This window comes from Pan paniscus, chromosome 11 (genome assembly GCF_029289425.2).
Source record: "Pan paniscus chromosome 11, NHGRI_mPanPan1-v2.0_pri, whole genome shotgun sequence".
NCBI lineage: Eukaryota > Metazoa > Chordata > Mammalia > Primates > Hominidae > Pan > Pan paniscus.
This window is the reverse complement of record NC_073260.2, coordinates 74,727,460-74,871,638: the sequence shown is the minus strand read 5'-3', so window position 1 is coordinate 74,871,638 and position 144,179 is coordinate 74,727,460. Positions and strand designations below refer to the sequence as shown.

At 38.6% G+C, this 144,179-nt stretch overlaps 1 pseudogene; it reads right to left on the bottom strand.

The window, feature by feature from the left end:
* Window positions 1-29,743: 29,743 nt before the first annotated feature.
* On the bottom strand, window positions 29,744-29,853 carry LOC112440925 (small nucleolar RNA U13; annotated as a pseudogene).
* Between the last annotated feature and the right edge of the window lie 114,326 nt (window positions 29,854-144,179).

Genomic DNA, 144,179 nt, shown 5'->3' with positions numbered 1-144,179 from the left:
ACCACAGCTCAAGGAGGCCTGCCTGCCTCTGTAGGCTCCACCTCTGGGGGCAGGGCACAGACAAACTAAAAGACAGCAGTAAACTCTGCAGACTTAAATGTCCCTGTCTGACAGCTTTGAAGAGAGTAGTGGCTCTCCCAGCACGCAGCTGGAGATCTGAGAACGGGCAGACTGCCTCCTCAAGTGGGTCCCTGAGCCCTGACCCCTGAGCAGCCTAACTGGGAGGCACCCCCCCAGTAGGGGCAGACTGACACCTCACACGGCCGGGTACTCCTCTAAGACAAAACTTCCAGAGGAACAATCAGACAGCAGCATTCGCGGTTCATGAAAATCCACTCTTCCACAGCCACCGCTGCTGGTACTCAGGCAAACAGGGTCTGGAGTGGACCTCTAGCAAATTCCAACAGACCTGCAGCTGAGGGTCCTGTCTGTTAGAAGGAAAACTAACAAACAGAAAGGATATCCACACCAATAACCCATCTGTACATCACCATCATCAAAGACCAAAAGTCGATAAAACCACAAAGATGGGGAAAAAACAGAGCAGGGAAACTGTAAAAAGCAGAGCGCCTCTCCTCCTCCAAAGGAAAGCGGCTCCTCACCAGCAACGGAACAAAGCTGGATGGAGAATGACTTTGACGAGTTGAGAGAAGAAGGCTTCAGACGATCAAACTACTCTAAGCTACAGGAGGAAATTCAAACCAAAGGAAAAGAAGTTGAAAACCTTGAAAAAAATTTAGACTAATGTGTAACTAGAATAACCAATACAGAGAAGTGCTTAAAGGAGCCAATGGAGCTGAAAGCCAAGGCTCGAGAACTACGTGAAGAATGCAGAAGCCTCAGGAGCCGATGTGATCAACTGGAAGAAAGGGTATCAGTGATGGAAGATGAAATGAATGAAATGAAGCGAGAAGGGAAGTTTAGAGAAAAAAGAATAAAAAGAAATGAACAAAGCCTCCAAGAAATATGGGACTATGTGAAAAGACCAAATCTACGTCTGATTGGTGTACCTGAAAGTGATGGGGAGAATGGAACCAAGGTGGAAAACACTCCGCAGGATATTATCCAGGAGAACTTCCCCAATCTAGCAAGGCAGGCCAACATGCAGATTCAGGAAATACAGAGAACGCCACAAAGATACTCCTCGAGAAGAGCAACTCCAAGACACATAATTGTCAGATTCACCAAAGTTGAAATGAAGGAAAAAATGTTAAGGGTAGCCAGAGAGAAAGGTCGGGTTACCCACAAAGGGAAGCCCATCAGACTAACAGCGGATCTCTCGGCAGAAACTCTACAAGCCAGAAGAGAGTCGGGGCCAATATTCAACATTCTTAAAGAAAAGAATTTTCAACCCAGAATTTCATATCCAGCCAAACTAAGCTTCATAAGTGAAGGAGAAATAAAATCCTTTACAGACAAGCAAATGCTGAGAGATTTTGTCACCACCAGGCCTGCCCTAAAAGAGCTCCTGAAGGAAGCACTAAACATGGAAAGGAACAACCGGTACCAGCCACTGTAAAATCATGCCAAATTGTAAAGACCATTGAGGCTAGGAAGAAACTGCATCAACTAATGAGCAAAATAACCAGCTAACATCATAATGACGGAATTAAATTCACACATAACAATATTAACCTTAAATGTAACTGGACTAAATGCTCCAATTAAAAGACACAGACTGGCAAATTGGATAAAGGGTCAAGACCCATCAGTGTGCTGTATTCAGGAAACCCATCTCACGTGCAGAGACACACATAGGCTTAACATAAAAGGATGGAGGAAGATCTACCAAGGAAATGGAAAACAAAAAAAGGCAGGGGTTGCAATCCTAGTCTCTGATAAAACAGACTTTAAACCAACAAAGATCAAAAGAGACAAAGAAGGCCATTACATAATGGTAAAGGGATCAATTCAACAAGAAGAGCTAACTATCCTAAATATATATGCACCCAATACAGGAGCACCCAGATTCATAAAGCAAGTCCTGAGTGACCTACAAAGAGACTTAGACTCCCACACAGTAATAATGGGAGGCTTTAACACCCCAGTGTCAACATTAGACAGATCAACGAGACAGAAAATTAAAAAGGATACCCAGGAAGTGAACTCAGCTCTGCACCAAGTGGACCTAATAGACATCTACAGAACTCTCCACCCCAAATCAACAGAATATACATTTTTTTCAGCACCACACCACACCTATTCCAAAATTGACCACAGAGTTGGAAGTAAAGCACTCCTCAGCAAATGTAAAACATCAGAAATTATAACAAACTCTCTCTCAGACCACAGTGCAATCAAACCAGAACTCAGGATTAAGAACGTCACTCAAAACCACTCAACTACATGGCAACTGAACAACCTGCTCCTGAATGACTACTGGGTACATACTAAATGAAGGCAGAAATAAAGATGTTCTTTGAAACCAACGAGAACAAAGTCACAACATACCAGAATCTCTGGGACACATTCAAAGCAGTGTGTAGAGGGAAATTTATAGCACTAAATGCCCACAAGAGAAAGCAGGAAAGATCCAAAATTGACACCCTAACTTCACAATTAAAAGAACTAGAAAAGCAAGAGCAAACACATTCAAAAGCTAGCAGAAGGCAAGAAATAACTAAGATCAGAGCAGAACTGAAGGAAATAGAGACAAAAAAAAAAACCCTTCCAAAAATTAATGAATCCAGGAGCTGGTTTTTTGAAAGGATCAACAGAATTGATAGACTGCTAGCAAGACTAATAAAGAAGAAAAGACAGAAGAATCAAATAGATGCAATAAAAAATGATAAAGGGGATATCACCACCAATCCCACAGAAATACGAACTACCATCAGAGAATACTACAAACACCTCTAGGCAAATAAAGTAGAAAATCTAGAAGAAATGGATAAATTCCTCGACACACACACCCTCCCAAGACTAAACCAGGAAGAAGTTGACTCTCTGAATAGACCAATAACAGGCTCTGAAATTGTGGCAATAATCAATAGCTTACCAACCAAAAAGAGTCCAGGACCAGATGGATTCACAGCCAAATTCTACCAGAGGTACAAGGAGGAACTGGTACCATTCCTGCTGAAACTATTCCAATCAATAGAAAAAGAGGGAATCCTCCCTAACTCATTTTATGAGGCCAGCATCATCCTGATACCAAAGCCTGCCAGAGACACAACAAAAAAAGAGAATTTTACACCAATATCCTTCATGAACATTGATGCAAAAATCCTCATTAAAATACTGGCAAACCGAATCCAGCAACACATCAAAAAGCTTATCCACCATGATCAAGTGGGCTTCATCCCTGGGATGCAAGGCTGGTTCAATATACGCAAATCAATAAATGTAATCCAGCATATAAACAGAACCAAAGACGAAAGCCACATGATTATCTCAATAGATGCAGAAAAGGCCTTTGACAAAATTCAACAACACTTCATGCTAAAAACTCTCAATAAATTAGGTATTGATGGGACGTATCTCAAAATAATAAGAGCTATCTATGACAAACCCACAGCCAATATCATACTGAATGGGCAAAAACTGGAAGCGTTCCCTTTGAAAACTGGCACAAGACAGGGATGCCCTCTCTCACCACTCCTATTCAACATAGTGTTGGAAGTTCTGGCCAGGGCAATTAGGCAGGAGAAGGAAATAAAGGGTATTCAATTAGGAAAAGAGGAAGTCAAATTGTCCCTGTTTGCAGATGACATGATTGTATATCTAGAAAACCCCATCGTATCAGCCCAAAATCTCCTTAAGCTGATAAGCAACTTCAGCAAATCTCAGGATACAAAATCAATGTGCAAAAATCTCAAGCATTCTTATACACAAATAACAGACAAACAGAGAGCCAAATCATGAGTGAACTCCCATTCACAATTGCTTCAAAGAGAAGAAAATACCTAGGAATCCAACTTACAAGGGATGAGAAGGACCTCTTCAAGGAGAACTACAAACCACTGCTCAAGGAAATAAAAGAGGATACAAACAAGTGGAAGAACATTCCATGCTCATGGGTAGGAAGAATCAATATCATGAAAATGGCCATACTGCCCAAGGTAATTTCTAGATTCACTGCCATCCCCATCAAGCTACCAATGACTTTCTTCACAGAATGGAAAAAAAACTACTTTAAGGTTCATATGGAACCAAAAAAGAGCCCGTATCACCAAGTCAATCCTAAGCCAAAGAAGAAAGCTGGAGGCATCACGCTACCTGACTTCGAACTATACTACAAGGCTACAGTAACCAAAACAGCATGGTACTGGTACCAAAACAGAGATATAGACCAATGGAACAGAACAGAGCCCTCAGAAATAACACCGCATATCTACAACTACCTGATCTTTGACAAACCTGAGAAAAACAAGCAATGGGGAAAGGATTCCCTATTTAATAAATGGTGCTGGGAAAACTGGCTAGCCATATGTAGAAAGCTGAAACTGGATCCCTTCCTTACACCTTATACAGAAACTAATTCAAGATGGATTAAAGACTTAAACATTAGACCTAAAACCATAAAAACCCTAGAAGAAAACCTAGGCATTACCATTTAGGACATAGGCATGGGCAAGGACTTCATGTCTAAAATACCAAAAGCAATGGCAACAAAAGCCAAAATTGACAAATGGGATCTAATTAAACTAAAGAGCTTCTGCACAGCAAAAGTAACTACCATCAGAGTGAACAGGCAACCTACAAATGGGAGAAAATTTTCGCAGCCTACTCATCTGACAAAGGGCTAATATCCAGAATCCACAATGAATTCAAATTTACAAGAAAAAAAACAAACAACCCCATCAAAAAGTGGGCAAAGGACATGAACAGACACTCTCAAAAGAAGACATTTATGCAGCCAAAAAACACATGAAAAAATGCTCACCATCACTGGCCATCAGAGAAATGTAAATCAAAACCACAATGAGATGCCCTCTCACACCAGTTAGAATGGCAATCATTAAAAAGTCAGGAAACAACAGGTGCTGGAGAGGATGTGGAGAAATAGGAACACTTTTACACTGTTGGTGGGATTGTAAACTAGTTCAACCCTTGTGGAAGTCAGTGTGGCGATTCCTCAGGGATCTAGAACTGGAAATACCATTTGACCCAGCCATCCCATTACTGGGTATATACCCAAAGGACTATAAATCATGCTGCTATAAAGACACATGCAGACGTATGTTTATTACAGCACTATTCACAATAGCAAAGTCTTGGAACCAACCCAAATGTCCAACAATGATAGACTGGATTAAGAAAATGTGGCACATATACACCATGGAATACTATGCAGCCATAAAAAATGATGAGTTCATGTCCTTTGTAGGGACATGGATGAAATTGGAAATCATCATTCTCAGTAAACTATCACAAGAACAAAAAACCAAACACCGCATATTCTCACTCATAGGTGGGAATTGAACAATGAGAACACATGGACACAGGAAGGGGAACATCACACTCTGGGGACTGTTGTGGGGTGGGGGGAGGAGGGAGGGATAGCTTTAGGAGATATACCTAATGCTAGATGACGAGTTAGTGGGTGCATCGCACCAGCATGGCACATGTATACATATGTAACTAACCTGCACTTTGTGCACATGTACCCTAAAACTTAAAGTATAATAAAAAAAAGAACTTTTAAAAAATAAAGAAATACAGAGAGGAAAATATCTGAAAAATAATAACCATCAGCTGTAGGACAATTAAGTGTAGCTAATATGTTTATAATTTGATGGGAATGCTTTGTATCTTGATTTTGGTTGTGGCTGCATGATCATGTTTTCAAAACCGCAGAAATCTACACTAAAAATAGGGTGGATTTTTCCTCCATGTAAATTATAACTTGGTAACTTTAAAAATTGGAAAAAAAGTGATCAGTAGCAAGCAATTAAACCAAGCTGAACTTCTAGCAAAATAATGCAGAAGGACCATGTTCAATGTTCTAGGCTTTTCCTTTTACTATTTTATGAGCAGAAAGACCAAGGTTCCCTGTCCTGGCTCTTTCTTTATTAATGATAGGGACCCAGACATGTCACTTAACCTTTATGGGACTCAGTCAGTTGACTCATCTTGAAAGTGGAGGTAATTTAATTCACTTCCTAACTTAGTTCTACATTGAACAATACTCACTGAGTGCTGATGGAGTGCCAGGTACTATGGGAAAAGAGACTTACTGGCTGTCTTCGAGGGGCTTAGTCACAGAATCACAGGATAAATAGAGCATATCTCTGAAACACTCAGAGATCCTCTGGTCTAACATAAAGCAACTGATGTCCCAACAATGAAAATAACTTCTTGCTCAAGGGTTTTGAATTCATTAGTGTCAGAGCTGTGAGTACAACCTGTCTCCTGTCTAAAATGCAGACCTATTGTTAATGATAAGGTTAAAAATAAAAAGCTGTTCTTGTTCCTCCAGCAAAGGTTATTTTCCCTTTAATTTTGAGACAGTAAATCAGTAGATGCTTGCAGAAGCCAGGAGTACGGATTAGTGCTATTATTATTTTACCTGGACTGTGTTTTTAAAGAATTTCAATGTCATCTACATCTGAAAATACAGGAATTTTACATAAAAGTTGGGATTTAAAAAAAAGAATTTTAATATCTGGCTCTACTGGCACTGAAACTCACATTCTGATGGGGTGACACTGATAGGGTGATAGTCACTGATAGGGTGACAGTCACTGAAAATAAATAGCTTTTCTAATTAGCTAAGACCCAGGATCTCCAGTGGCCATAGTCCTTACCCACCCTAACTCTTTTATTTGTTACCTGTTTGGCCCCTAAAAGACATTATATTTTACAATCCCTGCCTTAAATTTATGAGACTGCTGCCTAATGCCTGATTGTAGTTACCATCCAGCCAAGATTATTTTGGGCACCACAGCCTTCCCAATGAATTGCCAAAGCAGCTATCAACACAAAATATCAACAATATAGGCCCCACGCCATGCTATGATGATACTCTGTGGTAAAGGAACCTCAAGGCAGCAGCTAGACATTTGCAGCCACATTCATATATATAGGAGGTGGATCAATATATATAAATAAATGCTAAGGGCATTGATCTTCTATTTTTGATTTGTAAATTAATTTAGAAAACTTTGATTTATTTCCACTTTTCCATTCAGGGGCCAATACAGCAAGACATAATTTCCTTTGCTTTTTTTTCTAGTTTTTTCTTTCTGGCTTTGCCTCAGAGTTCAATCTAGTTTCATAAATCTGCATACAAGGCAGCACAAGCACAGAAAGATAACAATAAGTCATACTGACTCTCCCAAATTTGGTTCTTTCTTTACTAGTACCACAGAAACATTTAAAGCATTGTTAAGCAAATCTGGCCACATTCTCTGAAGTGCTTCATAAAAGGATAAACTAGATTATGCCTCAGAGTTGATGTGCCCTGTCTGGATATCTAGCTACTCAGAGAGGTTTTAACCTCATTACTGCCAAGGTAAGTGGTTTCAACACTGTGCCAAAACATGGTCCCACAGCCTGTAGGGTGAATGCCTCTCTGGAAAGATAAAGCTGAAGTACCAGAGGAAGCTGGATTTTAATAGCAGGGTCCAGACAGGCAGTGTGCAAACCTAACTCCCATGTCTGTTCTTGACCACAGATTCAATGGAGCTGGGAGCCTGGGGCTGGTGTGGAATCTACAGGTAAAGGAGAAAGGAAGTGCTTATTGCATGACATTAAATTGGGTACTGAGTAGTGTGCCCCCAAATTTATATCTGCCTGGAACCTTGATATTTGACCTTTTTTGGTAATAGGATACTTGCAGATGCAACTTGCAGATGAGGTAATACTGGATGACTATAAATCCAGTCACTGGTGTGCTTATAAGATGAGACACAGAGATATAGTGGAAACACACACAGAGGGGAAAAAAAGGCCATGTCAAGACACAGGCATAAGAAATTGGAGTGCTGCAGCTACAAGCTAAGGAACACCAAGAATTGCTGGCCATCACCTGAAGCTAGGAAGAGCCAAGGAAGGATGCTTCTCCAAAGCCTTCAGAGGGAGCAGGGCTTTACTGAAGCCTTGATTTTGGATTTCTAGCTTCCAGAACTGTGGAAGAGAAAATTTGTAATGTTTTAAGCCATCCAGTTTGTGATCATTTGTGAAGGCAGTCCTAGGAATCTAATATAAATTGTAATGCAAACATGCAATCAAAGGAGAAGGGCTGCTGATGATGCTGGCCAATATTGGGCTTGGTCTGGAAGCAAGTTCAGGACAAGGGTGGCCCTTAGAGTGTGTAGGTTCTTGGCAGAGAGAATGAAGTGGAATAAAGACTTGGCAACACTAATTAGGATTGTAATATGTACCATACAATATATGACATACAATACTCCAAAGCCAAATTTTAAGGCCAAATACAGATATCTGAGATAATGCCTTTCTTTCATCTTCATGATCTAAACCTGTGGATATGTTAATACCTCAGCTCTTACAGTCTGTAAGTCCATAAAAACTCACCTTAAAAAGCAGTGCCCTAGTGAGAAGCATAGGAAGAAAAAGATATCAGAAGGAAGAGAGAGAAGTGAGAAAGGAGAAACAGAGAATGCTAACATAATGTGATTCCTGTGGTTCAGTCCTAGAGTGAAGTTGCGGTCAAAAGAACATAATCCAGGTAATCAAAAGCAATTTAGAAGTAACTCAAGTTCTTTAGCTGTATCTCTTGAGCACTATAAAAGATTCACTATTTCTAGCAATATTTGTTGAAATTCCCTTTTTCTCTGCTCTGAACACTACCATCACATGGTGTAGTTGCTTTCCTCAACTCAATTCTTCAACCTCTCCAACTCTTCCTTTTAAGTGCCTCTCAGGCTCCTCTTTTCTTCTTTTCATCCAGATTCTCCATTATGAAAGCCTGAGAGTCAGTCTGTCATTGCAGGACCTTCATTGGGGTGGGGTGGAGGTAAAAAGGCTGTGAAGAAGTAGATGGAGTAGGTCAGCCCGTCATCCTTTTCACTAAACAAGGGCTTGGGGCAAGATTGACGACATCCAGAAATGAATGATTTTGCCTGCCAGTACGTATATGGGTATCAGATTATATTTTGAAACATTAACCCATGCTTCTTTGGCTGACATGTCCCACTGCTCTGAACCTTCTTCTCCCACATTCCCCAGTTCGGGGTAGAGCTGTTACAGCAGAGAGAAATGAAGAGACAATACTTAGCTTTTGAGTTTCAAAGTCAATATCATAAATTGTGATAGAGACATTAGCTTGAAACAAAAGGTTTTTTTTTTATTTTTGCTATTGGAAAAAAGTAGCTATCCAAATGCATGATGCAGTAGTGTGTTTAATCTGTCTCTGAAGTGATAGAGATCTTCTGGACTTGCTGGTATGGGGATGGGAGAGTCAGAAAGCAAAATAGTAAGATGATGATGAGTGTGCCTGGCACTTCTCCATTTGGGGCTTGGCCTAGAGAGGGTGTGGCCATGGGGCCAGGGGCTATGTCCCTTCAGCCTACTTCTGCTCTCAGAAGTTCTAATGAGTGAGCAAAGGCTGACCTTACAATGGCGGCATTTTAGGACAAGTGACAAGCTTCCTCTGTTAGTCTTCCTACTTTCTCCTTCAAGGTTTTGTCTTAGGATGTAAAAGAACTGGAAACAAGTATGAACACCTCCAGGGGGCGGTGGTCATTCAGCAAGGTGGGCTAAGGGAGCAGGAGCCAGAGAAGGGACCCTGGGACTGTCTCCTTAAATTTTGCACCCCACTCACCTCACCATGCATAGCTCTCTCTTCAGGTCCCCATCTTTTTACACCTATCAGTAGTTAAGGTGCCCCATTATTGCTAGTTTCAGAGCACTGCATTTTTTCTCTTGGTTTTCTAACAGCCTACACACTCCTATTTATTATTAAATTCTGTTCTAATTACCCAACTGGAGTGTGCCATCTGTTTTCTTCTGCTAGTCTGACCGATATACTTATTTTAAGTACTCAATATGTAACCTTCAGTATTATTATGGTAGGACAGCTGGCCCTCAGGACCATCTCTAAATGCCTCATTTGAACAGGGCTGCTTGAACAGCTGAGTGTTCCAGTCATTTTCAATAGCACTATTCAAATTCATGCACTTTTTCAGCACCTGCCTTCATCAAATGATATCCATATCTACCACTGACCTTTGTGATAAAAACATATTTGCATTGCCTCTAAGTTATACTTTGAAGAATCTGTATTCTGTAATAGGACAAACAGAGTCAACTGAGCACAGCGTCATTTCAGCAAATTAAGCAACATAACTCCTCCAAATCAATGTTTTTTTTCCCCAACCAAGTTTACACCCAGAGTGTAAACTTCCATCCTAACCTTAGATAAATGCTTTTAAAAGCAAGCTGCATTTGACTGGGGGAAGAAAATTAAAAAAAAAAAAAAAAAAAACTAAGTCACTGTGAGATCCATTTTCCATTCTTGTTCTTGTTAGTAAATAGTTCAAGTAATTTCTCCCAAGGATGATTGATTATAATTTTATTCATAAAGTTTGGGCTTTTATTATGTGATTCCTTGTGAAGATATCTTTATGGAGAAACAGCATTGTTAAGTAAGTTTATATTCCCTGAATGAGACATCATTCCAAATATGAAATAAGATTAAACTTGGCCAGCTTTTCCCCCAAAGTGGTTTGTTCTTGTTTTCATACATATGTAAAAATTATATTGTGGGAGCTACACGCAAACCTCAATACAGCAAGTTCCATGATGTGGTGATTAGAATAAAGTTATGGAAAACTATTTGCTTTCAATCTTAAATATATTGTAAACAATTTAGAGGGGTCAGATGAGCTAAATGCATTTCGGCTCTTGCTGGATTTAAAAAAATCTAACTACTTCCACGAATATCTTCTAGTATCCTCTTGTTCTACTTTCACTTCTATGAGATCAGCTCTGTGGTTGTTGCTGTTACAGGATACAAAATCATGGCTAGCCAGGAGGAATAAGTTCTAGAACTCTATAGCACTGTAGGGTGACCAGAGTTGACAATAACATATAGTTTCAAATGGCTAGGAGGAGGATATTGAATGTTCCTAATAAAAAGAAATAAAAATGTTTGCAATGATGGATATGCCAATTACCCTAATCTGATCACCATACATTATATGTATTGAAACATCACTATATACATGAATATGTACAAATAGTATGTGTCAATAAAATTTTTTTTAAAAAATCTCAATAATGAATGGATTATAAGCTGAAGTAGTACAAACACTTAATTGAGAAAGAGAAGCCTATCTTAGTGACCACTAATCATAAGCCTATGCTATGATCATGAGAAGACTCCTGTGTGAGTCTTCTCATCCTTGGATGTAAATACAGAATGAGGATGAAGCCCAGATTCATCCACCATGCCTACCCCTTTCTTCTGCTTGCTCTGCTTAGCATTTCACTTAGTAATTATCTTCCTCAGCTTCCCACGGTTGGCTCTACTGGTAATGGAATTAGTTAGTTAATTTTGATCAGAAATATATCAAAACTCTAGTCTTCCAAGTAGTAGGAAAAAATGTCTTGCAAATTGCAAGACACTGGAAAATCAGAGTGCAAGCTACCAATGTGAATTGCTGAAAGCTACCAGTTGAATTGCGAAGTGCTGGCAACCATTGTCAAAGGAACAACTCTCTGCAGGAGAAGAGAGTAAAGCTGGCATGACAGGTGCTGAGCGATAGCATGGCAACATGATGCCCTGGGTTCTCATGTCATCAATGACATAAACTCCAGCCCTTGCTGGTTATGAGAGTCAATAATTCTCCTTTTGTTAAAGCTGTTTTAGCTGCTTTTCTGTAATATCCAACTGGTGGACTTCTGACTAATCCAAAGACAGGAGACCTCAGCTGGAATTTAGGTTTATTTATTCATTTATAGTGCTATGTCTCAGGTATGCCTCAGGTATGTCTTCCTGTCTCAGGTATACCTCTGAGGCTTTGGGGCTCAATTTCAGGCCCAGTCCTCAGAGAGCTTGTTTTCCCAGATGCAAGAGTGAAGTTGCCTCTAAAAATCTGAAATGAATATTATCCTTTGAGACCTAAAACATAAAACATAGTGGGCCAGCGTAGAGAAGAGATTGTACTAGAGATTACACTCCTTACTGAATTGGAGTTAACCCAGTTGTAAAGGCAAAAGTAGAAGAGAAAAGGAATGAGAGGTAGGGATGGAGAGCATGAGGTAGAAAAGTACATTCTAAACTTTAATGTGCACTCAAATCCCTGAAAACCTTATTAAAATGAGCAAGCTGATCCAGTAGACCTGGAGTGGGGCTGACATTCTGCCTTTCCAACAAGCTTCTAGGTGACACTCATGCTGCTGGTCCCCAGACCACGCTTTGAGTTGTAAGGTGCTTCAGAGTACTTTAAGGAAATGAAAATGGCCTAAAAGACTAATAATAGTAATAGCAATAACAATAATAATACCTGATGGATGCTATTATCATCTAAAGAAAGAATACATACATCAGAAAGGTAAGGAAGAAAGTGGGCAGCAATGAGGTACAGACAAAAGAGAGTCAAAAAAAAAAAAAAGAAAAAAAAACAACAACCAAAAAAGAAACACCAAACCACAATCACAAAAGCAACGTCCAAAAAAAAAACACTATCTCCTGACAAGAAAAAACCCACTTTGCAACTAATCCCTGTTGTGAATATGAATACACTGGTTTCTCCATCTCCAGTGAAATTAAGCTTTTGTAATCCATAGTTAACTTCCATACTCATGAAGCAACCATTTGAATTTTATTTGCCTTTTTGTATGACTTTTCAATAGGAAGAAAATGGGCTTTCCATGCAGAAAAGAATAATCTGCTCCTCATGAGAACTCTTTTATTCACTGTAAATTATGAAATTGTTATGATGTTTATAAATAACAGCTCCTTGTGACTTTGATTGGTGTGACTCAGCATCCCTATGTCTAATCATATTCAAATCATTGAATTGGAGTTTATGAGACCAAAAAGTTGAGGATGTTTAAACCACCAAGTTTAAATGCTAACACTTGGGTCTATTGGCAAACATTAAATACTCACCTACTCACCCCATACATATCTGACATTGCCAGATGCTTTTTTGAAATTTAACATGTCCCGTAAAATAGTGGCTCAGCATACTTTCCTTTTTATTTTTTTTTAATTTTTTTTTTTTTTTGAGACAAAGTCTGGCTCTGTTGCCCATGCTGGAGTGCAGTGGCACAATCTCAACTCACTGCAACCTTTGCCTCCTGAGCTCAAGCCATCCTCCCGCCTCAGCCTTCCGAGTAACTGGGACTGCAGTCACATGCCACCATGCCTGGCTAATTTTTGTATTTTGGGGGAGATGGGGTTTTACTATGTTGCTCAGGCTGGTCTCCAACTCCTGGCCTCAAGCGATCTGCCAACTTCCGCCTCGCAAAGTGATAGGATTACAGGCATGAGCTACCGCACCTGGCTTAGAATGCTGCTCTTTAATTTGTTAACAGGTGGTGTCATTTTACGATTTTCTTTGTTTTTAAAACAACTTTTTTCTAATCCCGTAGATCCCGATATTGGAAATAGCCTTTCTGCATCTTCCCTACTCTCTTTTGATGGTTGGGGGACCCATTGCTTTATTCACAATTTGCTTTTTCCCATAATTTTAAGACATTCTATTGTTTGCTGGTCCATTGTACCTTATCCCCCAATTATTCTTTTTATTCCTCTTTCTCTATTCTTGATAAAAACAGGAATGCTGTTTGATTCCATTTCTATATAATCAGTTGTGTGTGTGGCATTAGAAGGAGGTTAGTAAAATTCACCTTTCCCATTTATAAACCTCATATCAGCATGTCACAATAATTAGGAACCATTAGAAATGGATGCGTTCACTATGCGAAAAGCAGACATACTATAGCTAATTATCATCACCGAGCTTCTTGCTTTTGTGTCCACACTAATACTGTTCTTGTAAACCAAGCTGCTTTGGGGACATCTTGTCAAATGATTCATCAGGGAATACAGAAAGAAGATGGCTTTTAAGTCACTCTTTTGTTAATTGACGATTTAATCTTCTATGCAGTTACAACCACAAGACCAAATTAGTTTAGATGCTTATGATATTTTCCCTATCAATTTATGAAAATAAAGGGAGGAAAATTGGGCAGATGGGGGGATGAAAAATAATGGTTTATTATAGAATCTCCCAGGAGAAAATAAGAACGAACCAACAATTTATTTTCACTTTTGTAGGTTTACTTTGATGTGGTACAGCAGTTTAATTTCAGTCATGCGGATCTGCCATTGTGTGAAAATGTAACTCAATTCTCATCAGCATACACCAGCAAGGTATTTGATGTTTGCTTTGTTCTTCCCCAAACAACACTGTAAAGCTAAATATGAGTTCTCACCTTAAAGTTTTCTATGTCTCTTGCAAACCAAGCTGATTTGAATAAAAATTTTTAGATATCTGACTTTTAATCAACGATCCAAACTTTTGGCCTGCATATTAAATATGCCACTCTACCCTATTCCACATCTATTTCTCATTTCCTTTTTTTCTATGTGCATGCCTAAACCCCTTTGAGATAAGATTTATAATCTGGTTTCTGGCAGTCTTAATTTGAAAGGATATTAATTGTTAAACCGGACTATCTACTAATCATATCTTTTAAAAGAACATAGAAAAATAGTTTATTAAATGGCTAAATATATTCCTCATGCTTCTAAGATCTTGTTATATCAAATCCTCAAGGAAGGTCATTGGAGAGCTATTTTAGTAGCTGATTTCCATTGCAACAGAATATACAATTGTCAAGCACTAAGACCAATGACCCCAAGTGGAGAGCTTTGAATATCCTAGTTCCTATTTCTCATAGATGGCAAAGTTCAGAAATAAAAATCTCCACCTACAAAGCATGAAGTTTCCTCCTATAAGTTTCCTGCTGAATCTTCCTGCTTTTAGAAGGAAGTTAACTTGACTTTCAGGTCACAAACCTTAACATGCATGGAGAATATCAGTAGAAAAATGAAAAAGATGTGAGCCAGACTCCCTTTAAATGGTCTAAGAAGAAGAATTGGAGCACTAAATGGAACACTTGTGAGTCAGGATGGAGGGCAGAAAATTGGTGATATATGGGAGGAATTCTATGTTCTATACCCATTGAACCACATGCAAACCCTGACTGAATAAAGATGATAAATGGCAGTGGGAACATTAAACTCACTGGCTCATTGGAAAAGCAGCTCTGCTGACCAGGAGATAGATGGAGGGAGGTCTCGTTTAGGTACATGAAAAAGCATCCTTCACTCAGTTGGGAATGGTTTTTTATGCATTTCCCCCTTCCCTTAAAAATAAAGGATTGATTCAAGGGCAGGACAGTTTAGTAACCAATGTCTAATAGTACACATGATTTTAACTATGGGACAATAGTAAACAGTCACTATTAAAATATGCTGATTTATTTAAAGACAACAGATAGATAAATGTACCATGATAGTTCTATATCAGGAAATGGCCTACATTGCAGAGATTGATAATTGCCATTTGGAACCATTCTGACCTTCTTTCTTGATAATGGGAACTCTGATGTCTAGCAGTCATAGAGCCAATTAGACAGATTACATTTTCCAAATAGCCATGTGACTTAACATGTAAGCCTAAGTGGTATGTGGAAATGAGAAGGAAGATCCTGGGTCTGCTCTCTCCAAATCAACTCTACATCCTTCTCCATTTTTCTTTCCACCCTGTGACATGGAATTTTAGAGAACACATTAATGGGCTCCCTTGACCTCCAACTTCCATTTGGCCTTGGCCAGGAGGGCACCAAGAGGAGACTCTGAAGGATGGGAGGTGATACGGTTTGGCTGTGTCTTCACCCAAATCTCATCTTGAATTGTAGCTCCCACAATTCCCATGTGTCATGGGAGGGATGCAGTGGGAGATAATTGAATCATGGGAGTGGGTCTTTCCTGTGCTGTTCTTGTGATAGTGAATAAGTCTCACAAGATCTGATGGTTTTATAATGGGGAGTTTTCCTGCACAAGTTCTCTCTTGTCTATCACCATGTAAGACATGCCTTTTGCCTTCCATCATGACTGTGAGGCCTCCCCAGCCATGTGGAACTGTAAGTCCATTAAACTTTTTCTTTATATATTACCCAGTCTCAGGTATGTCTTTATCAGCAGTGTGAAAACAGACTAATACAGGAGGGGAGAGAATTTGGACTATTACTGACTATAAGATTATTGAATGCATTTATGACTTATTTGCAGTTCTTTTTATTCCCAGGATATTTCTAACTAGGGATTTACTTTCAAAAAGTTTAATTTAAAGTCACTTGGAAAAATGTCTTCTCTCCATGTGCCAGGCTATGAGTTGGTATGGTACATTCCTTTACTAAAAGCTGAGCCTCCTGAATAATCACCCTCTCCTACAGATACAGCTCTCTCTGTAGATTACAATAACTACTTCCTTTCTTGGTCTCTTTGGGCCTAGTGGTGGTAATGCATCTCTCAATTGATAGTCATGTTAGAGATGTTCGAACCAGAGCAATTCCATCTTGAATAGGTGCTGGGTAAAATAATTCTGAGACCTACTGGGATACATTCCCAGTAAGTTAGGCATTCTAAGTCACAGGATGAGACAGGAGGTTGGCACAAGATACAGGTCATAAAGACCTTGCTAATGAAACAGATTGCAGTGAAAAAGCCAGCCAAAACCTACCAAAACCAAGATGGTGACTACAGTGACCTGTGGTTGTCCTCACAGTTCATTATACGCTATTTATAATACATCAGCATGCTAAGAGACACTCCCACCAATGCGGTGAATTACCCTATATGGTCTAAAAAGGGGAAGAGCCCCTCAGTTCCAGGAATTGCCCACCCCTTTCCCAGAAAGCTCATGAATAATCCACTCTTTGTTTAGTATAGAATCAAGAAATAACCATAAAAATGGGTAACCAGCAGCCCTGGGGGCTGCTCAGCCTATGGAGTAGCCATTCATTTATTCCTTTACTTTCTTAATAAACTTGCTTTCATTTTACTGTATGAATTCACTTCGAATTCTTTCTTGCGCGAGATCCAACAACCCTCTCTTGGGGTCTGGATCAGGACCCCTTTCTGGTAACGGTCCCAGGTATCTGGCTATCCTTTGTTATTTTTCTCTTAACTGCTCATTCTGTTGTCAATAGTCCTTTTATTAAATTCTGTTCACTTACCTCATTTGAGTATACTGTTTATTACCCAAAAGATTATTTCCTTAAGAAGGTATGGGTGCACATTTCCCCTCCTTATTCTTCCTCCCACTAGTTGGGATGCATGACATAATGGCTGGAGCTGGAGCAACCATCTTGGGTTATCTAGAAGAAAGCAGTGGGTGGTGAAGCAGCAGGATGAAAGAAACGTTGGTCTTTGATGATCATAGACTGACATATCAGCTCTTTTTTTTTTTTTTTGAGACAGAGTCTTGCTCTGTTGCCCAGGCTGGAGTGCAACGGTGCAATCTCGGCTCACTGCAACCTCCACCTCCTGGATTCAAGCGATTCTCCTGCCTCAGCCTCCTGAGTAGCTGGGATTACAGGTGTGCACCACCATGTCCAGCTAATTTTTGTATTTTTTAGTAGAGACAGGGTTTCACCATGTTGTTCATGCTGGTCTTGAACTCCGGACCTCATGATCCACCTGCCTCAGCCTCCCAAAGTGCTGGGATTACAGGTGTGAGCCACCAGGCCTGGCCGACATATCAACTCTTGACTATTAATCTCCAATTGTTTTTTACACCTTGCTCCTGCCCCAGACTGTCCTTTTAGTATCTACTGCTCATTTACCTCAAAATTTATTTCCTTCATATCAGACATCTCTACTTGCTCAGTGGAATTTTCCCTAGCTCTTAAATGGCAAGTCCTTTGAGGTAAGGCTGGAACTTCCATCTAGTCCCTGACCCTGCAGGGCAAAGTGGTATTGTCTTCTCTGCTTCCACATTCACAAGTTGAAGTGAAACAAAAGCCTCTTTGCTGTTGAATTTTCCCTTGATTCATCTAAAATAATTATCTGCTCCAGGACTGTGGCCAGGGGTGGGGAATTAAGGGCAAACATGTCTCATAATCTGTTTCCCTACTTCCAATTTTCCAATTTCTTCTCATAATCTATTGAGGTTTATGCAATGTCCCTTTTCCTTACATTGCATCTGGAATTTTCTCTACCCTATACCTTATCAAGTATCATCTGGCTCCATGGTTACTCCAGCCAGGCCCCATCTGCTAATGGGAAAACAAAGAAATTTAGAAATTCCAGTGAATCCCCTTGTGGTAGACTTAGAAAATATTATAATATTGTTTTTGAGAAAAAATAACACAGTAACTGTGAATATTCATTGCTAGGATTAGTTTTTTAGGGAGCTAGCTTTACAGGTAATAATTCTGAGGGAATGGGACATAGTTTTGTCAGTGAATACAAGTTGGACCACCAAAAACCAGCATGAGAGCCCTAAGTGCCTGTGAAAAGGTGAAAATACAAAAGCTTAGAAGAAAACCTTGCAGAAGACAAACTACTTCCATGAAGGACAGAAATTATGCCTATTTCATAAATGACTAATAGAGTTACAAGGTCCTGGTACCCCTTTTAGAGCCTCCCTACTAACAGTTTCCTAGCCCAATAAACTTTAAAGTTAAAAGAGGCAAATTTTATTTACTGCCCACCTCCTATGTCCCTTACTTCCTGCTGCTTCTGCTAGTCATTTCTGGGTTTGTCTGTCTACCAGGGGACTAGAGCAGGAACATAAAAGCTCTAGACATGAAGGGGAGAAGAAAAGATACATAATCAAAAGTCTCCATGGACAAAGACAGCCAGATGAAAAGAGCAGAGGTGTTTGGGGTGGAAAATATTGAAGGCAGTGGTGAAATAAACATTCATAGTGTAATAGTGTAATGTTCATGTTTGAATCAAATAAACCTGAAATTAACAGTCATCTAATTTTAGAATTTAAATGAGCCACCAGAGTCACTGGGGTTTAAATTCCCACCACCTCTCTCACACCTCTGACAGCTGGAACATTGTAACAGTGTTCACCTTTGGATATCTCTCATGGTGAGCAAGTTCCTCTTTATGTTTCCACTGTATGAAAATATATAGGGTAATGCAATCACAGTTTTAATTTTACATCTAATGTCACATTGTACATTTAAAAATAAACTATAGTACATCAGAAGGTCACTGGCAGAGTGCTGCTCAAACCCAAATGATGGGGCTTCAGTTACTAAATAAAGACTCACTTTATCTTACTTATGCTGATGTCCAGGAGTGTTATTAAGGTTTATATTTAGAACCCTTTAAATCCAGAGTGTAAAATCAGGAAAGCCTGCATTCTCCAAAGCACTCTATCAGCTCAAAATATTAGGTATGTATTCAACTCTACTTCCCTCAAGCCAAACTAAAAATGTGTGGTAACAAAGAAGTAATACCTTGAGTCCCATGTTTGAATAAATTCTGCTCTAGAGGATACTTCACAATAAATTTATGCTTAATAAATATGTATGTTACAGAGCCTGGACAAATATCTAAAATAAAACAGAATTAAATGCATCTTCTTATTGAAGGACCTCTCAAAATTATTAAACCATAAATAATTCAGGTTTCCTAGGCATTTTATTATATTGTTCTCCATTTTCAGAAACTAATAACTGGTAATTCCTCATGGCACACCAGATGGATGTAGGGATGGGTTCTGGAATTCGTATGTTACACAAGGGAGAGAGAACAATAGCAAGGGACAAAGAAACTGGCTGAGTTGGCTCTCGGCTTCTCATGTGACGTCAGGAGGACCATGTGATATTATTCAGGCTATAGTCTACTGCCTCATTTCTCCTTCTGGATTGTGAAAGCACTTAAACCAGGCCTGGTAACTTTCCAGAACTTCATGAGGCATAGTGGCTACGTGTGACTTTCTACAACTCTGCTCTTCCCACCCTTGCCTACAGAGTGGTCTTTATGGCAGAGCGATGAAAAGACGGAACCAGGGTGAAAATGCAAATCCACACCAGGATGCTGATATGACTGCATATCTTTCCAGAACAAATCCAGAGAAAGGGCTCTAACAGAGCTTCATATCTGAAGTGTCCTGGAGAAATTTCCTTAAAATTTCTATGGAATTTTCCATGGAAACCTTAGAGCACAGGTTCAGAAGTTGCCCCTATTTGCTAATCTGCTTAATCTCTTAAAGCCTAGGATTTCCCACACTCCAGCAAACTAAATAGCCATCACTTTCTTGACCTTCAGCTGTGAATCCTGAGGCTAGCACCTACACGTTGCTCAGGCATGTCTCCTTCACATCTCATTCTGGAAGTCTTTTGAGCTGAATTCCCCAAGCCATGAAGGGGAGCAGTGAGTACCAATATCACCAGCACTACAGGGAATAGTCCCAGGTACCAGCACTCAATTTTGAGTTTTCATGTCACCAATCACTATTAAAGGAGAGAGCACTGCATTGGAAAGAATCATAGACTGTATAAAATTAACATCACCACCACATGATATAAGCATTGAACCTCATTCATGAAAATTACAGAAAGAACTTAATTGGATTTTTACAACATATATTGCAGTGTAGGAGATCTTCATGTGAACAGTTTTTGATGTCAACATAAATATTTAGAAAATATTTAGAAAATCAGACTGAAATAATATATAACTCTCATGCAGACTTTTAATTCCTTCTTACTAGGGCATTTGTAAACACTGCTCAGAGTGACTACTTGAAACATTTCTGTCCTTCTCCAGTCTGGAAGCAACTTGTTCTTCTCTTTCCCCAACTCCTTCTCCTCCTCCTCCCCTTCCTCTCTCCTTTCTTCCCTTCCTCCTTTCCTTCCTTCCTCTCACCCTCTATCTCTTGTTTCCTCCTTCCCTTCCTTCCTTTCTTCTCTTTCATTTCTTCCTTCTTCTTTATTGCTTCTCCTCTTCTTTCTCTCCCTCTTCCTCCTCCAACTCCCATCCTCGTCTTTTTTTAAATCTCTTCCCTAAATAAAGAATATGTAAATTAAACAGAATGTTTTTCTTTCTTCAGGGAGCTTATCAATTAAAGCAGACAACACTAATACTAATGCATGTTGGTGTATTCATAGAATTAAATATGGAAAAAGGCTCTTTGAATCATTCGGGAAATGGTCTGTGAAGAAAAGAAACTTTTAATTGAATTTCGAATGTTTGGAATATAATTGGGAAACTAAATTTGAGAGAAGTTGTACAAGCTTGTTTAAAAACAGTTTTGTTTTTATCAAGTGTGTTTACTGTATTCTGAAGGAAGAGAATCTCAACTTTGGAGAGTAAAATGTCTTTCTACTACAGATGACCCATTTTGGTATAAGGAGTGAAACCAAAGAATTTATGTTAAGGATTTTAGTGCTAGGGATATAGAATGTCTCCAGTAAAAACTATCTGTCTTGGAGGAAACTGTCACTGAAATATGTGCCTAAATTTCGGGGTAACCAGGAGGCAAGAGAACAGAGAAAGCCTTCTTTATTAAGAACCTAAAAAGAGGCTTGGCAGCATGCCAACTGTGTCAGGCAGCTACCTTCCAGGGTGGGAAAAAAACTGATTACAGTCTTCTAAACACAACAAGGAGTAATAGAAAGTGACGAGGATTGGTTCCAAGTCTTTGCTATTGTGAATAATGCTGCAATAAACATACTTGTGCATGTGTCTTTATAGCAGCATGATTTATAATCCTTTGGGTATATACCCAGTAATGGGATGGCTGGGTCAAATGGTATTTCTAGTTCTAGATCCCTGAGGAATCGCCACACTGACTTCCACAATGGTTGAACTAGTTTACAGTCCCACCAACAGTGTAAAAGTGTTCCTATTTCTCCACATCCTCTCCAGCACCTGTTGTTTCAAATGTCCAACAATGATAGACTGGATTAAGAAAATGTGGCACATATACACCATGGAATACTATGCAGCCATAAAAAATGATGAGTTCATGTCCTTTGCAGGGACATGGATGAAATTGGAAATCATCATTCTCAGTAAACTATCGCAAGAACAAAAAACCAAACACCGCATATTCTCACTCATAGGTGGGAATTGAACAATGAGAACACATGGACACAGGAAGGGGAACATCACACTCTGGGGACTGTTGTGGGGTGGGGGGAGGGGGGAGGGATAGCACTGGGAGATATATCTAATGCTAGATGACGAGTTAGTGGGTGCAGCGCACCAGCATGGCACATGTATACATATGTAACTAACCTGCACATTGTGCACATGTACCCTAAAACTTAAAGTATAATAATAAATAAAAAATTAAAAAAAAAAAAGAAAAAAAGTGATGAGGAGATGAGGGCCAGAAGATCTGAACTTTGCGGACAGATGAGAGAGTGTATAGGTCTCATGAAATTATTCATTTTATCTTGAAAAACCTGAAAGGAAGGCCACTACCTATTTTTAATTGCCACTCTAGCCTGCACATGACATTTAAGTATTTGGGAAAATTCTAGCGGATTGTTGATAAAGTCGGCTTGTATGAAAGCCACCTCTTTCTCCCATCCTCTGCTAAAAGTGAAATGGTTCATGTGTTTATCTCTCTGCAAAAGTGCTTGTCCTTTAAAATCAGTTCACTGGTTGTCTTGCAACCTTAGCTCTCCAATGGGCTCCAGAAGTGTTATGATTTTTATTTAACCTTTTCTCATTGTTAGGTTAAAAGAGATGTTCTTCGTAGCATTCTACATTTTAAGCAGATGCAGAGGTTGGTTTTGACAATTAGAAATAAAGCTTTTATGAACATTTGTGATCAAGTCTTTTTGTGGGCATATGTTTTCTGTAAGGTAAAGGAATGGAATGGTTGGGTTGTTTGGTAAGTGCATGTTTTACTTTTTAAGGAACTGCTGGCTTTTTTTCCAAAGGGGCTGTATTATTTCACATTCCCAACAGTAGCATATGAGAATTCCAGTTGTCTACATCATTACCCATACTTCCTATTATCAACCTTTTTTTAATTTTAGTTATTCCATGGGTAGGTGAGTAGTGATATCTCATTGTGGTTTGGATTTTCATTTCCCTGATGACTCATGATGTTGGGCATCTTTTCATGTGGTTATCAGCCATTCTTATATCTTCTTTTATTAAGTGTCTGTTTAAATATTTTTCTTATATTTTATTGGGCTGTTCCTATTCTTAATGTAAAAATTCTTTATATAGTCTAGATAAAAGCCCTTGGTCAAATATAAGTATTGCAATATTTTCTCCACATTTTTGACTTGCCATTTCACTTTTTGATGTCTTCCAAAGAGCAAAAGTTCTTAATTTTGTTAAAGTCTAACTTCTCAATTTTTTTTCTCTTATGATTCCTGTTGTTTTTATTCTAGCTAAGAAATATTTGCCTATGTAAAAGTCTTAAGTATTTTCTTTTGTGTTTTCTTCCAAATGTTTTATAGCTTTATTTCTTACTTCTGGGTCTGTGTTCCATTTCAGCTTAATTACTGTTTGTAGTGTGAGGTAAGGCAAGAGTCAGTGTTCATTTTCCCCATATAGATAGTCTTATTATTCCAGTATCTTTTGTTGAAAAGACTATCATTTCCCCTCTTAAATTGTCTTGGTGTCTCTGTTAAAAGTTAATTCATCATGAAACACAGGTTTCACTTTCTGGACTCTGTATTCTCTTCCACTGATGTGTATGTTTATCTTTTTGCCAAAACCATACTGTCTTAGTTACTGTAGCTTAATAATAAATCTTACAGTCAGCTTATATAAGTCTTAGGATATGGTTTGGCTCTGTGTCCCTACCCAAATCTCAACTTGAATTGTAATTCCCATAATCCCCCTGTGTTAAGGGCGGGAAGTGGCGGGAGGTGATTGGATCATGGGGGCAGTATCCCCCCTGCTGTTCTCTTGAGAGTGAGTGAGTTCTCAGGAGATCTGAGGGTTTTATAAGGGGCTCTTCTCCCTTCACTCATACATTCTCTCTTGCCTGCCCCCATGTAAGATGTGCCTTTTCTTCTCTTTCACTTTCCGCCATGATTGTAAGTTTCTTGAGGCCTCCTCAGCTGTGCAGAACTGTGAGTCTATTAAATCTGTTTCTTTTATAAATGACTTAGTCTTGGGTATGTCTTTAAAGAAGTGTGAAAATGGACTAATACATCTTCCAGCTTCTTTCAGTTTTAAATTTGGCTTTGGCAATTCTAATCATTTGCATTTTCATATACATTTTAGAAATCTTTGTCAATATCTTCAAAAAATTATTGAGATATTTTGTGAGGGTTCTCTAGAGAAACAGAACCAATAAGATGTACATAGATATAAAGAAGAGATTTATTACAGGAATTGGCTTACATAATTCTGAAAGCTCGGAAGTCTTATGCTGCCTGAAAGCTGGAGGACCAGGAAAGAGGGTGTTGTAATTCAGTACAAGGCCACAGGTCTGATAACCCAGAGGATGGTGAGTGTAGAAGATGAGGGGCTGGTGTAAGTTCCAGAATCTGAAGGCCCCAGGATCTCTAATGTCCCAGGCAAGAATAACTCAAAAAGAGAGAAAAAATTTTGCCGTTTCTCTGCCTTTTTGTTCTATCTGAGCCCTCAGTGATTGGCCAATGCCCACCCACGTTGGTTAGGGTAGAACTTTACTCAGTCAACTGATTCAAATGCAAATCTCTCTCAGAAATATTTTCATAGACACACCCAGAATACTGTTTTACCAGCTATCAGGGTATCTCTTAACCAAGTCAAGCTTACACATAAAATCAATCATCACAAGTATTAATTGAGATTGAGTTGAATTTATAGATCAAGTAGGGTAATTTGACATTTAACAATATTAAGTCTTCCAATCCATGAACATAGTATATCTTTTTATTTATTTTGGTTTATTTAATTTTGTTCAGCAGTGCTTTTTAATTTTCAGTGTAGAGGTCTTTCACGTCTTGTTCAATTTACTATGAAATATTTTGTGTTTTTCTACGCTATTGTAAATAATTTTTTAAATTTAATTTTCTATTTTTTGCTACTAGTATATAAAAACATTGATTTCTGCATATTAACCTTATATCTTCTAACCTTGCTAAATTCACATATTAGTACTAAATATTAACTTTGTATCCTGTAAGCTTGCTAAGGTTATTAGTCCTCATTTGTTAGTCTTGGTAATTATTTCATACATTAATTTGGATTTTCTATGTAAACAATCACACTGTATACAAATAAAGATAGTTTTACTTCTCTTCTCAGCTCTTTATGCCTTATTGCTTTATTACAATGGTTAGAAACCCCAGTACAATGTTATGTAGGTATTACTGCAATAAGTATTCTTGCTGTGTTCCCAGTTTTAGAAGAGAAGAATTTAGATTTTCTACATAAAGTATGAATTGGCTATAGTTTTGTAAATGCCATTTATCAGACTGAGAAAATTCCCTAGTATTCCTAGCTTGGTGAGAATATTTATAATGAATGAATATTGCATTTTGATGAATGCTTTTTCTGAAGCTATTAAAATGAGCATATGTTTTTTCCCGTTTATTTTGTCACTATGGTAGATTAAATTGATTTTTGCTTATCTTAGATAAATCTTACCAAGTTATGATGTGTTATCCCTTCATGTATTGTATAAATTATAAATATTGACTTGCTTATGTTTAAAGGGTTTGTGTGTTTATTGGTCTATTATTATTTATTATTATTATTATTATTTTGTAATGTCTTTGTCAGGTTTTAGTGCTAGGGTTCTACTGGCCTTATAAAATAAGCTGTGAAAAGTTTCATGTCCATCTATTTTCTAAAAGATTTTTGTGTAAGATTGGTATTATTTTTCCGTGAATATTTTATACACTTCTTAAGTGAAACCCTATGGGCCTGGAGATTTCTTGGTCAAAAAGGTTTCTGATAATGAATTCAATTGAGTTAATTGATGGAAGGTTATTCAGATTTTCTGTTTCATCTTGTGTTAATTTTGTAAATTGGATTCTTCAAGAAATTTGTTCTTGTTTCTTCTAAGTTGTCAAATTTGTTGGCACCAAGTTGTTTATAATAGTCTCTTCATTAAAACATTTTTTAAGTTTCTGCAGTGATAATTCTATCTCTACTCTAATCCCTGGCAACCACTGATCTTTTTATTGTTTCCATAATTTTGTCTTTTCCAGAATGCCATATATTTGGAATCATACAATATGTAGCTTATTAAGATTGGTGCTTAGTAATATGCAATTAAGTTTCTTTCATGATTTTTCTTGACTTGATAGCTCATTTCTTTTTAGTTCTGAATAATATTCTATTGTCTAAATGTACCACAGTTTATTTATTCATTTACATACTGAAGGACAACTTAGTTGTTCAGGTTTTAATAATTATAAATAAAACTGCTATAAATGTCTCAGTACAGGCTTTTATGGACATAAGTTTTCAGCTGCTTTAGGAAAATAACAAGAAACATTATTGCTACACCATATAGCAACAGTTTGTTTAGTTTTGTAAGAAACTGCCAAACTGTCTTCCAAAGTGGCTGTGCCATTTCACAGTCCCACCAGCAATAAATGAGTGTTCCTCTTTATTCACAACCTCACCACAATTTGGTGGTGTTAGTGTTCTGGATTTTGGCCGTTCTAATCAGTGTGTAGTAGTATCTCACTGTTGTTTTAATTTTCATTTCCCTGATGACATAATGCAAAACATCTTTTCATATGCTTATTTTACATCTGTATGTCTTCTTTGGGGAGGTATCTGTTGAGGTCCTTGGTCCATTTTTTAATTGAGTTGTTTGTTTTCTTATTGTTAGGTCTTAAAAGTTCTTTGCATATTTTGGATAACAGTTCTTTATCAGATATTTTCTCCCAGTTCATAATTTGTCTTTTCATTCTCTTGAAAGTGTCTTTTGTAGAGCAGGGATTTTTCATTTTAATCACGTTCAGCTTATCAATTATTTCTTTCATAGATAGTGTCTTTGGTGTCATATGTAAAAAGCCTTTGCCCACCCCAAAGTTATCTGGATTTTCTTCCATGTTATCTCCTAGGGGTTTTATAGTTTTGTGTTTTACATTTAGGTCTGGGATCCAATTGAGTTAATTTTTAGGAAGTGTGTAAAGTCTGTGCCTAGACTGTTCCCTCCTCTCCCCTGCCCTCCCCTCCCCTTTCCTCGCCTCTTTCCTTTCCTTCTCTCATGTGCCCATCTATTACAGCACCATTTGCTGAAAGAATTTTTTTTCTCCGTTACATTTTCTTTGCTTTTTTGTCAAAGATAAGTTGAATGCATTTACATGGGTCTATTTCTGGGCTCTCTATTCAGTTCCATTGACCTTTTCTTTTGCCAATACCACACTCTCTTGATTATTGTAACTTTATATAATAATAAGTCTTGAAGGCAGGTAGTACTAGTTATCCAACTCTGCTCTTCTCCTTCAATGCTGTGTTGGCTATTCTGGATTTTTTTCCTTTCCATGTAAACTTTACAGTTTGTTTACATGTACAAATTAATGTGCTGGGATATTCATTAAGATTGCATTGAACCTATACATCGAGTTGACAAGTATTGACATCTGGACGATATCAGCCTTCCTATTCATGAATATGAAATATCTCTCCATTTAATTAGTTCTTCTTGGATTTTTCATCAAATTTTTTAGTTTCTCGTGTAGATTTTGTACATACTGTCATAGATTTATATCTAAGTATTTAACTTCGGGGGTGCTAATGTAAATATTATTGTGCTTTTAATTTCAAATTTCACTTATTCATTACTGGTATGTAGAAAAGTGATTGACTTTTGTATATTAACTTTATATCCTGCAAACTTGCTATAATCACTTATCAGTTCCAAGAGAGTTTTGAATTAATTTTTAATTTTCCAAATAAATAATCATGTCATCTGTAAACAGAGACAGTTTTATTTCTTCCTTCCCCATCTGCATACATTTTATTTCCTTTTCTTGTCTTATTGTATCAGCTAGAACTTCTAGTACGATATTGAAAAGGAGTGTGAGAGGAGACATCCTTGCCTTGTTGCTGGTCTTACTGAAAAAGCTTGAAGTTTCTTATAATTAAGTATAATGTTAGCTGTATGTTTTCTAAGTGTTTTTAATCAAGTTATGGAAGTTCCCCGTTATTCCTAGTTTGCTGAAATTTTTTTATCATCAGTAATAGATGTTAGATTTTGATAAATGCTTTTTCTGCATCTATTGATATAATCACATATTTTTTTCTTCTTTAGCCTATTGATACAATGGCTTACATTAACTGATTTTCAAATGTTTTACCAGGCTTGCATACCTGGAATAAATCCCACTTGGTAGTGGTTTATAATTTTTAAGATACATCTTTGGATTCTACTTGATAATATTTTGTTGAGAATCTTTGCATTTATTTTCATGAGAGATATTGGTGTGTAGTTTTATTTTGATGTCTTTTTCTTTTTTGTTGTTATTAGGGCAATGTTGGCCTCATAGAATGGGTTAGAAAGTATTCCTTCTTCTTCTATCTTCTGAAGGAGATTGTAGATTGGTATAATTTCTCCTTTAAAGGTTTGGTAGAATTTACCAGTGAACCCATCTAGACCCAGTGGTCTCTGTTTTGAAAGATTATTAATTATTGATTTAATTTCTTTAATAGATATATGTCTATTCAGATAATCTATTTCTTCTCGTGTGAGTTTTGGCAGATTTTGTCTATCAAGGAATTGTTGCATTTCATCTAATAGGTTATCAAATTTGTGGGCATACAGTTGTTCATAATATTCTTTTATTTTCCTTTCAATGTCATGGAATCCATAGTGATAGTCTCTCTTTTCTTTCTCTTAATCTGTATCCTCTCTCTTTTTTTCTTAGTTAGCCTGGATAGAGGCTTATTAATTTTATTGACATTTTCAATAAACCAGGTTTTGGTCCTGTTGGCTTTCTCTATTAATTTTCTACTTATAATTTTATTAATTTCTGTTCTAAGTTTTAGCATTTCTTTTTTATGCTTACTTTGAATTTAATTTGCTCTTTTCTTTATAGTTTCCTAAGGTAAAAGCATAGAGTACCGATGTTAGATCGTTCTTCTTTTCTAGTATATATGTTTGATGCTATAACTTTCCCTCTAAGCACTATTTTCACTGCATCTCAGAAATTTTTAATAAGTTTTGTTTTCATTTTCATTCAGCTTAAAAATTTTAAAAATGTATCTTAAAATTTCTTCTTTGACTCATGTATTATTTATGCATGTATTATTTAATCTCCAAGTATTTGGGGGGATTTTCCAGCTGTCTTTCTGGAAAAAAAAGAAATTTATTTCTAGTTTATTTCTCTTGTGGTCTGAGAGCAGACACTGTATAATTTCTATTATTTTAAATTTGTTAAAGTGTGTTTTATGGCTAAAAATTTGGTCTATCTTGGTAAATGTTTCATGTAAACTTGAGGAAAATGTGTAACTGGCTGTTGTGGGATGAAGAAGTCTATAGATGTAAGTTATATCCAGTTGATTAACATCTAGTTGTTGAATTCAGCTACGACCTTAGTAGTACTTTACCTGCTTGATCTATTCATTTTTAACAGAGTCATGTTGAAGTCTCTATACGTAATAGTGAATTAATCTATTTCTCTTTGAAATCTATCAGTTTTTGACCCATGTATTTTCATGTTCTGTTGTTGGATGTATATTCATTAAGGATTGTTACATTATCTTACAGAATTAACCCCCTATATTACTATGCAATACCCCATTTATTCCTGATAATTTTACTTGCTATAAAATTGGCTGTGCCTCAAATTAATATGGCTACTGTCCCTTTCTTTTTATTAGTGTTAGCATGGTATATCTTTCTCAAATCCTTTACTTTTTTTTCCACATCAAGCAGGTATGATAGTATGCCAACATTGCAAAAAGGTTTGAGAGAAGTGCATCTCACACATGAGTGTAAAAAACCCAGTCATCACGCTTATGAACCCCAAAAGGATTAAACCTTTTACTTTTATTCTATGTGTCTCGTGGGCAACATACATTTGGCTCTTGTTTTTTGATCCACTCTGGCATTCTCTTTTGATTGGTGCATCTAGACCAGTGATTATTGATATAGTTGGATTAATATCTACTATATTTGTTACTGTTTGCTATTTGCTATCCTTGTTTTTTGTTCCTATTTTTGTCTTCTACTCTTTCTGCCTTTTGTGGTTTTCAGTAAGCATTTTATATGATTATTTTTTCTCTATTTTTTTTTTTTTTAATTTTTGAGACGGGATCTAGCTCTGTCACCCAGGATGGAGTGCAGTGGTATGATCTGGCTCACTGTAGCCTTGAACTTCTGGTTCAAACAATATTCTCACCTCAGCCTCCTGAGTAACTGGAACTACAAGTGTGCACCATCATGCTCAGCTAATTTAAAAATTTTTTTTGTTGAGACAGGGTTTTGCCAGGGTTGCCCAAGCTGGTCTCGAACTTCTGGGCTCAAGCAATCCACCCACCTAGGCCTCTGAAAGTGCTGGGACTACAGGCATGAGCCACCATGCTTGACCTTCTCTCCTTTTTTTAACATATCAGTTACACTTCTGTTTTCTCACCTTTTTAATGTCTGCCCTTGAGTTTGCAATATAAATTTACTACTAATTCAAATATATTTTCAAATAACACTACACTACTTTAAGGGCAATGTACTTACCTACAGTAATGAAATCATCCTCATTACCCCCCTCACCCCTGGTATCATTGCTGTCATTCATTTCACTTACACATAAACAAATATAATCATAAGCGTATATAAGTAAGAATATGTAATCAAATACATTGTTGCTCTTATTATTTTAAATAAACTGTTATCTGTTAACTCAATTAAGAATAAAAAAGTTATTTTATCTTCACATGTTCCTTCTTTGATGCTCTTCCTGTCTTCATGACTATTCAAGCTTCTGACATATATACTTTTATTTCTCTCTACAGAACTTCTTTTTAACATTTCTTGTAAGGCAGATTTACTAGCAAAAAATTTCCTCAATTCTTGTTTGTCTAAGAAAGTCTTATTTCTTCACTTTGAAAGATAATCTTATGAAATACAGAATTCTAAGATGTTGCTTTTTTTCTCTCAACACTTTAAATATATTTCACCCCACTGTCTTCTTGCTTGCATGATTTCTGAAGAGAAGTGGGATGTAATTTTCATCTTTGCTCCTTTATAGATAAAGCAGGGTTTCCCCCCTCTGGTTTCTATCAGGATTTTTTCTTTATCTTTGATTTTCTGTAGTTTGAATATGATATAACTAGGTGTGGGATTTTTTGTGTTTGTTGTTTTGTTTTGCATTTATCTTCTTTGCAGTTCTATGATCTTCCTGGATCTGTGGTTTGATGTCTGGCATTAATTTGGAAGAAGTGTCAGTCATTATTGTTTCAAATACTTCTATTCTTGTCTCTCTTCTTTCTCCTTCTGGTATTTTCATTACACATATGTCACACCTTTTATAGTTGTCCCACACTCCATGGATATGCCGTTCTGTGTTTTAAGTAAAAGAGAGAGGATCTCTGCTTTTCAGTTTTGGAAGTTTCTATCAAGGTAACTGCAAGCTCAGAGATTCTGTCCTCAACCATGTCCAGTCTACTAAGTAAGCCCATCAAAGGCATTCTTCACTTCTGTTACAATGCTTTTGAACCATAGCATTTCTTTCCAATTTTTTCTTAAAATATCTATCTCTCTGCTCACATTGCCTATCCCTTCTTGCATGCTATCTACTTTATCCATTGGAGCCCTTAGCATATTAATTACAGTTGTTTTAAATTCCAAGTCTGGCCAACAGCAAACAGAGATTGAACAAGTAAAAACACAACAAAGAAAAGTCCAGCACCCGATGTCTTCACAGCTGAATCCTACCAACTTTTCTAAAAAATAGAGCTAGAGAGGATACTTTGAAACACATTTTATAAGGCTAACATCACCTTGATACCTAAGCCAGACAAAGGTGTCATAAGAAAACTACAGGCCAATTTCTCTGATGAATATTGGTGCAAATATCCTCAATGAAATATTAGTAAACCAAACCCAACAACACATCAAAAAGATTTTACATCATGACCAAGTAGTATTTATCTCTGGCATGCAAGGCCAGTTTAACATTGGCAAATTAATCAATATACTACATCACATTAAAAGAATGAATGATAAAAGACACATGATCATCTCAATTGATGTGGAAAAAGCATTCAGCAAAGTCTAATGTTCTTTTTTGATTAAAACTCTTAACAGTTTAGATATAGAAGAAAAGTTTCTCAACACAATAAAGGCCATTTATGAAAAACCTACAGCTCACATTATAATCAATGGGGAAAAAATGAAAGCCTTTTTCCTGGTCCAAGACAAGGATGTTCATTCTCACTTTTATTCAACATAGTATTGGAAGTACTAGCAAGAACAATCAGACAAGAAAAATAAATAAAAGGTATTCGAATAAGAAAGAAAAAAGTAAAATTACCTCTACTGCAGATGACATAATCTTATATATATTAAAAGCCCCAAAGATCCCATGAAAAACTGTTAGAACTAAAAAATAAATTCAGTAAAGTTGTAAGATACAAAATCAACATAAAAACGAGTAACATTTTTATATGCACATAATGACCTAACCAAAAGAGAAGTCAAGAAATAGTACCATTTATAATTGCATCAAAAAATACCTAGGAATAAGTTTAATAAAAAAGGTGAAAGAAATATACAATGAAAACTATAGAACACTGGTAAAATGAATTGAAAAAGACACACATAAATAAATGGAAAAATAACTTGTGCTCATAGATTGGAAGAGTCAATATTGTTAAAATGTCCATACTGCCCAAAGCAATATTCAGATTCAACACAATCCCTATCGAATCCCAATGGCAGTCTTCACAGGAATAGAAAAAATTTGTTTTAATGCTATGGAGCCATAAAAGACCCAGAATAGCCAAAATAATTTTGAGAAATAAAACGTGTGAGGCATCACATTTCTTGATTTTAAATTATATTACAAAGTTATGGTAATCAAAACAGTATGTTACTGGCATAGAAACAGACACATAGACCAATGGGACAGAAGAGAAAGCCCAGAAGTAAATTTAAACATATATAGTCAACTCATTTTTGACAAGGGCACTAAGAAGACACAATTGAGAAAGAATATTCTCTTCAATAAATGGTGTTAGGGGACGGATGCAGTGGCTCAGGCCTGTAATCTCAGCACTTAGGGAGGTTTAAGCAGGAAGATTGCTTGAGGCCAGTAGTTTGAGACCAGGCTGGGCAATTAAGTGAGAGCCCATCTCTACAAAAATTTTAAAAAGTTTAGCTGGGCATGGTGGTGTGTTCCTGTAGTCTCAGCAACTTGGGAGGCTAAGACAGGAGGATCTCTTGAGCCCAGGAGTTTGTGGTTGCAGTGAGCTATGATCACACCACTGCACTCCAGCATGGGTGAGAGAGTGAGCCCTTGTCTCTAAATGAATAAATAAATAAATAAATAAATAAAGCTGGGAATACTGGATTTTCACTTGCAAACGAATGGAACGGAACCATTCGTTATCTGACACAATACACAAAAATTGCTGAAAATGGATAAAATATCTAAACATATGACCAAAAACTATAAAAGTCTTAGAAGAGAACATAGGGGAAAAGCTCCTGGACACTGGCCTTGGAAATGTCTTTTTTCTTTTTTGGATATCTCACTAAAACTCAGGCCAGAAAAGCAAAAATTCACCAGTTTTGAGGTACCAGTTTTTTTTTGTTTGTTTCCAACCAAAGTTTTTGCAAAATACAATACAAATCTATTTTTATATCATGTCACTATCAACTTGCTACAAACGTTTATAAATGCCTAATCTTAATTTCTAATCTCATTGGAAAGTGTAAGAACTAATATCCACTACAGTTGCTTACTGTAGAAACTGGCTTCCTAAACACATGTAGTATAGGCTTTATTTCCTCCCTGCCTCACTTTTCCACTTCCCTACTGGTATTTTCTAGGATCACCTCCCAAATAAACTACTTACTCTCAAATGCTTGCTTCCACTCTGTTTCTAGGAAAATCTAAACTGAAACATTAGAAAATCCAGCTAAAGTATCAAATATAACACTAACAGGAGTGGTTAGTACTGAGTCAATAAATAAATTAGAATGTTCTCTTTTACTCAATGAAAATGAAACTCATAAGCTCTAGATGTTAAACCACTGACTACAATCTTTGAAGTTTAAAAAGAAAGAAACTAAAAACAAACGTCAGACCCATAATTTATTCCAAAGTGAGGGGAAACCTGATCTCAGGATCCTGATTATATGCTACTACCATCCATCTGGTGAAGGGTTGCCATTTTCTTTGTGAGTCATGTGATTTAATGATTTCTTTTCTAATATCACAGTAGGCCATCAAAACAATAACTATTTTTTTCCTTTGGCTTAAATAGGGGCTTCTAATTGAACATGAAATGTTTCTACATCAGTTAACATAAACAGTCTCTTCCTTTTTGTCCTAAAATGCCCTTTCTTATCCTGGTGCTTAACTATAATCCTTCAATTTTTAAAAAAAGAATGAGCCTAAGCTCCAGAGTGCAAAAATATCATCTAGTTTAGCTTGGAGTTTTTAAAGGAAGTGTACCCCGGATGAGTTATTGGTATACTGAAATTCTTCTTTTTAGTAATAATGTATATTACATAGAGAAATTCAGAAAGATTTTAGCATCATGTAATGGGAAGTATATGACTTTTGAGTTTTAATCCTGACTGCTCTGGCTTGAATTCTGATTTTGTCAGTTACCAAATATGTGATGTGTAAGTTTCTGTAATGGATTTAATGATTCTAAGTATTTCCTAGGGCTGCTGAGATGTTAATGAAATTACGATCTATTTGAAAATATCTGGCACAATTGAAGAGATAAATCAAAAATTATTTTAATGTCGAGTTTTACGCTGATTTCAACAGTTGGGAAGAAGAACATAGAAAAGGAGAAATTATATTGAGGAGTAAAAGATAGTATTTCAGTAAAGATGAGAATGATTTAGTGCTGGTGTTGTTTATTATTGTTCTACCATACGAACCTTAACAGTCCCCCTTCCTTCTTCTTCTTCAACCAAAGGAACCTGCTCAGATGGAATGTGGTATATTAATCAGTAACCTCTCTGGCTTTCTTTGATTGCGCTCTGTGGAATAAAATGAAGCTCAAAAAATGAAAGAAAAAAATCAAAATAATGTCTCCTGCATATGAGGCCACAGGACACTCAATGTAGCCATATCATAAATCATCAACAAGAAATACCAGTGAAGATCTATATCTCTAGGACAGCTTGGCTTGTTAAAAATATCTAATGCCACCATTATAGCAACTCTTTAGTTCCTCTTTTCCTTTGTTCAGTGGTAATTGTCCTTCTGCCAAACCATTCATCTCTCCCAGAGTTGTCTCCTGACTAGGAGATGTGTACAACTGGCTCTGAGTTATGGATTCTCAGCCTGGAAAACCCTTCATTGCAGTTCAGCAGTGTTTAAAGTTAAAGTGAAGAGCAACCAAAAGCATAGAAGAAAATAAATGGCCCCTAGAAAAGTCGGTTGAATAAAAAATGGATGTTGATGAAAATATTTTCACTTCCTCCTGTGTTTGATAAAGAATAAATAATGAAAGGACTAGTTTTAGAGAATACTCATAAAAATATGACAACAGTGATGAAAAGGCCATGAGCTTGACAATTTTTTTTGTTTTAAAATGTTAATATCTTTTTTTATTATTATACTGTAAGTTCTAGGGTACATGTGCACAACGTGCAGGTTTGTTACATAGGTATACATGTGCCACGTTGGTGTGCTGCACCCATCAACTCATCATTTACATTAGGTATTTCTCCTAATGCTATCCCTCTCCTAGCCCCACACCACCCAACAGGCCCCGGTGTGTGGTGTTCCCTGCCCTGTGTCCAAGTGTTCTCATTGTTCAATTCCCACCTATGAGTGAGAACACAGCATGACAATTTTAAGAGCTCAAATGTAGTTTATCGCAGCCTTCTGCAATCATAAATAGGTCACAACGGAACCTTCATAATATAGTTTAAAGCCAATGAATTAACATGATTATGTTTTCAGTTTTACCAGCTAAAATCAGTGTCCTAAAAAACAATATACAAGCTACAAAAATGGTCAGTATTTGATACACCCACTAGGACTACTCATAGCTGGGAGGCTGTACTGAAACTTTAAATGTTTTAGTCCTTCTCAAGTTGGCAGTTAAATCTCCCACTGGAGATCTGTTTATGCACAAAAGAGATTAAGAGATTTAGCTCAGAATTTGAGGGGGAAAAATAGAACAAAATGCAAAGGCTCAGCCCAAAGGAATACTATGAGTGAATAAAAATAAAACAAGTAGCATTAATATTCTGATTTTCCTTCCTATACTACTTATGGATCCCTTAGAAATAGAATACACAAAGAAACATTCTGATAACGTGAAGAATTTGATGTTAGCTTACAAAAGGAAAAAAATAAAAAAGCAGAGAACAGGAAGCATTACACGAGGATTAGGGGCAGTAGGTATAATAAATATCTTCCCTGATGAGGTGTGCAATCAAGCCTTTTTCTCGATTTGTAACTACAAAAGCAAGATGGATTTTCTGACTCTCGTTCACAGCAGTTTGTGATACAAAGATAAAACTCAACTTTTCAGGGACTAGAACACGTGCAGTTTAACTAAAGCTACCACTTTGTCTTCCACAGGACCGAGGCGGCATCAATAGAAAGCAAAGCAATACTCTGTGGATCCGAAGCATTCAAGTTCTGTTTAAAATTCATATAGCAGCTCTTGAATTCTTGACCATTTAAGTGGTCCCATTCAAATTCTCTTTTCCTGTCTGGTTGAATCCACTTAAACTGATAGCCAGTGCAGTTAATCATCTCAAGTCAGTACCTGCACTCTTAAAGGGGCGTGACCCAACATGATTTAATGCTTCCTCTTGGCCTCATCTCTTCTTTCTTTAACGGTCACTCCTGGCCTGGTAGTTGGAAGTCCAGAGAGAATCCCTTCTGTCCCTTGAGGACAATAACAGCACTGAGCCTTGTTAACAGCAGCTTGCAATCAGTCATTCCCAGTCTGCTCTGGAATACTGGGGGACCAAATTCAACCAACCAAAAACTAGAAAGCCCTGCTTGGGTGGCAGGTGTGAAAGTTAGCTCTTCAATTTTGCACATCACTGAATTCTCTTTAATACAAATGAAGAGTAACAAATGCATTAATTTCATGCCACAAGTTTGAATTTGCTTTCTGGTGCTGACAATGCAGCGGTTTCCAACACCATATACAATCTCTTATCTTACAGGCTATATTTTTTTAGCATATCTTAGATACAGTGACATTTACACAGAGGTAAGACTTTAGAGAGGTTCAATTCATGCAGGTAGGAAACAAAGCCCATGCTTGAGCGGTTTGCTTTTTAACTCATAGTCCACAGTTATTCCTGGAGCCTCTGCTCAGTTCTCAACTGAGATCTGCAAAACTGTTGATGCTTTTGCCTGCCGGATGTGTCCTTTTTACTTCCAACAGGAATCCGTTGTTAACAGTCCTGGGAACATGAAGCCAGAACCCCATAGACCTTTTCTCTAGTTTCTTTTGTCACATACTGCTCTATAATTCGGAGAATCTGGTCATGTGCAGCACATTTAGCCAGGGCAGATGTTTCTTGCCAGAATTCCCAAGGTTAAGATTTAAGAAGATTTGGTTCAGCCCCTTAACATTTATCTCCTCACATTTAGTCACTGAGTTTGGCAGAAACATCTTTTCCAAGTGTTCAAAGGAAAAATAAAGATACAGCTGAAAGCTCAATGCTTCCAATACTAATCATTCATTCATTTTACCTCTTGTAAACTTCTACACCCAAAGTGCTAAACTAGATACTCTGATAATTAAAATAAAGACACACCAACCTTTGTCATAGACAAGTGAAATAAATGATTGAGGGGATGACAATAGGGACAACAAACCATCCTACATGAAAAAAATGCCAAGACAGTAGAAGATTGTGGCTTCAAATGATTAACAGTTAGAGAAAGACTGAGGTCTCTGTGACTAGTCAAGAGACACTTATGAGAAAAGGTGAGACTGCGAGTAGGGAGGATTTTTCAGTTGGCGGTGCTTAGAGAAAAGAATGAAGTCCTGGTGACCATTAAGAGTTTTGGACTTGGATAAATCCGGGTCAAGTTCTAGCTAAGCCACATCCTAGTTGTCATTTTAAATAAATTGCTCAACCTCCCTAAGCTTTAGTTTCTTAATCTGTAAAATGAAAATCATAATATAAATTGTATAGTATTGGTATGAGAAATAAAAGATGAAGCATAAATGTTAGCCAGTGTTATATAAGTGCTAGCTAAAGATGCAAGAGCAGGGATGCATGAGACCTAAACAAAAGCCATTTGTCAGCCTGATGGGGTCAGAGACAACAATGCTGAGAGGTGATCTTGAAAATTTACGTCAAGGCCAATTAAAAGTGAGCCTCAGATATCCAGCCAAGGAATTTATATTTGGAGATAGGAACTCATGAGGAGTTATAATTATGTGGGAAATATGATAAAATAAATGTTTTTGAAGTCAGGCTAGAGGGATGAAAAATGGTAGCCAAACTTTTTGACACCTTACTCTGTGCCAGGCACTGTATTAAGTGCTATAAGTGCTATCTGATTTAATGATGCTACAGAGGAAGATCAGAGAATGGCTGAATCATTACGGAAAGCTAAGGGGCAATGGGAGGAATATAGCAGTAAGGGGGTGAGAAGCTCAATAGGCATGATGGCTATAGAGGAAGAGAGATGGAGAAATATGGTAGATACCTGGAATGGGGACAGATGAGAGAGAAGGGTCTTATGTGGCTGATACCCTAAAGCTAGAGAACATGATTCCTTAATTGAAATGAAAGCAATAGAAAGCAGATGTTGTGCCTAAGAGAACCTCCTGCTGACTCTCCTTTTTTTTTCTGTCTTGATTTAGTTCTTCAGCCTCCTCTACTCCAGCTTTTCACTTGTCTTTTTTTGTGTCGTTCGAAAGGATTCAGTTGAGTCCCTTGCATTTTTTTTTTTTTTTTGACAATGTGCATGTCCCAAGGCCCACTGCTTTCTTTTTTTCTTTTAGTTGTTGGTTTCCACCACTCATCCTCCAAAGTGATGTAATTGATCTTTTGATTCTGGAGTTTGCACTACATCTTCAGGTCCAAGTTTTACAAAGTACGTGTGAAAAACCCCCCAAAGGCAAAAATACCTCAGAATTCACATAGGACCCACTGGGAAAACCATTAATATGATTTCTAACTTCCAAGAATAAGAATTAAAAACCGATAATACAGGTTAGAAAAAGAGTAAGAAAAAAATGTTTTTGAGCTGAGAAACGCTCTGGGCTTTTCATTCCACAAGAATCCTTTCATAGAAAAGTCATAAAGTAGTGAAAATAGAGGTTTGTTCCTGGTTACATGGTAAGTGATAAGATGAGTCATAATTTTAATGAACATGTGGCACACCCATTAATTATCCTTGGATGTGAATGTGACCAGGTGGGTTTGCCATAGCTTGACGGTAGATAATTTCAATCACTGCTCTCCCGTCCTTGTAACTACAGTTCTCAAGAATCTAAATGACCCATACTAGATAAAATTCATTTCGTGTTTTAAAAAAACTTCACCTGCATATTTAAAACACTTAGATTTAAAGCCATACAGAGAAAATTACAGAGTACCGCTCAGTAAAATATGGGATTGAAGTATAGTAATGGAGAAAGTGGGGAGAAAAACAACTGGGAATTCAGAGCTACAGAAGTTAAAACTATCAGTGGAAACTCATGTTGTCATGGAAACCTGATGCAATTGAGGGGCCAAGAAAGCCACTGCTTAGCGATAGCACACGGAAAGGTTCAGATGCTATTCAGAACAACTGGAATTGTCTGGGCAGATGACTCTCCCAGAAATCAGTAACTGAGTTAGCGAGGCTCTAAAATTTACAAATAAGAGATCTGAATAATGAAAGTAAAGAAATGAGAATTTAGGTAGTCCCAACTAGGAAAAAAAAATAATAAATACCTTGGCACATGTAGTACTAAGTGGAAAAGAAACAGGTGAAAAAACCCACCTAGGACCAGTGATAAAAAATTAAGGATAACACATAATCTATATGGAAAAGGGAAAATGGCAAAATCAGTAAGGAACATGCTGTCACTGTAGTATTAAATACACTACAGTGTGTACATTATTAATATATTTATCTCCCCAAAAGAATGTGAGCTTCTTTAGAAAGGGACTGGACATGTTTATCTTTACAACCCGTGGGGCCAGCTTGGAGCACCCAACCAATATTTGGTGAATGGTAATAATCCTACTATTTATTTTAAAATGGACAGTGATACAGTCACAGTAGCAAGTATATAGCTTATTTCACCCAGTCCTCACCACATCACTGATACCATATCACCATTTTTCAGGGGAGGCAATTCGAATCTCAGAAAGGTTAAGTAACTTGTCAATGGTCACAGAGCTAGGAAAGAGCCAAATGGGGATTCAAACCCAGGTTTATTGACCTCAAAGCCCATGTTCTTTACAATATGCTCCAATGAATAAATAAAAAAGAAGACACTTAAAAAGTGAACTGGGGAAGTTAGGCTAATAGGTACAGTGCTGTCATCATTAGGTTTAGAATTGAAAGGGAACCTAAAGACTCTGTCGGACCCTTTATTTCATGGATGAGGAGACTGAATTTCAGGGAGGCAGGGCAGTTTGGTCTCTAAAGTCGCATTTTGTGTCTTAAACACGCCAGTTCTGCTTCCAAAGAATTGCTCCCTGAGTCGGGCTCAGATACATTCTTCTAGTCTTTATGTGAAGGACTAGAAATCACGGGTTTATGAGTGAGAAGAAAAATGAGAACACGTTGAAGCCGGCCTCATACAGTCAGTACAAAGCACATTATGGAGATCTGTGCAAACACAAGACTATTTTTTACTTCTAGCAGTCTAACTCCTCATGATGACAGCATGCTTCTTTGCTGTTTTTGCTTGCTTCAATTCACTTTTAAAACCAAAGCTGATCTTTTTCTATTAAACTCTCTGATTTCCTCCTGTTCATTTAAATAGAATTTCTCTAGAAGTAAGTGTCAAAAGTGTAGTGTGTTTTCCTGAATAAACAAAAGTAAAATAACTTTCAAAAATTTAAGGCAATCCACTTGTTTCTCCAGTGAAGAAAATGATGGTGCTTTTGTTCCATTGCTAGAGATGTAGGCGTCCCCTAAGAAACTTACCACTCTCCAGGGCTCTCTCATTTGTTGAGGGCTCATGAAGGTCACATTTATGAACTGATGCAGAGAGTAAAGGTGGCAGCTGACAAATCCTATCTTGGTCTCTCACTGTAACCTGCTCTCCACTACCTTCGGCATATTTTCCAACTAGAAAAAACCTATTTATAGAATTCTCCTCATGGGAAATAAAAGATTTTTAAGAAGAAAGCCTGTCCTTCAGGCTTATGGGCATCTAAATTTAATAGATTGATTAAGGTTCCATAACCTTGGGCTTTAGGGCATCCCACAGCCCTCTGCATTGCCCATGGCTAAATCAGCAGAACTGAATAACAGGATACTTACTGGGATTTTTGTGCTGATTGTTGGGGCTCTACTGTTGGTAGCTCCATTATTTACTCCCTTCCCTCACCCACTATGCTCTCCGGGGAGCTCTAAAGTCAGCTTCTAGGAGCAGAACCAGGAAGGACCCAAGAGTTTTTCCCAAAATAATGACACTAGCACTGAATAAAACTGACCTAATAGAGCTCTTTGGAGAGACAGTTTGAAAAATTTGTAAATTCCAGCCATTCCTAAAAAATGATCTTGCTACCATGCATTTCACAGCATACAACCCTCAGTGAAATGCCGTAAACCCCCATTATAAAACATCTTGCCATCGAAGGGGTTATGCCGCAGACGAGGCCACACAAGGCAATACTTGAAGTGACTTGGAGAATAAAGATTTTGGATGGATGAAAGCAGAGAAGGAGATGCTAAAAGTGAAATAGAGAAGCTCTCTAGGTAATTCTGTAAGCTCCAATATTTACTAAACATCAGCCATAGTCCAGGTACTGTGCTATGTCTGGGCTTAGTGCCAACATACATAACACAGACTCTCCCTGGGGGTGCTCAGGGCTGAAAACTAGCTCTTTTTTCTCAAATGAATTTTTGATAATGAATAAAATAGCATATATTAAGTAACTCAGAAAGTTGATAACATAAAACTTTGTTTAACAAGTACAGTCATGGGAATCTGCTTTTCTCCCTATTTATAACTCCACTTCACAGTTTTTCAAATGATATCACTTTTTAAATATCACCTTGGATATTTAAAAAGGAATTTCTGAAGTCCCAACAAATTATTCCATTCTTAAGTTATGAGTTTTATGAGAAAAATATATACAGACATACTTCCTAGATAGAGTGGGTTCAGTTCCAGACCACTGAAATAATGTGAAAATCTCACAATACAGTGAGTCACACAAGTTTCTTTGGTTTCCTGGTGCATAAAAAAGTTATGTTTACACCATGCTGTAGTCTATTAAGTGTGCAATAGTGTTATGTCTTTAAAAACCATGTACACACATTAATTTCAAAATATTGCTAAAAAGTGCTAACAGTTATCTAAGCCTCCAGTGAGTCATAATCTTTTTGCTGTAGAGGGTCTTGCCTCTATGCTGATGGTCGTTGACTGATCAGGGTGGTGGTCGCCAAAGATTAGAGAGGCTGTGGAAATTTTTTAAAATAAGACAACAATGAAATTTGCTGCATCAGTTGATTTGTCCTTTCATGAAAGATTTTTCTATAGCATGTAATGTTGTTTGACAGCATTTTACCCAATTTTAATTCTCTATCAAAATTGGAATCAAACTCCTCAAACCCTGTCACTGTTTTCTCAACTAAGTTTATGTAATATTCTAAATCCTTTGTTGTAATTTCAGCAGTGTTCACAGCATCTCTACCAGGAATAGTTTCTATCTCAAGAAACCGCTTTCTTTGTTCATCCATAAAAAGCAACTCAATGTGTTTGAGTTTTCTCAGGAGATTGCAGCAATTCAGGTGCATTTTCAGGCTCCACTTGTAGTTCTAGTTCTTTTGTTATTTCTAGCATAATTTTAGTTACTTTCTCCACTAAAATCTTGAATCCCCAAAGTCATTCACGAGGGTTGGAATCAGCTTCCTCCAAACTCCTATTAATGTTGCTGTTTTCATCTCCTCCTATGAATCACAAATGATCTTAATGGCATCTAGAATAGTGAATCCTTTCAAAAAGGTTTTAAATTTACATTGCCCAGATGCACTGGAGGGATCACAGTCTATGGCAGCTATAGCCTCACAAGATACGTTCCTTAAAAAAATAAGACTTGGAAGGAGGAATTACTCCTTGACCCATGGACTGCAGATTGATGTGTTAGCAGGTGTGAAAACAATATTAATCTCCTTCTAAATCTCCATCAGGGTTCTTGAGTGACCAGATCATTGACAGTGAGCAATATTTTGAGACAAGTCTTTTTTGGGGGGCAGTGCATCTCAACAGTGGGCTTAAAATATTCAGTAAACCATGCTATAAACAGATGTGCTGCCATCCAGGCTTTGTTGTTCCATTTATAGAGCACAGGCAGAGTATCTTTAGCATAATTCTTAAGGATCCTAGAATTTGGGGAATGGTAAATGAGCATTGCCTTCAACTTAAAGTCATCAGCTGCATTAGCCGCTAACAAGAGAGTCAGCCTGTCCTTTGAAGATTTGAGGCCACACATTGACTTCTCTTTTTTTACCTATGAAAGGCCCAGATGACATCTTCTTCCAATAAAAGGCTGTTTCATATACATTGAAAATCTGTTGTTTAGTGCAGCCACATTCATCAGTGAACTTAGCCATATCTTCTGGAGAATTTTCTGTAATTTCTATTAATACATTAGCACTTCCTGCTTTACCTTGCATGTTTATGTTAAGGAGACAGCTTCTTTCTGTAAAGTTTATAAACCAACTTTTTCTAGCTTCCAACTTTTCTTCTGCAGCGTCCTCACCTCTATCAACCTTCTTATAATAGAATTGAAGAGAGTTGGTGAATTGCTGTGGATTAGGTTTTGGCTTAGGGGAATGCTGTGGCTGGTTTGATCTTCTATGCAGACCACTAAAATGTTCTCCCTATCAGCAGTAAGGCTGTTTTGCTTTCTTATCATTTGTTCACTGGAGTAGCGTTTTTAATTTCCTTCAAGAACTTTTTTTTTTTTTTTTTTTTGCATTCACAACTTGGCTAAGTGTTTGGTGCAAAAGGCCTAACTTTTAACCTGTTTTGACTTTAGACATGTCTTCCTCACTAAGCTTAATTACTTCTAGCCTTTGATTTAAAGTGAGAGACATGTGACCCTTTCTTTCACTTGCTGACTTGTTGGCTATTGTAGGGTTCATAACAGACGTAATTCAACTGACCTATAGTTGTCTCTCAGGGGAATAGAGAGGCCCAGGAAGAGGAGAGAGATGGGGCAACAGCCAGTCAGTGGAGCAGTCAGGACACACACATTTGTTAATTAAGTTCACTGTCTTATGTGGGTGTGGTTCATGGAGCCCCAAAACAATTACAGTAGTAACATCAAAGGTCACTAATTACAGATCACCATAACAGATGTAATAATAATAATGAAGTTAGAAATATTGTGAGTATTATCAGAATGGGGCATAGAGAAATGAAGTGAGCATATACTGTTAGAAAAATGATGCTCATAGAGTTGCTTGGAGCAGGGTTGCCCTAAAACTCAAAGTTGTTAAAACATGTGATGTGAAGTGCAATAAAGTGAAGCACAATAAAATGAGATATTCCTGTACATCTGTATCTATAGCTATATCTAGAAAGACAGACAGACAGAGACAGAGAGGGAGGCAAGTGTTTCTATACATTGTATAGAGGCAAAACATTTTTTAAAGACTAGTTTTTTTAAGAGTTCAGATTTTATGGTTAAAGAATAGAAGGTGGAAATGGGATGACTTTTTGACATTCCCCATTTTGTACAAGAAAGGAAGGATTATGCCGACCTCAAGAGGAAAGCTCTTCATTGCAAAAAGCCTCTTGCTTTTCTCTCTACAAGTTCAGCTTCAGCTTCAATAGAGCTTAAACCGTACATATGACAAATAGAGCTCAAGCAATTAAATAATTACTGTGTCTGCAAGCTCTACAGACAAGAGATGGAATGCTAGGCATCAACAAAAACTAAGTCAGAATAAAAACTGCTTTCACTGAAATTATAAGATGCATCCTGTTTCTTGTCATTCTGTCCCAGCTAAAGAAGAGACTCTCACTAATCTCAAAGAGAAAGCAAAATGAATGACACTCATGGTGTCCAGGCCTCACCAGAGCGTCTTAAGAATGAGCAAGAAAGCCAGTTCATGGAGAAATTAAGCCTCCTCTTTACAGCCTCTGAAAAGGAACTACTAATGTTCTTTCTCTCTCTGACACACTTGTTCTGTTCTTGAGGGTTCATTTCAATCCTTACTGCTATTGTCATTATTTTTGTTCTTTGCCAAGAAAGTTGGATGAGTTAAAAGTCATTTTGGATTGAAGTTAAAGATCTGTTCTACTCCAAATTTTACCTCACTGTCTCGTGTTATATTTTCTCTGTAGAAAGGTGTAAGTGGTGAACCTAATAAGAACATTATTAGAAGTACTACAGTAATGCTTTTTATTTTAAATGAACATCAACTTTAAAAGTCTAGAGTGGCATTTGTTAAGTGTGGCAATTAGACTGTTGACATTAGAAGAATATGAGGATTTTTTATAATAGCCTTATTGAGATATAATTTACATACCATAAATTTCACTCGTTTAAAGTGTACAATTCAATGGTTGTTAGTATTTCCGCAGTTAGGCAACCATCAATACAATCAATTTTGGAACATTTTCACCATCCTCAAAAGAACTCCCCCTACCCATTAGGGGTCACTCTCTATATCCCCCCAACCCCCTTAGCTCTAGGCAACTACTGATCTACTTTCTTTTCTATGAATTTACTTATTGGGGACATTTAACATAAACACAATCATAATATATTTGGTGTTTTGTGACTGGGTTCTTTCACTTAGCAGAATGTTCTCATGGTTTATCTATGTTGTAGCATGTATCAATACTGCATTTCTTCTTATTACTGAATAATATTCCATTGTATGGATGTACCACATGTATTATTCACTTATCAGTTGACAGACATTTGGATTGTTTTCAACTTGGGGGCTATCATGCATAATGCTGCTATGAACATTTGTGTGCGAGATTTTTGTGGAGACATATTTTCAAATCTCTTGAGTATATACTTAGGAATCGAATTCCTGGATCATATGGTAACTCTATGTTTAACATTTTGAGGAATATCCAGACTGTTTCTAATGTGGCTGTACCATTGGGTATCCCCACCAGCAGTGTGTGAGGATTCTAATTCCTCCACATCCTTACCAACGCTTGTTATTATCTTTTTCAATATAGCCAGCCTAGTGGGTCTGAAGTGGTACCTCACTGTGGTTTGGTTTGCATTTTCCTGATGGTTGGGATTATTGCTAAAATGTATATTCTTGGGGCACAACCTGACTCTGAATTATAATCTATGAGTCTGCACTTTACTGAGACTCATATATCAGTTATCTGTTTTACATAATAAATATTTATTATTTCTTACAGTTCCTATGGGTCACATATTTGGGAGAGGCTCACTTGAGGTGTTTCTGGTTTGCTCTTTCATAAGGTTAGATTAGACATCAGTCAGGGCTGCAAAAATTTAAAGACTTGACTTGGACAGGATGCAAAGTCTGCTTCATGAGCATGTAACTTGTGCAGTCGCCTAAGGCACCATGCTCAGAAAGGCCCTGCATGAAATTTAATACTCTATTATTGCCATCTTGAAATTCGTAATAACTTTATATCTTTGAACTTGTGCTTTTGTGTTAGTTTACTTTGTACTACTATAAAGGAATACCCGAGACTGGATAATTTATAAAGAAGAGTTTTACTTGCCTCATAGTTCTGCAGGCTGTAAAGCAAGGTATCAGCATCTGCTCAGCTTCTGATGAGGCCTCAGGAAGTTTACAATCATGGCAGAAGGTGAAGGGGGAGCCAGTGTGTCATACAGTGAGAGAGGGAGCAATAGAGGGGAGAGGTGGCATGCATTTTTTTTTTTTTTTTTTTTTTTGAGACAGAGTTTCACTCTTGTTCCCCAGGCTGGAGTGCAGTGGTGCGATGATCTCGGCTCACTGCAATCTTCGCCTCCAGGGTTCAAGCAATTCTCCTGCCTCATACTCTGAAGTAGCTGGGATTACAGGCGCCTGCTACCACCCCTGGCTAATTTTTTATATTTTTAGTAGAGACAGGATTTCATTATGTTGGGCAGGCTGGTCTCGAACTCCTGACCTCAGGTGATCCACTCACCTCGGCCTCCCAAAGGGCTAAGATTACAGGCGTGAGCCATGGCGCCCAGCCGTGACATGCATTTTTAAACAACTAGATCTCATGTGAACTCAAGAATGAGAACTCACTCATTACTGCAAGGAGGGCCCCAAGCCATTCATGAAGAATCTGCCCCCATGACCTACACACCTGCCACTAGGCCCCACCTCCAACGTTGGGGATCACATTTCGACAGGAGATTTGGAGGGGTCACACATCCAAACCATGTCAACTTCAGAAATAAATTTCAATGAGACAAGAAAGCATTTGTTTACAAAGGACACACGTGCAATATGTATGTCTGCTGTTCCTTGCTGCCACTTTTACATATAGTAATTGTGATATCCCATGAATATGAAATTCCAGTGGACCCATGACATGTGGGAGTTCAGAGGGACTCAAAGCAAATACAAGGCTAATTATATTATGTTTATGACTGAGTAAGTGGGGGTATTGACAATTCATAGAGGCCACCCTTTCTGTTAGAACCAGAGCTAGCTAGGGCCAGGCACAGTGGCTCATGCTTGTAATCCCAGCACTTTGGGAGGCTGAAGCTGGCAGATCTCTTGAGGTCAGGAGTTCGAGACCAGACTGGCCAACACAGTGAAACCTCGTCTCTACTAAAAACATAAAGATTAGCTGGGCATGGTGGTGGGAGCCTGTAATCCCAGCTACTCAAGAGGCTAAGGCAGGGGAATTGCTTGAACCCGGGAGGCAGAGGTTGCAGTGACATGAGATCACACCACTGCATTCCAGCCTGGCGACAGAGCGAGACTCCGTCTAAAAAAAAAAAAGAGCCAGAGCTTGCTATGAATACAGAAAAAAGGCAATGGTGTTCTAGGAAGCTAAATGACCAAGAAACCCTATCATGTCCCTTCTTACCCAGCTTACTTCCCTGTTTTAGCCAACCACTAATGCTTAAAATGTGCATAGAGGGAAAGGGTAAGACGGGACGACTATAGTTTATTTTCAGTCTTTTCTTACTCATCAGTAAGCTGACAGTAGAGAATGTTGGTTGAATGTGTGCTTAACAAGCAGAAAAAACAAACATCCAGCTGAGTTAGTTTTAAGCAGTATTTCCAATGTTTTGGTAAGAGTAAAAGGCATAGGCACGTAAGAGCTATGAAATGGGAATTGTGTAATTTTGGTGTTTTCACATCTGAGTTAAATGCTCTCATATTTGTATTTTAAAACTGACATTGTGCAATATCATAACAAATGGTGAAATTCCTGATAATAATTTAAAAATTTAATTTTTCTTTACTTAGAAAGACATTAAGTGCAAAAGAAAAAAACACTATGGTAGGCAGAATTCTAAGCTGGCCCCGCGATCCATCTCCTCTGTTATGCCCCATATAATACCCTCCCCTTAAGTGTGGCCAAGATCTCTGACTTGCTTCTAACCAATAGAATATGGCAAAGATGATGAGCTGTCACCCTCATTATTGGATATATATGTATATTATGTATATAATATGCCATAAATATAACACATGTATATGTACAAACATAAAAACACCTGTGTTATATTTATGGCATATATAATCTAATATTATATTATAGACTATAATGTAATATAGTCTAGCTGGCATGCACTAGAGATTTCCTCCCCTTGGTTTGAAGAAGCAAACATTTTAATGGAAGAAAGCTGAAACAACTGCATGGCTTCAGCATGCCAAAATCTATCAATAGTCCTCCTACAACTTGTGATGTGGTCCTTATTACAAGTTGAAAACCTCATTTTAGAGGTGCTTTCCTAGGACCATTTATGGTGCCAACCATCTTAGGTTGGTTTCCAGGAAAGACTCTATGGGTAATCTGTCTATAGGAGATTTACTTGGGAATCCTCTTAGAAACAATCCCTGTAAACAGTGAGGGAATCAGGACTGAACAGAAGGAGAAGTTGAAAAGCAATGTAGTTGCAAATGTGACCTGAGCCACAACCATGGGAAGCCCTGGTGCTGAGATGGGCCTTTCCAGCTGTCCTGAATTGAAACAAGGACTCAGACCTCTGTGGCCTTGCCTAGACCAGTCACTGGATGTGGGCTGCCTCTGGACTGGGGGTCTAACCTTAGGTGAAGTGACTCTCTTTGGAAGGGCAACTCTTAGAGGAGGACTCAGCTGTAAGCTTTCAGCAGCCGGCATTTCTGCTTAGCTGGGAGAATAAGTACATCAGCCCTCAAAAGGAAATCTGGCTCATGAATCACATCAACTATAACCAATTCATGTGTAAATTGTAGCGTGAGGGCCCTGTAACATGGGAATGAATAAGACAGCAAGATTACCTAGAGCATAGTTGCACTGCAGAATCAGTTCATACTAACATGTGTATTATAACAATGCAGAGAAATTTTACAAAGAGTTTCAGAGCAGGCATTCTTATAAAAAGAGCATGACAGTAGTTCTCAGGACACAAGCAATGATACCCAACAAAATCATCTAAAAATGCCTTCAGAATACTCTTATAGCAGAAAACACACCAGTCTTTAATAAAGTCTAGCGAAGGTAAGAATAATGTGTTATCCACCTAATACATATATACTGAGCAGAGCACTTGGGGTGAATAGCATGAGGGTTATCAATGTTAGTTTTTGAGGATAAATTTATTAATTCATTTAAAAAGTTAACATTTGACATACCTGCCATGTCAGCATTTGAAATTTTCTCTCCACCAAGGAATATATCTAGAAAATAAATATATTGCAAAGATTTATAGTGTTTACATGGGAGGGACAACATATGTAACGTAAGTAATGACGATTGTTGTAGTCATTACATGCTTCACAAATTTGTATTCAGTTTTGTAAAAGAATAAAGCAGTCATATTTTATTTAACATGAAAGTAATACAAAGAAAAAATACACATTTATAAGTGGTGGGGTGTGAGGAGATGGTTCTAAAACAGAAAAAAAAGTGAATGGTTAGGACAATGTTTATCAATATATGTTCAATAAATTATAGTGAATTAATAAAATAAATGTATTCTGTTTATTGTGTTGTTTCTGCATTAAGAGGAATAACTGGAATTCAAGGAGGCAGGAGTTAATCAAGCAGATTTGAATAATTAGGAGGCAGAAAAAGAGAAATAAGTGAAAAGCAGAGGAGGAGAATTAGCTCAGCCATGGACAAATTCTAGTTGAATTGGGTATGCAGCACATTTTGTCAAGCAAATTCTATCTCCTTTTTCCCCCCACATTATATTAGGCAATTTTTTAAAAAGGGAAGACCCTGTCTTAGTCCATTTGTGCTGCTATAACAAGAAACCACAGACCAGGTAATTTACAAACAAAAGAAATGTATTCTTCATGGTTCTGGAGGCTGGGAAGTACAAGATCAAGACACTGGTTGGTGCTGTTTAGTCTCCCCATTTCCAAGGTGGTGCCTTGTTGCTGCACCCTCTGGAGGGAAAAGTGCTGTGTCTTCACAGGGCAGAAGAAACAGAAGGGGCAAAATAGGGTGTGAACTCCCTTCTCAAGCCCTTTTGTTAGAGCACCTAATCCTATTCATAACAGTGGAACTCTCATGACCCAATCGCCTCAATACTATCACATTGGGATTAAGTTTCATCATGAATTTTGGAGGGGACAAAAACATTCAAACCATAACAATCCTATTAGGAATTGCTATGGTGTGAATGTTTTTGTCCCCTCCCAAATTCATGAGGCAATATAGAGTAAGTTGAAATACCTTGGTGGACATATTGGACAATTTGTCTTCTTAGCCATGGTTTTGTGTGCAGACTAATTTCACATCTCTTTCAAAGGATTTTTGCTATTTCACCTTCCTTGCTTTCATAGACTCTTCCTTACATATAAAACTCATCTGACCTCAAACTCCTAGTAATTCCTTTTTTCTTTCTTCTGTTTAGATTTGTGAAGATCTAGTATAATGGACTTCATCATTGAACACACATAAAAATTACCTGGAAAGCTTTGAAATGTGCTAATATCTGGATCCCACCCACAAGAAATTGGCTTAGAGTGATCCTGGCCATTAGGATTTTTGAAAGCACATCAAGTAATTCTAAGGAACATAGCCAAGATTGAGAACAACTGGTTCAATAGACAAGTGGCACCTATGCCAAAAGGCACAATGCAGAACTCAGGGGTTCTAAATTCTGGATGCAGAATTAAGAAACACTAACCTAACTTTCATGCAAATCTCCCTCCCACCAAAAAGTAGAAGTTTTACATAACAGAAAATTAATTCGAGTCTGATGTAATAAGATGGAGAAAATGATGTTTCTTGGCAGCTAATTTTAGATTTTTACTTAAGAAGAGAGTTACTTTCTATTGGGATTAAAACACTGATAAATTTGTTGCAGATAAGCAAGTCCCTATGAGGCACGGTTATTGGCTGTTGGCATCCAGTCTTTGAAGAAGATAATGCAACTACTCTGCCCAAGACCAGTAAAAAATGCATTTGGCCTTGGGGGTGAAGGAGGGGGAGGAGAGCAGGGATAAACCAGTGAGATTACCAAAGCTGTGTAGTGAACAATGTGCAATGCCCCTCCCACTACCTGATCCCTGCAACCTGCCTGCTACCTTTTGAATCTAGTAAAGCCACTAAACCCACAAGATGTTTTGTGGGAGTAAATCTGTTTTGTGAAAGTTAATGAAAGGTTTCAATTTTGAGTATGAGTTGACGTGGGGGAAAGAAGAGACAGTGCAAGTGAACACACGTACCAGGGATAGAGAGGACCATGAAGAATTAAAGATTTTAGGACCAATTGAAATTACAGGAGGAAGATCTTGGATTGTCTCTGGCCATGGAATGGGAAGAAGGGGGTTGAGTCTGAGTCAACACTGAGATCTGCAAAGGTCATGGAAACCTCAGTTTACATTTGGATTTTACTTATAAATTCTGCACAATGGACATAATACATAGCTTCTTGCTTCCAAATGGGTAATGTCTATCATTTATCCCTATATTTAGACATCCTTGTGATAAACATTTTGTATGACATGTATCCCTGCCTTTTGGTGAGGCATATGGGAATGGTGCTTATTTTCTACATAGGAAGAGTTATAATATTCCATACTCTGAATTGTGTCATGTAGCTTGGATTTCCACAAGGTCACAAGTTTTAGTTGCTGTTGGGGCCAAATTTTGGCCACGAGTCACAACGTGGAGCCTAACTGAAATCCACAGATCCCCTAACCTCAGTATTAATCAGAAGTGGGAGGGCAGAAAGAGGAGGTCTTGCTGAGGTGCTGCTTGGGACTAACATTAGCATGAAATCTTGGCATTTGAGCCATATGAGACAAAGATGGAGAGGGAATGGAATGTTCCTGTCTTTAGGGGCAATTGCCACTGAGCTTCCGCACAGTTTGCCCTGCAGCCCACCATCATTCACTAATTGGCAGAATTTTCTCTTTATTCTGCTCCACTGAAAACACACTGCAGGAGCAAACTGGCTTGTCAAAGCACTGGTTCCAAGGACACAGTGACTCTTCAACCTGCAGGGCCTTTATGTTTGAAAAACACTGGGTGTGACAGAATGCTGTGAACAGCCAGGCGAGCAAGCACAGGGTTCAATAAGGCAAAGGATCTCACCTCCGTTCTGCAAAGTCTTATTGATAAGCCCCTGCTTTGCTGCTTAAAATTACCACACAGAAGGACAATCCCACCACAGCTTTGAACCAGAAATTTTTCTCCCTGTACATACATTGAAAGAGTAAATTGCTTAGAAAGAAAACTGTTCTTGAAATTTATTTTCTATTTTGAAAGCAGTGGACTATTTGGTAGGGAAGAATGTTCATTATTATTTTAACCTGTGTTACGTTACTCAGCTTTATATATATTTTAAATTTAATTATACATGTGCTTTGACCTACAATCTCATATATCCAACTATTTGCTTAACATGTACTTTGACTTCCAGACTCATCTATCCAATTGTTTACTCAACCCTTCAGTTTGGTTGCCTAATGGGCATCTCAAACTAAACATATCTAAAACTAAACTCTTAATTTTCCATACACTTCTGCTCCACCCATCCTGTGAAACCTGTCTTCATCACACTAAATGGTACCTTCATTCATTTCTTTGCTCAGGCCAACACCTGTGATCAAACCTTGTACTATACACTTAAATCTTTTGTCTGGAAGGATCTTCCTCAAGATATCCACATATTTCATGCCTTCAGGTCACTCATGTCTTCTGCTCAAATGTCACCTTATCAAATAGGTCTTCTGAAACCACCCTATGTCCTCTACGTTGTCATTTTTCATAGCATTGTTACCATCTGAAAATTTATATATCGATTTCCTTTGTAAATAAAAATGTAAATTTTTTAAGTAGAGAGACTTTTCTATTCAGTGCTGTATGCATACATGGGAAGATACTTATGTACAATAGGTCCTCAATAAATACTTGATGACTAAATTAAAGGAGAAATAAATGAAATGATTGTTTGAGTGTAGATTCAAAAGATGATTATCCAGCGTTTAGCGTCCACCTAGAGACAAACTGTGGAAGTTGTGATTTGAGGAGACACAGTCAATGAACTTCAATAGGAATCTTTGTAGAGGAGTACTTAAATGATGATTTCTTAGAGGTGTTGTTTTCTTAGGCTATTCTCAAATCTAAAAGAAAAACAGACAAATACTATGGAATTTTATTTAAGAAACATTTGACATTTGCTTTGTGCATGATGTTGTGAGGGATGCGAACATAATGCAGAGTTTTTCTTTTAAGAATATTGCAACTTTATGCATTACCACAGCACTAAATTAATCCACTGACATGAAAAACCTTCAAATGTTTTATTTCTCCATTTAACAAAAAATAAACTATTTTTAAGTAATTACTTTGTTGCTACACTTTAAAATGAAACATATACTATAAACAATTCAAATAATTTGTAAAAGATATGAAAAAAGCAACAAATCACCTCAAATATCAGTACCAGAAATTATCAGTGTTACTGGATGAATGTCTACATAGATAGAAGAAATTATAGAAGTCACGTGGAAAGATAGGGAGAAAAAATCAGTTGACAAAAATGGGATAACACTACTTACAGTGTTTTAATAAGAAGTCATTAAAAAAATTTTAATTTGGCAGAAGAAAAGAAAATGAACTAAAACAGAAGGAATTGTTAATTTTTACAAAATTTTTATTAACTACTCAAGATGGTAATTTGTGGAAGAGCCTTTAAAAAAAGAAATTGCACCATGAAGACCATTAAGCTGTGCTGTGTGTGTGTGTGTGTGTGTGTGTGTGTGTGTGTGTGTGTGTGTGCGCCTGTGTGTTTTTATTTAGCTAGTTCAATTCAGTTGTTGGCAATATGATGCTCTGCTATGAAATAGAGAGAATAGCAATGCTATTATCTTCCCCTTTTACATCTACTATTTGTTTGTTGTTTTATTGTTTTTTCTTCTTTAGTTTTTTGTTTTGGTTTGGTTTTTGGTCAGAGTTTACAATTGTCTTCTGTTTTGTAACCACGGTCTTCTCAGTTGTTATTCTTAGTTCTATATTAAGGTGGATCCATTGTTCTTAACAAGGACTTCCCAGTATCTAAATTCTTTACTTAATCTCCAGTTGACTGGATTTTGGCAACAATTAGTTTTTTTTCCGCAGGAAAGGTTCATGAGTGCTATGTTTCTAGACTTTTATATATGAGAATGTCTTTTGTGTTGAAATTTGAATGGCAGCTGGCTGAGCCAAACTTTTCTTTCCCAGAGAACTGTGTGACTATTTCTGCACAGTCTCTGATACTAAATTCTACTGTGAGAAGTCTAAGGACAACTTGATCTTTTTTCCTTTTGTTGCTTCAGAAATCTTCACTTTCCCCTCTTTCACTAGACTTTCTTTTTTAGAGAAGTTTTAGGTTCACAGCAAAATTGAACGGAAGTACGGAGTTCCCATGTGTCCCTTCTTCCCCCATGCATAGCCTCCCCTACCATCAACAGCCTATCCCAGAGGGAAGCATTTGTTACAATCAATGAATCTGCACTGACACATTATTATTACCCAAAATTCACAGATCCATTATTATCTCCCAGGTCCAAATTCCAAGGATTCACCTTGGTGTTGGACATTCTGTGGGTTCAAACAAACATACAATGACATGTATCCACCATTATGGTATCTTATGGAGTAGTTTTTCTGCCCTGAAAATCCTCTGTTCTCTACCTATTCATCTGTTTTTCCCTACGATCCCTAGTAACCACTGATCTTTTCACTTTCTTCATAGTTCTGCCTTTTCCATAATGTCATATAGTTGGAATCACACAGGAAGCAGCCTTTTCAGACTGGCTCCTTTCTCTTACTAATATGCACTTAAGCCTCCTCCATGTCTTTTCATGGCTTGTAATCTTGTTTCTTTTAGCACTGAATAACTATCTTGATTTTTAAAGTTAAAAAGCATTAATCAGAAGTATTTGAATGTTTTTATTCTATATACGTTTTCTTGGTGTAATGTGTGACCTTTAGTTTTTGCTATTGTTTAATATTTGACACATGGAAACATAGTAATAAAATAAACTCCACTAAACTTTCCACCTCACTAGAGATCAGAACTTTTCCAGGATGTTTGCTTCTAAAAATATTATTCTCTGCTATCCCAGCACTTTCTCTATATCACAGAGATGAACACTATCTTGAATTTTGTTGATCATTCCCTTGCCTTATACAAAAATGTATCATAAGTGTATACCTCTAAACTACATATTGTTTAGTTTTGTTTGTGTTGCAATTTATAAAATTTGATTCATAATATGTGCAGTTTTCTGGAACTTTTTCATTCACAATTTTGTTTTCAAGACTCAACTATCTTGTTCCATTGTGTGAATAGGACCTAATTCCATTCTCCTAACAGACAGGCACTTGAGTTATTTCATTTCCTTTACTATAAACAATACTTCTATACTTCTATGATCACTCTTTTATTTAGATCTTGCTGCACACATGCAAGAATTTCTCACAGTTCTGGAGGCTGGGAAGTTCAAGATTACCTAGGACTGGAATTGCCAGATTGCAGGTCATGAGAAGGTTTATCTCTACATAATAATGCCAAAGTGTTTTGCAGCATTGTTACTAATTTACATTCCCACCATCAGAATATAAAGTATATGCTTATCCATATTTTTGCCAGTGCTTGGTGTTTCAGACTTCTGACTTTTTGCCAGTTTTGTAGATGAAAAATAGCACTTTATTATGGTCTTAGTTTTCATTTTTCTGGTTACTAATAAGGCTAGGAAACTTCTTATATGTTTATTAGCCATTCGTGTTTTCTCTCTTAGAGGATACCTGCCCACATGATTTACCTATTTTTCTGTATGATTGTTTTCCTGTTTTAAGACATGTAGATCTTTTAATACATTAATTATGTTGTTTACAGACATTTTCTCACTGTTTTGGTTAGCCTTTTCATTCTCTTTATTGTAACGTTTGACGGACAGAAAGTTCTTGATTTTAATATAGGCAAATTTATCAATCTTTTCTTTTTATGTTTAATGCTTCTACTATGGTCTATTTGTGTCCTCCCAAGATTTATATGTTGAAATTCTCATTTCAAAGGTGATAGAATTAGGAAGTAGGGCCCTTGGGAGGTGACCAATTCATGGGTGTAGAGCCCTCATGGATGAGATTAATACTTATAAAAGAGACCCAGAGGGACTACTTGTCCCTTCCGCTGATGGGGACAGGAGGCAGAGATATTCTAGGCAGAAAAGGGTGGGTCCTTGGTGAAAGCTTGTCCCTTAAGCCGAAAACCCTGATACTGCAGCCCAAAATGAGAACTTACTTCCCTGTTTTCCTGCTCAAATGTTGCCTTTTCCAAAACCACCTGAGCCCCTCCCTGCCTCATCCTGTGCCTATAAAAACCCCAAACTCAGCCAGCAGAAAGAGGAGAAGCAGCTGGACATTGAAGACTGCATCTGGATGTCAGAGAGAAGTGGCTTGACTTCAGATGGACAGCTTGACAGGGTAATCTCAGAGAATAATCTGGCTGGAGATGGCCGGATTTCAGGGGAAGACTACCTTCCTGTCCCCTCCCCTTTTCACCTCCCCTTCCTGCTGAGAGCCACTTTCATTGGCAATAAAATCCCCCGCATTTACCGTCCTTTGATTTATTCATGTGACCTCATTTCTCCTGGATGCTGCACAAGAGCTAAGGTGCCCATAAGTGTGGATACAAAAGGCCATCACACTTGACCTTTGCCCTCACTGGTGGAAAGCAGCTGCCTCAAGTGAAAAGGCAAAGGGCCCAAGGAGCTGTTAACACTTAAGCGTCTACAGACAGCAGAGCTAAAAGAGCACTGGAACACTCCCTCTGGGGCTTTAGGGGTTGCAGGCACCCTGTCAGACACTACTGTGGGGCCTGCAAAGGGTTTGGCTCCTGCCGATGCCCCAAAACACTCACCCCAGCTCCTGTACCCCTTCCCCTGGGCACTCCCTTCAGTGAGGGGTGGAAGGCAGTGGGTCTGGGTGAGTGGAGTTCACCCCTGCTGGCACCGAAGCGGCTGGCTGGTGGTTACAGTGTTCGTGCACTCCAGTTCCCGCCTCATTCACTTGTATGCTCCCTACCATGAGGAGCTGAAAGCTGTAGGCTGGATAAAAGAGGCACCACTATGGCGAGTTCCATGAAAGGGTCAAGGAAATATCCTACTTCATCTGGGGTCCTGTCTGGGATACATCAAAAGGGTGAGTAAATGAGGATCTGCCGGATCTGTCTCTTCACTGAGTTATGCCATTTGCAGAGGACAGGATGCAACCCTGCCACCTCTTTCTTTCAGGTGAAAGGAATGTTGGCTCTGTTTCCCTTCACAGAGGTATAGCCGTCATGTGGAACTAGAATAAAGTCCTGGGCAATTGAAAGCATCTGGTCAAGGACACTCCTTGTTGTTGCTGGAAGGCCTCTAGACTGGCCCCCATCCCTGACTACCTATTAGGACATCTACCAAGACCCCCAGACTTTTCTATGGTATCTTTCCTTTCTTTCTTTCATGGTTTGAAATGGCTCGTATCCCTTCTTTTATAATGATAAGGGTATTGCTACAAAGTGCAGAAATGTTATTAGGTAGAATAAGCATTTGGCCCAGCCCCAGATATGTAATTCAGAACAATGTGATTGCCATCTGTTCTGAGAGGTGCCATCTCCACCCCCACCCCAATACCCACAGGCACGTGCGGCACACAGCGGCTCCCCTCCTCCCCTGCTCCCCTCCCATCCGGGGCACTTGGGCATATTCACTGCATGCACGTGCCACACCCAATGGCCACATGTGGTGGGAGAGAACCGCAGCTGCTGCCAGGGCCCCAGGGCAGTGTCAGGGGCCCCACGCAGCCAGTTGGCCAGTGTTTCTCACTCGCTGTCCCCTCCCGTCACACACCCACAGAGTGTTTTCTCCCCTGGCTGAGGGCTTCAGCTCAGTCCAAACTTGGGAAAGGATACAGTAATTAAAGGAACTCTGTTGTATAGAGCAAGAGGTTCTTCCCTGCCTTAAACTATATATTTTTTCTCCTTCCTTGTCTATGCAACAGAGTTCTTTTCCTACCTTAGTACTCTGCTTATGATGGGGAACCAGCAGATGAGCGACCCCACTGGCTAATAACTACAAATTTGGCAAAGCCTGTCTGGGACTTAAGCTAAATGAATCCATGTACCCCCAGAGACAGTTTTTTGGTCCCAAATTCAATTATAAACTTTGGGTTGAAGTCCTAGAAAGGGAAACCATATCTGAGGGATCCAAAGCCAGGCAACAGGCACAGTGTAAATGGGCAGACTAATTCCTTCCGATTAAGCCCCCGCTTCACGAAAGGAGACCATGCTCCACGGCATAGATAAGGCCTAGGGAACCCAAAGGTTGCCACAGTAGGAGGAATAGAGGCATTGGTGAGTGCAGATAATTACTATTCTCTAGGACCTCCCTGCTTCATGAGTGCAGGCTGCAATTGCACCCATGGGTGGCATCCGTCTAAGGTTGCTGGGTCTCAGGGATAAAAAGTCAGAAGAGAAAAGGGGGATGCCTGTTTTCTCTTTCCCTCACAGCAAGAGTTTTTGCTGAAAGAGGGAAGGGAAATGAGGAAGCCTTCTTCCCTCTTTCAGAATGGGCAACCAACTGTCTTCACCATCCTCAATCTATACTCCTCTGGAGTGTATCCTTAATCGCTGGGACTGCTTTGACCCTCAGACTCTGGGGGAAAAATGCCTCATAGCTCTTTGCACAAAGCTTAGGCCAAATTATGATCTGCAGAAAGGACTAGCTTGGCCTCAGGAAGGAACCATTCATTTTGATACCATCCTGCCTTTGGACCTTTTCTGTAAACGTGAGGGCAAATGATCTGAGGCTCCATATATGCAGACTTTCTTTACCTTGCAGGCTAACCCAGACCTTTGCCAACAGTGTAGGATTGATCCAGCCTTCCTGTTTGCCATCTCAGGGGAGGCTGCAAAGGGCAATCCCAGGGAACTAAAGAAACAAAAAGAAACAAACCCCAGAGTTACCTCCAACAGGGGAACCAACTCCCTTTAGCCCTGCTCCTCCAGGTCCATTCTATACTCCCTGTCCAGTATTTTTTTCTTTCTCTCTTTTGCCCCTCCTAGAAATCCTCACCCTACACAAGCCCCCGTCTCACTTTTGGCCCTCCAACAGATGCCTGGTGAATTTGGTCCCAGTAAGGTCCAGGTCTCCTTTTCTGTTCAAGACTTAAGGAAAATTAAGTGGGTATCTTGGCAAGTTTTTAGATGACCCTGACAGATATATAGATTGTTTCCAGAATTTAAACCAAGTATTCGAGCTCTTCTGGAAAGACATTATATTACTTTTGAATCAAACCTTAACACTGAGAAGCAGGCCACTTTGCAAGCGGCAGAGAGATTTGGGGATGAGCTGTGTATTACATATAGTGTCAGGGAAGGGGCCGAACTTTATCCAGCTGGGAGAGATGCAGACTCTAAATGGGATCCCAGTGACAAGATGGGAGAATGGAAGAGGAGATGTTTTCAGGCGTGCATAATAGAGGGCTTATGTAAGACTAGAACTAAGCTTCTCAACTATACCAAGCTATCCATGATAGACCAAGGATTTGATGAGAATCCCAATGCCTTCCTGGAAAGGCTAAGAGAGGCCTTGATAAAGCAACACCTCTGTATCTCCTGATTCAGTTGGGGGACAACTAATTCTAAAGGATAAATTTATTACTTAGGCAGCCCCTGATATCAGGAGGAAGCTGTGGAAACAGGCCCTGGGACCAGATGGTACTTCAGAGAACCTCCTGAAAGTGACCACCTTGGTCTTTTAGAATAGGTCACTGGAATAGATTCTTGAATTTATTGTATCTGAGTAAAGTCCTAGGAAGCTGACAGAGTTACCTCCAGCAACTCAGAAGAGCACCAAAAATACCAATGTGAAGAGATCAGGGACCTCAAGCTAAAGATCACAAAAGATAAGCGTTAATAAATAACCTTCCACGGATAGTCTTTTTATGGTCTTGCCTATGATTGCTGTTCTTACCTTCATTCTGTTCTATACCATGGGGTACAGTAATGTTTTCAGAATGATTAGTGTATTTCACTTCTTATTTCTGTTATCCTTGGCACTAGATTCTTTCCTTTTAACCCCTTGTTGTATAATACACATATTTGATCCATGCATACTTAACCTTGTAAAACTTGTGTCTTCTTGCCTAGATGCCATCGAACTCCAAACAGTCGGGAAACCGGCGCCTTGGATGATGGTTCCCTTTTGCTGGGGACCCTTAGGTAGACTTCTGGGAGGAATCTGACAGCTTGTTCTCCCCAAAACCCCACCCCCTGTTAGCAAGAAGTAGCTGAAATCAGGCATCGTCCGTATTCTAGTGGCAATTAGATGTGCCTCTTCAGTCAGGGGAAATCATGGGGGCAGGAGGCAGAAAATTTCTAGGCAGAAAAGGGTGGGTCCCTGGCAATAGCCCCATTCTCAAGCCAAAAGGCCTGAAACTGTGGCCCAAAGTGAGAACTTCTATCCCTGTTTTCCTGCTCAAATGTTGCCTTTCCCAAAACCATGTATGGACCAAACCGGCCCTGATCCTGTGCCTATAAATACCCCAGACACAGCTGGCAGAGAAAGGAGTAGCAGCTGGATATCGAAGACTACGGCTGGACACTGGAGAGAAGTGGCTTGACTTCATAGGGACAGCTTGATGGCAAAACTTCAGAGAAGAAACTGGCTGGAGACAGCCCGACTTCAGGAGATGACCACCTTCCCACCCCATCCTCTTTTCAACTCCCCTTCCTGCTGAGAGCCACTTCTTTGGCAACAAAGTCCCCCACATTTACCATCCTTCAATTTGTTTTTGTGATCTGATTTCTTCTGGACACCGGACAAGAGCTCAGGTGCCACGATTACAGATTACAAAAGGCTGCCAAACTTACCCTGTGCTGGCGGAAGGCAGTCACCTTTTGCAAAAAAGGAGAGGGCCCACTGAGCTGTTAACACTTAAGCTGTCCATGGATGGCAGAGCTAAAAAAGCACTGTATTGCACCCTCTGGGGCTTCAGGGGTTGTGGGCACCCTGCCAAGACACTGCTGTGGGGCCTGCATGGAGTTTTGCTCCTGCTGACACCCAAAAGCACTTGTCCTGGCTCCTGCACCTGCTCACCTCCATGCTCCCTCCTGCAAGGAGTGGATCACAGGGTCCCAGTCAGTGAAGTGAGTTTGTTCCTGCCAGTGCCAAAGTAGCCGGCTGGTTGTAGCATTCATGCACTCCAGTTCCTGCTCATTCACTTGCATGCTCCCTCCCATGAGGAGTTGAAAGCTGCAGGCTGGGTAAACGAGGCACCCCTATGGCAAGTCTTGCAAAAGGGCAAGCGAAATATCCTGCTTTGCCATCATGTGAGGACACTGCAAAAAGACCGTCTATGAACCAGAAAGTGGGCCCTCACCAGACAATCTGCTGGTACCTTAACCTTGAACTTCCCAGTCTCCAGAACTCTGAGAAATAAATGTTTATTGTTCATAAGCTACTCAGTGCATGGTATTTTGATTTTGTTATGGCTGCCTGAACAAACTAAGATAACTTCTTCATTTAAGAAACGTTTTCCTTATACCAAAATCAAAGAGGTATTCTCCTGTATTTCCTTCTAAATGCTTTAAAGTTTCGCCGTTCACATGTGAGGCTTTAATCTATCTGGAAATTATTTTGTGTATGGTATAAGGTAGGGATACAATTTTATTTTTTCCCATATAAGTAACTAATTGTCTCAGCAGTGTTGTTAAATAGTATTTCCGTAATATATCAAGTATTGATAAATGTGCATATATTTCGGGGCTTTCTTTTCTGTTTGTAACACAGGCTGCCCCAATACCACACTGCCATAATTAGTAAAGCTTTCTAATAAGTATTGATGTGCATGGGGTAAATCCCTCTCCCTCATTGTCCACTCTGGGATTTTTTGTTCTTTGATATGCCTTTTAGAAATAACTTTTCAATTGTCTAAAAATTCAATTTTTTTTTTACTGGAATTGTATTGACACTATAGATCAGATTAGGCAGAATTTAAATCTTTATGATATTAGATCTTTCTATCTGTATATCTGATAAAATTAACAAAATAAGTCTTCTTTTATGTCTTTCCATAAAGTTTTACAATTTCTCCAAACAGATTTGGCACAATTTGTTAGATTCCCAAGTATCTTATATTTTTTCATTGCTATATTTCATTGCTTAAAAATGTCATTTTTTAAGAAATAACAAAGTTTTGTTGATATTTAAAAATGCAATTGATGTTTGTATATTGATCTTATATATACTCATTTTGCTCTATTCTCTTTTTTATTCTAGTAAATAGTGTAAATCACCAATCTAAAAATAATGAGCATTTTGTTACTTTCATCCTGATCTTTATGCCTTTAATTTTTTTCTTCTTTTCCTCCTAAATTGACAAGGGGCTTTGGTAAATGTTTAATATACACAGTGATAGAGCACCTTATTTTGGTCTTAATTTTAAAGGGAGTGCTTCCAACATTTCTCTATTAATAATGAAGTTTGCTTTAAGTATTTTTAGATAATCTTTGTTGAGAGAAAAATATTTTCTTCTATTCTCAGAGATTGCTGAATTACTTTTAAGCTGAATACGTGTTGTATTTTATCAAATGATTATTCTGCTTCTATTTAGTTGGTATGTGACTTTTCTTCTTTACTTCATTAATGTGATGAATTACATTTACTTTTTTCTAATGTTAAACCACTCTTGGCATTTCTGGGATGAACTCAGTTACATGTGTGATATAATAGCTTCTTTTTATTCTACTAAATTTAGTTTGATATTTTGTTTAGGCTTTTTCCAACTATGTTTATGAAGCAAGTAAATAAGGTTATGAGCAACCTGCCAGGCTGTGTTTTACAATTAGTATGTATTGCTAGTTGAGTGCAATACTTGTATGGGAACAGATATTTACTAGCCATTCAACAGATACTTTTTATATTGATAATGAAAGTAACAGAGTTGACAGAGTGTCTTTTCCTACTGGAAAAATACCACTTTAAGATTATGGTTTGGAAGATAAGGGGAAGTCTTCTCTGATTACAGAGCCCATCATAGATACAATAATTACAGCAAGTCTACATGTTTCCAAATAATGTCTACACAGCCAATAGAGAATAAAAGCATTTCCAAACCAGAATAGTATTTCTAAGGCTCTAAAATATCACAGTGAAAATTATTTTTGGGAATGGAATGTCCTTGTTCACAGAGTAGAATTCCCTGACTTTAAATAGAATATTGTATCTCTCTAAGAATACATTTCACTGGTAGTCCCAAATGTTGCAATGGAAATTAAAAGGGACAAGATAATTGACAGTTCCCTCAATTCAGCATGTCACTTGTTATCACAATAATTATACCCACTGTTCTCCTTATATTCCTTACCTTTCACCTTGACACAAAAATCATAATTTGTACATTTTTCTAACTAATTTTAGATATGAAATACAACAGAAATAATCTCATTTTAAGGTCATTATAATGCTTCCTATAATAACAGTATTTTTTCATTATTTTCTTATTTAATCATTATTGTAGAACTTAATATTGTTCTATCATCACATTTTGCAATTTGTCATAATATTTCTTTATGACTTGATTTCACATACCAAAAAGTGTATCAAAATCAATCATTTGAAATGATAAAGCAACTTCAAAATAGATCATTTAAAATTTTCTGCATCACAGAAAACTAAATACACATCTAAATGCATGTAACGCAAAAGGGCACATTAGTATGGTTTGAGAACTCAGATTATTTTTACAAGTAATATTTACCCAGAAATTAAGAAATAGCAAGAAAAATTAAAAGAACAAATGGGCCATGAAATTTTCTGTCTTCCAAAAGGAGAGGATTTCTCTCATTATTATTCTCTCAATGAATTATTTTGACCCTTCAGCATATGTGAGAATTTTAGAAGCTAACAGGTGAATTGCTTTGCCATGATAAAAATAGAAAGAGAGCTGTGCATAGGAATGTGTCTTAGGCTGTTACTTTGATGAAACGGCCTCAACCTGGAGATATAACTGAACATGGAACATGATGAAAGTCATTTAAATTCCAGTACTGAAACAAAGGCTAAGAAACAAAAAGGAAAGCCTTCAAATGAGGTGTAATATAAGGGTTGATTTTGTTTATTTCTGAGGTATATCATATGAAGGGATGTGTCACATTATAGTGTTTGTCATGATCGACTGTCATAGGTAATGTAATTTTCAAGAGTCTTGTGCTATATCCTTCTAAGTATGTGATTCACTGTGTGGCAACTCCAATCTCGAATGCTAGTAATCCACATTTCTCTCACTGATACTTTTTATTTGTCATTTATCCAACATATTCATTTCTATCTGACTGTAGGGGAGAACAATGACAGCTATTCCAGAAAGAATAAAGTTGCAGGTAAAAAAAAATATTTTTTTTTGTTTTAAAATATTGAAGGCAGTTTGAGGCAGTGAGGGTAATTACCCAAATGAGTGTTCACTTTAAAGAATCAACTCATGTTAAAGTAGCTTCTTACACCTTCTGCCCATCTAGAATAGCTTTGGGGTATTGACAAACCTTCATGGATAGCCCATGACATATAGCAAGAGAATGAATTTTTGAAAGAATTCACACATTTAAATTAATATTGGCCTTCTAACTCTGCAGGAAGCCATAGAATTTTAATTTGGACTTTATGGGCTTGTTCTATGTCCTCTACAATTCCCCTGGATTTTAATGAAATATTAGAGCTGATAAAATAGTAAAAAGCATTGACCTAGAAAGAATATTGAAAAGTCCATCTTTATATTTCTTATTGGTAATGCACCTATGGTCACCTATGTATTTCATTAATATTTTTAACTGGACATATTACAAAGGCCAGGGATAAGACAGCTATACATACTCCTGATACTATGACACTAGGTAAGCCTCCAATAAGAGATGCCACTCCTAGGCAAATGGGAGCACGAAGAAAAAAAGTTCTAAATTAACTGAGTTAAAATCTGAAGTTACTGAATTATCCCAGAATGTACAAAGGTTATTCTTCCCTGTAATCAGACAGAATAGGGTTTCAAACAGAGATTAAGTTGAGTTATAGACTAATAAAGAACATTATTTTCTTTCCCACACATGAATTACTGGCCAAAAAAATGAATACCCACTACATTTTCTTTGGCTTGTGTATTAGTTATCTGTTGCAGTGAACAAACTATTCCTAAATTGTGGCAACTTAAAACAATTATAAATATTTATTTTACATAATTTCTGTGGCTCAGGAATACCAGGGTAGTTTAGCTATGTGGCTCTGAATCAAAGACTCTCATGAGATTGCTGTAAATATGACAATTGGGACAACAGTCATCTGAGGGATTGACTGGGGTGGGAAGATTTGATTCTAAGACAGCTCTCTCAGTCATTGCCAAGTCAATACTGGCTGCTCGCAAGAGGCCTCACTTCCTCACCACATGTACCTTTGCATAAAGCTGCCAGAATGTCCTTATGGCCTAGTGGGTGACTTCCACCCAAGTGAATAATTCAAGAGAGTGCAAGGTGGAAGCCACATGTCCTTAGTATCTAGCCTCAGAAGTCACACACCAGCAATTCCACAATCTCCTATTGGTTCCAACTGGTCAATCCTATTTAACAGGGGAAGTGAGCCTCACTGGGGGAAACTTAGAGGCTGCCTGCCACAATTTGCAAACTAGAATGGCATATTGTTTAGAAGACATTTCAGGAGTAACTGTAAACATGCAAATGATATTTCAAAGAATATGCATTCAGATCAGCATACCCAGCCAAACAGTCTGAGAACTCAGTGTTGTATTGTTTTCTTGTTGGCACATTATCTGATAAAAATAACAGGCTTTTCAGTGGTACATAGCTGTTATTTTTCCACTCCAAAATGTAGTGCAAATGTCATTTTGCCAGTCCTCACACAATGCTAAAGCATAGGTTCCTTACTAAAAGTCACAGTATGTTAGAGAATAAGGCTCAAATTATTTCAGACACATGAAGCATTTTGTCTACATTTCGTTGTTACTGCAAATAAGAGCCAATGAAATAAGAGAATGGAAATAATTGTCTGAGTAAAAGACAGATGCAATAGTTGCACCTGCTTGGCAGTATTATAAAATATAACCTTCCTTTCCAAAGTAAAATAAGCAATAAAGGAAAGAGAATTAAAAACAAAGATGAATCTCCAACAGGGCCATCTAGTTTAACCTCTTAATTTTACAAATAAGAAAACTAAGCCCTAGCAAATTTAATTGACTTGTCCAAAGCCACACAGTAAATTAACCATTATATATTCAGAGGACATTTCACAGGCCTGGGGCTCTTTTCCCTGAAATAATTTTGAATTTCTGAAACATTGAAGAACACGTCAAAAATACAAAGTTAAATCAAAACAGTTATTTATTATCAACTAGATAAATAGCCAAAGTGATTGCTTGGTAGACGGCAAAGATTCTCAATAATTTTGGAAACATAAATTTGGTCCAACAACTTTGCATTGTGAAGACACCTCAAATCACTGGAGGAAATCTTTGTTTCTAACTTGAAATTTTCAACTTGAGATATTGTTTTAAATTAAAGAAACATTTTGGCACTCCTAAGAAGACATTGCTACTTCTGTTTCTTTTTCTTTTCAAAAATGCTCTCATGAAAATAACGAAAGTTCTTTAACGTAGGAAGCGCTAATCATAGAAAATAATTTTACATCGTGCCAAAAATTCTGATCAGATGAAACTGTTATTTTGTAGCTGAATGTCTCTTTAGTTGGCATTTTACAAGTGTGTTTTAGGAATTGTTTTCCAAATGGCAATGTGACTCATTGCCTGCTTTTAACTCTGCACTGTCTGCTTCTCTTTAGTGTGCAAAACTTTCTGATTGTTATAATTTTATTTTCATGCCACATTACCAGGGAAATCATTTATTTCCAAACAAACAATTGCTGTCAAAAGGCAGAGATGCACTGTTTATCTTGGCTTCTAGTGAATGAAAATAACTCATAATAGCCTATGGTATGGTTTAGAAATGTCGCTGCCTCATATGGAAACTGAATGAGCATAACATATGCTAAATGTCAAATCTTAGTTTCTAGGAGGTAAAAGAGGTGTTTGGACTAATTGATTAGAAAATGTGAAAATTAATGAGCTCTGTAGATGAAGAAACACAGTAACGATACACATAGACATGAATTTCTTTATATAGTAAAGCATTTACTGAAATGTACCTACCATCAACTGAGTAGCTGCTATTGATTGTGGATGGTGCTATTGTTAGGGATTTAAGGTTGAGTTTGGGTTTTAGGGCTCAGATTCTATTACTTACCTCTTCTATCCTCCAAGTTGTATGCTAACAGTATTAAACACAGAAGGAAATATGGCCAAATATCTCAGAAAACACTAACTAACGAAGACTGCTCTAGCAAAGACTTTGTAGCATGGCTAATGCCAAGAGGATTAAATAAGGTCTTAGCCTATACCAATATCCACCCCTTCACTTCCACCCCATTGGAAAGACAATTCAAAATACATTGAGCAGGGTCAGTGTCAAGAAAACAAGAAATTTTAAAAATATCATGTAGTTTTTGCCAATTCTTACTCTTTAGCTCCCTAGGCTACCCAGCCCCCACTAGCCTGGGCTGTTAACGCATAGGAAGGTGCCATGTGAGATAAAATGGAGCAACAAAGAGAGGGGTGGCTTTCTTCTATGGGAGGAAAGGCCCTGGTACAGCCTGCCTCTGTAAAGTGGATCAAGATCCGTGCCCAGGTGGCCCTACTGTTTGAGAACAGAAAGCCCCAGGGAAGGCGGGGCACGGTGGCTCACACCTGTAATCCCAGCATTTTGGGAGGCCGAGGCGGGTGGATCACCTGAGGTCAGGAGTTCATGACCAGCCTGACCAATATGGTGAAACCCCATCTCCACTAAAAGTACAAAAATTAGTCGGGTGTGGTGGCATGTGCCTGTAGTCCCAGCTACTCAGTGGGAGGCTGAGACAGGAGAATCGCTTGAATCTGGGAGGTAGAGGTTGCAGTGAGCCAAGATAGCACCACTGCACTCCAGCCTGGGGACAGAGCGAGACTCTGTCTCAAAAAAAATAAAAATAAAAAAATAAAAAAAAAAAGAAAGAAAGCAGAAAGCCCCAGGGAAGAATGCAGAAAGTGAGTGTGATCAAGGTGCCTGCCATCAGAAGCAGGAGAAAACACCAGTCACTGATGCTCCTCTGCTAGCAATGCAGTGAATCCATCTACTAGTGCACTATAACCCAATGAAAGCTGGGATCCAATCAAAAGAAAAAAAAAAAGAAAGAAAAATTTATTCATTCTAGTAAGAAAGTTGCAGTTGGGGCCATGGATATTTCTTCTTATATTCCTCTGACTGGGAAAAAGAAAAGCAGCTTGGGAAAAATTTGATTTTCCCTTCAGGCAAGGCTGATAAATTCAAGGGAGAAGGAGCCTCCCTTCTTATCAGATATCAGCGTGCCTCTTAAGGAATTTGGAATCCGAAAGCTTGGGTTCAAACCCCACTACTAACTAGCTGGATAAACTTAGGTACTTATTTATCATCTAGGAATTTCAGTTCCCTCTAGAAACTATGAGTATGACTTTCCATTAGCTATGAGGACCAAAAGGATGCTCCCTGTGAGTTTAGTTTGAGAAATTCTCTGGGCCAATCCTGAACAGTTCTGGGAGTCTCTTAGAGGTCTCCTGTCTCCCAAAGGTAGAGGTGACAAACAGGACAGGATCGTGCACTAGTCTTGCAACATGAAGCCTATGTGCCTAGGAGAAGCTACTGATTTTAGGGGGGCACATTGAACAATATTTCTAAGTCCTCCTGGGTTTTCCCAGGACTAGATTCTACCCTGATTCCTTTAACTGTTCCAATTTCCCTAGGTTGGAACATCTGTGGAACCCCTACGACTAAGGTGTGACTCTTCCTACAGCTCTAGGGAAAGACCTGTTTTCCCCTTGCAGTTGTTGACTGGATTTCGCTACAAAGACAATGCTGCTGGGTGGCTAGTCATAACAGCGTGTCTGCCAGGAAATGCTATCATCACCCCTTGAGTGTCAGCCACAAGATCACATGCCCCTGGTTTAATGCCATGTGCACTGTGGCTTAGCTTCTTCTGGGGCCACTGCATACCTGGGTTAGCCCTGTTGGCTGTGGCCCACATGTTTCCAGTTTTCTCTCTGATTTCCCCTGGTTTGCTGTTGAAGTTAGAGCATGCCACCTGTTCAAGGCTGTGGTTCACCAATCTTAAGAGGTCTACAAAAGTGAAGGGCCTGACTGCATTGTATACAGCACAATAGCCAGGGATGGACAGTGGTGGTTCTACCTAGGCAGTGCTTTCTACCGGAGTACAATATAGCTCAGACATATGTATGGCTTGCTTTTAAAGAAGGCAAGCTCTTTCCTCTACCAGGAATCTCCTTGCCCTCAACAGCAGGTCTAGGTCTCCTCTGTTCAGCCCACCCAAGCAAAGATACTTTCTTTGTAATAGGTACTTATTACATGTTTCTTTCATTGATCCCACCATATTCTAACGATTGCTTTTCTTTTTTTTGTAATAAGTACCTTTTACATATCTCCATTGTTTCACTGATGACACCATAATGTATTAATCACTACTGGATTTAAGTCTATTTTTCAATTTTGTTGCAATTTCACAAGGCCAGGACCCTATATTAGCTATCTTTGTACTCTTAGTACCTACCATTTTGCCTCAGGAATATTGGGCCTTCAATAAATGTGTTATATCAGTGGTCTCCAAATGTTCTGGCACCAGGGATCAGTTTCATGGAAGACAATTTTTCCATGGATCAGGGAGGGATGGATGGTTTCAGGATAAAACTGTTCCACCTCATTACATTCTCATAAGGAGCAGGCAACCTAGATCCCTCAAACGCACAGTTCACAGTAGGGTTTGTGCTCCTATGAGAATCTAATGCTGCCATTAATCTGACCGGAGGCAGATCTCTGGCAGTAATGCTCACTTGCCTGCCACTCACTTGCTGCTGTGTGGCCTTGTTCCTAACATGCCATAGACCTCTAACAGGGGACCCCTGTGTTATATGACTGGGCACATAGATGGATGAATAAATGAATTTTACAATTGGACAGAGGTATGATGGCATATAATGTACAAGATCAGTACCTGTCCATCGCAGACTATCATAGTAATATGGGAAACCATTATTAAATCCCAATTGATAGGGCAAGATGTTACAGCTATGACACGGATTCCCCTGTTCCATATTTTACATCTCTGAAATGGGGAGGCATCTCTCAATCCCTGCTGGTCAGATAGCAGTCAGGATGTGGGTGCCATGGTGTGTGCATGCATCCAGAGTAGAAAGATGGGTGTCAGTGGTTTGGATGGAATTCCTGGAAAGGTTGGTTGGAGCATTTTCTTAAAAAATGCAGCATCACCAATACTCATGATGCTGTAGATGACAGTTTTATGTGAAAAAAAAATCATGATATATACTGCCTTGGGTCAAAGTTTTCCAGAGAGTTAGTATCTGAATGAAAAGAAGTTTTAGGAATAATTTAACCAATTTAATTTACTTATGTTTTTCTTTTTAAGAAATGCATAAGAGTGCTATATCATAAAAATTTGTGCCTAGACAAGTCTAAAATAGTTCTTTCAATAAGTAGAAAATAAAAACTTTAAGTGAGAGAAGGATATTATATAAATTTAACTGGCAGTTTTCTTACTTTTTTGGTAATCTTAACGTTTCTTATAGTCAATGACATTATATTCCATGAAATATGGGGTACTTGCTGTAAAATTAGTGATAGTTTTCCTCTTTTGGGAAACAAATGGGATTAGTAAATTGTAACTGTTACCTCTTTTATTGAAGTAAATGTACACTGAGATCTGCATGTACCTTTCTCAGAAAGATGAATTTCACACTGTGGCAATAAACAGAACACATGATGTTTGCAAATTTCCTGGGAGAAGTTTCTCTATCCAAACCTGGTCTCTGTCGTTGTTTAATGATGCTGCTGAAGAAAAGAGGACAGGCCCAGAGAAACCACATTAAAAGCAGTCGAATGTTTTCCTCAGCAGTCAATCATTTCTGCCTCTCTATGCTTCCGAGCCCCCGCCCCAAAAGGGAAGTAACCAAAAAGGGATAAAAGGCCCCGTCGTCAGTCATTCTAACTTTGAGGCAGACATGAGGTTGTTGCCAAATCCTCTTTTTCTTCATATATTGTTAGATAATGAAAAATAAAAGGAAAATAACAGTAACAAAGGAAAGAATCTTATTAGCAGACAGCTAAACAATGAAAGGGAAGTAGAAAACCCTTTGGAGAGTCTCTGGTGTCTCTTCGTGTCCTGAACTTTCTGCCTTGCTGCTAATGTTAAAGAACCAAAATTAGACCTCACCTAAGTGGAAGCCAATGCTGATATTTTGGCAAGGGCCCAAAACACATAAAGGGGTACTAGGACTGCTATCCCTACACTTTCTTCCACTCTCAACCTGCTCCATGACCTTCCAATTCTTCCCCCGTCCTCCAGTTGCCCTCCAAAAGAGAGGGAAGCAGTACTGGCAGGGGATAAATGATATCCTTTGCCCATGTTACACGGATGATGCATATGACAGTGAAGGGTCCTGGATGTAATGCAGCCAGTCCCTGCCCAGTCCCTGCCGATCCAAACAGAGGAAAGATGTGACTAGAGAAATAAATTAAAAGCTCCTTCTCATATGGTTGTCCCCAGTGTGCAATTACAGCAAGGTCTGTAATTTCTAGCAGTATCATTTAAGTTCTTGCCTTTTCAAACGCTCGTGGTAGATTGTAAAAATGCTGATTTACCACCTTTCTTGGCCAGTCGTCTCTGGAAACGCTCACCCTACTCCACCTGATGCTTAATAAAAAACTGGTGTCCAAAAGGGTTGGAGGTTCATCTCTAAATTCCACATTTGATCCAAGAAGAAACAAAATAGTATTTGTTGTTTGGGGAGTCCAAAATAAAGAAAGCAGGAAAGAGAAAACATTTGATATCCCAGGAGTGCCAAGTCCCAAATCCTCTCCAGCAGCGTCCTCCAATATTTGTAGTCCCTGTCATGTTGGTGGCCTTTGCTCGGGTACCCAGCTAGGCTCTAAAATTGCATAAACATGTAACTATGTTGTTTTAGAGAGAAACAGCTACACATGCCACTTTAAAGAAATTTAATTACTATATCTTTTTCTTCAAACATGTGGGGTTCTGTGGAGAGTTGGACACCACCCTGGGCAGGTTCCACATGGCATGGCAGCTGCTGTGAGCAAAGGGGAGGGTGTGTGCAGGCCGTGAGGTAGCGTCTCGTCTAAAGGAAATGAAATACTGCATGCAGAGGGCTTATTAAAAGCTTCATGCTTGAAAAATCCGTAGTAAAGGCAAGTCTTGGGAAGCAGACAGTTTCCCCTTTTGCTGGTCATGTTAACTTTATAGTTGGAAATGTGAATGCAATTTTGACATTTGTATGGACTTAGCGGGGGGAAAAAAGATAGCGAAGCATGAAGCCAGTTTTTGTTGGAAAAACATGGCCCAGAACAAAGCTTCTCAAGGCATGCTTTGCCAGTGATTAAGGTGCAGTCTTCTCTTCTGTGGGTCCTGCATCCCACATTGTTACAGGTATAGTAAATTAAAAAAAAAATACAGCAGCTCAGTACTAGCAGGGGCCGTGCCTCTCCTTCTAAACCAGCCCTACAAAATGACTCTAGAATTTTTTTTTCCAAGATATTTCAGGACATAATAGCCCCAGAAGCAGCAAGACAGCTTACTGTGTCCCTCAAATGTAACTTTTTAACAACTTAACTAGCTTTATTTTTTTATTTTAAAAATAAATGTTATGTTTAAAATTTTGGGATTAGTAATTCATGTATGTGGTACAAAATTCAAAAGGGGCAAATAACTGAAATGAAAGTCTCTCTATATTTCTTGATAGTGATTCTGCTCCCTTTAGAAGAAACCTGCGTTATCTTTCTTGCAGATAGTTCCAGAACTCTATGGTATATACCAGCATACCCGATACAACATTTTCTTGTTTGTTTGTTTCTTTTATGGGATTTCGTTTTTCCATTCAAAGAGGTTTGATAAACAAATGTAATGAAGTTGCTAAAATGGATAATTTTTAAAACAACCTGATGAAATGGATTATTTTACAAGATTCAATCAGATATTTTAAAGATATTAGCAAGTGACTTCCCAACTTAAAACTATTTTTTAAAAAGTATAGATGCATTCATGAAATCCACACCAGATAAATTTCTTTTATTATTATTATTATTATCATTATACTTTAAGTTTTAGGATACACGTGCATAACGTGCAGGTTTGTTACATATGTATACATGTGCCATGTTGGTGTGCTGCACCCATTAACTCGTCATTTAGCATTAGGTATATCTCCTAATGCTATTCCTCCCTCCTCCCCCCACCCCACAACAGTCCCTGGTGTGTGATGTCCTTCCTGTGTCCATGTGTTCTCATTGTTCAATTCCCTCCTATGAGTGAGAACATGCGGTGTTTGGTTTTTTGTCCTTGCGATAGTTTGCTCAGAATGATGGTTTCCAGCTTCATCCATGTCCCTACAAAGGATGTCAATTCATCATTTTTTATGGCTGCATAGTATTCCATGGTATATATGTGCCACATTTTCTTAATCCAGTCTATCATTGTTGGACATTTGGGTTGGTTCCAAGTCTTTGATATTGTGAATAGTGCTGCAATAAACATACGTGTGCATGTGTCTTTATAGCAGCATGATTTATAATCCTTTAGGTATATACCCAGTAATGGGATGGCTGGGTCAAGTGGTATTTCCAGTTCTAGATCCCTGAGGCATTGCCACACTGACTTCCACAATGGTTGAACTAGTTTACAGTCCCACCAACAGTGTAAAAGTGTTCCTGTTTCTCCACATCCTCTCCAGCACCTGTTGTTTTCTGACTTTTTAATGATTGCCATTGTAACTGGCGTGAGATGGTATCTCATTGTGGTTTTGATTTGCATTTCTCTGATGGCCAGTGATGATGAGCATGTTTTCATGTGTTTTTTGGCTGCATAAATGTCTTCTTTGGAGAAGTGTCTGTTCATATCCTTCACCCACTTTTTGATGGGGTTGTTTTTTTCTTGTAAATTTGTTTGAGTTCATTGAAGATTCTGGATATTAGCCCTTTGTCAAATGAGTAGGTTGCAAAAATTTTCTCCCATTCTGTAGGTTGCCTGTTCACTCTGATGGTGGTTTCTTTTGCTATGCAGAAGCTCTTTAGTTTAATTAGATCTCATTTGTCAATTTTGGCTTTTGTTGCCATTGCTTTTAGTGTTTTAGACATGACGTCCTTGCCCATGCCTATGTCCTGAATGGTATTGCCTAGGTTTTCTTCTAGGGTTTTTATGGTTTTAGGTCTAACGTGTAAGTCTTTAATCCATCTTGAATTAATTTTTGTATAAGGTGTAAGGAAGGGATCCAGGTTCAGCTTTCTACATATGGCTAGCCAGTTTTCCCAGCACCATTTATTAAATAGGGAATCCTTTCCCCATTGCTTGTTTTTCTCAGGTTTGTCAAAGATCAGATAGTTGTAGATATGCGGCATTATTTCTGAGGGCTCTGTTCCGTTCCATTGGTCTATATCTTTGTTTTGGTACCAGTACCATGCTGTTTTGGTTACTGTAGCCTTATAGTATAGTTTGAAGTCAGGTAGCATGATGCCTCCAGCTTTGTTCTTTTGGCTTAGGATTGACTTGGCAATGCGGGTTATTTTTTGGTTCCATATGAACTTTGAAGTAGTTTTTTCCAATCCTGTGAAGAAAGTCATTGGTAGCTTGATGGGGATGGCATTGAATCTAGAAATTACCTTGGGCAGTATGGCCATTTTCACGATACTGATTCTTCCTTCCCATGAGCATAGAATGTTCTTCCATTTGTTTGTATCCTCTTTTATTTCATTGAGCAGTGGTTTGTAGTTCTCCTTGAAGAGGTCCTTCACATCCCTTGTAAGTTGGATTCCTAGGTATTTTATTCTCTTTAAAGCAATTGTGAATGGGAGTTCATTCATGATTTGGCTGTCTGTTTGTCTGTTATTGGTGTATAAGAATGCTTGTGATTTTTGCACATTGATTTTGTATCCTGAGACTTTGCTGAAGTTGCTTATCAGCTTAAGGAGATTTTGGGCTGAGACGATGGGGTTTTCTAGATATACAATCATGTCATCTGCAAACAGGGACAATTTGACTTCCTCTTTTCCTAATTGAATGCTTTTTATTTCCTTCTCCTGCCTGATTGCCCTGGCCAGAACTTCCAACACTATGTTGAATAGGAGTGGTGAGAGAGGACATCCCTGTCTTGTGCCAGTTTTCAAAGGGAATGCTTCCAGTTTTTGCCCATTCAGTATGATATTGGCTGCGAGTTTGTCATAGATAGCTCTTATTATTTTGAGATACGTCCCATCGATATCTAATTTATTGAGAGTTTTTAGCATGAAGGGTTGCTGAATTTTGTCAAAGGCCTTTTCTGCATCTATTGAGATAATCATGTGGCTTTTGTCTTTGGTTCTGTTTATATGCTGGATTACATTTATTGATTTTCATAGGTTGAACCAGCCTTGCATCCCAGGGATGAGGCCCACTTGATCATGGTGGATAAGCTTTTTGATGTGTTGCTGGATTCAGTTTGCCAGTATTTTATTGAGGATTTTTGCATCAATGTTCATCAAGAATATTGGTCTGAAATTCTCTTTTTTTGTTGTGTCTCTGCCAGGCTTTGGTATCAGGATGATGCTGGCCTCATAAAATGAGTTAGGGAGGATTCCCTCTTTTTCTATTGATTGCAATAGTTTGAGAAGGAATGGTACCAGCTCCTCCTTGTACCTCTGGTAGAATTTGGCTGTGAATCCATCTGGTCCTGGACTTTTTTTGGTTGGTAAGCTATTAATTATTGCCTCAATTTCAGATCCTGTTATTGGTCTATTCAGAGATTCAACTTCGTCCTGGTTTAGTCTTGGGAGAATGTATGTGTCGAGGAATTTATCCATTTCTTCTAGATTTTCTAGTTTATTTGCATAGAGGTGTTTATAGTATCTCTGGTGGTAGTTCGTATTTCTGTGGGATTGGTGGTGATATCCCCTTTATCATTTTTTATTGTGTCTATTTGATTCTTCTCTCTTTTCTTCTTTATTAGTCTTGCTAGCAGTCTATTAATTTTGTTGATCTTTCAAAAAACCAGCTCCTGCATTCATTGATTTTTTGAAGGGTTTTTTGTGTCTCTATTTCCTTCAGTTCTGCTCTGATCTTAGTTATTTCTTGCCTTCTGCTAGCTTTTGAATGTGTTTGCTCTTGCTTCTCTAGTTCTTTTAATTGTGATGTTAGGGTGTCAATTTTAGATCTTTCCTGCTTTCTCTTGTGGGCATTTAGTGCTATAAATTTCCCTCTACACACTGCTTTGAATGTGTCCCAGAGATTCTGGTACGTTGTGTCTTTGTTCTCGTTGCACACCAGATAAATTTCAATGCGAGAATTTCTCCTGCTCCTCTTGTTTTTCTTGAGATTATGCTTTCTATCAGCAGAACTTTTTCTCTTATTTTCATAACAATCCTTATATATTCTCACTGACGTTCATAACTTCCTTCTTTATTTAAAAATTTAAGTAATCTTTCAAGGGTTTCTAGATGGAGATGACAAAAATCACGATTTTGTACGTGGGCCAACAGAAATCACTTACCTCTGGTCAACTCTAGCTGATCATTGGCAAGAATGTGAGAAATTGCATTACCATGTAAAAAGATCACTTGGTTAGGATTTCAGTGGACTCTGATCTATTCATTCAAACCTCATTTGTATCTGGATCTCAACAAGTCTTCAAAGCTCTCTGGCCCTTCTTTTCTTTCTTTCTTTTTTTTCTTTTTTAATAAAATGAGGGGAATTCTCAATGAGAGATTTCCTGCTGAACCATTCTGTTTCTTGCCTTACACTTTCCAGGGTTTTGCCCATGTGATTCTAGTCCCTAAAGTCTCAAACTGATTAATGCAACAAGCTCCTTTTCCTCAAGTTAAAATAAAAAAGGTGAGCATGGTCAGATTGAGATTTGCTAGACAGTCCCTTATTTATTGACAGAAAATTGAGAAATTCAAAGAAACATTCTCAGATGGTGCCAATTCATTTTTGTTTCATTTGATCATGTAGGCCTTTTCAGCCTTAGTGCCTCCAAAATTTATGTTTCATCCTGAATATGGGGTGGGCCCTATTCTTGGTGCAGATGCAGGTCACTGGGCACATCCCCAATTCCTGGGTTCTGCCACCAAGCTGGAGTAGGACACTGACTTCTTCTGTCCAAATTTGCCTCACCAACCAGCCTGCATTCTGGGTGATTGAACCAAGCAGAGCTGTGTGTGAGGACCTAAGACAAGAAGGGCCAGTGGACTGCAGAGATTGGAATTGAGAGGCATGTGAAAAATTCTTTCCAGGGTTATTAAGCAAGCCCAGGAACTCCACACCTGGCCTTGTGAAGGAGTAGACAAAGATGTATAAGTATGAGGCAGCATATATTTTGTTCCACTAACAGTTCCCTTTGAAACTTCTATTATGTGTTTCACTCAATACATTTGCATTAAAGGAAAATTGTATCCTAAGCATTATTCTAGGTACCAGAGATATAGCAGCAAAGAAATCCCTCACACAAACAAAAAAATCCCTGCCCTCATGGAGCTCATATTCTAACGTTGTGTTCTCTTTATTCCTTTATTCTTTTGTTTGTTTGTTTGTTTGTTTTGAGATGGAGTCTCACTCTATTGCCCAGGCTAGAGTGCAGTGGTGCAATCTTGGCTCACCACAACCTCTGCCACCCAGATTCAAGCGATTCTCCTGCCTCAGCCTCCCGAGTAGCTGGGATTACAGGCGCCTGCCACCATTCCCAGCTAATTTTTGTATCTTTAGTAGAGATGGGGTTTCACCATCTTGGGCAGGCTGGTCTTGAACTCCTGACCTCATGTTCCACCTGCCTTGGCCTCCCAAAGTGCTGGGATTAAAGGCATGAGCCACCACGCCCGGCCCTCTTTATTCTTTTTCTAACCTAAGTCAGTTTCTCAACTAACTCCTTTCTGTTGATGTAAGATACTCCTTTTTGTTGATGTAAGATACCCTACTCTTCTAACTTTTACAGCTGTACTTGTATTTTGTACAGTATCAGAATTTTTAACTTTCATATTCTGTTTTTTCAAATATAAATAGGTCTTCCATGCTTTGTTTAAATAGTTTCATTCGAAAGTCAAAAATCTGTAAACAGATTTACATTATCATAACTATGTAAATGCTGCTAACTGCAGAGCCAAGAAATGTACTGTAATTATACCTCCTTCTCTTAAAAGTCTCATGGCATGACCCCTGAACCAATTAATAGAGAATATTTATACTCCAAGCACCAGGGTAAAATAAATTCTCTGTTCTTGTACCTAATGAATTAAATGTTTGAAATCATATCATGGCACTGACAAAGATTCTCTCTGTGGCCAAACCCTAGCTATGCTCTTCTGAGCCATTTCTTAGCTGGGCCTCAACCTTGGCCTATAAAGATTTAAGCAAAAAAACTCACAGTTTCTAACAGCTCAAGGCCACATCCCCAGGATAACCCTCTTCTCCCTTAAAAGCACCTGCCTGAGAAAACTCAAAGCTGCCAAAATACTTGCTGCTTATTTTAGCCAACACCTGAAGAAAGACCTGTCTCCTAGTCTCTGTAGGATGGTAGGAGCCTAACTTCCCAAAGTTCCAGTTAGCAAATCCATGTGGTTTCACTTGGACTAATGACCACCATGCTCTTCCTGCTTTGTGTAATTTTTCACTTCCTTGACTCTGTTAGAGCTCCTCTCAGTCTCCCTTTTAAATGCCTAGTCATCACTGCACAGGTCAAAATGGAGCTCAGCTCCCCTCCTGTTAGTAGTTACTGAATAAAATCTGTTTTCACTACTTTAACAAATGTCCAGCTGTGTTTATCTTTGACACCACATGAAAAAATTGTGACATATTTTACTTTATTTCGTAATATCCAAACCGTAAATTCTTGCATAACCTTTTGTTTTTCCTGAAGTCTGTACTTGCTTTCTTTTTTCTTGTTGATAGAAGAATGATGCACCCTCACCTTCTTCTCAAGCTTATCTTGACTTTCAATCGTATTGTCCAGTGCATGGAGTCCTGCTTTTAACCCAGTAATATCCCTCCCTGAATCTGTATTTCCCTGTTCCAGTTTTCTTCAAGGTCATCCCAGATGGGATTTCCTAAGATGGGATCTTAGGAGGCCCTGAGACATGTACATCTAAAAATATCTTTATTTTTGCTCTCATACTCACTTGAAAGGTAGACTGAGTGGAGAATTATAAATTAAATTAAAAAGTAAAAACACAAGTCACAGGCTAGGAGAAAATATTTGTAATACATATATTTGGAAAAAAGGCCCAATCCCAGAATATATAAAGAACTTCTAAAAATCAATAAGAAAAAAAAAAGAGCAATGGAATTTTTTAAAATGGGCCAATACTTGAACAAGAACTTCACAAAGAAGATAATCAAATGACTAACATGTATTTAAGAAGTTGCTCAATTTCAATGCTCATCAGGGAAAAGCAAATTCAACCCACAATGACATGTCACTGTGCACTGACCAAAATGGCCATTGAAGATTGAGGATGGCTGACCAGAAGCAGCTAGTGTGTGCTGCTCCCACAGAGAAAAGAAAAAGGAACAAGTAAATACAACACCTTCGGCTGAAACATCCAGGTGCACACATTGGGATTCATCAAGTAAACAACTCGACCCATGTAGAATGGAGAAAAGTAAGACAGGATGACTGCCAATCTGGGAGTGACATGGAGCCAGGGGAGGTCCACGCTCTGCAGGGAAATGCTGAGTGAGTGAGTGAGAGACCCAAAGGACCCACACTTCTTCCACAGATCTTTGCAACCCTGGGGTCAGGAGATCGCCTTGTGAACCCACTCCAACATACCTTCAGGCTGACATGCAGAGCTACGTGGAATCTGGGCAGAGCTACATGGAATCTGAGCATAGCCACCGGCACACAGAGAGTCCTGGGAGCCTTGAACCCCTAGGCATCCTGGCAATAGCAGCTGCAGCTCTGGAAAAAGGGGAGGTTAGGTTCCCTTACACACCCCCAGGAAAGGGGCCGAATCCAGGGCGCTGAGCAGCCATGGTCTGTAGGCCTCACTTCCACGGCACATAATGGGCTAAGACCCACTGGCCTGGGACTCCAGCTGCTCACCGCCAGCGTTCTCAGGCTGGCAGCAGCTCCACACCTCCCTGACACAGAGCTCCCAGAGGGAGGGACGGGCCACCATCTTTGCTTTTTCATTGCCTTTGGGCACTGGAGAGCACAAGGTGAGGAGGCACTAAAGTGGACCCTCTGCACAGTACAGCCATCCTGTTTTGTATGCCGGTAGCTCTGGAAAGTACAAGGTGACTAGGGATTGGCAAAGACTCACAGCAGAGTGCAGCCACCATACAGAAAAGCGGCTGGACGATTTTTTATGTAGTTCTCCAATCCCATTTCTCCTCATTGAGAAGGACCTGCCAGCCTGGGAATCCAGCTGGCCCCCACCAGTCTTCTTGGGCTGGCAGCAGCTCCCCACCTCCCTGAAGTGGAGCTCCCAGAAGAAGGGGAAGTGTGCCATCTGTGTTGTTTTGCAGCCTTGGCTGTTGCTGTCTTCATTTCTCTGGAGAGTCCAAGGTGACTAGGGACTGGTGCAGACTCACAGCACAGTCAGCCACCCTATGGAAAACTGGTCAGACTGTTTTTTATGCAGGTGCCTGATCGCATTTCTCTTTACTGGGCAGGACCTCCTGATCTGGGACTCCAGCCAGCCTCCGCTGGGGCTATTGGGCTGGTAGCACTTCTGTAACTTCCTGGAACAGAGGTTCCCAGAGGGAGGGGTGGGCTGCCATCTTTGCTGTCTTGCAACCCTCGCCTTTCCTGCCTCCAGGCTCTGGAGACTGCAGGAAATAGGAGCTGGAGTGGATCCCCATCACAGTGCAGCCACCTCACAGAAAAGCGGCTAGACTATTCCCCATGCAGGTCCCTGTCCTCACTTTTTCTCACTGGGCGGGCCACCTGACTGCCGTCTCTCCCTGCCTCAGCAAAACCACCCTGCTCTAGCCTGAACATTTCAATCAGAAGCAGCTCTGCATTCCTCTAAGGAGGAAATACCAAAGTCAACCCGCAACCCCTTTGCCAGTGCAGCCATGGTGGTACCGCCCTAACTGCCCTTGGACTGGGCAAAGAACAAAGGGTCTAGTTGCTACACTGGCACATCTGGCACATCACAGCCACCATATGGAGAGGGAATCCAATTCCTCTTCCCTGGGTATCCCCAGCTCCCACTTTTCACTGGGCATCTTCTTACTTCACACCAGAATAGCTGCCCCACCCACGGCTGAGCATACACACTGGTAGTGGCACTGAGTGTTCCTGGGGAGAGGCTCCCAGAGGCAACCAACATCCCCTCTGCCACTGCCACAGCAGCAGTTCTGCCCCTGCTGCCCTCAGTCTGGGGAAGAAACAAACAGCCCAAGGGCTACACTCAAGCTTACAGCATGCCACTATCACCATACAGTGAGGAGACCAGCCTCTCCTCTCTGTAAGCACTTGACCCCCAGCTTCCCAACAAGTAGAGCACCCAGCTCAGGCCAGCAGTGCAGCTACCCCATCCTCTGGTTGAACACCCCCAGTAGCAGTGGCTCCACGTTTATCAGAGGTGGAGCTCCCAGGGGCAACCAAAAGTCCCTCTACCACTGCCCCTGCTGCCCTTGGACTGGGAAGGAGTAAAGTCTCTAGGTGCCTTATCCATACTTCCAGCAAGCCACAGTTGCCCTAAGGAGAGGAGGCCACTTTGTCTTCCACAGTTCCCACCCACTCTCCATGCTCATCACCAGGCAGGCCTCTCCCTCATTCCCCCTCCTGCCTTTGGACCACAGTGCAGCACCCCCATCCTGGGCAAATCACACTGATTGATTGTAGCTCTGCATCTCTCTGGGATGGAGCTCCAGGAGACAAGTGAAAGACCCTTGGCAATACCATTGCTAAGGTCCCTTCCTCTGTTGCCTCCAGACTGGGGAGGGAACATAAACCCTGAGGTCACTCCAGAGCTGTGATGGGCAGCCCAGGAGGGCCAAGCCATGATCTGCAGCCAGCCCTCAAGTGGGAGAGGAGCCCACACTTTCAGAGCATTGAGAGGGAGCATGGCTGCAACTGTGAGAAAATACAGAGGAGCAACACAACTGAGACAGAGCCCATCTACTGACCATTATGCTTAAGTGCCACCTACTGGAACACACCCCAAAACTTCAACTCCAAAAATAGTTTGCTAACATACCAGCCTGTGAAACCAAAGACAAGAAGTCAAATACAAATAAAAACCCTGCACAAACCTCTGGCCTTCTGAAAATATCCAGAAAAGGAATCTACTGACTGTACTCAATTTACACCACAGTTAAAGGAACACCCACACACAGAGATGAAAAAGAACCAGCACAAAACTCTGGCAACTCAAAAGGCCAGAGTGTCTTCTTTCCTTCAAATGAATGCACTCATTCTCCAGCAAAGGTTCTTAACGAGGCTGACATGGCTGAAATGACAGAAATCAAATTCAGAATATGAATAGGAACGAAAATCATCAAGATTCAGGAGAACAGCAAAATCCATTTCGAGGAATCCAAGAATCATAATAAAATGATACAAGAGCTAATAGACAAAATAACCAGTATAAAAAAGAACCAAACTGACATGATAGGGCAGAAAAACACACTACAAGAATTTCATAATGCAATCCAAAGTATTGACAGCAGAATAGACCAAGCTAAGAAAAGACTCTCAGTGTTTGAAGACTGGCTCTCTGAAACAAGACAGCCACAAAAACACACAAAAAAGAATGAAAAGGAATGAACAAATCTCTAAGAAGTATGGGATTATGTAAAGAGACCAAATCTATGCTCATTAGCATCCCTGAAAAAGGGAGAAAGCAAGCAACTTGAAAAACGTATTTCAGAATATTGTTAATGAAAAGTTCCTGAACCTCCCTAGAGAGACCAAGGTTCAAATTCAGAATATGCAAAGACCCCTGCAAGATATTACACAAGAAGACCACCCCCAGGACACATAATCATCAGACCCTCCAAGGTCAAAATGAAACAAAAATATTAAAGGCAGCTAGAGAGAAAAGTCAAGTCACCTACAAAGGGAAGCCTATCAGATGAACAGCAGACCTCTCAGCAGAAACCCTTTAAGCCAGAAGAGATTGGGGGCCTATATTCAACATTCTGAAAGAAAAACTCACTCCAACCAAGAATTTCATATCCAGTCAAACTAAGTTTCATAAGTTAAAAAGAAAGACAAGCAAATGCTGAGGGAATTCATTACCATCAGACATGCCTAACAAGAGCTCCTGAAGGAAGCACTAAATATGGAAAGGAAAAACCATTACCATCCACTATAGAAATACATTTAAATACACAGACCAGTGACACTATAAAGCAACCACACAAATAAGTGTGCATAATAACCAGCTAACAACATGATGATAGGATCAGATCCACACATAATAAAACTAACCTTGAATATAAATGAGCTAAATGCTCCAATTAAAAGGCCCAGAGTGGAAAAGTGGATCAAGAAGCAAGACCCGTTGGCATGCTGTGTTCAAGCGACCCATCTCATATGCAGTGACATCAATAGGCTCAAAATAAAGAAATGGAGAAAAATCTACCAAGCAAACAGAAAAGAGAAAAAAACAGAGGTTGCAGTCCTAACTTCAGATAAAACAGACTTTAAGCCAACAAGTATCAAAAAAAGACAAAAAAGGGCATTACATAATAGTAAAGGGTTCAATTCAACAAGAAGACCTAACTATTCTAAATATATATGCACCTAACACACGAGCACCCAGGTTCATAAAACAAGTTCTTAGAGATCTATGAAGAAACTTAGATTCCCACACAATAATAGTGGGAGACTTCAACACCCCACTGACAGTATTAGACCATCAAGGCAGCAAATTAACAAAGATATTTTAGACTTGAACTCAGCAGTGGATCAAACGGACCTGATAGACATCTACAAAATTATCCATCCCAAAGCAACAGAATATACATTATTCTTATCACCACATGGCACACACTCTAAAATCGAGCATACAATCAGAATAAAACAATCCTCAGCAAATTAAAAAAACCTGAAGTCATACCAAACACACTCTTCTACCACAGTGCAATAAAAATAGAAATCATGACTAAAAAATTGCTCAAAACCATGTGATTACATGGAAATTAAATAATCTGCTTCAGAATGACTTTTGGGTAAACAATGAAATTAAGGCAGAAATCAAGAAGTTCTTTGATACTAACAAGAACAAAGACATAACATACCAGAATCTTTGGGACACACCTAAGGCAGTGTTAAGAGGGAAATTTATAGCACTAAATGCCCACATCAAAAATTTTAAAAGATCTCAATTTAGCAGCCTAACATTACAACTAAAAGGACTAGAGAAGCAAAAGAAAAGTAACCCCAAAGGTGGCAGAAGACAAGAAATAACCAAACTCAGAGCTGAACTGAAGGAGACTGAGACTCAAAAAACTAGACAAAAGATCAACAAATTTAGGAATTGGTTCTTTGAAAAAAAATAATAAAACAGACCACTGGCTAGACTAATAAAGGAGAGAGATGAAAATAATCACAATTAGAAATGACAAAGGGGATGTTCCCACTGACCCCACAGAAATACCAACAACCATCAGAAAATACTATGAATACCTCTGTACATACAAACTAGAAAATCCAGAAGAAATGGATAAATTCCTGGGCACACACATCTCCCAAGACTGAGCCAGGAAGAAACTGAATCCCTGAGTAGACCTATAATGAGCTTCAAAATTGAATCAGTAATAAATAGCCTACCAATAAAAAAAAAAAAGCCTAGGACCAGATGGATTCACAGCCAAATTCTACCAGATGTACAAAGAAGAGCTGGTACCATTCCTACTGAAACTTTTCCAAAAATTGAGGGGGAATGGCTCCTCCCTAACTCATTGTATGAGGCTGACATCATCCTGATATCAAAACCTGGCAGAGACACAACAAAAGAGGAAAATTAAGGCCAATATCCTTGATGAACATTGATACAAAAACCATCAACAAAATACTAGCAAAACAAATCCAGCAGCACATCAAAAAGCTAATTCACCATGATCAATAAAGCTTTTTCTCTGGGATGCAAGGTTAGTTCAACATATACAAATCAATAAATGTGATTCATCATATAAACAGTATTAAGGACAAAAAACACATGATTATCTCAATAGATACAGAAAATGCTTTCAATAAAAGTCAACATAGCTTATGTTAAAAAAAAAAACCCTCAGTAAGCTGGCATTGAAGGAATATACTTCAAAATAAGAAGAGCCAGGTATGACAAATCCACAGCCAACATCAACTGAATGGGCAAAAGCTGGAAGCATTCCCCTTGAAAACTGGCACAAGCCAAGGATGCCTTCTCTCACCACTCCTATCCAACATAGTATTGGAAGTCCTGGCCAAAGCAATGAGGCAAGACAAAAAAATAAAAGGCATGCAAAAAGGAAGATGGGAAGTCAAAATATCCCTGTTTGCTGATGACCATGATTCTATATCTAGAAAACCCAGTAGTCTCTGCCCAAAATCTTCTTGAGCTAATAAACAACTTCAACAGAGTTTCAGGATATAAAATCAACATACAATAATCAGTAGTGTATTAGTCTGTTTTCATGCTACTGATAAAGACATACCTGAGACTGGGAAGAAAAAGAGGTTTAATTGGACTTACAGTTCCACATAGCTGAGGAGGCCTCTGAATCATGGCAGGAGGTGAAAGGCACTTCTTACATGGCGGTGACAAGAGAAAATCAGGAGGAAGCGACTGAAACCCATGATAAACCCATCAGATCACGTGAGACTTATTCACTATCATAAGAATAGCACGAAAAAGACCGACCCCCATGATTCAATTACCTCCCCCTGGGTCCCTCCCACAACACATGGGAATTCTGGGAGATACAATTTGAGTTGAGATTTGGGTGGGGACATGGCCAAACCGTATCATTCCTCCCCTGGCCCCTCCAAATCTCATGTCCTCACATTTCAAAACCAATCATGCCTTCCCAACTGTCCCCCAAAGTTTTAACTCATTTCAGAATTAACCCAAAAGTCCATAGTCCAAAGTCTTATCTGAGACAAGCAAGTCCCTTCTGCCTATGAGCCTGTAAAATCAAAAGCAAGCTAGCTACTTCCTAGATACAATCAGGGTACAGGTGTTATGTATATACAGCCATTCCAAATGAGAGACATTGGCCAAAACAAAGGGGTTACAGGGCCCATGCAAGTCTGAAATCCAGTGGGACAGTCAAATTTTAAAGCTCTAAAATTATCTGCTTTGACTCCAGATCTCACATCCAGGTCATGCTGATGCAAGAGCTGGGTTCCCATGGTCTTGGGCAGCTCTGCCCCTGTGGCTTTGCAGGGTACAGCCTCCCTCCCAGCTGGGAGGTCCCTATTTGAGGGTAAAGGGTGGGAGGAGGGAGAGAATCCGAACAAATTACTATTAGATACTATGCTTAGTACCTGGATGATGAAATAATCTGTACACCTAACTCCCATGACACAATTTTATCTGTATAACAAACCTTCATATGTACCCCTGAAGCTAAAATAAAAGATTTTTAAAAGAAAAGATCGATAATACAAGATATTGGAGAAAATGTAGATCGTGTGAAACTTCAGAATACATTGCTGATGAAAGGGTGAAACTGAAATACCATGTAGCAATTTCTCATACATTTTAACACAAACCTACCTATGACACAGCAATTCCAATTCTAGTTATATAATCAAAAGATATAATTAGTATTTCTCAAAATCTTGTGCAACATTGTTATTGAGGACTATTTAATTATTTCCTAACAGCTTCAAAGTAGAAACAACCCAATGTCCATCAATAGGAAAATGAATAAATGAATCATGCTATAATAATGTAATAGAATACTGCTCAGTAAATGAATGAACTTCTGATCCATTTAACAACTTGGATAAACATTAAAACTATTATAGTAAATTTTGAAATCAAGACATAAGAAGTATATACTATATGATTAAATTAAATTTCAGAAACAGAAAAAAAAATCAACTATGATAAAAGTCGGAATTTTGATTACCTGAATGGTGGGGAGTGATGGGTATTGACTGGAAAGGAGCATTAGGGAAGTTTCTGGAATGATGGAAATAGTCTATATCTTGATGAGGTTGGTGGTGACACAGATATATATTCATCAGGCTGTACAATTAAGATTTATGCATCTTACCCCCTGTGTTATAGCGCATTTAAAAAAAAAATTTTTTTTTAAAAATCTAGCTTGAAGATGCTTTTCCTTCAGTACTTTGAAAACTTTTCTTCTAACATCCATTGATGTTGCTAAGAAGTCTTGTGATGTTCTGATTCTCATTCTTTGAAGTCAACCAGTTTATCCTTTCTAGAAGCTTGAGGAATATTCTTTAAACTTCTTGTTTTTAAATTCCATGAAGATGTCTCTAGACAGGAATCTTTTTTATTCATCTCATTTGCCCCTCAGTATCTCTTTGCATTTCAAATCCTTGTGCCTATCTTTATCTTTGGGATATTTTTTCTATTAGCTTTTAAAGAAATTTCCATCCTGTTATGGATTGAATTGTACCCACCTCCAAAAAAATATGTTGAAGTTTTAACTCCCAGTACCTGCAAATGTGACCTTATTTGGAAATAGAGTCTTTGCAGATGATCAAGTTAAGATGGATTATTAAGGTGGGTCCTAATCCAAAAAGATTGTGTTCTTACTAAGGAAGGAAATGTTGACATAAAACAGACATGTAAACACAAAGAATGCCACAAGAAGATGAAGGCAGAGATGGGGTGATACTTCTTCAAGCCAAGGAACACCAAAGACTGCTGGAAAGCCAACAGAGCCAGGAGAGAGGCATAGAGCAATTCTTCCTCAGAGCCCTCAGAAGGAGCCAACCCTACTGACATCTTGACCTCTGACTTCCAGCAACCCCAGAACTGTGAGACGATAAATTTTTACTGTTTAAGCCACTCAGATTGTGGTACTTTGTTATGCCAGCCCTAGCACACACTTCTTTTCATTAAGACCTGTTGTTCTTAAACCCTTCCTAGTCAGAAGATAAATATTTTTGAATTAAGCCTCTATGCTTCATATTTATTTCATTTTTATGTTCTCTTCCTATTTTTCTCTATGTTTTGTAGATCCACTGCATTTATAGCAATTATACTTAATACAATTTTTAGGCATGCCAACTGGTTCTTTGTCCCTATTTCACAGCGATTTGATTCTATTTTATGGATATAATAGCTTCTCGAATCTTGTTGAGGGTACCAAAGGATTTCTTTAAAAGTCCTCTTCTATTTTCTGAATTACATCTATTTTCTCTGATAACTGTGGTCCTTTTCTTTCATAGTATTTGTTTTCCACATGTGTTTGATCCTCCCTGGATGAGTCATATTAGTAATGAGTGTGTCTGCTTCCTCCTCTGTTCAGTAGGAAATTTTTATTTTTCCTCAGTAGTCCCCTCCTTGGCAGGGGAGTCAACCTGTAAGATCTGTGTAGGAGGGTCAGACAGTTTGAAAGATCAGCTTTATGGACAGTGGGCTATAGGTTGAATGCCAGAAAGAGGAATGTCTTCTTCTGAGGGGTCAAAAGAATTTCAAAAGAGGGCATGGCTTTTCCTGGATTATCTTTAGAGAAGGATCCTGGAGTCAATGGCCAGGCTGCATGAAACTCTGCCTGGGTCAGGGAGCAAACAAGGCTGCTGGGCACAGCCCTTTATTCCATGCTCCCCTTTTGACCTCTTCTGTTCAGTCCTCTTTTATCATTCCTGTGGTTCCACACACTTAGCCCCTCCAGGCAGGTGGATGCCTTTCCCCATTCCAGACCCTCACAGCACATCCTGTGCTTTTCCACTCTATTTCATTTGTCTCCATGCCTCCAACCACATTTCATCTTCTGGAAATCTCTTGCAGTCTCTCATCTACTGCAGTTTCCCTTCTTATTCTCTTTCCACTCTTGAAAAAGCTTGTATTATCATTTTAATATATCCTCTAGAGGGAAGGAGTTGATTGTGTTCAGTCTATCTTGAACTGAAATGTACGTTATTCCTTTTTTCAAAAGTAAATTAATCTATTTAGAACAACCTGATAAGATGCTAAATATGATTTAGGATATTACCCAACAGAACTCATTAATGCAGCACTGTCTCTTTATTGCAGATGATTCCCAAATCTCTACTTCCTCTATCTTTCCATCTTCCCATGTACCTGCTGGTCATTTCCACATCTTTGTACACTTTTTCCCTCATGTGCCCTAATCCAAGCCCCTTCTCTACTGCCTGGGTCCCTCAAAAACCCCTTTTCCTGGCATGGCAGCTCCCTCTGTTTTTCTACTGGTTCTCCCCACATCCACAAAGACTGTATACTTCCTTTATAGCTAAGGATTCCTCTAATCCTCTCAGTTCTTGCTTTCTATTTTATTCTGTTTTGAGTGAACTCTCTGATTTAACTCAGCTTGTGCTCAGAAAATAGAGGTGACTAAATATAGTAACCTGCATATTGACTGCCTTCCTGCCAGGAGAAGGGCAAAGGAATCACCTCTCTACACCAGCAATATTTTTTCCCTTTACACAGATGTGCTGCTATACCTTAGCTGAACAGGAAACTTGTGCTGATTAAACATTTAAAGAAAAGGAAATATATTTGTCATGGGGAATAATTTAAACATATCTTTTTAAGGGTCGAATGCAAAATGCATATATTCTTAGAGCTAAAATGAGTTTCAAGTCCAGTAGATCAATTCCAATCTTTCCTGCTCTGGAGCCATTCTGCTAAAGTCCCAACCCCATCTCATTTCATTCCTTTCTTTATGTAAATATGGCACTACAAGAGCTTGTAATATCGACTCATCACCATAGATAAAGACAGAATCTTCTGACAATTGAAACATATGTGGATAGACATCATCCACACAACCCCTCAAATGCCATTGTGCCTGTGTAGTTTTAGTGCTTTTCTTATGTTTGCAATATCAGCTGTAACTAGAAACATAAAATTGCTATCAGACTGAACTCATGATAAACCTAGTTCAAGAATTTAACTTCTTTATGCTTTAGGTCATACTCATATACCTACTGATACACAATTGTACAATTTACACACAGACACTTGGAAAACGCAACTTGCTCTTATGTTGTAACCTGTGGACCTCTTGGGTAAGAATAAATTGACTACAGAACAAATCCAAAGTCTGTTAGGGAGGAGGAAGCAGAGAGAGGGGTGGTGATGGAAGGAAGGGAGGTATTTATATTCAGTGAAGTTTTGATGTTAAACAGAAAAGCAATCACAGATGGTGTCTGATTACAGTTGGATTACTGCCAACAACTCACAGGTAGATACCACAGGAAAAACGAAATGTGACACCCATAAGAACATCATTCTCAAACTCCAGTGCCCTTCAAAGACTCAGGATTATGCCGTTTCACTGTTGCTGATTGATATACATGTAATTCTTTTTAAGAAACCTCACATACCAAATTTGAATGTATTGAATAGTTACGCTAACTAGAACATATTTCTTCACAGAAGAAGCCCCCATTTCACAAAGTGATTTTACAAAATAGTACATTTCTTTAGAAATTTAAATTCTAATTTATTTACAAAATTAATTTTTCATGCAGCCTTCAGTTCATTTGATCACTCCTAAATGTTGGATGATGACTGCCAAGTCATGTTTAAAAAACACATCAATTTATGTAGAGCAAGACTAATATATAAATCAGGACAAGCCAAGATCCTGATTTAACATGGTGTCTTTTTGTTTCCACCTACAAAGGTGACAATAATTCAATTTTTGCCCCTCAATCAGTAGGGGCTGCTACGTGGCAACTGATACCTAGGTTTATTGATGACATCTTAGATTGCATTTTGATGGTCTGTGATTCTCTAGCTTTAAAATGTCTTCACAAGTAACTCAAAATGGAAAGCCAAATACCATATGTTTTCAGTTATAAGTGGGAGCTAAGCTATGGGTACACAAAAGCATATAGAGTGGTATAATGGACACTGGAGACTCAGAAGGATGAAGGGGGTGGGATGAAAGTGAGAGATAAAAAACTATATATTGGGTACAATGTCTGCTACTTGGGTGATGAGTGCACTAAAATCTCAGGCTTCCCCACTTGACAATTCACTAATGTATCCAAAAACCACTTGTACCTCAAAAGTTATAGAAAGAAAAAAATAAGATAAAATGTCTTCACAAATCCCTGACAATCCACTGAAAATCAGAAATATCTAATTAACCAGCTGTTTCTCCATTGTTCATCAATGCAGTGAAGTCAGCTGGTTTCTGCTGGAATACGATGGACTTAAACTAAATATCATCAATGAGAAGGGTGTTGGATTTTTTAGACAGTAAAAGGAAGGTCATTTACTGCAAAAGAGAAATTCAGAGTCCTGAGATGCACTCTCAATTTCGTCAGGGTCATGTTTAAGCAAAAAGAACAATGACAAACCACTTTTCATGTCTGTGGAAAGAAAACCAGACTGTTACTATGAGTAGGGGATAATTAACATTAATTCATATAGACTATTCTATCCTGAAGAGCACAGGACTAGAGATTGAGATCCAGGGCCAGACTACCCGGGTATAAATCCTACATCTGCATTACCTTCTTATAAGCAGGGTATGTGTTTTAAAGCAGTTACTTAACCTTGCTGTGTCTCAGTTTCTTTGTCTTTAGTGGGGATAAAAATCATGCCTTTGTCATATGGTCATTTTTGGATTAAATGAGTTAAGACAAAGTGCTTGGGAAAGTGTTTGCTATAACAAGAACAACTTAAGTGTTTGCTGTCGTCATTATGACAAATACCTGCTCTATGCCAGGTGCTTTACATTAACGATCCCAATCAGTCCCTCCAGGTGGATAGTAGATATTATTAACTCTATTTTGCTTGATGTGAAAAAGGATTTCACCAGCCTGGGCAACATGGTAAAACCCTGTTTCTACAAAAAAAAAAAAAAAACAAAAATTAGCCGGGCAGCACGGTGGCATGTGCCTGTAGTCCCAGCTACTCAAAAGGCTGAGGTGGGAGGATCACTTGAGCCTGGGAGGTCAAGGCTGCAGTGAGCCTGAGTGACAGAGTGAGACCCTGTCTCAAAAAAAAAAAAAAAAAAAAAGAAACGAAAAGAAAACAGAAGGAAAATGGATTTCAGAGGCGATGTCAAGTCTTTCTAATTCCAACCCATCTCTCATCCCAAGCAGCTAACTAACTAAATGGCTGATTTTCTCACTTCTCAACTAGTTTTCCTAGCGTTCTATGAGAAAGTCCTGGTCAGACTTGGACAGCCACCCCAAAGATGCTCCATCTGCTCCCATCACCCTTACAGGGGAAGCAGCTAGTGCTGTCACCCAGAGCAGGGCAGCCAGCTCTGCAGGGAAGCCAGGGGACAGATGGAATGATCAGAGAGCCCTGGTCCCAACAACTTTCTCTTCCCTGTTATCAGAGAGGCTTCCCGCAGTGGTTTCCAATCAGGGGTGTGATTTTCTTTTTCTTTCCCTTTCAAAACGCTTTAATTTTTTCATACCATATTTAATATTTCATTGTTTCATGTGGATGAAAGGAGAAAAGCTTGTTCTGAAAAATATATAACTCCTCTTTCAACAGAAGAGATCCATCCCAGAGCAGTGTTCACAGCCAGTGCTGCCAGCTTCAAAAATAAATGGTTCTGATATCTTCAGAAACCACATTTTCATATTTGTTCTCTGAAGAGTGGAGAGTACTTTTTAATAAAGCTCTAGTTGTGATAAATGGTTGGCTCAAAAATAGCAGGCAAAGGCTCAGCCAGTGCAGTGGCCTAGGAGCCATCACAGTGAGTAATTTGCCTATATAAACAGGAGCACCAAGGAAGTCTTTTGTAAGACTCAACTCTTTTTGGCTGGGTGACTTCATTTTCCGTTATGATCTGATCTCACCGAAGGTGATTTTCTTGCAATTCAGACTGGCTGACTCTGGTACAAACATACCCGATCTAACCTCAAATCTAAATCAGAAGAGCAGATATTCATCTTCCCCATCATATTACAGTATTTTTAAAACACAGTGTCAACCTAGCTTGCACATATTTATTTGTAACAAGGCTTAGGGCTTGGAAAACCTTTTGGTTTAATTTCTTACACACAGTGATTGGATATAAATTAATTTTTATGACAGAAGTATACATGTTTAAAATCAAAAGCAATCTCTTGCTGCAATAAATGGGGCCTCCAGATGTTATCTCGAGCAAAGAAGAGCTAGGAGAAGTTAAGTTGGCTATATAGAAAAAAAAAAAGACAAATGTCTTCATCTTACCTCTCTGAGCTCCTCAGACCTTCAATCCAGCTCTCCACCATAGGTGACTGGAGGCAGCTGGTCTCACAAAGGGCTCTGAGGTAAGTACTAATCATTGACCTAAGTGCTGCTTGAGCCTTCTGAATCACAGGTGAAGTCCTTTAGAATACTGCTTCATGTAGGGGAGTAGAAGTGTCTTTATAGACTGAGAATTGATTAAGGAAAAAAGGCCATGTGACCAAGCTAGAGAATGCCTGATAACAGGTGCTATTTGGGCAGACAGCAAGAGAGAAGGTGTAAGGGTGTTGCCTTTCCTTTTACAGGCACTGTTGAGAGAGTGCTGAGTTCTTTTCCAGCTAGAGGACCTGATGTACAGAAGAATACAGAAGAAGAGGCCTAGTCCACTCTTCTCCACTCCTCTCCACTCCTCCTGCCCCCTACACATTAATTAGTTAGAACTCTGTGCCTTGGGGATCAAATCTCATTAGCTTGCAAAATGTAGAAGATCACTCTCAGTCCCTAGCTCTAAAGAAGGAGGATGTGGTGGATGTTTTCTTTCTGCTTTCTAGATGTACTCTCTGCCTTCTTCTCTCTGCCTTGTATCCTGGGAGATGAAACTGTTATGAATTGTATCAGTGGGCTCCCTTGCCCTCTGGCTTCCAACTGGGCTCAGTTAATGGGAAGCATCAGCAAGAGACAAAGGAAGACAGAAGATAAGTGAGATTGAGGTATTGATTCCCTGAGCCCTTCCCTGTGGGGTCACTGCAGGTTGGCTACCTCCTTCAACCCACAGCACAGCTCCTGTTTGATCCATCTTCCGGGGATAGGGATCAGCCTTAGAAAGGACACTTTCTGACCCTCCCACTGTGACGAGACAGGAGGAAGCAAAGTTACATGTGATGTAGTTGTGGGTAGGAGTGTCAGAAAATTGAGAGAGCTCACATGATAGCATCCTTTCATCCCACTAAAGAAGGAGGCAGATGCATTCTTGATACACAGGAGAAGGAGATAGTAGAGGTGAGGGTTGAAGGATATGGGAAAAATTGGAGAGTTGACACAGGCATAGTATGATTGAAGGCATCTTTAAAGACTGTATAAAATTAGAAAACATTATTTTGTATGGTGTCAAGCTCCACGTGTAGCCCTCAGAGCCATGGAAGTGGGAGCAGAAACGGCAAACATTCGGAGAATTGTAAAGTTAGGAGTTCACCAGGCAGAGGAGCTGGGAAAAAAAGACACTGAGGACTTGAAGACTTTAGCAAGAGAGTGACCCCAAAAATTTGCCTCAGGGTCATGATGGGAAAGAAGATGATGTGGAGATGACACTTGAAGGAACAAGCGAGTGGAGATCACAAAGAGACTGAAGAGCAGATGTGGTGAGAATAACAGAGAGAAGGGGACGAATACGGAACTGTGACTAGGAAGCGTGAGGTTTGGATGGAGGGAAGTAGTTCCCCAGGAGGACAAATTCTAGGGTATGATCACAGAAATGGAGTGGAAGTCATTAGAGTTCAAAAGGTCAAAATTGGAAAGTGTTTTTCATCCAGAATGATAACAGATCAGAATGACTGATGCCTAATCTTCAGTAGCTTGGAACAAATGAAGGGTAGGTGGTTGATGACAATGAGGGTAGAAGATGGATGATATGAACTTCAAAGGAACTTGTTTTGGGGCATAAGCAGGTGGGGTAATGGTCTAAAAGCAATACCAGGGAACGGGAGGGTGCCCACTCTACCCCTGACTCTAAAGTATGTGGAGATTGGTCAGCTGCCTCTCAATAAAGCTTCCAGGAAAGCAGCACTCAAGGGAGGACCAGGTTTCAGCATAGACAGGAGATGAAAGAAACATTTAATGATGAGGTCAAGGAAGTGGAAAAAGCCATTTGTCACAGATCAAGCATGCAATGGAATAAATTAGGATAAGGAAATTAGAGAGAAGTTGAGTTGAAAGAGAGATGGCCAGAACAGCATACTTTTTAGCCAGTGGCCTTTGTAGAGATGTAAGGAATGATGGATTTGGTTAGCCTTGTGTGATCCAAATGGACTCAGTACAGCAGTATCCTGGAAGAAGGCTAGGGGAAAGGAACACACCCAGTTCTCTCTGGGAGAAGTTAGATCAGACTACAGGATCGATTGATCATGGAGGAATTTCTCATCCAGTGAGCAGGCTGGGTGAGGATTAATTAATCTGTTGAATACTTACTACAGTGGTTCTCAAACTTTTTAGTCACAGAACCCCCTTTATAGTCTTAAAAATTATGGAGGCTTCTAAAGAGTTTTTGTTTGTCTGGAATATATCTATTTATATTTACCATATTAGAAATTAAAAGTAAAAAAGTTTTAAAATATTGATTTATTGTGTTATTATAAAATAGTAACAAACCCATTTCCTATTAACATAACTATCATTTTGTAATAAAAATTAACTTTTTGAAAATATTTGTTTCAATGGGAAACTATGCATTGTTTAGAGGACATTCCTTCTGGGTTACCAATGTCTAGTCTTTCTTTTCTTTGAGCTGTTTTATAACTGTAAACTGTAGCTGGCTATTAGACATGCAAATTTTGTCTGATAAAGACTAGATTGGAAAACCCTCTTTGCCCCTATTTACAATTTATTTTAATCTACCTTTACTCCATATAAATTTGAGTTTAGCTTCTTATTTGAACTGTTTGTAATATCTGCCTAATTCCCTCATTGATTAATGAGTTGAATAAAGTCATTAGCCCATGTTTATTTTTACATCTGTATGAGAGTCATGATTTTACTTTTCTTTTGAAAATTACTTTCTAACAAATTGTATTTTCTAAAACAAAAAAGTTAATGAGAAGAGTGGAGTTGTTTTGTACTTTTGCAAATCTTTTTAATGTCTGGCATAAAAGAAGACAGCTGGTTTCTCATATCTGCTGCTACAGTCAATCTGCTGTAGATATGTTGTTTTAGTTGAAGTATATGAAGAAAATCTGGCCTCTCACAGATATGTATTTGGAAAAGGGAGTAGAATTTTAATAGCCTTTTCAGATAACTGTGGATATTCTTCTTTAATACTGCATCAAAACTTGCCAAGTTGTAATTTTTTTACAGGTTAGTTGCAATGTCAAATCTGAAACCATTTTGACGAATTTTAACTGGATCATCTTCCACTCTGAAAGGATCTGTTACCCGTGCATGATTTTCTAACATCATGCATTGGTCACTTGGAAAGTATTGGTTCACTGAGTTATGCATATCTTCCAAATGTTGGCAAATTTCATTATATAATAGAAAAAAAATCACATTGTTAATATCACCATCAATTTCATTTTAAAAGGCCTTAAATATTAGGACTCTGTCAAACTTACAGGTGGATGTGTTTCTAAAATGCCAATTTCCACTTGAAAGCTTGAATTTTATCATTGGAGACAAACACAGTGAGTTGTTTTCCTTGAAGGGACAGGCTCACTCACCCATTCTTAAGAAATATTTGCCAAATATTTAAGTCTAAATAACCACTGTTTGCTTATCAGTCATTCAAGTAAAAATGGCATTTCACAAAAAGTGGCTGGTCTAGGTTACAACTCAAACAAGTGCCTTTCCTCAAGATAACCACCATACTTCAATATGCAGCAGAATTATTTGATGTGTACTTCTCATTTTGCTACAGACTATTAAAAAGACTTACACTCAAGGTTTGAGATTTAAAATTAATAATGTTTACTGTTTCACCAAGGATACTCTAAAGTGAAACTGACATTTTCTTTTACAGTGAGTGGGTGGCAATGAAAAATCCAACTACTACTAGCTTGATTGATAATTGCCTTGATTGATTATAAGGTGCCAAGTTTTATCCAGTATTGCTTTTGCATCATCAGTGCAAATTTCAATATGGTGAAAAGATTAATAATGTTTTGATACTATTATGAAAGTACTTTTGTGTTTGCAGACCCCTTAAGAGGGTCTTAAGGACTTCCCCAGGGTCCACAGATAACTTTGAAAATGATGGTCTTCCCAGAATCTCTTGCATATCTCTTTTACTAGAGGAACTTGTACCTCTGAAGTGACTTCTTGGCTGGTGTGTGAGCTGCTCTAGGATGAGTTCATCTCTCTTTCTCTGGGGCTAGGCATAAGTAAGTTACCACTGAAAGTTTGTTAGAAGAAGCTCACCAGAGTGGGGCTGAAAAGACGGAGGGATCAACTCCACCCAAGGAATCAGAAAAGGTTTAAATAAGATGACATTAAAGTGAATTTTGAAGGGAGAAAAGGAGTTTGACTGGTGAAAATGGCAGAGAAGAGCATTGTGGTTAGAAGGAACATAATACATTCATGAGACTTTTGCCATATTTCGTTGATTTGCCAGATGAAGACACCCATTATGCTGATGGACATGTAAGCCTTGTATTGTGATACACATTTAAGTTAGAGACAGATTTGAGAACCATCAAAATATCGGCATTAGTTAGAATCATGGCAGTGGATGTGATCCCATAGAAAAAGTATGTAGAGTGAGGGACAGTGAGGGTAGGGTGATGGAAATCTTTCAAAAATCTCTTCTTTAAAGGTGGACAGAGGAAAATATAACAGCAAAGGAATCTTTTGAAAAAGACCAGTCAGAAATTGGGTTTGGGATTCTGCAGAGAGTAGAATCCTGGAATCAAAGGAGGAAAGAGTTTAAGGAAGAAAATGGTGTTCCAAAGTGTCAAGAAGCTTAGGGACATCATTATGAAAACTGCCTATTAAGAGTTGGTAATGATGAAATGATTGGCAGCCTTTGCTTGAACAGCTTAATGTAAGCAGCGAGGTCGGTCAGAAACCAAATTACATGAAGTGAAGGGTGTGTTCAAGGATGATAAGGGGGGTGGGAGGAAAGACTGTTAATGGCCCTTAAGAAACTTGGCTATAAAGAGAAGGTCAGAGTAGAAGAAGAATATAGTTTTAGAGGAGTTTTTTCTTTTTTAATGTAGGAAGTATGTGTATGTTTATAACCTATGGGACATGATCTATAATAAAGAAGACAATGAAATTAAAGAAAAGAGGAACTAATAACGAATGGGTTTTGAAGGAAGACAGAGGATAGCCTCCAAAACATAGTAAAAAGGCCGGGCACTGTGGCTCATGCCCGTAATCCTAGGACTTTGGGAGGCTGAGGCAAGCAGATCACTTGGGGTCAGGTGTTCGAGACCAGCCTGGCCAATATGGTGAAACCCTTTCTCTACTAAAAATGTGAAAATTAGCCATGTGTGGTGGCACACGCCTGCAACCCCAGCTACTCAGGAGGCTGAGGCAGGAGAATCACTTGAACCCAGGAGGCAGTTTGCCATGAGCCAAGATCATACCACTGCACTCCACCCTGGGTGACAGAGCAAGACTCCATCTCAAAAAAAAAAAAAATAGCAAAATAAAACCAACCAAAATGCTAGGAAGTGATACCTCTTCTCTGAGACTGGGGACAAACACAGAAACAGTTAAGTTTACATCTGTAGAGCAAGAGAGTTGAATATTTTCACATCTAGTAACCTCTGTTCTCTTTATAAAATAGAAAGCAAGTTGTCTCTTTGCAATGAGGTTAGTGGAACACAGGAAGTGTCCTAACCTGGATTGCTAAGAATTCCTCCTCACCCACCCTCACACACACACAATGAAGTAATCGAAAATTTGTGCTTTATCATGTGTGTTTGAGGGTGAGAGAGGAGGAATTCCCACAATTCCAAGAAAGCAGAAGAGAGAAAAAAGGGAAGCAAGACAGGGAATCATGTCCAAGAACAGTCCAAGAACAAGGATGAGAAGACACGTTACTGAGATAGTTGTGTTTGCTATCAAGTATAACTGATTATGTGACATCAGAGGTCCATCTGCAGAAGGCTGTATGAAATATCGCAGGACCATCCTGGAAGGGAGTGAGAATGAAGAGGAAATCATTTTTCTAGCAGCTCCTATCTCCATTGGTTAATGGTTTGTCCCAGAGAGTGTCCCCTCCCCCGCACTACTAGTTTGCTAACACCTCAGTGCCTAGCAGGTTCCCAGGGAAGCCCCAGGGTGGGAGGTGAGCTACTGAGTCCATGAGAAGATGGTGGGTGAAACTAAGAGCAGATGGTTGCAGTGGTGGCTGGGGCAAAGCTGGGGACCCACGACAGAGGGCAAGCCAAGAGGTACTGGCATGATGTGTAAAAGGTGCCTGAAACAAGAAGTTAACTAGAAAATAATAGTGAAGACTTCAAAAGTCAACTGCCCATTCTAAAAACGAGCAGCACTGATGCACATTAGATTACATACATTCATATTGGCAATAATTTGAAAGACTAGGTTATTTTCTCCAGCATTATCAAGTAGTCCAGATATAAGAATGATGTAATTATATTGTAGGGTTTAGAGTGGAGATTTCTTGGATAGGATTAGTAGAAGGTAATAGGAGATGATGTTGCAAGTGAGAAATGAAATGACCCTTCATAAAAATTTGAAGAAGGTGAAGAAGGAATCATGTCCAAGAGTAGTTCAATAATGTCAGAGGAATGGACTGGAAGTCCTAACATACTTGAAATCTGGTTTAGTGGGATTGAAAGGATATGAAATTTAGGTTATGGAACAGCACATTGGAATTTACTATTTTGGAAGTAAAATTCACTTTGGTGAATTGACAAGAGCCGTTCTTGAATTATAGGGATGAATTCATAAAGTAGAATCAGAATGAAAATCCCTGACTTTAAATCAAGGATGTTGGATATTAACCACATGGAAGTTTCTCAGGATGATAGAGATGAGGAAGGGAAGTGAAGCATGGTGCCAGAATTATCAGGGAATGTAGGAAATTGAACTTGAGGCTGGTAGATCCAGTGACAAGAAGGTAACATTCACTAATTCTATTGTCTAGCAGTGCTGAGTATCAACAGCATGCAGGGCACCACACTAGGTGGTGGGAACATGGATGAATGGAAAGTCCTCATAATCCCATAGGCAGACAAACAGGAAAACCAATACTGTACTACAATAAGTTGTGTGTTTTAATGAAGTTACGTACATCATGCTAAGGAAGTCATAGTAGCTGAGTCTTGAACCTGAGTCTTGAAGATTAATTGAGAGTTTTGCAGATGAAGAAAGAAGGAAAGAGAATTCAAAGCAGAGGGAAAGACATACTCAATGCCACTGAGAAGCAGATTCAGCAGAAAGAGACCAATAATTATTGATGAATGTGATTATTTTGACAACTTAAAAAATATAATGATTATGTGTTGACTGTTTAGAAATTTGTCCAATTTTAAAATTTTTGTTGCACTGTGCACATCTACATATCAATATGTAATTTAATTATAAAAGTAATTCACACCCTCCATCTGTTTGTTTTCTTGGCATTCACATGTTTTCGCTCTCTGGAGCTCTGAAGAAGGATTACAGAAGTCAGTTCCAGGTCATCCATCTGGTCTCAAACCCCAAAGGGTGTGATAGGAGATAACAGGTCTCTTCAGGACAAGGACTGGGTGCTCTGATCTGGGATCAATAAATTACAAATGTCCACTCTACAGTACTGAAGATGAGCATAAGAAAGTTGTAAATGAAAATCAGGGTATTATCTTTAGAATTGTCCGCTTATTTTAAATGGTATACACTGGTCATTTCCCCTTTCTTTTACTACTTTTGGAGGAAGATTAACTCATTGTATTTTTGTGGCATTGGTAGCACTTCCAGTTTTTAGAGAAGCAACAAAAAGGGGAAATGGCCTCATAAACTGTCATTACGACATGTACAAGCCCTTTAAAATGGTCCTGTGAATAAGTGATCAAATACTGAGGACCTTGAGATGTTTCCCTGCCTATAATGCTCACTAGCTGATGTGCTACCAATATCATTCTCTTACATTCAGTTTTAGATCAAATAGTGAAGACAGCACAGGATAGTGATGAAGTCCAGCAGGCTTGGGTTAAGGGTTAAAGTCATGAGCTAGGTACTGGCTGCAGGACTAAGCTAAGAACTGGCTACAGGCAGGTCTTTGTCATCCCAGAAATTCAGTTTCCTCATCTGTAAATTAGACCTAGGCTTAGCTTTGATGGGGTGGATCCGAGCTCCCCGAGATCAAAAGCCTCAGTCAGCAGGAGTGCCCTTACAGAGCTTTGACACATGCTTGTGGAGTGCTTCCTGGAGCTATAACTGGTCCTCTATGGACCTTCCCAACTGTCCCCTGTCTATGGGGTCCCTGATCCTGGGTCCTCCTGCTTAGCTGCCACATGACCTACCTGTGTTCCTCCATCTCCTCCACCTAAGAGGCTTCAGAGCCTTCATCAGATTCCCAAAGGGACCTGTGATCCAGAAAGGGTGGGGAAAACACTCACCATGCTGGCTCCTCAACAACGACACAACCCGTTTCCAACTGCAAAGCATGGGGATAGGCAGGTGAGAAAGACATCTTTTCTATCAGTGAAGTTAGAAAGTACAAGTTGAGGAGTGTTGTTCATTACATCTCACCATGTACAAAAGCAAATGTACTGTTTTCAAGAAGGTTGTAGAGCTGTTTTCTTACTAAATCATACTCTGTCTCTCAGTAAATTTTTCTGAACTTAAGCAAAGCCCTGGCAATAATATTTTGTAATCCAGAAGAAAATCCAAAATATATTCACACACTAGATCTCATATCATTGGTTTTAAGGATATGATTGCTGAAGCATTCAATCTCTCATCGCAGAGACGTAAAGGAAAATTAAATGATTCATGGAATTCTCTCCAGGGACACATGTTTCAAATATTTCTCAGTAATATTTCACTTCAGGTAAGTAACTTACATTCTTTACACCTCAGCTTTCTTATCTATAAAATAAAAAGTTTGGATCAGAAGAGTGCTTTTCAAAATACGGCTATGAAACTCTCTGAGCAGAATCATCAAAAATTTCTATTTTAATTGCAAATTTTCCAGATGAACCTCAAAAACATCATACTAAGGGAGAAAAGTTAAACACAAAAGGCTGTATATATACTGCAAGATTACATCTATATGAAATTCCCCAAACAGCAAAATTACAGGGCTGGAAATCAAACAGGTGATTGCCTGGGGGTTATAAGCGGGGGAGGGAAGGGAGATGGATTGTAAAGGGGCATGAAAAGCTTTGTAGGGTGATGCAACTGTTTCATATCTTGATTGTGATGGAGATTTCATGGCTGCATACAATTATCAAAATTTGCAAAGCTGTACACCTCAAGGGAGTGAATTGTGCTGTATTTAAGTTATAAAGCAGCCAAAACTTGGCAAATTCCTGGGCCTTATCAGAATCTGAATTTTTAACAAGCTCCCTCAATGGATGTTTTATTCACTAAAATTTGGGAATTACTGAGTTTAATAATGTATTCATCTCTTACAAATTTAGAATTCTATGAAACTCCACATTGGGTGACAGTGGCAGTGTTACTTGATGTCAAAGATAGATGACAAAGGATATTTTTAGCTGTTATGCAGACTATGAAATATATGGAAAACTAAGAACTCTAGAAGTTAAAAAAAATTCTTTTTAAGGTTGGAGAACTTCTATCAACGGAACAGATGTGGAAGAAGATTAGGAAGAAGGACTTAGCATGGGGGATAGGAGAACTTCTGGGGCTGGTTGTGTTACCTAGTCCATGCCTGGACAGAGTTCATTTGCCTCTGGCTACATGTACTCATTCTTGAAATTCAGAGGAATGCAGGTTTGGAGAGCAAGATGAGCCAAAAACAGTTACTAGTATTTTTTTTTCTTTCTGTCCCTACAAGCATCATTCTCATTCCTGTTAGTCTGAGTTTTTTTTTATTTTTCTTTTATTTATTTATTTATTTTGAGACAGTGTCTTGCTCTGTCACCCAGGCTGGAGTGCAGTGGTGCTGTCTCAGCTCGCTGCAACCTTCACCTCCTGGGTTCAAGTGATTCTCCTGCCTCAGCCTCCTGAGTAGCTGGGATTACGGGTGTGCACCACCACGGCCTGGCTAATTTTTGTATTTTTAGTTGAGAAAGGGTTTCACCATATTAGCCAGGCTGGTCTGGAACTCCCAACCTCAGATGATCTGCCTGCCTCAGCCTTCCAAAGTGCTGGGATTACAGGCATGAGCCATTATGCCCGGCCTGTCTGGGTTTTAAATAATTTTAGTAAGCTAATGAATCCTTTTCCAAATCTCTCAGGCCCATCATATTGTTAGAGATATAAAACACAATGGGCTGTCCAAAGTTCCCTGGAACACTGCTAATTATCCTCAGAAGAGCTGAGCACAGAAAGGTCTGGAATTCTAGCTCTTCTGCCATGCATGTGGATTATGACATCATCCAAGTTAATTGATTGCATTCCTATCTACCTTTCCGTTTGGGACCATGTATTATTCAGAATTTTTTTTGTTGTTGATACAAAACAAGAAGTGCTCATCCTTTGGAGCAGTGCCTTGGTGTCTGAGATCACGTTATTGATGGTTAAGTGCTGTCAGTTACTGGGGAGGGACCAGGATCTGCCAGTGGTTGCCTGGAAATGGCCTTAAAGTGGGCAGAGGAGGGTATGAGAAGATCCAAAAACCAAAGAGGATTTCAACACTTGGAGCATAACAAACGAACGATTCTTCAACAAACAAACGCTATAGATAGAGTCATGCAGTAAACTCCTAAAGGGGAAGCAATAAGCTAAGAATGACCAGGCTCAAATATAGAAACATAACCCAGGCCACTTTGGCTAGCCAAGGAAAAATGCTTCATAGATTCACTCTCTCCCGCCTTCTTTTGCTGCCTAACTGCTTGTTTTTATCCTTCCTTCCCCATTCCTCTCTCCCTGCCTTCTCCCCTTTCTTCCTTGATTCGACATTTAAACGAATGCCTTCTGAAAACAGGTCCAAAATGGGACTGGAGAAATGCAATGAATATGAAAGTCACAGTTCCTATGGAAAAGCTCATAAGCTGGCGGGAGAGCCCAATAGATGAACAATGACAATTAAACATAAAAAGTGCTTTAGTGAAACCAAGTGCCACAGGAGCCCGAGGAGCAAGCACCTAGCTCTTCCTAGGGAAGCTTTCTTACCTTATACCAGTGGTTCTCATAGAATGGAGATTTGTGCCTCCCAGTAGACATTTGGCAATATCTCAAGACATGCATGAAACAAGGACAAGAGAGAAGACATAGAAAGAAAGAACCTTCAGATGGTGATGTAGCTCTAATACTTGTAGAAGGAGAGAGAGAAGGAAGAAGGCTGAGCCCCAGACTGCAATGCTGCCCTGTAAAAGTCTTGGTCAGCCTGAAGAGGAATCCTTGAGTAGGGATTGTCCACTATAGGAGTCATATGTTGGGCAAGAACGGCCTGTCCCTAGGATCCCAGCATGCTCAGTCACTGGCTGAGAGCTTCTGGGAAAGACAACAGTCTTGGCATGAATGCATGGTGGATACGGAGATGTGGCCGCAGAAGCTGTCAGCTAACAATGCTCCTCTCAGCAGGGTCTTTCTAGATGGGAGATTGCTTGGTGCACCCCCCATGACCACCACAAATAGACTGTGTGTTGCTAAGCAAGAATTGTTAAAGGACTCCGTCTTTACTCCAAAAAGCTAGGCTGTACTTCTCCCCTGATGAAGGAGGTTGTGTAACACCTGCAAATCTTCCAAAAGCCTTTTTGTTGATACAGCTACTGCTCTGATGTTTTGTTATTTGTCTATACAATAATGGAAGAAAGACCTTTCCTTTTCTGTTGCAAATTAAGTGAAGAAAATGTGTGATTATACGCCACTCTGAGACTACAGTTTCTGCCCCTGGAATGTTAATAAAAGGCATCAAAGCATGCACACGTGCACACAGCCACACACAGACACCCACACCCACCCACCCACACACATGTTTTTCTGACACGATTACCTATTGCCTCCACAGGGCGTTGGTTATAATTTATGGAAACTACCTTTCTGTGTACAGACCATAGACAAAGGATAAGCTTGAACTCCAGGGTGCAGGATCTTTTGGATGTTTGAAGAACGCTTTTTTGGTAGATAATGGAAAGCAATACAGGAAATATCTGATATTTTGTGTCATTTTGTTTAGAAGAATCCAAGGTGGCAGTGACTCTTTGACTAGCTTCAGTCACTCTTGGTGTCTTGATTTTGGCAGGTCCTAAAACATCACGTCAGGGGAGCCATCTGCCTTTTGTGCTTGCCCCTTACGAAGAAAACACGGTTCTTCTATTATGTTGTTGATTGCACTGGAGCCTAGTGAGTTCCTCAGGAAATAATGTGAACATACTCAAAACAGAAATCTGTGGTCCCAGCAACCAGTCAGAGCATGCTGTCCGTGGAATTAATGCAATCAGCCCTCTCGGTTACAAAGAAGACCCCTTATAGTCAACAGCTGGCATTTGAACACGTTCACTGTTTAACAATAAGGAGTCATGGCAGTGTTGTGGATTTAAGAACAAGATGTGGAATAGTGTGCAGTCCTACGTGGAATTTCTTAAAACCCCACTGCCAAGAGTAACTCCTTTGAAATAGAAGAGAGACAGTAAAATAAAGAACGAGAGATACTGTTTTTAGCTCACTTCCCATCTTTGTGTGTGTGTGTGTGTGTGTGACATTTTGAGGAAAGTAATTCCAGAATTAAACCTCACAGTGAAAGTGCTTTAGTTGACACCCAGCTTCAGGAAATTAGAAAAGGACAGAATTCATTTTGCCAGCAAGCTCATCACATCAATTCATAAAATCCCCATATCGAATAACCCCGTATCAGGCACTGTCCCTTTGGGGAACATCACACAGGAGGTAGTTTATAGGAAAAAATTCTAAGTTTCCAGTTCCCATATATCAGACATAGCCAGAAAGCTGAGGAAGCAGGGGCTTCTTATATTGTTATTTTTCCGGAGGATTTGATATATTTATTTTATCTAGAAATGGGTTTTGGGAAAAAGACAAGCTACTGCACTATGCCTTATCAATGTCAGAAGAGTTATCATACACAAACACTCAATAATGACTTTAAAAAGTGATTATGAACTAGTTCATTTCTCAATGCAGCGCACACTACAGTAATAATCCAAATTGCCTGTGACTTATGAGTATATTTGGCAACAACCACTAGTTCCCACTGTAGTGTGAAATTAACACCACAGACTGTAGCTGTGGCATTTATTGAGCACAAGGGAGCTGATTATAGCCTCATAAATTCAAAGGCAACCTCTGCTATTACTTAATTAGAATCAGTATCTATGCATAAATTACAGTAGCAATAACTAGTACTGTTACAGTTAAAGATTTGCCAGCTTCCTTATTATATAACAACCCCTTATTTTTCCGCATAAACCTATAATTTAGGGAGGTTATAAGTTGTCTGTAAAAGTTGTTCAGAGGGGAAAATTGGCACATGGTATCTTGGAGGCCAGTAGTGTTTTGTTTCTAAGTAAACTTTTAAAATATTCATCTTGTGCTGTTGCTTTTTTTTTCTTAAAAAGAATACCACTAAATCCCTAATCTGCCCCTAGTAATAAATTGTTTTGGCTACATATGCAAGTTTTTAGAGTATAAAACTTCATTTTAAAACAAGTGTTGTCTTAGTACTTTTTCTTTGGGGATCCTTTTTATTTTTAAAATTATTATAAAATAAACTTTACACACACACACACACATACACACACTTAATGAACATAGACTATTATCATCCAATTTAAGTTTTATTCTCTGCTAATGTGTATAATACATTCACACAGTTGAAATCAATAGGTACACTTTCTTTGGGGTCCAGTTTTTAAATTTTTTGGCTTAACATTTTCTTGTACACACATGGGCCTCACCAACATAGCCCACATATGGCTTAGTATTCTATCAGATTAATCTTCCAAAATTTATCAGAAAAATAAAATCATCAGAGTCAAATGATAGCCTTGCATAATGCAAAGATATACTCCAGGCAGAAAGGTAAGTTTTAGCCACAGGAAGAGACAAATGTGATAAATCATCAGGAAAATAGTTGATCAGGAATGTGGAACAGGTCCATGAAATAAAATGAATCCATTAATTTGTTGGCACTATACTGTGTTTTTAAATATCATTTGGATAAATTAACTATTTTTCAACTAGATGTTTTTCTGCTGTGTAGATGCTACCTAATTCATTTACAAAGTTAGAGCCATATTATTTACAAAATGAGAAACTGCATACAAAGAGGCAGGATAGCTTGCTTTTTGCTTTCAGTGACACTCAATAATCTTTTTATTCTTAAGATAGATATAGTTTACCCTTCAGCAATACAATATTTCTAAAAAAATCACACTTTCACATTTGTCTCTGTATAATTGTTTTAAAACATACCAGGCTGATAATTTGAAATATAGTCTATATTATTGCTAATATTAAATTACTACCATTGTTATTATTATTAGACATTCCAAAAAGTGCTTTTCCAGCCTGCCTTTCCTTGATCATTGTTGGGGTGTAGGTGTCTTAATGGTAGGAACATAAAGTAAACAAATTTTTTTTCTCCACACCCAGAAATAATTGTTATTTATTCTGGGCAAGTGAAAACGTGAACAGCTATTGTCAAGCCTGCACTGGACTGTCATCAGGCATGGATTGTACAGGCTTTTAAAAAAATAAACTTCAGGGGCAGATTTTAACAAAGAAATTCAACAATAAATATCACACTCAGTCTGTTTTGTTATACCAAGGGTTTACCTGACCCCACAACTTAAGACCAGGCTGAGCCATCTACAGATCATACGGATAACAATCATCAGGCAGGGGCTTCTGGATATTGTATCACTACACATTGATGCCCGGACTCATGAATTTGGCTGCCTAAATGACAGAATTGTGTTGGCTCTGTTTATTTCCATCAAACACTTATAAGCTGTTATGATGACGAATGGGGAAAAATATTGCTGGACAATGGCAGCTGTAATAAGCGTACGGGTATGAAATGCAAAGAAATTACTGTAGACAAGCTCAATTTATCCAGAGGGAGGGCAGAATATGAACTTTTGCCTACATGGAATAATTTCTGGGCTTCTGATATGATCCTGCAAGCTAAAAAGAAGGCAAAGAGCTTTCTTATTTTATATTTTAGGTTAGAATTCATTACGTTAGACACTGAAGCACAATTGCAATGCTGAGAGGAGTGCATTTTAAGAAGTTTAGATCATTGTACATTTTGGAAGGAAAACTAGAAGACGGTTAGATTTAGTTCAACTTTTGAGTCAGTAAAATAATTACAAGCACTTTGTTTGTAATAATGGCGAATGTTGGGGTGTATGTCAACATAAACTTGCATCCACAGCATCACCTCCTTTTACTTCCTCCTTCCCAAATCTGCTGGTGGTGCTGGGATGTGTGTGACGATGCAAATGGCAGAGGACTGGAGAAGATAAGAGAACTGAATGCAACGGCAGCGGGAGCGGAAAGAGGAGTTTGAGGAGGAGATGTGTAGAGAAGAAAGCAAGACTGGGAAGAGATTCCTCACAGAGTAAGACTTTGGAAAAAACATAGAAAAGAAGACACCCTCTCAGAAGATTTGTGTGATGTGCTGTGAAACTTCAAGGGACTGCCAGGAAAGATCACCTCCCTTTTAAGGCTGGTTTTGAGACCTATTTTTGTTTCTACTGGGTACAGCAGCAAACTGAGATGAGCCCTAAGAGCTGCATACAGGTTTATATTTTAGGATGAATAGGTTTGGGATCCTTTTCTTTGTGCATATTTTAGCAGAAAAACATATTAAAAAAGAGTATAACGAGTCCATTTTAGAGTTTCAATAGAGTTGCTAGATTTAACAAAAATAAATGTCCAGTTAAATTTGAATTTCAGATAAACAACAAATAATTGTTAGTGTAAATATGCCTAATATTGCATGGGGTACACTTATGCTAAGAAATTTGTTATCTGAAATACAAATTTAGCTGGACAGCCTATATTTTTACCTGCTAAATTTGGCAATTCTGCTGTAGGGTGGAGTAAAAGATAGGCAAGGGGGAGAAGGGTATCATGATCATTATCTTCTCTATTTCTGAAGTCAGAACTTAATTTGGCAGTGTTCTCCCTCTGGTTTTAAAAAATGAGAATTTTTTTTTTAAGCGATGGATTCTCACTCTATTGTCAAGGCTAGGGTACAGTGGCACGACCACAGCTCACTGCATCCTGGAACTCCTGGGCTCAAGTGATTCTCCCACTTCAGCCTTCCAAGTAGCTGGGGCTACAGGCTTGTGCCACTGCACCTGGCCAGAATTTCTTTTAGTAAGAAATATGAATGTTTGTTTACTAACAACTAGACATCTGCTAGTAACATGTTAATATAAAATGATTAAGGCCTGAATACATAAAATTTAGGAGAATAAAAATCGATTTCTTCAAAAGGTGATTTAATATAGCTTATCACCAAGAGCCGTAAAAGCTCCAAATGACTTGCTAATTTATGTAAAGTAGAAATTCTATGATGTGACTTTGTGAATTTGCCTAACTATATATCTGCATTTACTAAATTTCTAAATCCACAATACACTAGAAAAATTGGTTGTCATGTCAACTTTCATGTGCTATACTGAGAAACTTTATTTTGTCTTTTTTTTTAAAAAAGCCAATTACACAATAAAGTCAAACAAATTTGACTGCAGAAAATGAAGAAACAGATTCTTTATAGGTCTTCTAATGTACATGGAGTAATATTAACCAGCCACAACCAAACATATCCCTTTTGGCACCTTATTACCAAAGATGTGACATATTGAAAATAAACTATTAAAAGATATTGCACTCCTTGTTCAAAAATTATATTGAATTCATATTCATTAAGTGGCCACAAAGTACACTCATCTGTGCTATACTGAGTGTCCTTCAGGTAAGATCACTGATTCTAGGAACACTTGGTGCATGAAATTTCTGCATCTCTGAAATACTTTTTTTCTCATGAGGCTTCAACCTCAACTCACACTAATATTTTTTAATGGATGACAACGTTCGTCATAAGTTCAGGACAAAATTTTTCCCCTTCAATAAAGAAATGCTACCTATATATCCTGTTGCCAGATATTTCAGGTCAAGTTTTACTGCCAAACAGTCCAAATGCCATTATCTTTTATGAAGATAGTTGTGAACAATAACAACAATAATAATAATAGGATGAAAATGATGATATCAATAGCAGATACTTACTATTTGGGTCTGCCCAGCATCCCTTCCCAAACATTCTTTTGGTAATTCTGCTACCTTTCCGTTGGGAACTACTGTTTCTTTCTCCATATGACTTTAGTGAATGCATCAGTTAGAGTGCACAACACACTCACACATACGCACTTACACACATCTCAGAGATTGGCTCAGTAACGGTCAGATTTGATCACCACATAATACTTTTAGAAAATTATTCAAAGGGATACTTTTCTAAAGCTCAAAACAGCTTTAGAAAAACCTAAGCTTTGGAAATATATCCCTTTGTGAATGTGTCTTCAGAGACACGAGAGACATTTCATAGACACTCGGAGAAAAATATATTTTCTTTCCTCTGTTATAAACTGAGATTAGTCTCTGGTCATGTCCCTGTCCCTCATTTAATAAGTCATCTGCAGTAGAGATCATAAAGCCAATAGACATTAGGGAAGCAGAGATGACAGACATGCTCAGAATTCCTGGAGCATCTGAGGACAGTTCTTCATCTCAACACTCAACTGGGCCCTCCAGCCACAGGAATCAACAAATTTCTCTTCTTCTTAAGCCATTTTAAATATGTACAGATACATATGGCTACCATTTATCAAGAATTAATTTAGTGCTCTAAATTCATATATTGATATGAATTATATATATGCAGAGTTGGGAATTTATATACATATGATGACTCCAGATTGCAAGTGGCAGAATACCATTATAAAAATTCTTCTCAAAATTCATAACATTGGGTGCAAATCATAAAAACTAAAATAATTCTTTTTCTCCTACTGCCTATTCAAATGTACTCATGAAAGGAGAATGCCTCTTTATAGGTTGTTCTAGCAAATTCCAAGAGAAGCTATTGATTAGCTAGATTGGGTCATAGGCAAAAATCAGACCAACACTATGGCCAGAGGGCGTAGAGTATACTGGCCTCCTGGGTCATGTGACCACATCCATTACCAAACCATGGAGAATAAGAATAGGAAAGGAAGAGTTCCTTAAAGAGACATTGAATAGATAAAGAAAAAGAAAATAAGTGGGTCACTACAACAGCATTATTTTGTTTCATCCTGTTATCATCTCTATGAAGTAATATTTACCTTCATTTTGTGACTTTAAAAAAAAATAGGTCTACAAAGGTTCAGTCATTTGCTCAAGTAACTTGGGTAGTAAAGAGAAGCTGGATATCAAATCCAAGTCTGCCTGATTCCAAAGCACCCTCTCTGTTCTGCTATGATACTGTTGGAAAGGGAAACTGCAGAAGGTGCTAGGCTTAACTGGTACCTGGTTGCCTCTGGTGGTTGCAACAGGGAATCTCACACATGGCTGCATGGGGGTGTAGAGTGAACACTTGGGAGGAATCTGATCATTAGATTTGGAACTAACCAGTTCCTGTCCAGGAAGCTGACTATATGAAGAAAAGGAGTTTAAAGTGTTATCTAATGGGTGTCTTGCTCCATTTGGGCTGCTATAATAAAATATCATAGGCTAGGTGGCTTATAAACAAAAGAAATGTATTTCTCAGTTCTGGAGGCTGGGAAGTCCAAGATTAAGGCAACAGCAGATTCAGTGTCTGGTGAAGGCATGCTTGCTGGGTTGTAGATGGCACCTTCTCATTGTGTCCTCACATGGTGGAATAGGCAAGGATCTCTCTGGGGTCTCTTTTATAAGGGCATTAATCCCATTCATGAAGGCTCCACCACTGGGACCTAATCACCTTCCAAAGACCTCAACTCCATATACCATCACACTGGGAATTACGTTTCAACATATGAATTTGGGGGAGATGCAAACATTCAGACTATAGCAAATGGAGACCGCAGGCTCCTTGTAGCCTACTCCATGGATAAGGATAGAGGGATAGCAAGATTAGATCATCAGACAGACAGTCAAAAAAACCATGTCAATGAGGAAAATGGGTGAAGCAAAAGGAGTAGGGTGAATCTGAGCAGCCCCTGAATAATTTTACTGAGGAGGCAAGTGCATTATGCTTCCTAAGATGACCTTAAAAGGTTATTTCTTTCCTTATTGGTTTCTAGGTGGCTCTAAGCATGCTATTCCTGTGAGAGTCAGGAGTGATTATTGAGGAGAGATTACTGTAATATTTAACAAGGTATTGAGCCCACCAATCATAATGTTAAATTTTTAGTTGGTGGAGGCATGAGAGGAACCAATGGAGGTAGTCAGGGCACCAAGGCAAAGAAAGGGGTGGGTGGGAGGGATGGACAATGGCTGTTTATTAATTAGTAGGGTAGTATTTCAATATTTTTAACAACCGGTAAGGCCATTATGGATGTTTGACTGATGAACAGACACTCTAGATCCACCCTTTTCCTTGTGAGAGCCAGGAAGTGGCAACCACTTTTCACTAGAGTCTCCCTCTTCCCGTTGCCAGGCTTCTTGGGAGTCTGGTCTACTACAGGTAGACCGGGGGGAAAGAGCTGATATCCAGACACACACCTATTTCCATGTGGCTAAAGCAGGCTCTTAATGTTTTCTAGATGTGAAGGCATTTCTCTGATGTTCTTTCTCAATCTTGATTTTTTTTTTCTCTTTTGCTCAGAGTAGCTGTCTCTGTATTTCACTAGAGACTGAAGATGAACAAAAAGCTCACACCAGATGCTCATGCATATTTCTGCATGTGTACTTGAAAGAAAACCCTTTCAGAGGAAGCAGTTTCTGCCAGGCCAAGTTGTGGAAGGAGAAGATGAAACCTGAAAGGTTGAAATGAAGGACAGAGGTAGAGGCAGGGACCAGGGGAAAGAGTTAGTATGAGAGTTGAGAGGCAGTCAGGATGCAGGTAGGTTAATTAGAGCCAGGTACAAAAGTAAGTCATGCCCAAATGGACTAGAAAAATCAATAATGTATAGAATCTGGTAATTATAGAGGAAGCAGAATCCAGGATGTGGTAAAGTATCTAGAAATCAGATCTATACATCCTCAGTGGAAGCAAACAGGCATAGTGCTTGCCTCAGAGTCAAGACATTTTATGAGATGAGCTGTAGACAACCTGGTGTATCCGCCCCCAAGACACTTGAGTTCTTTATGTTCATATAGGTCTCCTCGAAAGAAAGGTGGAGAAGGCTGAGTTGGACTAGATCAGGCTGGATTGAGTTGAATCGAACTGACCTCCAGTGGCTGGATCTAGTCTGGCTGAGGAGACAGGCCTGATAAACACAACCAGAGGGTCAGAGAAGAAAAATCACATAACTTTCCACACTCTGAGAACAGGTTGGAAGAGGAAAAAGAAAACATTTGATTTCTTAATCACCAGATCTGGCCCCAAGCGTCTTGTGTTTAATGTCTGAAAAGAGTATCTGGTCTGCCAACTTTCTGTTTTGCACAACTGCCCAAATGCATTACAGCTGTTCGTTAAAAAGCTCCTGATTCTAAAGCAACTGCACATATTAGTCCTATGATTTGAATGCCATAGGAACTTTTATGTTTTTTTGGAAAAATCTAATAATCTCCCTTTTAGAAGTTGATTCCTCTTCAGTGAGCCAGAGTTATAGGTCTTCCAAAATTCAGTCTGTGCTTACACAGGTAAGTCTAGTTCTACTAGACTTAGGCCATTTAGGGCTTCCACTTCTAGTGACTGGAGATACATTTACTCCACGATCTTAGAGCACTTCGGCACATGGACAATCTCATAGTATGTCCTGGAATAAGTTGGTGTTCACCAGAAAAACGTGGAAAAGATTTTTCTGGTTTACTAAACGCTATTTTTACATTTCTTCTTTTATTGTTTGCTTTTTTGTCCCTACACAGAGAAGCCTTCTGAGATTTCCTTACAAGTCTTATTAATCTGAGATGACTTTACATTGGCCATCTACCCTATAATAATGTTAGAGTTCAGCTGAGCATGAGACATTTTCATGGGTTATATGCAGAGAAATGCAGCAGAAAAGAAGACTAGAGGAGTGACTTTATAAAACCCAGTTCCAAGGCCAGGGACTGATGTATTTCTACTGTAAAGGTCATCTGCAGTGGAATGCAGGAGGAATTCTGCTCTAGAAGTCATTTTAAAGGCTATCTGTCCATTTCAGTAGCCTGGTGGACAAATGAAATTTAAAATGCATAGGAAATTACGATACATGGAAGAACCAGTAGCAGCAGAACCAACTGGGTAACATCATCAACCAGTTCTACATGTGGATTCAGAACTGCAGACACTTTTTTGAAAGAGAATTAGCATAAGCAAGGAAGATCAACTGCCTCCACAGCCACTCTGTTAGATTTTGAGTTTATTCTATACAGTTAGAATTAGTGGTAGAGAAAACTAGGAGAGGCAGAAGGTAGGAGCAGTGTCAGGGTTACCATTGATGCCCAACCTAAAAATATATAAACAGGATTAACATACCAAATTTTGTCTAGAATCTGGTTGGCAGCAAAGGACACTGGATTCTAAGTAGAATCCTGGCAATATTTTGATCCCACTGGGGAAGGGACAAGGCTATTCATAATTAGGATGAAGACAGAAACTGACCCTTCAGTTCTTAAACATTTGGACATCAACTCTGAGCAATTAGAGAAGTCAGAGCTAGCACAACATAGCAGGTGCTGCTACTTGGCTCATTCCAAATACATTACATCAATATCAAGCAAGAAATGATTAAATATTAAGGAAGAGTGGATGCCAGCATGTAATAGTGTCCATCTTCTAAATCAGTGATTCTCAAATGTAATGTGCACAGGAACCATCCGGGGATTTTGTTAAATGTGGATTCTGATTCAGTAGGTCTGGGCAAGGGCTTGAGGTTATGTGTTTCTAATAAACTCCCAGGTGATACAATTGGCCCATGGACCACACTGTGAGTGGCAAGGGTCTAGAGCAGTGGTTCTCAACCACACTGGCCACACATTAGATTTGAATAGTGCTGATATCTGGGTTCCATTTCTGGAGACTGATTTAATTGCTCTGTATTCAGCTTTGGTTTCCAATGGTCCAAAAGCTCCTCCAGGTGATTCCAGTTAGGAATCCATTTATAGCCACTTCCATTGGCTCTCCAGGGGTTTTACAGGTTTTTAAAATTAATTTTATTTTTACTTCTACCATTAAGTTCTCTACTGATTGTTCTGGGGACTGTAAGTGTTCAGAGTTTTAGGCACTCTGGGTATTTTTTTCAGTCATGGAATATTTCAGAGTAATAAATCTTATTAATTTTCTATTTTGTAATTTGACTTGGAAGTGATGACACTGTATATCCCAGAGATTTTTGTTTGTTTTGCTTTTAACTTTTTAAAAACTTACCATAAAATGGACCTTTCAAAATAGTTCTTTATAACCGTAGGTAGATTGGAAGTTTATATATTCTCTTTCAAAAAAAAGCATTTCTTGTCTTCAGCAGTCTTCTCACAGACCTCTTCCATTGTGTCCATTTACTTGTGTTGCTTGGATTGCACCCTAATGATGTATTTGTTCTCTCATTGCCCTCATTGGCTTGAGCCCATTGCAATAGCACATTCTTAGGAAGTTGATGCCTTGTTTAATTCCACATATTTCTCTTCTTAGAGAGAGGGGGTAAACAAGGACAACTATCAGTTACAAGATGTGTGGAATGCATAGATAATCTAGCACTCTATTGGGAAGATTGTTTGTATGAAGAAGCTCCAGGAACTCTCTCTCTCCACTTAAATCATCCATTCTCTTAAATCTCACTTCTTCCTAGCCCGCCAGCCTCCTCCACACCCATTTCACCCCTCTTCACTATCATCACAGAACAGAAGGTTTGCATCAATTAAGAGACTGGCTTACGAGCACTTTTGACTCTCTACTAGGCTTTTTTCCCCCTATTTATTGTCATTCTGTAGCATTCCAGAGGCTATTTCATCTTGGGCACAATGCCTACAGTTGGGATGGGCTGCCACCAAAGGGATCCTGGTTATGTCCTTGGGGTATGAGCAGCTTGATTTCTCCTGAGCAGAGATGAGTCAAATGTATGTGTGATTTTCTTCAGGAATTTTTTTAAAATAAAATTTTAATACAAAAATATATGGTTATTTTTCAGTGGACCTTACAGCGGTGTTTTTCAGATGAAAATCATTACTTGTTAGGTGAATGGTGAAATAAAGGTGATTCTTGACCAGCATTGTCTTTAATACGTAAGAAGAATGAAGGAGGGAAGACAAAATATTATAGAATACCCCACATTGTAAGGGTAAGTGTATGGTAGACCCACCTGATAGTAATAACTTAAGTGTAATCTGAGAATGTGGTTGCACCTGATCCACATAAACTGCATGCATCTTACAAATGAGAACAGTTCTCCTGTTCAGCCCACTGTCACTGGAATGCCTTGTATGTAAGTCCCCTCAGTTAAACCCCGTGTTTTGTTTTTTGGCTCCAGGTCTCTTCTTTGGCCTCTCAAACCTGGTGTCATCCCTATTAAAGCCAGCAGGGGGTCTGGCATGAAAGTAAGTATTATATTTTTTCAAGAACTGAAACTTCTGTTTCAGTTATATACCTGTAAATTTTATTTTTGCCGTTAGTTGTGTTTTAAAAGATTGAAAGCCATCGTCTTAGAGCCATCAACTGTCAGCTTACCTTTACTCCAAATCTTCCAAAAACTATAATTTAGTGATAATTTACTATGACTTCAAGATTCAGATAGGAAGTCAGCCAGCTGTTTTGGTACAAAAAGTCGATCTGCACTTATATTCTTTGTGACCCCGCTCATCAATTAAATCCTCAAGTTTCTATTTCTAATCAGGTTGTAACATTGGATTTTGTTTGGTTCTCTTTTGTCTTGTCTCTCCTTATTGCTTATTGGACTTCCTAACCATAGAGCTCTTTCTATTCTGCAGTTTACTTATTTTTTCCCCCAATCACTTTGAGACCCTCTTCAAAGTTTTTTGAAGCTGTTGTTTCCTTTATAGGAGAAAGGAAGCATCAATGGTAAAATAAAAAGCTGGAAAGGAACAGAAATCCTGTAGGTCATCTGTGTTCTGGACTGCTGTTACCTTAGGGAGTTCACAAAGGGTGTCCCATGGGGTAGGATAGTTTGAAGGGAATCGCTTTGGATCCTCAGGCTTCACATATTTTCTTTCCTAAAATTGGTTAGACTGAGAACATCTTACAGTCAAGCCATTTCTTTCACAGTTGCCCTCTTCCTCTTCACAGAAGAATAGCTCAAGTCCCACTGTATCTTAATATGGTGCACTGCTTCAGGGTGTAAAAACCTACAAGGCACAAAATGAATTTAAAATGCTGGTGTGTGAGTGTCAGGAAAGTGAATGACTTTAAAGACTGAGTAACAAATTCGTGTGCATATCAGGTAGTTTCCTAATCATACTTTAAAAAAATGGAAAAAGAGCAAATTTGTGCTGATTCTAGATCATTAAAAATAATTTTTCAAAATATATCATGTGATTTTTGGCAAATAGTTCAAAAGGAGTTCTAAAATATAAATGGCATTATTGTAATAAAACTATTCTATAAGCCATCATAGATTACATCTATAAAAATTAAAAACTACAACAGAAAAGGTGCTGAGCTCTTTTGAAAATAACAAGAAATATTCATACTAATGTGAATTAATCAGAAAATGCTTCTATCTCCTTAAAAGATTTATTTCCAATAAACTTTTACATTTTGTATTTGATACTTTTTATAATTTATATACATTTATGTTATTTTGAGTACCTGCTACTAATCATCGTAATGATAAATTAATGAAAAAAATTAACCCTTAGAGCCTTACAGTTACAGGAAGTATATTGATATGTCAATTTCAGTTTGATTTCATATATTTTTTCCATGAATTACTCAATAAAGGCAATTAATTAAAGCCTTTCCATTCTAAATATATATTACATTAGGATAAAATTCAGAGTGGGAAATGTAATAAGAATACACTACTAAAAAGTGCTTGCTCATGTATTTTTTAATGAATGATGATAGATATAAATTCATATGACATTTAGATTATATTTAATACATTTTAAAACATAGCAATTTAATTGTAAATATCAATATTAATATCTTTTATAGCTATTTACCTTTACGACAAAAAATTTAGATACATAAAATATAGAAAGGGATACTTTTTGAAAATAAGTTTTCAAAATTTTTTAGAGAGTACACACAAAAAAATACAGTCACTGATCTAATCCTCTTATGGCCTATTGTCAGGAATCTATGAGACCATCCCAATATAAGAATATTTATTTCTTATGAAAAATCCTTTTATGAATCTTCTCCTTTATAATTTTCCTAGTAATAAAATATATGCTGAGTGCAGCCTTTCATCACCCAGGTTAGTCTGAGTTGGTATGCTTGATATGAGTTGAAATATTAACTGTCAACATTGACAGAGCAAGCAGCATAAAATCAGGTCTACATCAACTTCATAATTTATGATGTAGCTCACAGCTGGGGATTATTAGCAGTGTGGTACATTTGGTGTCATGATACTTTAATTAATAATTCCTAATAACCAGGCACTTTTTTTTTTTTGAGACAGAGTTTCACCCTTGTTTCCCAGGCTGGAGTCCAGTGGCACGATCTCGGCTCACTGTAACCTCCACATCACAACCAGGCACTTTCTTTAGGGGAGTATGTACAACACCAACAGGTAAATGAAATTTTAAAAATGGCAAAAAAGTTGAAATCAGAATTTGTTCTATTGTTTAAGATCTTGCACTTTGCTCAAAGATCTCTAACAGTGATGGCAAAAAATACATAAAGGTATTTTTTCCTAATAATGAAGAAAATTGATGTGGGAAATACCAGTGGATAAGAGTTTTCAAAACTTTCTTAAGAAACAAAACCCAGTAGAAACTAATAGAGGCAGCTAGTTTCTGATGCTATCCAGGAAAGGAAGGAGCCAGACATACAGCAAAGAGGCTGTGGATTTAAGACTGAAAAGTGGCACCAAAAAGGGGGATTACATTGAAAATGTGTGTGATGAACTGATATCTCATAACTTTTATCAAGGTAAAACTAAATAAAAGGATATTTCCTTAAGAGATAACTCAATTAAAAATTTCTAGTTTTTATTTAATTTTTTAAACTTTTATTTTGGGTTCAGGTGTACGTATGTACATTTGTTATATGAGTAAATGGCATGTCACAGGGGTTTGGTGTACACATTATTTTGCCACCCAGCTGACATGCATAGTACTAGATAGGTAGCTTTTCAGTCCTCACCCTCCTCCCACCCTCCACCCTCAGGGAGGCCCTGGTGTCTTGTTCCCTTCTTTGTGCCCATATGTACTCAATGTTTAGCTCCCACATATAAGCGAGAACATGCAGCATTTGGTTTTCTGTTCCTGTGTTAGTTTGCTTAGAATAATGGCCCTCAGCTCTATCCATGCAAAAGATAGTTTTAATTTTTTGTTGTCTTTTGGTCTTGAAATTATCTCTTTCCTTTGGAGTCACCTCTCCTGATGATTTACCTTGACTCAACTTTAGTTAGCCTATTGACATTACATGCTACAAGCTTTCCACAAAAACCATTGATCCTTGATTACCTGTTCTCTCTTGAGAGTGAGGCAAAGGGCTGAGTAGAAGTTATGTGTGCATGGAGGAGGTTTGCCAACTAGAAGGTTCTGCTTTAGGATGAACAGTTATACTTAGATACCCCTAATTTTACAGTAAGGAGACCTGTGCTGTTGGGTCTTAATACTTGTGTCTGGAAGGTAAATTGAGGAAACTTCTAAGAATGTAGAACAAAGAGATAAAGAATCAGAAACAAATGAAAGAAAAGAAAAAATGACAGTAAACTTTTATGTGGGAGACCCAACATCTGTCTAATGAAAATTCTAGAAAGACAGAATACAGAAAATAGACAGAAAAATTTCAAAGAAACAGAAGATAATTTTCTATAGCTAAAGAAGCTAGAATGGGGCTCTTGAGTGCCAGTGAAATGGATGAAAATAGCCCCATAAACATATGATCATGAAATTTCAAAAGACGAAGAATAAACAAAGGATCCTAAAAGCTTTCAGGTCATGTACCAATAATCATGATTATAGTGGCTCCAATGTTTCATCAACAACTGAATTCTAGAAAACTAAGCAATGTGGTCAAAGTACTGAGAGGACTATATTCAGCCAGTCTCTCAATCCTGTTTGAAAGGCAAATAAAGATACTTAGAGAAACGGAGAACTCAGAATTCTTACCTCCCACTACACTTTCTAGGACATAATTTGAAGATGCACCTTAGGAAAATGAGGGAGAAAACCCAGAAAGAAGAAAACGTGGGATCCAGGAAAATGAACCTAATTCAGGAGAGCAGAATGGGGAAGTCCTGGGATGACAACATGGCAGTAGAAACAGAGCACATCCTCAGGTTCTGAGATCTCTGTGGGAAGAAAAGGGAGAACGTGGATAGATTTCTAGCACCTCACAAACTTTCTTACATCACGGCATGAATTTAAAATGGCAATATTTGTCTAGCACAATGAGCTAAATAAAGGAGGCTTCATACCCCTGATGAGCCTTGGGTTTGCCTGACCCCAAGGCTGAGGTGTCAACTACTGATACCATCAGTAGTTGGAAAGCTCTGAATTACACAGCATTATTAAAGCTTGGATAACTTCATAATATGACAAAGACAACTGGTGATTTATTTTAAAAAGAGAGTAAGAAAATACAATCGAATCTCTGACAGGAACAATTTCTTTGGAGTGATATTGATTCATGGAGAAAAAAATGATATGCGTGCACTGTTTGACTCTGCAGCAGAAAATATTTACATAGTCATAATATGATATTATGATTTATTGATTTTTCATCTTTTAGAATCAAGGGTACATCAAAGGAAAAAGGTATAAAATGTAAATATTCTTAATATTGACAATATTAAAGGAAAGATATAGCTGATTGAGGTTGAACAATAAAAAGAGAATGCGGATATGTGGAAGGAGAATAATGATTTCGTCTTATTAGTTTGGGAGCCAAGAGATGCTGTCTATAAACTGAAAGCCTTTCTGCAGATTTCTGCCATCTGCCTTCAGCTACTGAGTTCTTAAGGAGATGGAATGTCAAGTCTTTAACCCTTGGATGTCCTTGATTGAGGGAGAAGCAGTGTGAAAAGGAGAAGCACCAGCCTCCAAGATACCAAATGGGTGGAAATTAAAAACAACTGAAAATGGCATTGGAGAACTCCCTAAGAAGAAAAAAAGACAAAGATGTCTTGTTCCTACTGCCAAACTGCTAATAGGCATTCAAAAAATGCTAAAAAATGAAAGAAGGGTAGGGGTATGCATATGCTTTGGCTCTGTGTCCCCACCCAAATCCCACCTCCAATTGTAATCCCCATCATCCCCATATTTCAAGGGCGGGACTAGGCAGAGCTAATTGGATCATGAGGGCAGTTTCCCCCATGCTGTTTTCATAATAGTGAGTTCTCACAAGATCTGGTGGTTTTATAGGCATCTGGCATTTCCCCTGTTTGTACTCACTCTGTCCTGCCACCCTGTAAAGAAGGTGCCTGCTTCTCCTTTGCCTTCCGCTATGATTGTAAGTTTCCTGAGGTGTCCCCAACTATGTGGAAGTGTGAGTCAATTAAACCTCTTTCCTTTATAAATTACCTAGTCTTGGGTAATTTCTTCATAGCAGTGTAAGAACTGACTAATACAGGTAGATTGCGGTTTATTAAAGAAGAAACAGATTTTAAAATCCTTTTTAAAGTTTTATAGATGGATTACATAAATAGGAAGAGAGGTAGGGGAGATGAGTAGTGATATAAAACAACTAAATCCTCATATCCTCATGATTCATGGCAGGAAGTCAATGAACACTGTCTAATTTTGATATTTCAAGAAGCTGCACCATAAACATATAATTTAGACATATGGGAATAACCCCAAAAGAAATAAAAATGGAAGAAGTTTACTACTGTGCCCCCAATGCCTAGAACAGTGGTTGGCTGACTGTATATGCTCAATAAATATTTGCTGAAAGAATAAATTTTCTGAATGATGTGCAGGAATGGAGGAGGAAATGAGGGACTCTGACACTGTTGCTGATATTCATTAAAAGCCTGCAGCAGTTCCATTTTCCCCTCTTTCCTTGCTAACAGAATCCAGATTTCTACTCCTGAGAGAAAGTGATCCCATCTCCAACCAAAGAGCAAATCCAGATTAGCCTATTAAATCAAGGTAATCCTATACTTCTAACCAGTGACTGGATTAGAGGATGACCAATGAGATGTGAAGGAGGGATTATTGAGAGGCAGCTTCACTCTTCTTTCTCTCAAAATTGATATGTCTGAATTTGATATCTGGACAGATATAACTCTCTTGTGACAAAGAAGAAGCTAGACTGAGGAAAAGAGCAATATTCACAGAATGGCAGAATAAAGAAAGAACTTGAGATTTCGATGATGTCATTGAATTAGCAATTAAATACATTAAATTCTCAACTTAACATGTCTTGAATGTGAGATAATAAATTTTCCTTTTTGTACCAACTAGTTGAGTTGGGAACTTCTGTTATTTGCTCTCAAAGCATAACAACAGATAAAAGTCCTTCTGGACTTTTTGATACCAATAAACATATGCCTGTGTTAATGTTTATAAAAATAAATCAAATAAGGCTATATGTAATTTCATCCAATAAAAATGGAAGAGTATTTTTTAATTTTTTATTTAAATTGCTGGGTCCCCTAAATTTTGGTGGCCAGGTATAATTTGTTAGCGTTGCTACAAAGGAACATCTGAGGCTGGGTAATTTATTTTTTAAAAGAATAAGTTTATTGTCTTATGGTTCTGCAGGCTGTATAAGAAGCATGGCACCAGCATCTGAATCTGGTGAGGGCCTTAGACTTTTTCCACTCATGGCAAGGGGGGAAGAGCAGCCGGTGTGTGCAGGGATCACATGGTGAGAGAAAGCAAGAGAGAAGGGAAAGGTACCAGGCTCCTTTTAACAACCAGCTCTCTAGGGAACTCTCTTGGGAACTAAGAGTGAAAACTCACTCACCACCCCCACACTCGCCCCCCAGGGACGGCATTCATCTACTCATGAGGGATCCACACTCATGACCCAACCCCTCCCATTAGGCCGCACCTCCAACATTGCGAATCAGATTTCAACATGAGACATGGTGGGGCCAAAGGAACCAGATCGAAACCATAGCACCATGTTTCATGACCCAGTTATCCTCTCCTGTGTTGTGACTCTAATTCTTTTCTTTCAAAACAAATTTTGCAAATTCTCTTTCCCTCCAGTTTTATAACTTTAGAAATTTTTCTACTGTAAACACCAGTTGAAAAGGACACCTTTTCCTGGTAACAAAAAGGAAACTAGAGAACATGGCTATATTTGTCTATTTAGTTTCCTTATCATGGTATTTATTCTTTCAACAAAATGTGAGACAAAGTCAATGGCTGAAAGGGAATGAAAGAAAATTAATGTATGAAATGAGAGGAAAAGGCATAAAATAGTCATCGCAAAGATGAAAGAAAATAAATTACAGATATAAAAAGATATTGAATGGAATATTTCCTATTATGTCCGAATTTCAGTTAAAGGCCAAAACCTGAGAGAAACTGAAAAGTCTACTAGATACTTCTGTGAAGGATCTACCAAAGGGTAGAAAAATGGCCCAGTAAACATCACATTCCATAGCTTATGTAAGAAAGACTAAGAATTCATGAAGAAGGATTGTTAGAAAGAGAACTTAGAGAAAATGATGGAGTTCTGTATAATTTATTTTACTACCTTCCATAGACAGTAGAAAGTATACTTTGTAGAAAGTCCCAGGAGACCCAGTAGAGAGCCTCTCAAAAACAACAAACAACAAACAATGTAGAGTTGCAGGCATTTGCTTTCTGCTTCTAGCTGCTCATGATGACAGAGCATGAAAGCAGTGGAATCATCCTGAGATGTGTTGATTTAGGAGACCAAAGGTGTTTAAGACACAAGTGGTTGCTAGAGAGGGAAATCAAATCTGAATTTTGTTATACCATATTCGCTCAAAGAATTCTTTGCCTTTAAGGCTAAGGGGACTATAACTACAGACTTAAAAGACTGTTGATGTACCTCTTGTCGTGGGAGTGGAGGTGCAGAAATAAGGTGGAGGGTCACATGAGTTTGTTAACTCTAAATGAGTAGAGGTTCCTTCTGCTGGGGGAGGAGGGGTTACTAAAGACCTCCACAGAAGAGTCAGTGTTAGAATACCTGCCCTGGCCCTGATGGAGAGTAGTTGACAGGCAAGAGAGAACTTCCATTAATCTTAGCTAAGTAAAAAGTCTTTCTCCATTTTCAGTTTGTTCATTTTTTTCTGATCCTGATCCTCCAGAGGCCAGAAGCAACAAGAGGGTAAGGGGAGGAGGAACAAGAGGAATGGAAGAACAAGGTGAAGAGGTATTGAAAATAAAGACTGCTGTTCTCCCTTACATAGGTCAGTCCTGAGCTAAGGGGTGGGAAAAAATTTGAATGAAATGATAAAGTCAAGTTGTAATTTACACTGGACTACACTTTTTTCCTTTTACCAGAGATATGTCTGTTTATGGCTGAAAGTGGTCAGAAAACAGGGACTATGCTTGTGATGCCATCAGCAAGTGAGAGAGAAAACTCCCAGTCACTGGATGGGAAAGCAGTGGCTGGAGAAAAGTGAAGATATTTCCTGCTTCTTCCCTAAGGAGAGAAGCCCATTCAGTAAACCTGCCATACTCAGGAAGGCACTGTAGCAGGATTGCCAGACAATGGCCTTTTCGGGTTTCTAGTCATGGATTTCAAATGAAGTTAGTCGGCTATATTGTGATTCCAACCACACTCCCTTCACAACTCCCAGCCCAAATGTTCTGCTTCTCCAGGATAGGCATGGAAAAAGTGAACAGTTGGGTTTGACCACGGTTTGGTTTTGCTCTACAAATACAGTGCACAGGAAGGGAGTGAGAAGAAGTAAGGAGGTATTTTCAAGGAAGTGGCTATAATGGATTGTAAATGGAATCTAAGTTGGATGAAGAGGAAAATAGAGACATCAGGAGGATGGATAGTGAAAAAGGCATGGAGTTATGGAGCAGAGGTAATGAGGCAAGAACTGTTACAGTTAAGAAAATACGGAAGCATCTGGAAGAGTAAGTTGTGGTGGCTCAAGAATGGGTTGCCTGAAATGAAACTGTCAGGGGCAATGCAGCTTCTAATGATGGCGAGATTTATGGTGAGGTTACTGGATGAAAAGGCTGTGGGAGGTAAAACATAAGCAGGTTAAAAGGAACTGGTTTGAATCTGTTTTTCACTTTGAGTTGGACTAATTTTTTGGCTTAAAACCAGTTTGAACCATGCTGAATCAACAGATCAACTGATTTCTGTTGTATAGCTCATTGGTTTTATATACCTTGAACTAAATCCGAACCTGTTTTAACTAACTTAAAATTATTTACATTAAATTACACAGTATATTAGTATTAAATTTTTTTTAAAAAAACTGAAGCGTTCAAAAAATAAATTAGTAGCTTAGAAGGTTACATTAGATTTGTAGTGATTTATGTCTACAGTGAATTTATTGTTAAAACTATGCTAAAGTTAAGGAATATTCCTACCAGTTAGAGATTCCTTTTGAAAAGGACACATAAAGAGGTTTTACTTATGATTCCATAAGTCAATCAATCCATTTTAACTTTAATAAAACTCACAGGAATTAACAGTGCTTTCTTCTCTGTGAAGACACAGAAATTGTCCTGTGGTTTGAAACTACCTCTATGAGGTTTGACCATCTTCCTGAGCAGGAAAGATCCTCCTATGCAGACTCTGATATGGTCTGGGTCTGTGTCCCCACCAAATCTCATGTCAAATTGTAATCCCCAGTGTTGGAGGTGGGGTCTAGTGGGAAGTGATTGGATCACGGGGGTGGAGTTCTCATGAATGGGTTAGCACCATCTCTTCAGTGCTATTCTTGTGATAGTGAGTGAGTTATCATGAGACCTGGTTGTTAAAAGTGGGAAGCACCTCCCCCATCTTGCTCTTGGTCATGCTGCTGCCATGTAAGACACCTGCTCCCACTTTGCCTTCTGCCATGAGTAAAAGCCCCCAGACTCCTCCCCAGAAGCAGGTGCTGCTATGCTTCCTGTACAGCCATTAGCCAATTAAACCTCTTTTCTTTATAAATTACCCAGTCTTGGGTATTTCTTTATAGCAGTGTGAGAACTGACTAATACAGGCTGTTTATCTTACAAACCTGAAATCTCATTTCTGAGCTTTTATTTTATTCATTTAATACTATCGTTTCTCAGCCTTAGCCTAGAAATTTGTGACTACTTTCACAAAAGCAAAAAATGTCCTCCTTATAACTAGATGTACTTATTGATAAATAGATTCAGGCAGTATCTACCAGTGAAGACACATTTCCAGCAACACTCTGAGAGTCATTTTACTATGTCAACATTGAGTGCAAATGTGAAAGAGATTAAAAAAGATACACACACACACACACACACACACACACACACACAGTCATTGGAGTCCCCCTTCTCTGCCTTTAAGGTGAGGTGGGCCACAGCTCTCTAACCATCCCGACTCTGATTGGTTCTTCATACCCATTCAAACTATGTTCTAAGTTCCATACACTCCTCCCTGATAGCTATAACCACATGGTACTGAGACTTCTGCTCCTTTCTAAATATTCATGAATATAGCACATCTAATAATCATACATTATAAAGATGAAAAATGAATCTTAGGCCATTAATTTGTTATAAAGGTACTTTGTATCTGGTATTTCATTAATCACATTATTAACACTATTACATAAACCAATATTTATTGAAGTACAGTTTTAGGATCCTGCATCTGAATCACCTAAGATTATTTTCAAAGTGCAGGGTCCAGGATTAAACCACAATCTAAGTAACTTAGATTTTTGGCAGGGTGGGGGTGGCCTAGGAATCTGCAATTTGAAGAAATTATCCAGCTAATCCTTATACATAGGACAGTTTGAGAGCTATCTTTAGAAGTTAAGAGAAAGTATCTTCATTCCAATAAATCAGGAAAACCACACATTTACTTGCAGGTTTTTTTAAAAATATATTTTATAAGTACATATATAAACTCAAAATTAGATAAACAAAGGCAATTCAACCAATTGCCCTTTGGATTAATGATACAGAATTATTTCTATAGGATTTATCAATGGCCTACTTTTACCAATAAACTCTAATGGATAGTGGAGAAAAGTTGGATAATTCGGACTCCCTCTTTCCCATTTTTCCCCCTCACATCCAGATCCCCTTATTCTTACTATCAGTAATTTGGGGTCTGATTTTTGCCCCCAAAATTTCCTCAGTTCTCATTTTTCATCGCCTTTGCAAACTTTGTATCTTACAAAAAACAAGACAAAACAAAACAACGATTTCAAACTATTTCTAGAAGCCAACTATTTTTGACTTCTTGAAATCCACTTTGTACTCATAAATGTTTATCTTTAAAGACTATTTAGCCTCGTTTGTCTACCTCTGAGCCTGAGCAAAGTTGAGTCAATTATTGAGGGAACATTTGATGTTGCTCTAGAGATTTTAAAGTTTTTATTCCCTGCGCTTTTTAGAGAGGGGCCATTCAGGTTTTCAACACTTTTATTTAGGCAGTTGCTACACGAAGGGTATTGCTAGGTATTTAACTTTAGAAATTATCTATAAGAAAATGGAAAGACTCAACAGCCATTTATATCATCTGAAACAACTCACTCTCCCCATAGATAGGTGTGTGTGCACATGTATGAGTGTACATGTGAGAGTGTGTACAGAGAGAGAATATGACAGACCATGAGAGAAAAAGAATATCTGCTTTGTGTAAAGCACAATGATGGGGTACATGATGATAATCGAAAAACAGTCTGTACTTTCAGAGTTTCCAGTGTATGGCTAGAGGTAGATATCTACACAAACACAAGAGGAAGCTGGAGAAAGAGGCGTGGGTAGAGCCGCTGAATGTATGTTAAGAGCAGCTGCATGGCAGCATGGGAACAGCCAAGGGTTTAGGGTCAAATGAACCTGATTTCAAATCCCAGTGCAGCTTTTCTGTGACCTTAGCCAAGTGGTTAACATTTGTTGTGCCTTGATTTCTGAGTCCCTAACGGCTAGCAGCACCTGACTCCTAGAGTTGCAATAAGGAGTAGAGATAAAGTAGGTAATGTACCAAGCAGACGATAGGGGCTTAATAAATGAGAGCTATTATTATGGAAATGACCAGCCGCTGCAAGTTTGCTAATTGAGTTCTCTGTAACTCTACCTGGAATTTAAAATCGACAGTCCCTGCCCCCAGATGCAAACTGATTTTTATTCCAAGAGGTTGGCTACAAATCAGAATGTCAGGACGGGATTAGTTTTCGATGCTCTTTAAGCAGTGTGGGCTGGGATAGAGGTTCTGAGGTCAGCAAAGCCTGTGAAAACAAAGGGCTAACTAAAAGCCCTGTAGTTTAATACCACCTAGTCTGATCACCTGTGAAGAAGGTCCAAGATAATGGTCCCTGTTCAGAAAGGTTTTCCTTAAGAAACTAAATGTAGAATTACCATATGATCCAACAGTCCTATTACTGGGTATAAACCCAAAGGAATTGAAATAGTTTGATGTGCACATTCCCACGTTCACTGCAGCATTACTCACAATAGCCAAGATAGGGAAACAGCCTAAGTGTCTGTCAATAAATTAATTAATTTTTTAAATGTGGTGTATGTATACCCAATGGAATACTATTCAGCCTTTAGAAAAACAGGAAATTCTGTCATTTGCAACAATGTGGATGAACTTGGAGGGCATTATGTTAAGTGAAATAAGCCAAGCACAGAGAGACAAATGCCATATGATCTCACTTACATGTGGAATCTAAAAAAGTTGAACTCATAAAAGGAGGGAGTAGAATGGTGGCTACCAGAGGCTAAGGAGAAGGCAGATGGAGGAGAGATGGGGTGGGGGAGAAGGGAGATATTGGTCAATGGGTACAAAGTTTCAGTTAGACAAGAGGAACAAGTTCTGGTGTTTTATTGAACAGCAATGTAGCCATAGTTAATAATAATGTATTGTATGTTTCAAACTAGCTAAAAGGGATAATTTTAAATATTTTTATCACAAAGAAATGATAAATATTAGAAGTGATGAGTATGCTAATTAGCCTGACATGATCCTTTTACGGTTGATACATATATGTTTCAAAACATCACATTGTACCCCATAAATATATACAATTATTATTTGTCCATTAACTCTCAAACTAAAAAATAAAAGAAAGGTTTTGACACACATGCCAAGAAATTACTGCACTTTTTAGAAGGTTAGATCTGTATGTGCTGCCATAAATGACTGTCCATGACATAGTGACATGTGAAAAATTATAATGAACACCTAAAGTTTTGTTTCACAAATCCATTCTTTCAGCTTCTGGTAATGGAAATGTGTTTTGCCTAGAATCCAGGTCTCCCCTTTGTTAATGAAGGTGCCCTGGCCAAGAGGCAGACTCATCACCTGAGCTAAGCAAAGCTGACGCTTTCCTGGGAGTTTGAAAAGGGGAAGAACTGATGTACGCTTGTGTCAGAGCCCTAAAGATACTCCATGGTTTCCTGCTACCGCAAAGTCCAGAAGTGCTCTGATTCTTGTCCTCTCCAAAGATCCTTACCTCACTCTCCAACCTTCACTTCAATTCTTCCTTAGGGAAGAAATATGCATTAGTGCCTCAATGGGCATTCCTGCATGTCCTCTACATGCAGATCTGATTCCTTACCATTTTTTCAAGTAAATAATTTTTCTAAGTTACCCAGAGTAGATTTCTGTTGCTTCCAAACAAAGAACCCTAAAGTACAGTGATAAAGTAACTAGCATTGTGTTTATTCTTATATGTATATTTTAATTCACTGACTTTATAAATTTTTATACTAAAATTTTCTTATTACATGTATTATTTTTGTAAGTAAAAAGCACTCGGCTGGGCGTGGTGGTTCATGCCTGTAATCCCAGCACTTTGGGAGGCCGAGGCAGGTGGATCACCTGAAGTCAGGAGGTCAACACCAGCGTGGCCAACATGGTGAAACTCCGTCTCTACTAATAATAGAAAAAATTAGCCGGGCATGGTGGCGGATGCCTGTAATCCCAGCTACTCAGAGGCTGAGGCAGGAGAATTGCTTGAACTCAGGAGGCAGAGGTTTCAGTAAGCTGAGATCACACCACTGCACTCCAGCCTGGGCAACAAGAGCGAAACTCCGTCTAAAAAAAAAAAAATTAATTAATTAAAAGCACTCATAGATGAAAAAGAAATCTAGGTAGAAAGTAGTGTTCACTGAGATGAAATAAATCTGACTTGAATCCTCCTTGCAAACTCGGAGCCATTTCCACTGGAAGGTGGGGAGAGCAGCATTTATAGCCATCTTTCACAAGGCATGTGAGGGAAGGGGGCTTTCTACCGAAGGGGGAAGAATGGGAAGCTCAACGGCATTAGCTGCCATACAACCTACATAAGACTGGCTTGAGAGTTCTACAAATTTTCCAGAAAGCTAACAATTCATTCTTAGAGAAAATCTTAATCTCTGGGGTTCTGCATTCTCACATGCTACCTCTGTTCTACACCATGCAATTCCAATGTAGAATGCATTTCTTTCTTCTTCAGTTTCCAGGGAAAAACAAACACATTAAACATGACTTGGGAAGTTAGCAGTCTTTACTTGGATGGGTGGAGGTGGTCACAAAGATGGGTCATGTCATCTTGAGTCTTCCATCTGGCTGGCTCCTCTCTTCTCTTCCTCCTTCCTAACAGATTGTCCTCCTGAATGCCAAATGCTTCATCTTTTATGCAAAATTAATCTTCCTTTCCCTGTAATGTCTTTACTTCAGCCAGCCTTGGGTCCCATACATTTTCTCAAGTAAACCAGGATTTTCATGGTATTTTTTTAGACAAAAGAATTTGTCTGAAATTCCTTTTTCTCTTGCTAAAAGGAATTCTGATGCCACCTGTTAGGAATTCATTTTTCTCTGCCTCTCACATTCACATGTAATGGAAAAGGGAAGTAAGCTTTGTGGAGGGAATATATATATGTATATAAAATTTATAGGGACTAAGCAAGAGGAGGAGACCTTGGGATTTTAGAAACAGAGAAAGGCTTATCAAAGCATTGTCTCAGCCAGAGAAATTTCATGACTGCATAGTCTTTTTGCTGATTCAGCAAATATTTATTGAGTGCTTATTATACGTAAAGAGGCAATCAGCTATGCACTGGGGAATTTAAAAATAAATAGGGCATGCTTTAAAGAGCAAAATGTCTAAAAGGAAAGATACACACATGAACTAATAGGCACAAGACAGTGCTACAATGAAGGACTAGATGAATTTAGAATAACTTGTGAACAGAAGCCCAGGCCTGTCCCAAATATTTGGGGCCTAGGCAAATTTACAAATGGAGGATCACGTACCATACATCTAAATATTTAAAAGTTATAAATCAAGTGAATAGACTGCTAAATAAAATAGGTTCTACCCTTCTACCTTGACAAATAGAATTTCATAAAGCCTGAAAGGCCAGATCTGAGTTTAGAATCCTTGACACCTCAGAGTTGAGTCAGATCATGGCAGTGCAGATAGCTGGTTTGTGGATCCTAGCCTGAGGCCTTTGACAATCTTCCCTTCTTTTCCCACCCCCTGTTCCTTTTCATACTTGTATGTATGTGGACACCCAGGCTGCATGTACAAGTTCCAGCCATGGCCTCCACCAACAGCCACTTCTTGGTCACCACTCAGCCTAGGATATACCCACCAGTGGTGCCATCTTGTCCTTAGTAGCGATAATAGAGGTAACAGACCCACTCAGGCTCTAAAGGTAGGGTCAGACCATTTAGAAAGGGAATTCCAGGGTCTTAGATATCAAAGCATGGTCTAGAAGAGGGATACACCTCTGCTTGGGCCCACCTAATTGGCTCCAGGGACTCTTCAGCCTATAATGTGAGCCACAGCCAGAAAAGGGCAACAGCAAGGCCTTCTGGAGCACCATTACCTTCTTGCCTGGGTCAAAATCCAGTATTTCTTAAGCTGTTTCACCATATTTTTCTTGAGATCCTAAACTGCTTGTAGCTTTCTAGCTTCAGATGTACTGATTTTGTGCAAGAGAGAATACGTATATTTATTTGGTTTTCAGCCCTCACCTGACGGATCCTTGAAGAGATGTTATTTCTGGACTTCCAAGCATTACAGTTCTATTTTCCAGTAATTCTATGGGCTAATAAGCTACCATCAGGGAAGGGAAGATAGGAAGAAATTCTTCTTTTTGGCTGCAAATCCCAATATAGAGTCTGAAGTATAACAGGGCCATCTTCAATGACAAAGGACAACATGTTTTCAAGCATTCCTTTCAACCAGACATTTTCCTATCCATTAGCTGTTTTCACTGACTGCTATGTGCAGGCCAGGCTTGATCTAGATCAGTTTTCATCAGGGTCACAAGGAAACAACACAGCTTAGGTTGAACCAAAGCAAGGTGACTCCTTCACTGTAGGTGTGTTCTATCTGCCCACCTGTCTATCTTGTCTTTGTCTTAATTCCCAGTTTTGCTTGGCTTTCTTATTTTTCAAAAGTTTTTCTTTTTCTTTCCTCTCAGTATATAGCTCTTCCAGCTTCTCACCATTTCCATCAACTTCTGGCCACTTGCCGTGTTTTGTTTTCTAGTAATTGTGCCCTCCTGGCTTCTGTTGTCTCCCCAGCCTGATGCGTTACTGTCCTGACCCCTAAGTTGTATGTACTTTGTGATAACCTACACCAGTCTTAGCATCCTACTTAAATCCCTGACCTGCAACCACCCTCACATTGACTATCAGGGTGGAAGAAAACAACAGGTCATGCATTGGAACAAAATCTCCTTCTCCAGTCGTGATTCCCCGAAATCGCAGTAGTAGGGATGAGATGATTTTCGGTCTAATTTATTTAGCTGACTCTTTTCCAATAACTTTTCCTCCACTCAACCCCAGGAAACCCACCTGGACACCGTAATATTGTAGACATCAATATTATGTAAAAATGTTCTATCTTAAAATAATAAATCCAAGCATATTACCCATCAACCACAATGTTGCCTCTCTACTGATTGCTTTAAACTGTTTCCTCTTTGGTCTCATCAGAGCCTCTGGTCTACGGATCCGTCTGTGTTAAGCAATCTTTCAGCCTGTTCCTTTCTTTACTTTTCTCCTTATCCAACTTACAAGCTATAATCCGTCACTTCAAAATCACTCTTGTCCATACCCCAAACTTCTTTATGCCTTTGTATTTTATCACATCTAACCTGGGTCAATCCTGCAATAGGGCTTTCTCTCTAGTTAAACTTAAGAGTTTGATAATTGCTGGGGAAAAACAATTGCAGAGGAAATTGTTACCTCTATAAATCCATAATCCCTAACCTCAAGTGAGCCGTCAACTCTGCACATCAGTCCTACTAGTTTTTCCTGGCCAACTGGCTCTCTCATTTCTCCATTTTCCTCAAAACTGTGATGATGTCTGCTCAGCCTCTCCTACTATATACGGATAACCATTTTTGTTTCTTCATTCACAGGGAAAATGGAAGTGGTAAGAAAGAATTCCCTCAATTTTTAGTTACCAATTCTACAAACCTACTATGTTCTCAGGATAAAAACAAATGCACTGACCACAGCCTGCCTCTCACCCCACAACCCACAACCTTTGTGCTTCCATCACAATGGCCTTCTTCTAATTCCGCTAATGTCCCATCTGAAACCTTTATGTTGATAACAATCACTCAAGTTATTGGATAAATTAAAGAATCAAATCACTCAAGTTGTTTGATAACATTTCCAAGCCCACTGGATATACTTTCAGAGGAAGGCCCTCAAAACTGGTATACTTAACAAGAGCCTAAGGTCATTCTTACTTCAAGGAAAGACTGGGAAACTCACACCATGATTCCAAAACGCTGCTGATAGGCTGCTTGGAAACCTCTTCTTCCCTTTCTCTCCTTGTCTCCCTTCCCACCACACCAGATTCACTCTTACTCATCTTCCAACTTTCTACTGCAGCATCGCATCAGCAGGAAAGCTCTCTTCACATCACCCAGCACACCACCACTAGGTTTAGGAAGGTTTCTTTGACATGTGCTCTTTTTTATTTTATTTTATTTTATTTTATTTTATTTTATTTTATTTTATTTTTGAGATAAAGTCTCACTCTGTTGCCCAGGCTGGAGTGCAGTGGTGTGATCTCGGCTCACTGCAACCTGTGCCTCCTGAGTTCAAGTGATTCTCTTGCCTCAGCCACCCAAGTAACTGGGATTACAGGCATGCACCACCACACCCAGCTAATTTTTTGTATTTTTAGTAGAGATGAGGTTTCACCATGTTGGCCAGGATGGTCTCGAACTCCTGACCTCAGGTGATCTGCCCACCTCGGACTCCCAAAGTGTTGGGATTACAGGCGTGAGCCACCGCGCCCGGCCAGCATGTGCTGTCATAGAACCACATTCCTTCACTTTGTGACATTTACCCAAGTTTAATATCATGCACTCATTGCTTGATTATTCGGTCATTGTTTCTCTCCCTACCAGACTGTGAGGGAGTCACAGTCCACATCCTGGGGCCACATCTGTTGTCATTCATTATTGTTTTTACACACACTGGTTCCTAATAAATCCTTAAGGTAATTAATAATTGAATGAATGAATCAGGAATGAGTCAATGAATGAATTGACTTAAAATTGACAATGATGTTGGAGAGTAATTATAACCTCAAGAGTTACCCAGCCTATATTTTTAGCATTGGCCAATTTGTTCCATTGTTGGATAGTGATAGAAAATACATTTTTCTATTAAATTCAAATCTGCCCCCATGTAACTTACCTCCAGTGCTTACTGGTTAGCCCTACTGGAAATACCATCAAAGTCTATTTCCTCTTAATGATATTTACTTGCAGTATCTGAATAATTTTAGCATGTGTCTCCTGTTTTTTCTTCTCTAACATAAATAAGAACAGTTGCTTCAAAAGTTCCTGATTTGAGACAGTTCTCAGACTCAATTATCCCCTCTCCAGTTTGAGCACACTCTGATGAACACACAAACAAGACAGAAACAACAGAGCCATGAAGCTCTCAGGTCTTCAGAATATAGTAGCTTTAAGTCATTACTTTCAGAAGATAAGTCAGTTTCCTTCCTTCTATCAGTTACAGTTTAAATTACAAAGTCATTGAACCACCAAACTGCAATATATCTGAGAAGAATTGTACCTACAAGGCAATGAACCCACAGAACACGTGAAATTTATTACAAGTACTTTTATTGGAGCAATTTGTTGACAAATGCTCAAGAAGGAGTACAGAGTGATCAGTAATAATAAAACCGTATAGAGATCATTTCCCCAAACACTGTCTAGAAGAGAAACAGAGACAAATTCTTTAACTCAAGGTAGGTTTTCTGTACCTTTTCCCTGTAGTTTTTATATGTCATCTCTGGAGAAATTTCAGATGTTTCAAATCTAAGCCTACATCAAAGCTGGAATTTATAAAAATAGCAAAGGGGTTCTATTTATCTCCATTCACCAATCCTAGCCAGCAGCTGAAAAGAATTGGAGTTTAAATCCTATTAGACTCTCACATCCCCCACCTCCAGGCCACAAAGTCAAATTGATACAATTACTTCTAGGATGAGTGAGGAGGCTGTCACATTAGCCAATTGTTTGTTTCCAGGGCTCGGGCAAAGGGGAAATCTGGCCTTCTAGATTGAGAGAATTACACATCCCCCCAAATAACTGGAAACCTTTTCAAGGGTCGCAGGCTGCCCCAAAAGCCAGAGGCAGAAGGACCATGTCATTGCTCGCCTTTAAGCCCAGGAGACTAAGTGTCACTTCAGAGATAGTTGAGAGCTGCTCGACAGTGTGTTTTAAGACAGTTTCACTACTAACTCTTAGTAAAATAGGGCAATAAATGGCAGCCTGCAATTTGGACATAGCCAAATTGCTCGTTAGGTCAAGAAAATGCAGGAATTCCTAATCCAGTATTTTTAAATTGAGAAAATTGAGGACAAACAGGACACTGTAAGAATGGAGAGGAAAGGATTTATAAGAACAATAACAACAACAAAAACCCATAAGCAGAATTGACAAACATTGGAATGGTATTATACTCCAAAAACTCCACACTGCACAATACCCAGCATTTCCTTTTTTGCTATGGCTATACACAATTTTTTTTTTTCCTGAGATAAGGTCTTGCTGTGTTACCCAGGCTGGCATGCAGTGGTGGTGCAATCTTGGCTCACTGCAGCCTCTGCCTCCTGGGTCAAGCCATTCTTGTGCCTCAGCCTCCCTGTAGCTGGGATTACAGTCAGGCACCATTTCACTCAGCTAATTTTTATATGTTTAGTAGAGACAGGGTTTCACCATGTTGGCCAAGCTGGTCTTGAACACCTGACCACAAGTGATCCACCCACTCAGCCTCCCAAAGTGCTGGGATTACAGGTGTGAGCCACTGTGCCCGGTCGTATACATTCTTTTAAAAAGTTTTGATGACTAAATGACCAGGGTCCAAGGCTCCTGCCCTTGCGTGTGCTCTTATATGTGCAGCCTTACACTTCAGGCCAACTGAGCTTCTAGCTGTTTCTTTTACATACTCTGTTTCCCCTTCTCTGTCTTTGTGCCTGCTGTTTCTCTATCCCACTTTTCATACATACAAATCTTACCTAGAATTAGAGACCCAAATTAAATACCTCTGTTTCCCCAAAGCATTTCCTAATCTTGTCAGCTGGATGTCATCTCTCCTCTGAAATCTTGTGACATTTTTTCTTGCCTTTCTTTCAGCATTGACCATGCCTATAATCACATTTCATCTCCTCTCCTCTGTAAACTGAGAGCAGAAACTGGGTCTCTTTCATGTTTGTTTCTTCCTCAGCATCTTTCATGTAAGCAGACATTAGGAAGAGATTTACTGTAGGTATGGGATAAACATGAGAAATAAAGAGTAGGCATGATTAAAATGGAAGAAGAAAATATTGGTTAATGTGCATGGAACCAGTGCAAATTTAGAGTCAAATAGAACATTGGGTGTTCACAGTTACATGACAGACTAATCTGGATGCTACAGAATTTAGTAAAAATGTTCTCACCTCGTTACTGTCCTCAGATTAATAAAGAACCTGGAATTATTTCTTTCATAGAAGCCAGAAAGTAAAAGATTGATAACTATGACTAAAAATTGTGAAGCTTTATATAGGTAAAAAATAACATAGAGGTCAAAGACAATAGTAAAAGAATAGGTAAAATTTTGAAAGTTTAAATTGAAGTAACCATTTTGGAGGAAAATTTGAAAATATCTATCAAGATGTCTGATTGCTCACTCTTGATTAGACTCAGATTCTGCACTTTTAACAAGGATATTACATGAGTGATGTTGCATAGTTTCTATTGTATCCCACTGGGAGACAATAGTATGTTCCACTTTTAGTGTTGTCAAGTTTGATAACGTGGTTGGTAATCTCTAAATCTCACTCCTGTAATTATACATTATAAGTGATAAGTAATTTTAGGGTAACACTTTGAGAACACATGAATATCTATCCTCAACAACCTTTTCCCCAGTGGTTTAAGAACCACTGAGGATCTTTGTCTGATTTAATTAGTTTACATTGGGATTTGCAAAATGGCCATTTTCTAATTCTACCATTCCTTCCAGATTTATTAGCTGGCATTCATCTGTAAAGAAGAGCTTTTTCTTTTTCTTCACTGTCTCTCTTGCTTCCACATGAATTACTTATTTATGTTTTAATCACTATTGATTCCTGGCTTTTAAAAAAAATCCAGCATGTTATAAAACATAACTATCCTTGTTCCTTTTGATATTCAACTTGTCCCAAATATTGCCAGTGGGGTAGCCTTTAAGTTAGCTTCCCTGTCCTTTTCAAATGTCTGTTTTAATCAACAAGCAATCCTTTGAATTCTGGCACAAAGTGTCCCAAACTTGCCTTATACTTTTCCTTGTGCAAATCTGGAATCTGCCATTTCTGTAAGAATCTGTAGTTCCTTTAGTGGAGAAATGTTAATGAGCAGAAGGATGTTTATTCCTATTAGAGTATCACTGCTTCTAGATTATAGACCCTTCGAGTGAACAGAGTTAGAAAATGTGTGTGTGTGTGTGTGTGTGTGTATTTTAAACTATGGCTTGATATCATTAATTTAAATACAATACCAGAAGGTTCCTTTTCATTTTTTTCCTTTTCCATATTTCTATCAATCTTTCCTCACTATGAAAACACTGTCTCCCAGCAATGTCAATATATTTACTCATTTGCTTTTTTTACAGTATAAAGATAATTTTGTATTTATAGTATCTGTATCACTACCAATGACAAACCCACCAAGGAAAGCCTAAGATTTTCAATCTGTTTTTTTGTCCTTATACAACCTACTGGAGAAACACAACCAAAGTATTTTATTCAAAAATCACTTGACCACAAGTGCAAGAGCACAGACCAAACAGTGTCCAGCATCACCTATTGGAGTGTTGTTGCCAGCAGACTGGGAACACCTTGGTCCCCACAGTGCAGCAGGTTTCTAACCTTCAGGGGCCAAACAATAAAGCCAGCAGTTCAGTGCAAGCCCACGGGTCTACAGCAAGAAACTCATGAGTGATGAGCTGACCCTTGGCCCCTTGAAATCTTCCAGAAACGAAGCCCAGTTGACTGAACCCACCTTATACCACAAACAAATCCCCAATGGCATCAAAGACTATAAAAGCAAAAAACTGTAGGAGATCCATCAGAGTGGAGGGAGAAACTATAGGAAAAGGAGTAGGCCTTCTGAAAGGTCAGAAGGCTCTGCAAAGCTCCAGGAGAGAATAGCTGAAGGCAGCTGTTCTATAACCCTGAGGCAGAGGGCAAGGAGTACGTACAAGGGAGTGTAGGGGAATTTATCTTCAACAGGCTTGTTTACTTATGTTGACCAGGAACTGACCTTTGATCATCCACACGCCTGACATTCCCTGAAGGGCGAACAATAAATGTTAATTACCTACAGGTTGTGTTGGCTCCAGGTTTTTGGCATTGTGCCTGCACTGAATAAAAGCAAGCAGCTCCAGCTTCTCATGGCTGCTCTCTGGCCACTAGAGCCAGGCAGTCACCTAGCTGCTCTTACACTGTATACCCATGTCTAAATACTCATTTCATCCAACGGCCAGGGTCTGCAGGACAGACTCAGCAAAAACTCCATCCAAAGGACAGCAACTTCAAAGATCAAAGGAACATCAGCCCACACAGATGAGAAAGAACCAGCACAAAAACAGGCATCTCAAAAAGCCAGAGTGCCTTCTTTCCTCCAAACAACCACACTAGTGCCCCAGAATTGGTTCTTAACCAGGCTGAAATGGCACAGAATTCAGAAATGACAGGCATAGAATTCAGAATCTCAATATGAACAAAAATCATCAAGATTTGGGAGAAAGTCAAAACCCAATCCAAGGAATCTAAGGAATCCAATAAAACAATACAAGAGATGAAAGATGAAATAACCATTTTAAGAAAGAACCAAACTAAACTGATGGAGTTGAAAAACTCACTGCAAGAATGTCATAATAAAATCACAAGTATTAATGACAGACTAGATGTGGAAAGAATCTCAGAGATCAAACACTAGTTCTTCAAATCAACTCAGTCAGACAAAACCAAAGAAAATAAAAATAAAAAAGAATAAACAAAACTCCCAAGAAATATGGAATTATTTAAGAAGACCATATCTACGATTCATTGGTGTCCCTGAAAGAGAGGGAGAAAAAGAAAGCAATTTGGAAAATATATTTGAGTCTATTGCCCATGAAAATTTCCCCAACCTCACTAGACAGGCCAGCATTCAAAATCAGGACATGCAGATATCCCCTGTGAGATTCTATACAAGACAACTATCCTCAAGACACATCATCATCACATTTTCCAAGGTCAACACAAAAGAAAAAATTTTAAAGGCAGCTAGAGAGAAGGGGCAGGTAATCTACAAATGGAACCCCATCAGACTAACAGTGGACCTTTCAGCAGAAACTCTACAAGCCAGAAGAGATTGAGGTCCTATATTTGCATTCTTAAAGAAAATAAATTCCAGTCAAGGATTTCCTATCTAGCAAAACTAAGCTTCATAAGTGAAGGAGAAATAAGATCTTTTCAGACAAGCAAATGCTAAAGGAATTTGTTATCATTAGACCTGCCTTACAAGAGGTCCTTAAGGGAGCGCTAAATATGGAAAAGAAAGACCATTACTGGCCACCACAAAAACATACTTAAGTACATAGACAATTGACACTATGAAGCAACTACACAGTCAAGTCTGCATGGCAAGCAGCTAACATCATGATGACAGGATCAAATCTGCACATATTAATACTAATCTTGAACATAAATGGGCTAAATGCCCACTTAAAAGGCACAGAGTGGCTAGTTCAATAAAAAGCAAGACTCAATGGCATGCTGTCTTCAAGACTTCAAGAGAACTGAAACCAACCCAATTGTCCCATAGAACTGATGTTATAGTTTCTTTTGAAAGAACATATAAATTGATCCCCCTAGCCCCGGGCTTGAAACTTGAGGAAGTTACATTTGTCTTATCTGAATTCCTTTCTCAGGAAACCAACTTTCAGTCCTTCCAGATAGCATCAAGGAACTGAAACTTACTAGATTACCACTTCTAGAAAATAAGACATTAGACCCCTCATCCATCATGAATGCCTAACTAACCACCTGCTTCCTGATGACCAACTCCTCTGCCTTGCCCCTCTTTAATTCCTGAATTCCTGTTTTCCTGCTGGTACATTTCTGCTATATAAACACCTAATTTTAGTTGGTCAGAGAGACGGATTTAAGACTGATCTCCCATCTCCTCAGCTGCAACACCTGATGAAAACTTCCTTCTCTGGCAACACTCATTGTTTCAGTGATTGGCTTTCTGTGCAGTGAGCTGCAGGACCTAAACTGAACCCTTGGTGTTCCCGTAACAGACACATCTCACATGCAATGACACATGTAGGCTCAAAGTAAAGCAATGGAGAAAATAATCTACCAAGGAAATGGACAACAAACAAACAAAAAAAGTGGGAATGCTAATTTCAGACAAAACAGACTTTAAGCCAAAAATGATCAAAAAAGACAAAGAAAGGCATTACATAATAGTAAAGGATTCAATTCAATAAGAAGACTTAACTATCCTAAATACATATGCACCCAACACTGAAGCACTCAGATTCATAAAATAAGTTTTTAGAGACCTATTAAGAGACTTAGATAACCACACTATAGTAGTAGAAGACTTCAACACTCCACTGACAATGTTAAACAAATCAACAAGGCAGAAAACTATTAAGTATATTCAGAACCTTAACTCGACACTTGACCAAATAGACCTAATGGACATCTACAGAATTCTCTACCCCAAAACAACATAATATACATTCTTTTCATCTGCACATGGCACATGCTCTAAAATCAACCACACGATTTGTCATAAAACAATTCTCTGCAAGTTAAAAAAGCAAAAGCAAAACAAAATCATACCAATCACACTCTTGGACCACGATGCAATAAAAGTAAAAATCAAAACAAAGAAAACAATTTGAAACCCTAGAATTACATGAAAATTAAACAAGCTGCTCCTGAATGACTTTTGGGTAAAGGATGAAATTAAAGCAGAAATCAAGAAATTCTTTGAAACTAATGAAAACCAAAATACAAGATACCAGAATCTCTGGGACACAGCTAAAGTGGTGTTAAGATGAGAGTTTATAGCATTAAATGCCCACATCAAAAAGTTAGAAAGATCTCAAATTAACATCATAACATTACACTTAAAGGAACTAGAAAAACAAGAGCAAACCAACTCCAATGCTAACAGAGGACAAGAAATAAACAAAATCAGAACTGAACTAAATGAAATTAAGGCATGAAAAACCATAAAAAGAAAAACAAAACCAGAATTGGTTATTTGAGAAAGAATAATTAAGGTTGATAGACTGCTAACTAGACTAAAAAGAAAAAAAGAGAGAGAAGATCCAACTAAATACAATCAGAAATAACAAGGGGGACATTACAAAAATAAAGGGGGAGTCCACAGAAATTTAAAAAAAACCCTCAGAGACTATTATGAACACCTCTATGTAGATAAATTAGAAAACCTACAAGAAATGGATAAATTCCTAAAAACATACAACCTCCTTCATGACTAAAACACCAAAAGCAACAGCAACAAAAGCCAAAATTGACAAATGGGATCTAATTAAACTAAAGAGCTTCTGCACAGCAAAAGAAACTACCATCAGAGTGAACAGACAAACTGCAGAATGGGAGAAAATTTTTACAATCTACCCATCTGACAAAGGGCTAATATCCAGAATCTACAAAGAACTTAAACACATTTACAAGAAAAAAATCAAACAACCCCATCAAAAACTGGGCAAACAATATGAACAGACACTTCTCAAAAGAAGACATTTGTGCAGCCAACAGACACATGAAAAAATGCTCATCATCACTGGCCATCAGAGAAATGCAAATCAAAACCACAATGAGATACCATCTCACACCAGTTAGAAGGCAATCATTAAAAAGTCAGGAAACAACAGGTGCTGGAGAGGATGCGGAGAAATAGGAACACTTTTACACTGTTGGCGGGACTGTAAACTAGTTCAACCATTGTGGAAGACAGTATGGTGATTCCTCAAGGATCTAGAACTAGAAATACCATTTGACCCAGCCATCCCATTACTGAGCATATTCCCAAAGGATTATAAATCTTGCTGCTTTAAAGACACATGCACACGTATGTTTATTGAGGCACTATTCACAATAGCAAAGACTTGGAACCAACCCAAATGTCCATCAATGATAGACTGGATTAAGAAAATGTGGCACATATACACCATGGAATACTAGGCAGCCATAGAAAAGGATGAGTTCATGTCCTTTGTAGGGACATGGATGAAGCTAGAAACCATCATTCTGAGCA